Below are 144179 nucleotides of genomic sequence, written 5' to 3'. Positions count from 1 at the left end.
GAGCATGTTTCATAAGATGTCTTATCCTATTTTATTTTGCTCCATCCTGCATGTGCACCCAACAGAAACGCTGGTACGTCACGTCAGGTTTCTAAAAATAGATATCCACTTCAAATGACATTAGGTCTTTTGTTATAGAAAATTAAAAACATTAACCTCTTTGCATTCGGATGTACAAAACTTCAAAAGAAGAAGTATTCTAGTTTTTTATTTCTTAGAATTTTTAGGAAGAAAATCTGAACTTTTTCAACCCACTATTAATTTTCACTAGGAAAATGAAGCTTGGAAATCACAGAGAAAAGAGCAGCAGGTAGGTTTCCAGGCAGGCTAATGTAATGAATAATGGTTCCATATTCACAGATAGTATTTACTCTTTGGCTCATTGCCATATGGAGGTGAACAGGAATCTCCTGTGGTGTCTGACACTCACATCTACAGCTCTCCCTCCTGGTCGCTGACTGAAGAAAACTTTCAGGATATGAGTATCCTGGAAGTACCATCATATGGTACCATGTGAATTGTATGGTCACAAATTCCTTCCACTGTACTTACTATGCTCCCTGTATGATGCAATGACCTTCCTTGTGTGATTCTGTATATTTATGTGCCTCCAGTGTGTTTTCTGCATTACCTCACAAATTGAAAATGCTGCCTTTAAATAAGGGCTACATGAAGGAAGTTTCTTGGGTAACAGACATCTGGATGCAGTTTTTCTCCTCAACCCTTGGATAAAAAGATACGATAGGCAAAGAATTAATAAATTCAGTTGAGAATTAAGTATACATGGACTGCACTCCTCATTTTCCCAGCTGAAATAAATAAATTAATAAACAAACAAATAAATAAATTGCACACGGATACTGAATAAGTTTTATTTCAAGACAATTAACTATAATGCAATGACAAATTTACAACATGCCTCTTGATCCAAAGTCTTGAGGTAGCATATAAGAATCTGTCATGAGTCTTCAAGAAGAAACGGTCAGTACCCAGGAAGAAATAGGAATAAATCAACTGAAATTTGAACATATATATAATTTATCCTGTGCATACCTAAATACCCTTTTACAGAAAATTTTGCATTAGCAAATTCCTTCAAGAACTTTTTCTCAGTTCTGTTGTGTTGGAGTTTGTTTTCTCTGCTTTTTTCTTAGAACGTGAACACCTGCTCTGTGCTGCACCTTTTGCTGAATGGAGGGAAATGATCCCTTGCTCTGCATATGAATTTACCACTGCAAAAGACAAGATGGAAAATGTAGAAACACTTTCCCACAGCATGCTGAAGGTTATTTCTAACCCTAAAGAGCATTGTAATATGTCCCGACATAACTTAACTAGCTGTTATGTCCCTTGGTTACTCTGTTGCACGGCAACCTGATTCTCTGAAAAATTAAACTTCTGGGTTTCTTTCTGTAATATACAACCTCTTTTCACCAGATTTTTATTCTGTGGTGCAACTTGAAGGTAGCAGACTTGGCTCTGTATGTTTTGTACTCATCTTCCTTAAATAATATACATGTATATTTTTATTTATATAAACCATTGATTCTGTAACCTTCTAAAAATGCTTTTCCTTTACCACTACAAGTTTTGGAACTAGGTTTTAAGTGCTATTACACTGTGGGCCTTGAGTAGAATCAACTTTTCTGACGACTAGGTGGTACTGAAAGAAATCTCGCAAATATTAATTCCATCTTAACAACTGAAGTGTTTAAGAATTTCCTTATCTCTCAAATAAATAGAGATCACTCACCATTTTCATGCTTTGAAAATTTCATCTTTTCTGGTGCTGTGATAGATAGCCACTGTGCATTTTAATTTGAGTTTCAACAACATTACTTTCTCAGTTTTCACTGTTCAATTTTTCAGTATATCATAGCAGTTTTGTCATCCATGTCGTCTCTGAGGCAACCCCAGGTATTCAAACAATGCTTTATACTATTTTTTCATTGCTTTACTATAGATAGTTAAATGTAACCTTCTTTTTGGTAAACTCAGCCTTCCATATAGTATTACAATGTTTATTCCTGACATCTTTTGTCCCCTGCAGCAACTCTTTCATTCAGCACTGAGCTGACTTAAATTTGGGTGTAGGAGCAGGGGAAGGAGAAATCTTTGTGAAGATAACTTTAAATAGCAAGGTTCTTCCTGTATAATCACCTCTTTCTTTCTGAGCTTGGAGTTGAGCTGCTGCTTGCTATTATTATTATCATTGAGCTAATAACCTGGGCAGCAAAATAAATTCTCTCTCTCAAAAAGCTTGCAAATCATAATGATCTAGATGGCTTTCCTACAGACTGCCTGTGCAGTTCATTAAAAACATTACGGTAGTAACTAATTCACTGTACACTCCTGTGTTTCAAACACGACTAATGCACCCAGAATTTTATTGTTCCTGATGATGTCTCTTTCATTTTTCATCTCTTCCACATTATGTTTTTTATTGTGGCAGTGGCATTGTAATGGTTTTCATGTTGTTATAAAGACATTCAGAGGTGCTTACAGTGACAGGAGTTATTTTCTTCAACAGGAATATCAGCAACATATGGTAAGGTTTTGTTATCCTGGGGGTATGATTTCCCAATTCTTTACTCCCCTTTGTTTGGTCTTTTCCTTCATTGTGCTCTCTTGGAGAACACTTGAAGATGTTGCTTGAGTCTAACCATATAGAATCCTTTTAAATTTCACTTTAACATAAAAAATAGCTTGACAGTACTCCTCATCTCAATGGCTTCTTTCCTTTTCACCAGTGTCAGTCAGGATGAATTTTGTTTTAACCTGCCTCACCACAGGTGTAAACTGGCTTCAAACCCAGTGTACAAAGTCCCTGCACTATGTTTCAGCAGGTCTTTCTTCTCCTTTCCTTTTTTGGGATCCCCTTTTATTCCTTAAACACATTGGAGTTTTGTCTTTGTTACCATGTTCAATGGCCCATCTATGTTCAAAACCATCTCAGAATAGCTATTGAGTAATAACTGTTTTCTACAAGATTTTCACTAGGGTCTTTCCACTCTTATTTCTGTTTTCCTGCATCTAAAGCACTGATAGAAAGATATAGAAGCTAAAAACATCCTACTTGTCCAATGACTACTCCACCCCTTAACTAGAAATTAAATCCCTCCATAGAGGGAAGAATATAGGCAACTGTGGAAACTATGGAGGATTGTCTTAAATTGATAATGATAATGAGTTACGTAGGAGTCCAGACTTCATACTGAACAGCAGAAACACATTCTTTTTCTGCTTTTGCAACCTCTACTCTGAATATGTGTACACTGGGAAACCTTCAGTAGAGTGATCAGAGCAAACTGTTAAAGCTTGAATGGCCACAGTTGTTTTTCAATGCGAAGAGAAGGAGTCCTACTCATTCCTCCTGCACAAGTATTTGTGCAGCCAGGCAGTGAAGTCCTTCGTGGAACTAGGTGACAGGAAGAAATAAGTAAAATTGTTATTTTTGATATGCACAAGTTCCTTATTTAGTTCCTTACAATTACTCAGACAACTGTGCTGGACAAGGGAGTGGGTGCCAGTCGTGGGTAACTGCGAGTGGAACTGATTCTTCTGACAGAAGGACTGGCTTACATCAGCTTAAAGTATTAACTGAACAGCAACTGAAGTGAATGAACTGATTCAGCACTTTTTGGAAGAGTCTTCAGCTGAGTTATAGATAAGTATTTGATAAAAAATAATTGTGTGAATTGAGCAGGAATACTGAAGAAATAATTGTAAAATGAGTTGATAAAGCACATATTCCTTACGCAAACAGTTCTTGAGTCAGGGCTGAAGAGATTTCCTGTTAAAGGCTTAGTGATGTTTAATAAATGTTGTTCAAATGAGTTGTTGCAGCTTTTGAGAATAGATTGTCTGAATTTCCACTGAAAGATTTCTGCTATTTATGGAAGAAGTTTGAAATTTATTTATTGTCAATATATCCTCTCCTGTTGCCTTGTTTCTAATAATGTATTGCCAGATACATTCAATGTTTTACCACTCCAATGAAATATTGTATTTCCCAGCACTTATTCTCTTAATCACTTATTCACTTATCTCAAAAATATTTGGAATCAAATAATGGCATTAGAATCAACCAGGCTTTTGTGCAGAACATTGTCCACTGACTATGAAAACTTAAAAGCCAGTCCTCTTTCCTTCATTATTTTGAGTTCAGTTGTTTAACCTTTTCTCTAGTGCTCTTACATGTTTCTTCTCTATTCTTCTTTTAACCAGACAAACCACAGCCAAGAAAAGGATGGGCCTTCATACTTTTGCCTGAATGACTCCACCAATAAATGCCAAATAAGAATGCATAGAGAGTTTGTAAGAAAAAGGAAGAAAAAATTGTCTTTCATTAGCTGCAGGGTCACAACAAATATCCAAAGATTTAACTGTATTTGTACATGAGTCAAAGTCAGCTTAGCTCCTCTTAACTGTATTAAGTCTGTAAGATTCATAAGAATAAACAGTAGAGGACCTGGTTACATGGACAAGCTCAAAGCTCGTTTTACTACTAGAAGAGGCTATCCAATTAGAAATTTATTCTAGTTTTACTTAAGTTCTTTGACTGCTTACGTTTAGTTGATTCTTCCATCTGTTCCTGACCTTTTCAGCTTGGAGGTGTGTCTTAGTGAATGTAGCAAGTTGCATACATTTTCTAAGATGCCATTTTCTATAATTGATTGATGATTAATTGCTCAACACACATGTAAGATTCCAAACTGCCTCCCAGTGATCAGAAAAATTGCAGTTTTAAGAACTGTAAACAAGTCCTTGTAATAGTCTATTCATATCTCCATCATTAACAGCTATTTCAGAATAGCAACTTTCAGGGTAAATAATGACTTTAGCAAGGGATGCAAACAGCTCCAATGCAGAGATTTCAATAAGTATTAAAATTCATATTTTTAAAAGTTGGTACATTTAAAGCTAATACAACATCTATAATCATATACTTGTGATATGACATCATTTGCAGATTCTGTCTGTATGGTTCACTAACTTAACCTCAGCAAGCACAAGTATTTCCATGGCCTTATACCATTCTTGTGGGTTTTTTTGTACCCATACATTACTGTAAAATTTCTAATAATTTTTCCCATATCCTAACTTGATCGTTTGGGTTTTTTTTTAATTCTCATTTGTAATTTTTCTATTAATATATGAACAACTTCTTTCAAGCAACATTGTTAGGCCGTTCGTTAGCTCTACACTCATCAGTGCTGGAGTTCAATTTTCAGGCCAAATTTACAAGAATAATCCTTACTTGTGCAGCTTCAGGCTTGCATTGGATCTGTTCTGGGAATCCCCTGCCAATGATCTCATATGTGATTATGTCTCTTCTTTGGGATATTGAAAGATGTTCAGCACAGCTACAGAAAAAAGACGGTTTAGATTTCACTCTAAAGTTCAACCCTTCATGTACAAACATTCACTGATTACCATACATCATGTAAGCAAAACTTAGCCAAATTAATGTAGACTGGGATATTTAGGACCAGACATTTAAATAGTAAATGCCTACATTTTGCAGTGTTTCTTGTTGCATAATAAACAGAAAAGTAAGTGGAATACAATGTAGAGAAAGACATTAACTTGAATGGGAATCTGCTTCCAAGAAATTTTATGAGAAAAGTGACCTCTCTCAGACACTGGATTATGCTAAATCATGGACAGACCTATTGAACTAAATAGATACTAGGCTGTTTATTCATTCTTGCAATCTTTTATTTTTAAACCATGAATTGCACAGGATCATCAGAAAGAAAAAAAACCCAAAACAAAGCCTGGCTCAAAGCCAGGTTGGAGAATGATAAGGAAAGAAGAAAGAGAGATCATAAACTAAGGGTAAATTTCTTCCAAATGAGGTTGTACACCTGTAGGTATAACTGCACATTCAACTTGAATCCTTATCATATGTGTTTTGAACTCAGTTCTTACTGCAAAACAATTTTCTTTTTTTCTTGCATACTGCATACCAACATGATACACAGCTTTTATTAGGGAACTCTTGGAACAATTTAACTGCTTGTTCTGAGTAACAGTTTTAATTGTTTTCAAATATTATACTTGGGTTTTTATTCAACTTCTCAGTTATGTTTTGTGGACATGGAGGAATGGAACAACTCCATAAATACTAAACACATTTTTTTCACCACAGCTCTACTTGAGCCCTAATTTATTATTATGAAACTCCCACATTAGGAACTGCACAAAAAAAAAATGTTTTGTAGGAAGATAACAAACCCCTTTTTCTTCTATTGCTTTATTGGTCCCATATATTTAAAGTATCATAATTGATCCATGTGAAGTGAGGTTTCTTTATCATTACTAAAACATCTTTCTTTTATCACAGGAAAGGCAGGCACAGCCTTCTGCAGTTATAACAAGAAGGGGCCCTTCAAGATGAGACATGGCTTTGGGTCTTTTTTTCAGACAGAAGCAGAACTTGGGCTGGAGTAGGGGATTGGCAGTGCCATCATACCTGCTGTCCCTCACCACTCCCTGATGGGTCTCACCATCCACCTGCAGATTTCTGCAAACCCTTCTTCAAACTATGCAAACCCTTCTTCAGCCTCTTGCGATTTGACATGACAGGTATCTGGAGAAAGAAAAAAGCTTCCTGGGAGTCAAGTGCCTTCTGAAGGAGCATCCTCTCTTTGGCAGTGGTTTTACACACAGCAACTTCAGCTGAGACAGTACTGTTCCATCACCAGGACGTCATGCTGATCCATGAATAAGTTAGTCTCCTCCTGAGTTTCTTCAGATGTGCTGACTTACTGGGCCTGTGATTCAAAAGAAAACAAGGACAAAATACACCTGCTGACGCCTTAGATGGCAAGGAGAGTCACACATTACAAACTCATATTCCAGCATAAACAAAGAGAGTCTTTAGGTCAACTGCTCTGTCCTGGATTATAAAACTGGTGTATGGGACAAACAACCACATGCCTACTGTCTTGAATTTTTCCCAGCCTATCTCACTCAGTCTTTCAACATTGGGAAATGCAACCCTCCCCTAGGACACAATAGTGGAGGAGTAAAGTGCTGTGTTTGAGTCACATGACCTGACATGTGCCTGTACTTTCTGATGACAGGAGACAGGATTGTTTCCATCCTGTAACCACAGCTATCTCTTCATTGTGTTGCCTCCTCTGTTTCTGAGGATGATTAAGGGTTATTTCTTGGCAAGGCTGAAGGTACCTCTGGGGTTGAGTGGGACTGGACAGAAGAGGAGCTGTCTGTAGATGTATTGTCCCATTATAGTATGTGACCTGGAACACTGTAGGGAAAGAAAAAGACTGCAATCTTCTCAGCTAAATCCACTGTCAGTCCTGGTAATCACCTTGAGGTAAACATCTTCTCTCTTGCAAAGGCATCACATGATGAACGACTGGAAACCAGAACTAATTATCCGTTCTTTTGTGTTTCTTTGTACAGGGCATGCTGAGCATTACAACTCTGCCACTTGACTATGTAGTTTTATTTTGTGAAGTTCTGTCTCTGGGTGTTTTTGTGGCTTTTTCTTTGAGTTTGTTGCAGTGCAGGGGGCACTCTGCATGCACTTCAGCTCACCAGAACGATAGCTCTCCAGAATTTGTAATGCTAGGGTGGAAGATGACTGGATAGTGAGTTATAAGTAATTCTCCACGTTACTTGCTCTATCTGAATGCTTCATCTAAGGTTTCACAACCAGTTTGCCTGCAGGAGGAGATTCTCCATGCTGAGGAGAGGCTCGAAGAAGAACAGCAGAATATTCAGCAGCATGCTCAGCAACTGCTTTCTATTATGCAAGGGTTTAAAGGAATGTGAACAGTCTGCCGAAATCCTCCTCATGTGACCAAGATCACAGCAACAACCTGGAGCCAAATGAACAACCATGCTCTTATGTGCTAGTACAAAGACCCAGCTAGAAAAACATGGTGGAAGTCTAGTTGCAAATATGATGAATAGGATTTTAATCTCAGCAGGTTGCTCGGATGGCTGCTTTTCCACTACAGAACAATATTTTAATTAAATTTCCACATCACATATTTAGCACATTTTTCCTTTTCACTCAATAGTTTTTGTCAGATCCTTGAAAATTCATCTCTTTGCCCTCTGTGAGCTTTAAAAAGAAGAATGGAAAAAAATGCTTATCTGCCGTGTGAAATCTGTGACTGTTGGTTTTCACTTGTATGTTAGTTCTTTGATTTTGTGTTGCAGGGTTCGGATAGGAATGGGTCTCATATACAACAAAACAGGTGGGTACTTAAGCTGAATCATTATAAGAATAAAAATCATAGCAATTACCTGCAATGCAGAGATTTTGGAAAGGCTAAGGAAGTAATTATAGCATCATATAGAAGGGTCCAGATATAAATTATGTTGCAATATTTTGGTAACAGGTGAATAATTTCTGTTTCTTTTGTGGAGAAGAAGTGGTATCCTGTTTCAGGGCTTCTTCATTTTCCACATTCAAATTGATATGGACAGGCATTTCAGTCATCTCTTTCTCTGCATTAAGCTATGTCTCCCTTTTGAATGTAAAAATGTTGCCTTATACCATCAGGTGTCAAGCCAACTCACTACTGTTTTAAATCTGGTCTTGAAAATAAATGGAGTGTGGTGTACCCTATTAATTAAAAATTTATTTTAGTGGACAATTTCAAATGTTTGTAAAGGGGAAGTTACTTATTATGTGTTTGTTATCTGTCAACAGGGGGAAGTGCTGTTTATGAATTAAACATTTTGATTGTTCTTTAAAGTTTTTAATATGTGTATTTTATGCTAGTATTTTTTTGCACACTAATAACATAGTATAATATATTATATTATATTATATTATATTATATTATATTATATTATATTATATTATATTATATATTATTATATTATATAATAATATATAATAATATATAATATAATAATATATAATATAATAATATAATATTTTTATACTTAACCATGGTAGACCTGAAAAAAATAGAACAAAAAATCTTCTGTGTTGGGCATAGTAGAGATTTAAACTACATCTAATAGTCTGTGGATCACAAGGACTTAATGGGTCTATACCTGTTCGCCCTCTTCTATGAAGTGCATAATTGCAACATAACAGCTCGCCTTTGAGAATTAAAAGCTTATTTCTGATACCCCCACCATCTGGTCAGTAAAAATAATGAGCAAAAATGGTAAACAGTATTCTTAAATAAGACAGATGAAGTGCTTACAAATTGTTAAAGTAAAAAGCACCATTTTCAAGGAAAATGTTCACAAAGTTCTTTACACTTTGCAGTTTGTTGCAACCAAAACGACATTTTTCTCTAAGCCAGGGGAAAACTCCATTTCACTTTGTTGCAGAAAGGAGTTCCTGAACTTTTTAGATGATCAGTGTAAATACAGGATAGCAAGGAGTTTCCTGGGCAATGATAGAACAAGTGAAGCAGGAACAGGAAGATCAAATCTCCAAAAGTGTCTTTTGCTGCTGGCTGGTTGCCTTTGGAATTCAGATTTTATCTGTCCTCAGACTGTGCTGTGTTCAACAAGGCAGAAACAAAACACAAAAGAGGAGAAGACTACAGTTCAAATAAATCAAATAATAGATATTTAAATTGCGATTTTAAATGTTATCTTGCTGCAGGAAAAGCAAATTATTTAGTTCCTTTTACGAAAAGGGTTATAGCTTACTCTGAGATAGCAAAACAAGTTCAAGTGTCTTGTCCAGCAACTGATCACAAAACAGTAAAATATAATCCTAATGGGACAGTAACTAACCAGCTATTTAAAGAACTGCTTACCATTTTAAATAAATTGCTCTGTAGAAACTGTATAAGCGGTGAGATAAGACTGTAGAAAACCTTATTACAGGGTTGTTTGTTTCCAACAAACATGGATTTTTAATAAAATATTGCTCTTTATGTCCATAAAAGTATATTCATTTTTGGACTGAGCAGGCCAGAAGGCTGCCCTCCCAAGTATGAGTCAGACCACAACCATTTCAAAAGTTATCATAGGTTCAAAGAGGAAGTTTCAGATGACTGCAATTTTCAGACACGTGTTTATGCTACAAATAAAGGTAATTTTAAAGTTGAACTGCCCTTTGTAAGGTGATGTGTTTTTAATTATTATTATTGTTTCTTTGGATAAAGTATAATGGTAGATGAAAACTGGAGGTTAGCTGATGTGTAGGGTTCCTCTTAAATCTGGCCTGGTGACCACTAAGTCTTGCTTCAGGTCTGTACAGTCACATTCATCATTTCTTCTTCCTTGTTTTGTGGGTTTGGTCAGCCTGATGATTCAGAAATTAACAAACACATGCCTGTGCTTCACCTCCTTTCTCACTGTTTTTTGTAAGCTTTCTGCTTCCAGGGCAGCCATACAAGAGGATTTTAAGCATCTGATCATGGCTATGAAAAAGTGGGGTTTTATATCAGAAAAAATAACTAGGAATGGTGTGAGCGGGTGAGGTTTGGTATTTTGAATCTTGTAGCTAAGGGTGTTCTCAGTAGCATGTGAATTAGCAGTATGTCTCAATAGCAGGGCCTAGCCTCAAGTAACTACAATAAGGCAGGTACAGCAGCATCCTTTCACTATAACTGTGTGTCGCAATAGCTACTTTCACAGCAGTGCAAGCCTTTAAAAATCAGCTTGCAGCTACAAACTATTTTCTTCTCAGCAAATGAGTGCATTCATAGATAGGCTAATTCTGTCTTCTACAGAAAACTTGTATTTCTAATATGCCCAACCTGCACTTTGCTTGGCTTCTTATCATGCAAGTGCTGTGGTTCCACTGGTGTGAGTGAGAATGACAGAATAAGGCTATGTGAGACAATGTGATAGGCTGACCTTGACTGCCAGCCTCCCACCCGACTCTCTCCCACTCCCCCTACTCAATAGGAGAGATGAACAAAATACCAAGAAAAAGACCATGGGTTGACATAAGGACAGGGAGATCAGTCACCAATTACCAGCATGGCCAAAACTGAATCAGCTTGCAGAAAATTAACTGAATGTATTGCAAATTAAGAGCAGGGTAACAAGAAATAAAAACAAGACTACAACCACCTTTCCCCCACCTTCCTCTTCTTTGGGGGCTCATCTCCATTCCTTCATTCCTGGCTCCTCTACTCCTACACATGCACGCACACACACACACACACACACACACACAAAAGCCATGCAGAGAATAACAGGGGCTGTGGTCTGCTTGTTATGATTTGTCTCTGCCACTTCTTTCTCACCATGCTCTTTTCTTGCTACAAGAAGAGGTTTCTTCCAAGGAGTACAGTCCTTCACAGACTTCCCCAAGGTGGGTCAAAGACTGGTGAAAGTCTAGTGGTATTCCATACAATAAAACATCATCTCCAGTGTATGGGGTGTGTTGGCTAGAGGTGCTGATTGCTTCTGGGGGACAGTCTGGGCATAATTAGATTTTATTTTGTTTCAATTCTTAAACCATTTTTATCTGAACTAATGATTCTCCCCTCCATGCCACAGAGAGTGGTGTAGGGGAGGGGGAAGCAAGCAAGCACCTGCATAAGCTGCCAGCAAGGCCAAACCATGACAGGTGCTCCGAAGGTCTGCAGCATGAATATCTGCTCCAGCATGCTCCTCAGTAAGCTGCAGGGGAAACCTGCACCACCACAGTCCTATGCTTTAGGTATCAGCAGAGCCTCACGTTTTTTACAATCTACTCTCTCTGAGCTGCTGTATGCCATTTCTAACTCTATAACTAACTATAAACTCTGTAATAAGCATGACATCACAGAGGTGCCAACCACCAGTGTTGCTGATTGTCTCAGCTTTGGGCAGCTGTGGATCTCTTTTGGAGCCAGCTGGTGTTTTCTCTGTCCAACACCTGGGCAGGTGCTGCTCTTTTCTCACAAAGACCACTCCTTAAGTCTCCCTGCTCCCAGCACCTTGCCACGAAAACCCAGTACAGATCAACTCTTCTGGCTTCAGCCACTGAACAATCAGGTGCCACCAAAGTTACTCCAGGAAAGTTCTTGAAAACTATCAGAATAGCTAATAGCTAATAGCTTTACTAAACTTTTAAATTTTTACAGGAGAGTGAACCTTGTTTTTCACAATGTAAACAGCAAACCCAAGCAGTACAATACAGGATAGTGTTTCTACCTACACTGCCTTCTCCAGCAACTCTTTTTCAATTCCTTTTATTTTAAAATATGATTTGTATTCACTTGGGCTCCCACTATGCATGTTTATTTTAACAGCACCTTGATTACTGTCTGTGATTATCAAGACATTTAAACCCAAAGTATTTTACTGAAAGTAGTTTCACACCATCTATCAGTTATGTGATATTCCTTCAGACTTCAGATTTCCTTTAAATTTCCTTTATACTATTAGAATCTATAGGAAACCAACTAACTTCAGAGTTTCCATCATTAGAATTGACCTGACTTTCAAACATGAAAGTCTGTCTTATTTGTTTATCTATTTATTTGCATAATCAGCATCTTGTCTTGAAACTCAAAGCTCTTGGCAACTGCTTTGTTCTACATTGCATAGTAGGCAGAGCATGTAATTTTGTACATCTGTTTATCAACTGCATGTGATATGTGGCCTTCTGCATTTTTTACTGAGACCAAAGACTCTCTCCTACTAAAGCATTAAGCATTATCACAGAATCACAAAACACACTGAGTTGGAAGTGACACACAAGGATCATCAAGTCCAGCTCCTTGCCCTGCACAGGACAACCCCAAGAGTCACACTGTCACCAAAACAGCGAGAAAAAGAAAAACTCTCCAAAATCTTTTCAGTGTTAGAGAATTCAGGCATTACTTTATTCTGGCCAAGATGTTATTCTGGCCAAGATATGCCAGAGAAATTATTTCATCCACATATGCCCAGGTTGTGCAGAAAAATAATTGCATCACACAGGCTTCTTTAACCTGATTTTTCACATATTTATACAGACAAAACCCTAAGAAATTCTTATTCATTGTTCCAAATTACACAATTCTTAGTATTTGATCTCCTACTAGTTATTGATCCATTTGCTTCCATGCTAATTTGGTCCTCATTCTTTGGTTCTCTTATCAGTCTTTTCCCAGACCAGGTGACCGCTCTGGGGGTAATGTTCCCTGATGTTCCTTTATGTCCTGAGTATCTTCTGGCTACTCCAGGTCTGTTGATTTTAAACTCCTCAGACCTCACCCTGGCTCAGTGAACAGAGTCTTTTGAAGAGAAACTTCAATGCCTCTCCTCCCGGGCAAAGGTGAACAAACCCCTGACTAAAGTTACATAAAAAATTTTAAAAGAAACACCATTTCCAACAACACCATGTGTCCGACAGCCCACTTCTCAAACTTTGTCAGGCTGGTGCTGTGACCACTTCCCCGTGGAGGCCACTATGGTTGACATCTAATGTCATAAACTGCAAGATAGGCAAATCCATAATACACCAGGTGAACAAATGGCTGACAGGACAGATTCACAGAGTACATGGGGTTACACCAGGCTGGTGCTCAGTCACCAGTGGGATTTTACAAAGCTCAGTATTGGGGTCAGTGTTTTCCAGTGTTTTTAGAAGTAATTTAGATGCAGAAGTGATATAAAATTTCGACCAACAAACTGAATTTTATTTTTATATCTTTTATTTTAAACAAAGCAAGCAAGCAGCGCTGTGTGGCCAGGGAGTCACGGCTCCACTAACGGCACACACCACTTACAAGTTTGGTAAAGTATATATACTGGTTTTTAAGCCTACAAAGCATTTTCCAGTGTGCTTGTGTTATCAGCAAATATCATTAAGCTGGGAATCAGCAATTTCATAATCTTTCCAGGTTGTCATTGGTTTCCTGTCCGTCTTGTGGCCGTCTGGAGGGAGGCCTTTCACCGGTGTCTGCTACATAATTTTAATCTGGTACAAGTGCATCAAGCTTTTTATTATACATGAGCATTTAGCCGCTTTGTTGCAATATCCCTTTGCTTTACCACAACTTCCTCTATTTTATTCTAAGCATCAATCATCTTGCTACCTCATCTCTTTACTATACTTCTTCTATTTTCTTGTTTGATGCTTTATTTGGCTATTCAGTCAGAAAATTTCAAAATTGTTCTTTGTAGTTATCCCAGGGAACGTGTCCACTTTCGACACAGCGGATACAAGCATTTGCTGATTCCATTGCAAATTAACAAGAATCACAAAAACATTTTTCATAGAAGGCAAATGTCATATGCAACTTTGACAGTGACACTAAAATAGGAAGAGCCATGGACTCCCTCCAGGGCAGAGAGGCTGTACAGAGAGATCTGGAGAGCTGGGCAATCACCAACCATTTGAAATTGAACAGGAGCTAGTGCCAGATTCCTCCCCTGGGGCAAGGTAATCCTGTTTATACATATAAATTATGGGATGGGACCTTGGAGGGCAGCCCTGCAGAAAGAGATGGGGGTGGGGGGAGTTGGGCTGATGGCAAATTGAATCTGAGTCAGCAGTGCCCTGGCAGCCAGGAGGGCCAGTGTCTCCTGGGGTACATCAGGCACAGCATCACCAGCGGGCAAGGGAGGGGATTGTCCCACTCTGCTTTGCACTGGAGCAGCCTCACTGCACATGCTGGGGGCTGGTTTGGTTGCCACAACACAAGAAGGACATTAAGCTATTCAGGAGTGCAGAGGAGAGTTACCAAGGTGGTGGGAGGTCTCAAAGGCAAGATTTACAAGGAGCAGCTGAGGTTACTTGGTTTAATTAGCCTGGAGAACAGAAGACAGGGGTGATGCCATCACTGTCTACAGCTTCCTTGAGGTGGGCAATGCAGGAGATGTGCTGATCTCCCCTCTCTGGTGAGCAGCAGTAGAACACAAGGAAATGGAACAAGGATGCATATATGTTCTAGTGTCAGGTAGTCCTGCAGGGAGCAGGGAGTTGGATTTAATGAGCTTTATGGGTCCATTCTATTGAGATTCTCTACGATTCTAGGGTTCTGTAAGTACTCACCGGTTGTTCAAATTTAAACCCTGGAAGACTAACACTTCTTTCTAAACTCAGTGTCAGTTTTGAAAAACAGGATGTGCCTCGACTCTTACTAATTTAAGCCCCTTTAAATTTGGTGTCATGTATATATGACTGTTGTGATCAGTACTGTTTCAGAAAATACACCAGTCTGATAAATCACACTGCCACAATTAAACTTTTTTTTTCCCTATGTTTCTACCCACACACCAAGAGCTTCTTGTAAAAAGTCTGAGAAAGCTGCTCCAGGTGGTAACAGCCACAAAAAAAATGCAAGTGACAAATCTTTTGAACTGAGAGGTGAGAGTAGCATTAATTTTATCAAGTAATCTCCTGTTTCTCAGCCAAAGATCCATTGTTTCTCAAAGAAAAACTCCAGTGCTAAGAAACAAGTTTGAACACGAATAATTATAATTTCACAATGTTCAAATACTATGCATCAACCCATTTCTCTTGTCAATTTTGTCCCCACATCAAGTCTGAAGGTTACAGCAAGAGCTGGTTGATTCCTTTTTTTCAAAAGAATATTTCTCAAATAAATGGGGGTTTTTAATCTGAATGTTTTTTTTTGATAGGAAAAAAAAAGAGATCACCTGAGGTGATTTTTTTATGATTATCTATGGAAATTACACTTATTAATTACTCTGTATGCTTTTTTACAAGACCACCTGTCTATCCTGTTATCCCAAACAAATTTTGGACCTGCTGGCTTATTCAAATTAAATTACTATTTAAAATCTAAAAACTAATTTTCTAAAAATTTTGTGAAAGCAATGATTGGAAACAGCAGAAGCAGCAGAAAAAGTTCATTAGTAGTCCAGATAAGACTACCATGATAAAGAAAAAGAATCTTAATGACCCAGCTTTCCTTCTGTTATGACAATGAGAGAAACTTGAGTCAGAGCTCCTGATTAGCTGCAGTTGCAAACACATCCATTCATCAGACGCAATTCTTCTAAGCTGTAAAAAAAAAGTGTTGCTTTTTTGTGTTTTGTAGTTTGTTCTGTGGGTTTTTAAAAATTTATTTTAAACTGATTTTCATTTTTGGCAGAGAAAAAGGTTAAACCTTTCCCTTTTTTAAAAAAGTAGAGAAAAAAATGTTGAAGCATAGGATGTAAAAGACTATGGGGTTTGTTTCCATTTTTTTTTAAATAAGTATTTTTGAAGTAGATAGGTTTTTTTTGCTACTTTCAGAACTGTACTTGGAAATCTTATTTCTGTATTTCTTGTAAATACAGAGACATATAATGAGCTTATGATTCTGCCAGTTAACAAGAGGCCTTAACACAGTCAACATAAAGACTAATTTAGTTCTCACAGGATTAATTAAGCTGATTTGAAGGAGCAGAAAATTTTGTTTTGTTTAACTTAGATTGCTACAATGATGCTAATAATTTAAATGGGGATTCTTCTCACTATTCAATTAGTTTATTTTCTCATGAAAAGAAAAAAAAATACAGAAGATGGAAAAATGAATTTCAGAACTACAGCATCTTTGCCAAATAATGAAGAATTTGTATTATGAATATATATAAATTCAGTACAGTGAAGTACTACCAGTTATGTGTCATTAAGTTATTGCAGTAATTTTGTTTCTGTCAAATCACTCCATTCCTCCTGGTTCGGCAGCCTACTGATTTACTCAGTTTTGTTTGCATGGGCCAAACATTTTGCTTAAAATAGAAGCACAAAGAGAAAACAAAAAATGGAGAACAAAACCAAAGCAAAGTACAGCATGGAAGAGGGAGAGACAGAACAAAGGTTTCTAGAGGTGAGACCACAAGTCTCACATTTGGATGAAGTGCCTGTTCCCTAGAAGGAAGCTATCACTTTGGCTGTTAAGTCAGCCAAATAAACTCCACCAATCTTTTGTCCCTAACATTTATATAATCCTTCAATATACACCTTTGGCTACAAACATTGCTTGAAACATCAACACTTTTGATAACTTGAAAACTTCCAAAATGGTGACAATCTCACAAAGCCCAATTCTAGGAAGCTATTTGTAGGAGATTATTTACTGTTAGAGTAATCCTTCTGCCTGTGTCTTGACAAATAGGCTCAAGTGATGATCCTCCAAGCCATGCCACTGCTCCTCCCTGTGCCACTGTTCTTTGCTAAATGCTGCTCCTTACCTTAACCTGCCTTTTGTACTCTGGTGGTCAGACTGCTGTGGACTGCTTAGACCCACAAACCACTCACACAGAATATCAAGATGTGGGGAAAAAAAGAAAAAAAAAAGGAAAAAAAAAGAAATAAATAAAAAAAAGAAATAAAAAGAAATAAAAGGGGTGTGGTAAGGGGAAATTTCTAGGGATATTGCAAGTTGATTTATTACTTTTTAAATTTGATCAGAAAGATTGCAAAGCAAAAATATCCTACAGATAATATCTACACTTGCATTTTTGCATTTGTGTAAAGTTATTGCTTAAGTTGAAAATACAAGAGGTTTCAAACAAAGTCTCCCATCCAAAAAAACCCAAATCTGTTTCAGAGCTAGAACTGTGTAGACAGCAAGTTTCATTGGTCAGTGGTCACAGAATCAGATGAAACACAACCTTGAGGAAAAAAATCTTACAGAGTGATCCAATCAGCCAGTAAGTTTAATAAGCTTTAAAAGAACAACCTCCTTATGGCATTTAATTTCTCATATTCAGGGAAAGATATTTTATTCAGCATTTTCAAATAAATAATTTTGTACCAAAGTTACATTACTGTGTCTTCAGTCTCTGACATAATTTTCCCCAAAACTTGTGAAGACTTGAATATCTGACCAGCTACTTCAGTCAAAATGGATCATGGAGTGGTTAGGATTACTGTACATTTCCAGTTTCTGAGCAAGAACCATTTTCTTCTTTTTCTATTTACACTGACATGCTTTGAAATGAATCACATTCCATGTGCTGTCTCTCAAAACTTCAAGGTAAATGTTTACTCATCCTAAACATTTAGGCATGTGTCAATTTCCAAATTCTGCACCTAGGAACTGAAATATATTTAGAGAAACTTTTGATAAAGATAGTTACTGTAGGTTTGCCCTTACTTTACAGTCCCTGACAGATGACAATAATAGGATTGATAAATCTCCCATTGGCTATGATGGTACAGGACTTGGTACTAGCTGAAAATGTTAGACTGGTTTAATTTTGTGAATATAAGTGTGCAATTTTGTCATGTGTAATTTTGAAATTCTCTTTAATCCTTGAACTGTAGGACAAACTACTATAATATTCATATATTACTTATGTATCAGTAGTTGTCAGCTGTATTTAGCTCTTTTTACTTCTGTTCACACTGATCCTTACAGGCATATTTCATCCATGAATTAGAAGATAAAGAGAAGGAATGTATGTGCCTTTGCACGGGAGATACACTGCTGTCACTTTTCAGGTAACAGTCATGATCTCCCTTTGTTTCACAAATGGAAAAGCAGGAGACCTTTCCCTGGACTGGAGTGTGACTAATCAGGAAAGAATTCTCAGGAATTAAGTGGGATTATGTTGGCCTGTCATCTCTCCCCAACCCCCAGCAGAAAATCATGAAACAAAACATCCTCTCCAGAAGTCTTTAACTTTCCTTTTCTCATATTAAAATAAAAATCCTCCATATCCTACTTGATCACTCTTTCTCAAGAGATGTTGTCAGTTTGGGACAGGGAGTTAATACAAAGTGGAGCTATGTTGTTTGAAAACCCCACACTGTTATTTTTGGGTTCATGGTAGTAAGTTCACTGGAATCTTGTTTCCATCAAAAGCCCAGTTTCCTAGAATATGATTAAAACTTTCTGTTTAGAGCCAAAATTTCTGTATTTCCTCTAATTTAAATGCATTTGTTCTGAAAGCATTTCCAAACTAGAGTGGCCACTGTCTTGTCCATGAAAACCTCTTCCTTGGGTCACAGTGACAGAAAGCCATCTCAGCTGTGGTCAACATGCAAGGCTCAGTATGGCCCATGAATCAACCAACCTCAAAACAAACCAAACAAACAAAGAAACACTGGGGGGTACAGGAATGATGCAGTGTCTTTGGAATCTCAGCTTCCCTGGTGGTCTCCACTTGGTTTACAGTTCTCTTTCTGAGGCTCACCAATGTGTGCCAAAGAGGCAGAGTGCACACAGACAGGATTCAGCTCCTTGATTTACATATTTTTAGCAAACATTTTTCTGCACACTTCTCTGTGGCTGTATTTTCTTTCCTGGCTTTTTTGGGGGGAGCTTTTTTTTTTTTGGTTTTGTTTGTTTGTTTTTGTTTTGCTTTTGCTTTTGCTTATGTTTTTATGTACCAAAGAGCAACAGTACACTCATTTAAAAGATCAGAATTAATTAATCAGCACTTAGGCTGACTCACGGAATAAAGCAAGCCACAGGCTTCACATAGTGAGTCTTGCATCTAATCTTGAAATGAGCTATTATTTCTTCACATTATTATATGTGCTGTCTCATATTTGTTCCAATGTTTAATTATGTCTGGTTACAGTGGCTCCTGCATGAACTTTCCTGTACCATCTGACAGCCACTGTATCTCATTACACCTTCATCTCCAGGACAAAAGAGGCACAGCTGTAGGTGTGAGAGTCAGTAGCATCCCTATGAATTCACACTCTTCCTCCTCTCAGAGGACTGCGGCATTCCTGCAAAGGCATTTGTTGCTGAATGTTTCTTCCATGCTGTTGCAAAAGTGATGCTCTGATTCCTTGTATTTGCATTACTCATTTCGAAGAGTCATTAAATTTGCACACTGAAGACATGTAGGAAGTGGAGAAATAACTGTTGTGTGGAAGTAACTTTGCCTCTGTCAAATGAGTGCACTTTTCCATTAGATATGCTCCTCAAGTCTGTTGGGTGCCTGTTGCCATTATATCCACTTGTAGCTTTACCTTTAAGATTGCAGTTTTTCCTACTGTTGATGTAATGAGACGCAGCCTTTACTGCTTCTATATGGAAAGAGGCTCTTTCACAGAGGTGTGTTGATGACTAACACTACATGCTTGCTTTTCCTTGCAGTATTCTCCTCTAAATGTTTCTGTACTCAGCAACTCAGAGCAGCAAGTTACTAGAACAACTTTGCCTGTGCCTCTCAGTTCTTTTCTGCTTTTTCTCCAGCACCCAATTTCAGTATATGAGCTTTATCAATGTGAGATATATATCACAGCATATTCAGGAAGGAGCATGAGTCAGAGCAGGGGACTGTTCAGTTTGCTGGGTGTCTCACCAGTAATCTATGTTTGACTTGTAAGTAAAATGCAATCATTATTGTAAACCTTTGGAAAGCCTGGTTCAGTGATGGGAAGTATGTCTGTGGCATGATCTTGGAAAGAAAAGAGTGGAAATCATACTTAAATTGGTAGAATACTAAGCTGCCATCCATTACTAATCCAGCATCTGAAATGATTGCTAGGTCCAAACAAAGGCAAGGTGTGATATGAGAATGCTGTCTAACTCTGCCAAGGGGAAAGCACACTCTATTAGGCTCATGAGTTTCTAACAAGGAGGAAGCAATTAAGTCACTTGCAACAACACATTCTCATTCTAGTGTTTTTACTTGGAGACCTGTGTCACCATCGTACTGCTCAGGAAGCTGGCCAAACGAGCTGGCACCTCTCTTTCCTCTTTTACAGGCCTCTCATGCGGATACCATGGTTCCCATCTCTTTAGTGGGACAAGGCAGTGGATGGGGTGTCCTTCTCTTTCTAACACTTCCTAGCTCATTAGGAACTTTTGGGATTGAAGTTGTTCTAGGAAGCTAAATTATTTTCTTTCTCTTTGCCAAAGATGAAACAACATTTCTTAAGGACCACTGAATCATCATGAATACAAATAAATCACTCTTTCTTTGAAGTCTTTATGTTGAGGGATAACGGCGTACTGTCAAAACAATAGCAGATTTAAAAAATAAACTCTTGGAGAAGGAACAGTGTAGCTAGGAAGAGTATCTGTGTGTTCTGCTCATGCTATAATCAGCCTGCAGCTTGTAAACTAGTAGCCATTTGTGAATCATGTATAGGAACTAAGGCACTCTATTCACATTGGAAAAATGTCTTAAAATGAGCAGATGATTTAAATAAATAATTTTCCAGGGCTTGATAGAAGCATACTCAAGCAAAAATATAGACCCACTTAGACAAAAATTAGACTATGATATTCTATTCACATATACACAGGCATTCTTTACCAACTGCATTCTCGAATACAAAGGGTGATTATCAGAATTCCTGCTACATTTCCTTTCAATATTAATCGTTGTTCAATCTCCAGACTCCCATATCACACTTGAAAAAAACTGCTCCCACAGAAAGTCATCAACCCAAGTTTGGGTTTAGGTTTATTTTATACCAAAATACAGGTATAAAATAGGATAAAATAGACATCTTCATTAAACTTTTTAAATTATGTTGATAAATAATGATAGTGTCACTATATGTTAAATCCACAGCCATGTGAATTTACATATGAGCTGAATATGTATATGAGTTTTCTTTCCCTTCTTTCTTTGTATTTAATCTTATTTTCCTTTCTCTTCTATCATAGAATGCCAGTGAAATTTTCAACTTATTAAAATTTTTTGGCAAAATTCCCAAGTCTGACATGAAGCCAGGATTTTACTCAGTAAATCTGGTTGACTAAATTCTTCATTTTAATAGTATTACACTGTATCTTTTTTTTCTGTCTTGTTTTCATGTTATAGACTTTTGTGGAAGATTGTATTTGAATTAGCTAGCATGCAGCTGTGAGTACCTGCTTATAGAAAAGAAATCTGAATATTATTTTGCCAGGTTTAAAATAGAAGACATGAGCTGCAGTTGTCCTTTGTGCTCCTCTGATTGATATTTAAAAGCATCTGAAACCTCTTTTGATTTCTCATAACAATGTGAAATGTGTGTCTATTATTTTCAGCTTATTTCATGCAAAATATCCTCAGCAACTTCCACCTAAATCCTGTGCCTTACTTTATTTTATAAGGATGCTTCTTCTTGTTAGGTCTTTTCAATTTCTCCACAATCCCTAGACATGCTTTGATCTCTCTGGAGTTAGAGACAAGGTACACTCAAACTCTTCTCGCATAAAAGAATGGGAAAGGCTGTAACTAAAGAGCAGTCATCACAAAAGCATTGATAGAGTTATTCTGCTCAACAGCACGTATATACCACATAAGAGGCAGAACAGTAGTAGGATCTGTGAAACAAATACGGATATTTTAAGGTTCTAAACATTCTGAAAAGGATAAGATGTAATTGGATCAAAGAGAAGGTATCAGCATATACATATGTGAATCTGCGTCTCCTCATGTCTCTGTGGATTTCCAGATTTAATGACTATACGCTAAGAATAGCATTTGAATGCAGGACTGATAGTTTGATCCTTTGCTGTATTTTCACAACAAATCTGGTTTCAAGTGGTAAATGTTGCTTCTCTTCCAATTTATATCTGAAGTTGTATATTGGGGTTCCTTTCTTCTCTTTTCTGGTGTTAGTGTGAAAACAAGGATTTCATTTCTATACTAGGCCCTCCTTTTTTTTTAAACAGCTACCTGTCTTTCTAGCATAGGTATATATACAGATATATAGTAGATATTTATATTAAAATACATAAATATATAAATATAAAATATATAAATATATTTATATATAAATATATATAAATATTTTTTCCTGGCATTCAGGACCACTATTATATCCGTTCCTAATAAGGACAGTTATTTCAGTTATGTAAAATAAAACTTGCTGGAAAAGCTTCACCATGAAGTTTCATCAATACTTTTGCTGTCAAGCATAATACCTGTAGATATTTTTAAGTGAATCATGATGAATGCAGTCATAGAATTAGACGAACAGAATCCACCTTGAAAATTTCAGTGACAGGGAAGCTCACAAAAGTTCTCTTCAGTGACTAACAGTGGAAATCTGCTTGAGAACCACCTGAAGTAGAGACCAGCCTGATCTCCCTGGAGCTACCATTTACTACTTAATTCATGCCATTTCAGAACAGTCTAAAATACACTGCAGCAACACTTTCTTGGCAGTTTAAATCACTTGCATCACTTTTCTGTTGTGTTACATTAAATTTTTTTTCTATTTTTCCAAACACTTTTCACTGAACTGTAGAGAATTTGTCTGGGAAAAACCATTAGGCTGTACTTAGCTTGTTCTTGGCAGGCACATTTTTCTTTTGCAACCTTCTCCAGTGTTTATGTGATTCCCCCACCTTCTTAATCAAGTTATTTCTGTGCTCACCTACATCCAAGTTTTTAATACTCCCTGAATAATCCTCATCTGCTACAATCTAAATAATTTACATCTTGATTTCTCACTTGTTTCTTCCACAGTGGCACTTGGCCATTTTGGCCCTGTGTGAGAGCATTCAAGAAGGAATTTGCATTCGTATATCTACTTAAGCATTAAGACACAAGTGTGTCCATCACCCTATGCTGCACTTAGCTATACTTGTAAGTTTTTGCTAGATTTTGTACCTGGTTTCTCAAGTAGTGGAAATGGAATAAAGCAAAACTTTGCTTACAACATGTTAGACTCTGACAAGAAAAGCAGAAGGTGGCACAAACAGTGTGCAATATGAATAGATGAATTTTGCAAGTTAATCTTCAGATGTAGGTACCAATTTTCATGGAAAGGTGAATACATTAATAATAATCAAGGAGAGGAAATCTGCCATAACAATGGAGGAAAAAAAATTACAAGTTTTAGCCTTGACTAAGAGAATATTATATTCACAGGATCAGTTAGGATTTCATGGACATCCTGTTCTCTGACACTAGAAATTACATAATTTATAATTTTTTCTGTGAGTCCTTTTAATAAATTCAAATTTTATTTTGTTATAAATGAATGCTCTGGATTAATAATTAAAGAAATTTATTAAGTGATCAAAGTATAAATTTGGGAAAAAAACCCAACCCCCCCCCAAAAAAAAACCAAAAACAAAAAACAAAAACAAACCCCCAAAACAAATACAAAAACACAAAAACACCCGCAAGCTATTCAACTCTAAGCCAGGCGATCAGTGTCGGGGAGACTTAGGACTTGGCCTCTATCACACCAAAGTCCCCGGAGGTTCTAAGGGGTCCATTCTTAAACAGTCTCTCGGGCTTTGGAAGGAGGTCTTCTTTAGCATATTATCGAGTTTTCCCAGAACTGCCAGGTGAAAATTTCCAGGATAAGCTTCTGATGATGCCCATCAGAATGCCTCCTGCTGGGGTCTTGTCCGACCAGAGAAATCCCCTGGAATATACATCTCCGTGGGGGGCGGGGGGGAGCAACAGTGTCTTCCTGGTGTTTTGAATTTCTATCACTTGGCTTGCTTGTTGCCCGACACTATTTTTAGTAGACAAAATGCTGTGGGTTTTAATTTCATTTAGCACTAATTATTTTATAACATATATTACATATTACAATTGCAAAGTTAATTTCTCAATACTGATACCTAAGTAACTTGCTGACATAAACATATCCTATGCAGAATAAAATCACATGGCAAGTAGCCTTATTGTTTGAGAAGAACTGTCCCTTCAGCTGGAAAAGTCTCAGCTGGTAAAGTTGAGACTTCTATGTTGTCTATACTTCTGAATGTAACTTATTAGATAAAGCTGGGCTTTTCATCTTACTTTCGATGTCACACATTTCTCAATAACCCCAAAAGATGTCAAACTTTGCACATCTGTAAACAGTATTTATGCACTATTCAAAACACATAATTTCTCAAATACACTACACAAAATTATATACACTGAATGAAAATACGTATTTCAAATCAAACTTGGTCTAAGTAAACACTTAAAATATAGGACAGAAGAGAAAGGAAGAGTATAAATGTACAATGTCTGGCTGAGACAGAGCTGTTTTTCTCAGAATAGCCCTTATAGTGCTAAGCTTTGCATTTGTGGTTAGAAGACTATTGAAAACACACCAGAGTGTTTGGTCTACTGTTGAGCAGTGCTTGAACAGCATCAAGGTCATCTCTCCAACAGCCTTCAACTACTACCAAAGGAGAGTAGGCTGCAGCTGGGCAAGAATTTCAAGGGACAACAGTATCCAACTGATGGAAGAAATATCCTGAATGGTGTGGAACTCTACTCAGCAATAAAACTGTGGAAAAGGAGAAGCAGGAGGTGTTATGGTGCTGGCTTTCAAAGCTACCCTACAGCTGAGGCCTAACTTCCAAGGCAATGGACAGACGTCTGCCTGACAACGGGAAGTAGTGAATAATTCCTCTTTTTTGCTTTGTTTCCATGTGCAACTTTTCTGGTTAAATGGCCTTTATCTCAGACAATGAACTTTTCATCTTATTTCCTCCTGCTGTCTTGTTGAGGAAGAGCAGCAGAGAGGGCCTCTGGCAGTCATACAAGACAAACTACAATGTATTCCCACTTGATCCCATTTATCCTTTTTCTGCAGTACTTGGAAAAGATATTGTATTTGTAATTCTTAATACTAATGTTGCACAGAAAAAAATGTACCATGCTGAATACAGCACAGTGTCATTGGGATAAAGGAGTAAGAGATTTGATACTTTGCTTATAACATCACCTGAACTGGTATTTATTTTCTGGGTCATTAAAGTAATTACACGCTAGAAGCAGTCCTGACAGGTTTCAATGTAGGATGGTGGTAATTCAATATAATTAAATTTATTTGCAAGTTTTTGAATCATTCACTTTTAGCACTAGTAAATTTGAAAGAAGTATAAACATGAGTCTTGCAGTAAATGAAAATCCTACTATTTTGATAGATTTCTGGTGTGGTTATAAAATCTATTCCTAGGTGTGCTAAATAGTCAGAGTTATACAATGTTGCTTTAAGACAGGCGAAGAATTGATGAGGCTGGCTGAGGAAAACATGAGCTGGGCCATTTGCTTATCTTGGATCTGGCTCAAGCAAGGCTTAAAAACAGAATCCCGTCTGGAGTGGAGACTCCCACCCCATGTTGTTGCAGGGAGGCGTACAAAAAATAGGGCACTGCTGTACCATCCAATTGCCATACTCTTCACCAGGAAAAAAAAGCCCCGGTTCATTATGAAGATAAGGATGAGCACAAAGACCCTCTAAAGAAGGTCAGGCAGCCTTTTCTGCAATCTCAGTATGTGAAGGACGCCGAAGTGTTTATTCTACCTCTTTTGTCAACTATAAATCCTGAGGAAAAGTAACTGAGACTCTCATTAAGCCCCATTAACAGATTAATTTAGGCTTCCTTTGGGATGCAAATTAAGAACATGTGTTGTGCAACGCATGTGTGACCAAAACCATCAAACCCCACCCCAAAACGTGATTGTTCCATTCCCCTGGACACGGGCCAAAATTTATAATATAGAGGTGGGCTTCAAGGCAAAAAAGGCTGGACTGGGAAAAACACATGTGGAGGGGGAAAAAACCTCTGGAGGACGAAAACATCGCTGGAGAGGAAAAATATCTCTATCTGCTTGGGACTGTCTGATAGACAAGGTCTCTTCTCTTTCTCCTCTCCTGAAGAAATGGCTTTAGGTGAGGTTTATACCTCCAACTGCATTGCAGCACACCTGAGAATATTAATTTTCATATATATATATATGTGTGTGTGTGTGTGTGAAAAACGCCAATCACTTGTTTTAAAATTTTAAAAGTTTGATAATAATTAAATAGTTATAAAAATAGTAATAAAAATTCAATAATGATTTGGACAATCATAGGACAATAAAGGACAATAAAAAGCAAAGAATTAGGACGTCAGGATGCTCTTGGGCACTAAGCCACAAAAGCATACCTTGCTAACAAAGGATTAACCCTTAAAAGCAATAGCCTGTTGCATATTCATGTATCTCATACATGATTCAAAAATTCTTTTCAAACAAAGGATTTCTTCTGCTTAGTTTCAACTCCCCCCCTCATCTTGTAAATCAATCGTGTTGGTCCCTCGAAGTCTGAGTCTTCCTGATAAGGAGGCAATAATTCTCTTGGGCTCTTAGTGTCTTGTTGCTGTTATGTTTATGCGAAGAATCTCTTGGTTATCTTAGCCAGTCCTTGAGTTAGTTACAAAAAGTATCTTACATCACATAGTTTCTATTTTAATATTATGCTATGGCCTAAAAACTGTATTTACCACACTACTTAAAAGAGATTAATACAACGTAACTTTCCAACATAACACATATAGTATTCATTTTAATATTTGTGAAAAGCCAATCATATAATATACATCTATAACATATATAAGTATATATATATATACCACTATTAGAATATCTCTTACAAAACTTTCTGATGTGACACGTTACCACTCTGTATTTTTAGTGCATTTATCACTGGCAATCCTGAACATGCTCCTCTGTTGCTTCAAAAAACCTCATTATTGTGAGTCTGGATTGTGAACATTGCTTTTTGAGTGCAGCCTGACCTATAGTGCTGGACTGGTGAACTGCACCTATGCTTCAAATTCTTCTTTTGAAATTGACAGGACTTACAGTGCTAAATTGCTTATAATCATGCCACATCCTGGTCCTCTGATCTCTGAAGGCCACCTGGAACTTAAGGAGTCTCATTTTCTGCTGAATTCCCATACTCTTTTTGTGAGACCAGGTAATTTGGCATGTAGGGTCTTAACTTACCATTTTTGAAATATGCGAATGTTGACCTAAATATAATTACAAAATTGAAATAGTATTTAGATTAGATTAGACCATGCTGGATTGATGTGCTAGCTAAGTTAAATACTGAAGTAAATAAATATTTTAAAATTGCATATTTTTCCTCTATATTATGTTTTTCCAAGTTCAACAGTTGAAAACATCAAAATCAAGTATTTTTGTATTCAGAAATATGTAATTCCTTAGAATCTTCTCTGAAGCAACTATATTTTAGATATACTTTTTGATCTTATTATGTATGACATTGAAAACCACTAGTGACTTCCACAGTAAGGCTGTCCATTATTTCCAAAATAGATGTAATTGCACCTAAGTGGAGATGACTATGCCTTGAAGCAAATATTTGCATATTGTGCAAATCAGTCTTCACAATTAGGCTAAATGTTTAAGAGCTAATTAAAAATTCTTTACAGATAAACAAGGCTAATCCAATCCAAGAAAAACATGTCTCATTTTTCACCATCTTGGTTCACCTCTTAGGCTTCTTATCCTGAGTGCGATCATAATTAGATCAAGTTATTTACATGTTTTTTTGCAGTACTATATGCTGTTACAAATATTTGCTCTGGGATAGAAGTATTTTTTCCTTCCTTTAAATTCAGCATACTGTAATAAAAGACACATTGGTAACTGCAATATTGACTGAAAATATTTTTTTTCCTTCTCCTCTTCATGCAGTTTTGTAGTTAAATGAACCAGATACACAGCTGCTGTCAGAAGGAGAGTCTAACCATTTATTTTTCTTCTTATCTCCTCCCCACCCTTCCCAGTATGATGATCCAAATAAAAAACTTTGTATTTTGTACAGATATGTTTTCAGTGAAAATGCAGCTCCTACTCACCACACAACTTCACTGTCACTAGATCCAACACAGGCTAATAAGGAGGAGTGCACATCAAAAGGGTGAAAAAAAGCAGGACCAGTTGGCAACAGCAGTACTTCAGCTTAATTTGAACCAGTCCTGAAGCATCTTCTGAGAATGAAAGATGTGAATAGGATGTTTCCCTCTCATTATTTTCTTTCAAGTTCGGATTAAGTTTTGACTGCCTAGCAAAGTGACAGTCTGTAGACTTCTCAGATTTATTGAATTTACCAATAGTCTGTGGACATTCTGAGTGTAGAAGTTGTGCAATTTCACTGGTCATAAACTTTTGTTGTTGCGCAAGCACTTTTCAGGCCTTTAGGCCCTTCCTGAGAAAATGGAGTATGAGTTGAATCCAAACACCTCTCCAGCCCTTCTCAATGTAGATTTTACTGAATAATTTACTGAAACTGTAACGGCCCTTTATCATGTTATCATCAAGCAACTGCTGAATACAAAAATGAAATCAAGTAGCAGTATTGAGACCTTGTTTTTCAGATAAACTAAACTTCTCAGACCTCTCCATATTATCGATAGGCTATTCCTTACTTGAGTCTTGATGATTAATTCAAGCAATTAACTCTCCATAATTCAGTAATAGTGGAGGACTCTACAATTACCTGTTGCTGCCTGGTTGCAGCCACAGTACGGAGGTCTCCCGGCTAGCGCGCTCCCTATGGCCAGAGGGTGCAACAGGAACGGCTGCCCCCAGAACTCTTCCGAGACCTCCCGGGTGGCAGCGCTCACAGGGAGTTGCTGCTCCTGTGGCTGGCTGTGGCGTGGGTAGCACAGCTCCGAAGCAGAAACGCAGGGCTGAGGTGAAGAAACAGGAAGGGGCCACTTTTATGAGTTCCAAGGTACTTTATTCCCCAGGAGGGTTCAGGGACAAGTAAGGCGTAGGAATGAGCGGGGCATCACATTTTAAAGAGGGGACAAGGGGTGGAAACAACTCACATCCAATGGGGAGACATTAGGGGAGGAGAACACAACTGTAATCCAATAAAGGCAGCACAGGGGAGGGAGCAGGCTTAGCAGTCCAATGGGAAACTGTGCAAGGGGTAACAGACAGGGAACTTCGCAGAACAAACAGGGTGTGTCCAACTTGACAGGCAGGGGTAGGGGGCAGTGAACTGGGGATTGACATGGACATCTAAGAAGACAAGGGAGGTACAAAGGAGGGACTGGGGAGACTGACATAGGGACTGACAGGTGCTTGGCGGGAAAAGGTTGAGGTAAACCACTTAGGGCTAAACCATTAGAGCAACAGAACAGGGTACATGGAATAAACCATTATAAACTCATTAACAGAAAACAATTGTAAAACAACAAACCACCTCAATTACCTCTACAGTTATTTTATTTTAAAATAAAGGCACAAAAATTAACTGTGAACTTACACAATTCTTTCTCATTAACACAATTACAAGAGTTCTCTATTCTAGGGGTAAGAAGATTACTTTCCTGCAACATATGAATTTGTTGGCCACATTACTCAGCTTGTAGATCGAAAATTATAAATTATTAAAAGACGCATTGATATAAAATTTACATTAGTTTCAAAAGGGTGTAGAGGTTTAGTATGTCAGCCACGGAAATAGTACATCTTCTTACTGCTGAGGTGAAAATCCAATACACCTGGCCAGACACTTCTGCATCAATTTGAGCTGGGAAACAATGAGATGATAAGGATGTGTTTGTGGTGAGTACTCTTACACAAGACAAATAATGATGCTGTCTCCTGCCAGTGCTACTTTTAAAAAAAATTTTGCAAGATGAAGCTTTGATCTGCTGCTAATGGAAGGGATTTGATACTGCTGTTAACTCATAAAGTATCCTCTTTACTACATAGTATAGATTACAAACAATATGTAAATGAAGGTAGGTTTAGGAGACAGACATGTCTCCAAAAAATTTTGATTTTAAAGCTGTTACAAAAGATATGATCTCTCATCTATAATTTAGAATCATAGAATCATTTAGATGGGAAAACATCTTTAAGATCATTGAGTTCAACCATCAGTGTGACACTAACAAGTCCACTACAAAAGCACATCCTTAACCACCACATCTACATGTCTTTTAAATACCTCCAGAGAGGGTGACTCAACCATTTTCCTGGGCAGCTGTAGCAGTGCTTGATAGCTCTTTCAATGAAGAATTTTTTCCTAATATCCAATCTAAATATCCCCTGGCACAACTCGAGGCCATTTCCTCCTATTTTGTTAGTACTTATGTGACAGAAGAGACCAATGCCCATTTAGTTACAACCTCCTTTCAGAGAGCAGAAAGATCACCCTTGAGTCTCCTTTCCTGCAGCGTAAACACCCCCAGCTCCCTCAGCTGCCCTCTGAGGACCTGTGCTCAAGACCCTTCACCAGGTCCATTGCCCTTCTCTGAACACGCTTCAGCACCTCAGTGTTTTTCCTGGATTGAGGGGCCCAAAACTGAACACAAGATTCAAGGTGTGGCCTCACCAGTGCCAAGATCAGGGGGACAATCTCTGCCCTGGTCCCGCTGGCCACAGGCCAGGATGCCATTGGCCTTGTTTGCCACCTGGGCACAGCTGGCTCATGTTCAGCCACTGTCGACCAGCAGCCCCAGGTCCTTTTCCACTGAGCTGCTTTCCAGCCACTCTGATCCAGCCAGTAGCACTGCCTGGGACTGTTCTGAACCAAAGGCAGAACCCATCACTTCACTTTATTGAACCTCTCCTGCTACAATTGTAACTTCTAGAATGCATAAATTATCTACTAAGTCACCTGTGCATATTACACAGGTATTAGTATATTAGTTATGTACATGTAAATTACATAGCTATGATACAAATATTATATACTAATAAATATATCAGTTCACACTAGATAATATATCTATTTCCAATGTGCTGAGAAGTTCAGCATAGCTTTATATTATATAGCCATAGTTTGTCTTTTCTAGGCTAACTGGAAGTAAGAGGACCAGAAGACATTGGGACAGTATCTGAGAAATAAGCTGAAGTTTTCTGAAAGGAGTCAGAAGATAGCTTAAAAGTAAAAAAGAAAAAAAAAGTTTGCCTCACACAGATTATTAATTCGCTGTTAATAATGTCCACATACCTATTAAAGGTTAGGTACTTGTATGTAAATAATATGCAGATAAAAGTTATTGGGAGATGTTTCTTTATCACTAAACTCTGTTCTTCAGAGGTATTCATCTGCAAGTGGCCCAAGTTTTCTCTAGAATTTATTTTTGCAATTTAAGTATACCCAGTGAAATTACCTCCCCAATAGGCTCACTCACTGTCATAGAATCATAGAATAATTCAGACTGGAAGAGATTCCAAGGTAAATTCTCATCCTTAACAGTACCATTTTCAGTATTGAATTTACATATTTATTTCACATTGTACACAGTAAGAGACTGTCTATTGCTGTTATATGTGACTTTCATATGTTTTCATGGCTGTTAATGAATCTTTATTTACCTACTGTTCCTCAAAAGTCCCAGAAAAAAAATGTTTCTGGTAAAATCTTGTTTATGTAGAGTAGCTTTTTTAAACTGACATAGATCTCATCATATGTACAAGAATAAGTAAGAAGTTGCTAAACTTTATTTTAAGTTAGTTAAAGATATTATAAAGAAACATGAATTTTAAATTTTATTTCTGATGCACAAACATATGATACTCATCATGTGACTCTAACTGGGAAATCAACAATCAACATATTTCATAGAATCTCACAATTAGATTAATGGCAATGAACCCATCTTTGATCATCAGATAATATGAATTTGAATTGGATAGAGACAAGATTTTTGGTTTTTTTTTACCTGAAATCACTTTAAGAATTATTTAAACCAGTCCATTTTCCACACTTTCTTAAAACAAACCTTGAATTAATATTTGCCAAATAACTTGAGCTTCTTACACTATGGACAAATCCACTTACTGTAAGTCACAATGCATGTCCTTTTTATTTTCCTAAGAGAAAAGCTAGTAAAAGCAGGAAAAGAAAACAACACATAAATAAACAAAGCTACACCACCACCCTCCCACCACCAACCTATAAGTTGATTATAAGTTTAATCAAAAATTATAATTAAAAATTTTGATTATAAATTTAATGAAAAATTACGTTCTCTAGAGAGTGCATCCATTCACAAATCATCTGACCTACTTGGTTAAAAAAGAGTCAAAGGAAAATTATTTTTGCCTCAGATTTTCAAAATGGGCTGCTTCAGCACTATAGAAGTACCTTAAAATTTTTAAACTTTTCTATATTGATGGCAACAGGTACATAACAAAAGTCTGAAATTATTCAGGCCTGCATGAGAATTGACTTCGAGCATTTACTTAAACCTGTTTATCACAGGATTATGATTCTTTTGAAGTCAAGGATTTGAGGAAAATATAATTCCTTATATTCTGTAAGTGTTAATAACAGGTTCTGGATGAAATTCACAAATAATTACAAACTCTAATTTAGACATTGTGTCTTCAATAAGCTTGTGCAGGAACTTCAAATTATATGCTACTAGTAACAAAATAATTACTTAACGTATGCAAATTAACTGCATTAGCACTGTACCTTTAAAATGTCTAATTAACTGCATTACTTCTTCTTTTCCTCTGCATCTCATGTTCCTTGATCAGATGTAATGAACCCAAGCCCTGGGTTTCATGCAGCTCAGAGCAGAAGGATGAAACTCGTTCCCACATGTATAATTAAAGAGTTGGTACAGAAGGAAAGACATCTTTTCTCTTCACCTAATGTGGTTGCCTATAGTTTAATGCCTCCTCCTGCTTGCTCTGAGAGTCTGCTGTTGTGAACACTTTCCTAGAAAGATACAGAAGAAAGGAACAGCTGTCTACAAAGCAAAAGTTACATTTTATTTGAATTTATGGGAGACTCCAGTTTAATGATCTGAAATATTTCTGAACAATATTTGTTTTCCTGTACTGTTTTGAGTTTATTAGGAAATTGTAGGGTGACACTTCCCTGATATTCTTGTTTATAGAAAAATAATGTTTTTGCGTCAATCATTTATATGAGCAGTTTTCAGAAGCTGTTTAAGAAAACTCAGAATTGCCTCCACAGAGAAGGATGCTCAGCCCTGGAGCAGAATGGAGACATTAAATAACTAGAATTTTCTTAACATGATCATGGACAAATTCTTAACATGTTCATAGAGAAAATTACATGGAAGGGGATCTCTGAAATACTCAAAGCAGAGTTAACTTCAGACTTAGACAGAGCTGCTCAGGGACTTGTCAAGTTTTGAAAATCTCTGAAGATGGAAATTCCAGTTTCTGGGTAGCTCATTCTGATCCTTTACCAGAAACAAGCTGTTGTTTATAATGAATTAGAATTTTCACTGCTCTAATTTATGACTGCTGTCTCTTGTCCTTTCACTGTGTACCTCTAAGAAGTGTTTGGTGATTAAAACTACAACACATCCAGTCGCCTTGAAGAAACTGCTTACAAGCACAAGTTTAGATACCACATAATTAAAGCAAAGCACATACCTATGGCAAAAAAAGACTCCACTTGTGAAGGAAAACAACAGGTTCCCAGTAAATCATGTTGAATTTACCTCACCCACCAAAAGTGACTCTTCAATATTTAATTGTTCTTCCATTTTTCAATTTCCATTATGAACAACCAAAGCAAATTTTCAAGAAGGTGGTTACACTGCAGTAGGTATACTCTAGCATAAATAATCTGACAACTCATCACAGGCCTTATCTAAGTAAATAGGTATCCTGGAAATAGATAATGAGATCTGTCTCTGGTAAGATGAGGGGCTTTAACCTCAACATCCCTTTTGTGGTCATTCAACACCTCCATTTTACACAACACCACTGTTGGTTAGACAAGTTTAATTAATTATTATGCTAGAACATGCATTTGTGTTTCAACTACACTTTCACTGCAATTCAGATTTAATGGAGGAGCCTTAAGGGAGCTGTGTTTCAGTCAAGTGAACTAAGAGACATAAGAGGCCTCAGTTTATTTATTCACAGTTCAATTTCTTCTTATATTCTTTCCTTTTTCAACATTCCCATTCCTACATAAATCTCTATATTTGAAATAATATTGCAACCTTTGCTGCAAACTCAAGATGAGACCTCATAAGAAGAAAAGGTTTATTTATTTTAAAGTAAAATCAGTTTCACCCACACTGTCATATTTGTGCACTCACAAGCGCACTCAGTAAGTGTGTTTCCACGAGCTGTGTCATCTGTCAAGCATCAGGTGCCACTTAGCACGCTACAAGGTGTCTTTACAGGATTCAGATGATGATGCAAAGGGAAAGGTACATAGACTATCAAGCCTCCTTTCCCACAAAAGCCACTATATTGCTCATGATCTGTCTATCCACTGGTTCCAGATGTGTTTAGCTTCTGTGTGTATACTTCTAAATTTCTATTTTGCCAGTTACTCTTTAAGTTCTTGTTAGTAAATGCAAGGGGAACAGAAAATTTCTATTCTTTGTATTGTCTGTGTTGTCTGTCAGTGAACATGAAGACAGAGGTAGCAATTGCTTCAGCCCCACTACTGACACATGTACCTGCAATCTAAATCCCCAGCTGGCATGCCCACCTCCCAGATAGGATGGATGTTGATGCTGCTATTGGACAATCCATGTTACTTGTTTTCTCTGATTCATAAGTTGTCTACACAAGTAACAAAGATTTATTTTCTCCCTAAGTGAACAAAAAGGGTATCTTTGGATTCTCTGGAACCAGAGATAAACAAACTTCAAGGATCACCTTCCTCAATCCTGCTACAGTACATAAAAATCATGTCTTAAACCCCAAGATATTCTAATACTATTCTGTTGCAAAGATTGATGATTTCTGCAAGCAGTTAAGACATCATTGAATTATAAGCTTTTTTTGGGAGTTAACTCTGAACATCTCCTAATGGCAGGAGCTTATAAATTACTTTTCTTTCTTAATGAAAGCAAATCCACTCCAGATCAAAACCAGGAAAACTTTACCTCAGTATTTTTTTAACAATTTTCTTTCTGCAGTATTTTTGCTGGTAAGCTGGCTAGCTTATTTCAGATCCATTTGATTCATTAACAGCTCAAGCCAGAACAGTTTGAAGCAACTTTCTTATATTTTTCAATATTGATTTAATTTCCATGGCATTTGATTGCATGATTTCATATTGTATATTTTTTATCACTGTGAATGAGAGCTAAAGCAGAACTTAAAAAAAAAAAAAAAAGAAAAAAAGAGATGAAAATCTAACTCTGGTTAGACAGGAATATGTTGTTTTCCACAATGAAATATTTGAATGGCAATCCTTTCTGTTTGTTTAAAACATGACAGATTGCTTTGTAACCATCTGTATTATAGATTCTGCAGGGTGTAGAAAATAGTAGAAGAATAAACTAACCAACTCTGATATCAAGAGATATGTTCCCAGATCACAAATTCATATGCTGGATCTGAAACAACACAGTGAAATCTTGTCAATCTTTGTTCAGCATTTTGCAAAAACACATATTCATGGAAGGCTGCAAGAAAATCCATTTTAGAGAGATCTACTCACCTGTGAGATGTTCACGTGAATTTCAATTTCTAATGTATATAGTACCTGGAAATATTCAAGATGTTTAATAGGCACAGGTAAGCCACAGGAAAAAAAGATGGAAAAAACTGTTCTGCAATTATAATCATCAGTAAATACTATCATTGGAGATTTTGGTGATCATTAACTATCTGCTTTCTGGAATTAACCAAGATGTCAAGTTTTGAATAGTCTCCTTTCGAGTTAAGAGGGAAGGAAAATATTTAAAATGAAGGTGCTGAGAATCTCTGTAAGTTAATGAGCTCCCTTAAATCTTCACAAGATTTACAAAGTGGTCTTTATTCTCCATATTAACTGTGTGCTAGAAATACATGTAGTCTGACTGCTACTCATTGACTCCAGAAAATGGAAGAGTGCTCAGGCTGACTATTCCCATAATATTACTAAATATAAACAGATTGGAAACAATTATTTTTAGATGTAGACTACAGAATTTCACAAGAAGCACAGGGAAGCCTTAAGAATCTTTATCTAGGCAATTGCACCCACAAGAATGTTCATTCGCAGTACCACTAACAGGTGCTTATATACAAATTTCTTTTACTGCATCTACCAACGCAAGAGGAAGTTGTGGGAAAAATCAAACCAGATTAAGATCTTTTGAGCAATCAAACAAAAATTGCACATATCATGTTAAGAACATTTACGCTAAATTTATCTGAATTGTACACATCAACATAAAAAACTAGAGAAAAAACAATGCTCTGCACCAAGAGTCTAGCAAACAATAGCAAGTGATAGAGGAAAGTAAGTGCTAGTAGGGAGTATTTGAAGTGAAATTTTAGATTACATATATAGAGAGAGACATATTAGGAACCATTTCTTCACTAAAAGGGTTGTCAGGCTCTGGAACAGGCTGCCCAGGGAAATGGTAGAGTCACAATCACTAGATGTTTTTAGAAGACATGTAGGTGTGACACAGAGACATAGTTAATGGTGGACTTGGCTGTGCTAGGCTAGTGGATAGACTTGATTTTAAAGGTCTTTTCCAACCAAAATAATTCTGACACTATGCCAAAAATCCCAATATTTTTACTAAATTCAGTTAGGAACTTTTAGTTCCCTTGTATAAATGTTTGCTCCCAAGTGTGGTTTGGAAGGCATTTTTTTTTAATCTCCCCAGAAGAAAAATATTAAGGCACAAATGACAGTTATTTTGTGAAAATACTACTACTACAAAATGTATGTTTCCATCATTTATCAACTGGTTCAATACTGAAAAGCAGTGTTTGTTCAGTGCAACAGCACATTGTTTCCATGAAGACACATGATGGATGCAATGGAGTGGATCACATTTTGCTAAATAGATATATAGAATTATTATATTTTGACATTTCTGTGCTGGGAGGTGCCTATTGAAATAGCTGTGAAGCTCTGCGGGTATGCCTTCTATCCATTGTTCTGGTGGGTTTGGTTTCATTTGCTGTATGGTCTCAAGGAAGCTTGACCCCAATGAATCTCAAAAGGCTGTGGGGAAATGGAGTTCCTGCTTTAAATATATTTTATGAATTCTTATAGAATTTTGAAAACAGACTCGTATAAAATACCTGTATGAGTATTATCACTTCATATTGTACTAATTCTTCATAGGTTTTTCTTAATTTTTTCTTGCCATGCTGAGCCTCGCAAACTACTTTTTTCCTGTGTTACTCTTACTTTGTTAATTTCTTTTCAGGTTCTGTTGCAAGTGCAGCTGAGTATAAAGTAATTGAGGCTTTTATGCAATGTTATAAGTAAAAATGATCAAGCCGAATTTAATAATTAATAAATTAGATTTTTTTTTTTTTTTCGCGACTGAGATTCGGTCTAAGATAGCCACAATCAAAAGGTCAGTGCCAAGCCTGGAGATCGGCGCTGGGTGAGACACTGGTCCAACCTCTACAGCATAGGGTCTCCTATGTTCACCCCGACTGTTCTGTCCAAGCAGTTCTTATACTGTCTATTCTGCCTAAGGCAGGGTTGCTTCTCTTCTTTTCAACAGTTCACATATTCACGTAGTTTCTTTTCGAGGTGAACAAAACGCATCCGGGAAGCGATGTATGCCGATCATGGAGTTACTTGAACTCGGCATTGAGATGTGTCTTCCTGATGGCTCTGGCTGTCTCAATCTGAGATTTTTATCGAGCATTCACCATCTAGGTGTTCCTCGGATCACCCTGGAGAAGCACCCATCTCCGAGTCAGAAGCACCCATCTCCCTGTGAGCCACGTTTATTCGCTTGCAAATTAGGTCCTTTTCTCCCTGCTGCCAGCTGCGGATTCGAAATACTGTGAAGCAACCTTCCCTTCCCCGGGGTGACTGCTTAAGAGAACTTACAGGAATATTTCTAATATAACATATTTCATGCGTTTATTTCTCATATGCACGAGTTATTCAAAATACACATAACATGCAAGCATCTGTTTTAGATGGTTGCAGGTTTTATGAAGGTGGATGTGTTATGTCTGAGTGTAAGCGCACCTAGCAATCCACAGATTGCTATTTCTTTTCATGTCCATCATCCTATTCAAAGCTTACTGGATAAGTATCACTATAAAAACAGACTAATTTGCATCCCTAGACCATCATAGCTGAGACCACTAAAATCTGCATCCAACCAAGTTTTGTACAGACTCCATCTTCAGTGTCAATACAGAACAGAGTAAACCCTACTTTCCTTTTTATACAACCCATGCATAAGAATTAGCAAACACATCTGAACTGGAAGTGACATGGCTGTAATTAAAGAAAAAAAATAAAGTAATGAAGATAGTACACATAAAAAGTGAATGAACAAATGAAAATAATACATTAAAAGTACAAGTTACATAAATACTATGAAAAATTGAAACAGAATGCAACTGGAAAATACTTTTTAAGTCCTAATTAGTCCAACACTGCTGGGAAGAAAATCACAGAAGATTATCTACATCAGATTTTCTATATTACATAGAAATACATTTGCCTTTTTCAAAAATGTAACAGTATTTCATAATTTTTCTTCTCCTTTCAGTACTAAATCTTTGAAAGACCAGTCTCCCTATATTCCTTGAAAGTTATTAATATGTTGAGGTGACATGCCTTTTTTCCAAGATTTGTCACAGTAGTTTTCTTTCTTTTTCTTCCTGCTGTGTACTTTTTTAATATTATTGTTTGGTTGTCCTGGAAAGCTTTCAAGAACATTGCACAAAGACCACATGTATCTCAAGTGCTTGTGTACCTCCTTTAACATAAAAATTATCAGAATGGAAATGATTGTCATATATTTGCAAAATTAGTTGTTCATCAAACTTCTCATGTTTCAAAGCTCATATAATGGAAATCATGAAGAAAAAGTGTATTTTGGAGTAAGTATCTTCTGTCACAGAGATTAATTTCTCCTACCTATATGGAAATTAGAGGAAAAAATGCTATACTTTGTCCTGCAAAAGGCTGACAACTACTTATTTTGGATATATATGTGTGAAAGTGAGGAGGGAAGATACAAGAGTGGGAGAAGGGTTTAAATTTCTGCAATAGTAGTATGATCCATTTGGCATTCTCTCTTGCTGAGACCAAAGTAAGTCTGTGAAGCAGGGTGTCATCTTATGTGACAGAAATATTTATGTTTTAAAAGAATGTCGGCTTAATAACTGTGATTCTTCTTTCCAAGCACATTTATTAGACTCTTTCCCCTTCAATAGTTTATCATTCCTTGACACTTAGTGATAGATCATTCACTTATAAAAGGGATGTAACTACACCAGTAAAAATGAAGGCGTTTGTTAATACTAAGAAAAATGTAATCATTAATTGAGACTGAGCTATAAGAAAAAGAAATAATTTAGCTACAAAAGCTTCCCTACCAAACCTCTAAAATTTCAGTTAGTTTTTGGATTTTGCTTCAAACTGAAGTTCTAATTTAGTTTATTTTGAACATTTATAATTTTTTTAACTTTTTATATATTTCAATTCTAAGCAGATTCATTGTAAGCCAGTCCTAGAAATTAAACACATTGCTCAGAAGTCACTCTCTCTGTTAGCACATCATAGACATCTCTGATAGATCCTGAGCCTCAGTTCTGTAGTAGTTGGAGAATCTCTTTAGGCTGAGCTTTATTCACCGTGTTCTGATGCACACATAGATTAATTTTTAAAAAGATAAGTTTTAATATAAATCACCAATATTTGAACGTTATTGTTGTTTTACTTAATTTGTTAGAAGACAGGTACTTGGTTCCTATAGACGTGATAATACACAAATGTTGCAACTATGTCATTCAGTAAACACACTGGGAGGCCTCTGTTTCCTTTAATTTTAAATAACTTCTGTATCAGCTTTATAACAACTAGCTTGGAACAGACAAATTTACCAGAGAGTCAATTAAAGCTACCCTTTAATATAGCAATTAAGTCCCCTTAGTCCCTTAAAGAAAATTAAAACAACAGGCTGACTGATCCAAGTATTTAAGGATGTGGATTGTAAAACAGGCTCAGAGGCAAAATGGCATTTCCCCTTCAAATTCACAATAAGCACCTTAGATTCCAAAAGTATTGATTCTACAATCAAGTCAATGATCAATTTGTTTCTTCAAGACTTAAGGCTGATCCTTCCTAGGCTAGGAGGATGTTGGAAAAGAAAATGTTTCTGGAACTGGAGGAAACCTGGTTCCTACCCAGACCATCCCAACAGAATTCAAAGCTTGTGAGAGATTTCAGCCATTCTGTTCCCAGACAAACTAGGCAGCATTTAGAGTATTAAAAATTCTAATAAGCTTCTGCACAACATTTTGTAAAAACCCAGGATACTAATAACTGGACTAAGCTGCTTTTTGAGTTCTCAATGTGATGGTGTCAAATTGAACTCTTCAAGTACCTCTTAAGGTACTCCTAAGGAAGCCAGATGAAGAGTGTTTTATGGGTCTTCAGGAATTAAAGTTTCTTTGGTTTATGTTGTAACAAAAAAAGTCACATTATGTCATGTTATACTTGCCATACTCCAGTGGAAGACTTTCTAGCTGAATGGAACCAAAAAGTTAGGAGCAGGAACAACAGTTCACCAAGGCCATCAGGACTGCGCAAAGAACTTGCAACCTATGCTTTTTTTAGCAGGGATTTTTGATATGTTCCCCCACCCTCTTTTTTGTTTCCCTGCTTCACAGATGACAAGAAGGAAACAATTTTAAAGGAATACTTCTGAAGGAACTACTCCTCCTATAGTTGAAGAAATAGTGCTGAGAGTCTTCCATAAGGAAGACTATTTAGTACAAAATATAGTATCTGGGATTGCTTTTGTCAGCATCTGAGGGCCTGTATTGGTCACACTTTGCCTAGCCTAATTAGTTGTCAGGTAGCTGCACAAACTTGGGCTTCTCTGTACAGACATGACCTCCAACATTTCCTCAGAAAACTTGAATGGACACGAGAGCTCCAAGCTTGTGCCAAGGAATCCATAGATTCACAGGCTGGCTGAAGCAGAAGGTCAGATCCAAAGCTGCAAGGGTTACATAGTTCAATTTGCCCTGTCCTGCCTACCTTCAGGCAGGAGCTTTTAGCAAGTCAGAAGGAAGAACAAATGGCCTTGATGGGCAGTCAGTTTCAAGAGCTTCTCAATCAAGCGATCTCCTATGCCTCAGGGATCATCACACCTCAGATCTTGAAGCAAGAAATGGGTTGATAGCACTGAGGATCCTTTTCTATGAGGGTTTTCCACGGTAATGGCTCTCACATTGTTCCCAAGAGAAGAAAACAACTATAACCCTGACACAGCTCAGAATTAATAGTAGTTACAGTTTTCCTTTTAAATTGCTCCTCCCCACTCCAACAGCATAACAAAACTACATTCTCAGCAGTGTGTGCAGGACTGAATTCAGTTCTTGCTCCTGGGACTTTGTTGATTTCATATGTGGTCTGATGACTTCAGGGAAAAGACCCCATTGGACTCAAACACTATTTCATTCAAAAAGCAGCTTAAATCCCATTTATGTTCTGTGGTCCATAAACCGAGGAACAAGCCCTGTGGTACAATGTGAAGGCTTCTGGGTGGGCATGGTAACTAGAGTTATTGGCAATCCACATTTTGGTCTGGCTGCCTCGCTACAGAAACCTGTGAACTGATGAAGTGTAGGAAGTCCGAAATTGGTTCTTATACATTGTGGTCTGAATGGAAGCTTCAGACCAAGTTTAAAAGAGAGACCTTCCTATTGTGACAGAGGGTTCAGAAAAGACCCCCTAACTTTCTGAACTCCTTCTCAGAGAGAAGTCTAGGTGCGACTGGAACCAATCCTAGTCACAGACTTAATCAATGATTATGTCTAAAGGACTGAATACCTTTATATGACTTTGTCCTGCAAGATAGAGGATGGCAAACCAAATACATCTATATGAAGAAAGTAAATCAGTTATTTTAATTGATGATAGTGATTAGACTAAAAGACTTCAGTCAGAACTGTAACTACTAGCAGAGTGCGCTATTTGTTAAATAAATAATTTTGAAGCTAGCTTAATAATTATTAAATGAGACTGATGCTACTTATCCAAACCAATGACCATGGACAAAGTAACCCTGAGGGGCATTAGCACTCAAGGGAGGAATCTCCACATGCACTCCTAGAAGGAATGTGTTGCAAGTCCCTCCTGGCAGAAGAGGGACTGGACTTTCATAGTATAAAGTCATTGACCATAAAATACACGTTTCTAGGCCAGCTATGTCAGCTCAGCAGCCTTTAGCTCAGCATCTTTAAATCTATTACAGTATAATCACTTGCTGGTTTCTTTATCAGGATCTTTGTCTGAGCCTCCTCAGTAATGCCAGTCGCTGTCAGAACACTGTCTTTCACATTCTCAGAATGTTTACTTCAGGCTGGCTTCAGTGTTCTTCAAAACCAAAAGCAGCATGAACCCCTTCTCTATCACTGATAACTTTTACAAATAGAGTAAGGTTTGAGCTGTTTACCCCCACTTAGGCAGAGCATCTTGCTACAGTCAATGACAGCTCAAAAGAACAAATACATCCGAGTACCATTAAATCCTTTCAGAAAAATAGCACCACAGCCACTACTGAGAAGCTGTTACTATCCTTCTTTTTATTAACTAGCCAGGATATTAACTAGCTGTTAATATTGTTCCATGATGAAGTACATCCCACACCATATATTCAGATCTAGCTATTCTCTCTGTCTCAACAGTCATGCATGATTTGATGGGTGGACTGTTCAGCAGATGAGGAACTGGTGGGATGCTTGCATCCACAGAATAGTGTTCAGCAGCTCAGTGTCCAGATGGAGGTTGGTGACAAGTGGTGTCCCTCAAGGATCTGTAGGTGGAGAAGTACTGTTTAATGTCTTCATCAATGTCACAGACAGTGAGATCAAGTGCACCCTCAGCGTATCTGCAGACAACACCAAGGTGAGTGGTGCAACTGACACAACTAAGGGATAAGATACCATCCTTAAGGACATGGACAAGCTCAACAAGTGGGCTCATGTGAATATGAGGTTTAACAAGACCAAGTTCCAGGTGCTGCACCTCAATCAGGGCAACCTGCAGTATCAATCTAGGTTGGGGGATGAACAGATGGAGAGCAGCCCTGGGGAGGACTTGGGGGTGAGAGGCTGGACATGACCCAGCCATGGGCACTCCCAGCCCCGAAAGCCAAACGTGTCCTGGGCTGCATCCAAAGCAGCGTGGGCAGCAGGGGAGGGAGGGGATTCTGCCCCTCTGCTCTGCTCTGGTGAGAGCCCACCTGGAACCCTGCATCCAGCTCTGGAGTCCCAGCACAGGAAGGACATGGACCTGTGGGACTGACTCCAGAGGAGGGATACCGATATGATCAAAGGGATGAAACATCTCTGCTATGAAGGAAGGCTGAAAGATTTAGGGTGGTTCACCCTGAGGAAGAGAAGGCACTAGGGAGGCCCTACAGGGGCCTTTCAGTACTTAAGCAAAGGTTGTAAGAAAGACAGGGACAGATATTTTAGCAGTAGCTGTAACAGCTGAACAAGAGGCAATGATTTTATACTAAGTGAGTGGGGATTTAGAGATGGTAGGAAGCAATTTTTTACAATGAGAGTGGTGAAACACTGGCACAGGTTGCCCAGAGAGGTGATAGATCCCTAATTACTGAAAACACTCAGGGTCAGACTGGAGGGGGCTTTGAGCAACCTGAGTTAAAAAAATCTCTAGTTGAAGATGTCCCTGCTCATTGAAGGGGCATTAGACTACATGACTTTTGAAGGTCCCTTCCTAGCCCCATGATTCTATGACTCTAAGTCTATTTTAATTTCAGGAAAATTTAACCAATGATTGCTTATCTCAATGATATGCAAAGCTGGTTATGGATTTTACAATCCTACTCGGATGGTACAACATTATTAACTTGTACCCTCATCTTTACCCATCTTTGTCCCCTACTTCATTGTTTCTCACTCTCTTTCTCAGAAATTTATTCCTTTAAATTGCAAATGAATAATCCCTCCAAATCTCAGGACTCTTTTATCATAGGAATTACTGGGGACACAGTTCCTTTGATGAAATTAAAAGATGTGAAAACAACAAAGGAGAAACTAAAAATATGATTCTTCTCCCGTTCTGCCAATAAGAATTTTAAGCAAAGTTATGTATGTCTGTACCTTCACATACCCGTATTTTATTTTCTGTCACAAGCACAGAATTCATGAATGATGTGATCTGTAAGCGTGACTTAGGAACTTGGATACTACCCTGTGCATTTGCTACTGTTGAACTAAGAAATCCCAAATGTCCATTCTTTAACCAAATCTTCCCTTTCCCAAACGGACCTAATTTCTTGCCAAGCCTTGCTTCAGAAAAAGGTACCAGTATGATTTGTTATGGCAGATCAGCTATCCACCTGCTTTCATTATTAGACAAATTTGTCAGAGGGTAACAATCTTACTGATGTCAGCATTTTGCTGTCAGCATGACAGTATGAATGGATCTTAGAGGTCCGTGCTTTAATGATTTACCAAAGTGACGGACTAGGATTTGATGACACTATCGTATTTTCATCAATACATTTCCAGACGATTTTACTATTTTCCCCCTCTAATTAATGCCTTAGACAGTTTCATCTGAAAATTTTTGGTATGGCTCACCAAATTTCTTGTGCTCCACTCCATCTAGATCATGCATGCTTCATGAATTAGAAAATAATCCCCACTAAGATCAAGAAACGTACTACTTTTCTGCTAGATGTCCTGGCATCTAATGCTAAGTTAAGACTGAATGAAAAGATGACACCTGTGGTCTGTCAGTTGCTGAACAGCTCTTGATTATTTGCAGGTTTTCCATTACTGCTCTGTCAAGTACTGTCTCTCAGCCTGCCAGGGGCATGCAGGACAGCCCTTCAAGAGGGGGTAAGAATTTGTAATTACTGTTTGTTCAGCACGGATTTTTGAAGGCTTCCCTACCTTTTTTCATGCCATTATTGCATAGATCAAGATGTTTTCAGGGAAACCTTTAGGTTTTGAAGGAACTACACCTTCTTTCTCCAGCAATGTTGCCTCTCTGGAAATGAGAAGACAATTTCATACAAAATGCAGTTGTTCACTTGTATTATTTACAAATATTTTCCCTGCTCAGGTGAAGTGCTAGCCTGCCTTCTGGCAGTGGCACTACAATCTTGACCTTCTTCAACACCAAACCTGACAGAATTCAAGAAGCGTTTGGACAATGCTCTTAGGCGCATTGTGCGACTCCTGGGGATGTCCCGTGCAGGGCTGAGAGTTGGACTCCACGATCCTTGTGGGCCCCTCCCAGCACAGGACATTCAGAGATGGCTCGGTGATCCTCCGTGCACACAGAGGGCTCGAGGGTGACCTGGGGCACGTCCGGGACCCGCCGTGCGCCGCCGCGGCCCCGCAGGCCGCGCTCTCGCCCACAGCGGGGCGGGCGGGGCTGCCCCGCGCCGGCCGCAGTCGGGGCGGCGCAGTGCGCCTGCGCGGCGGCGGCGGGGGGGGCAGCGCGGGGGAGGAGGGCGGGCCCCGGCCCTGTGTTTTGAACGGCGCGATGCAGGCGGCTCACTATTTGGCAGGAAGGTGAGGAGGCCTCTATCCTGGTGGCGGAGCTCGCGTAGGGAGAGGGGGATCCAAATGTGGCAGAGGCGAGTTGGAGGCAGCGGCGGCGGAGGGGGACAAGCGAGACGAGGGGAGCGGCCGTGCCCGCCGCCGCCGCTGCTGCCGCCGCCGCAGAGAAGCTGAGGGCCCGGCTGGGAGGGGCTGAGCGGCAGCCCTGGCATCCCCGGGCGCCCGCCCCGCCGGCAGGTGAGCGACCGGGGCGAGGGAGGGGACGGGGGTAGCGCAGCCCGTCGCGCCGCCCTTGGCCTGGCCCGGCCCAGTACCGGGCAGAGCCGGAGGGAGTCGCTGTGGGGGGACCGGCGCTCCCAGGCCGGCCGCGCCTCGCCTCCCTCGGGCCTCTCACATCGTGGATCCCCCGCCCTCCCCGCCCGGAAGCCGCGGGCGGCATCGGGGCCACGGAGGCTCCGGTCTGGAGGTGTCGTCTCTGTTCTCCCTTTCCCCGCAAGCTCCCTGGCTGCTTGGCAACCCCCCCGCCCTTCCGGGCTCCGGGGCTCTGCCGCCCTCCCCCGGCACGGCCCCGCGCCGCACCCACCCGTAGGGGAGCGGTGCCCTCCCCCTTTCCCCGCTGCGGAGCTATTGTGTGCGGGCTGGGGCCCGCCGAGGGGCTGCTGGCGGATAAGCCTTTCCCGGGGGAGGTGGAGGCGGGAAAGCGGGACGAGGGGGGCGTGAGGGCGGTGGGGGAGTCGGGGCCGCGGGAGACAGCGCCGGCGCGGTGTGTGCGCGCCCCGCTCACTCTGCGCTGCTGCGATCCTTTGTCTGCTGTGCTGCTTTCCCCTCCTCCCTCGCTCCTTTCCTCCCTCCTCCCTTCCCTCTCCCTCCCTGCCTTCCCCTCTCTCTCCCAGGCTCCAAGCGCTGCTGCAGCTGCAGGTTTGTAAATACTGGACCAACACACACACACCCACACACACACACAACATGGCTGACGCTCGCCCTGCTCCTCCACCAGGGTCTCCGCCTTCTCCCTCAGTCTCCGCTGCTTAGCCGCTCCTCCGTGTAGGCTTTTGTTTCTTCCCCCCTCCCCCTTCATCGCCCATCCAAAAAAAAAGAAAAAAAAAAAAAAAGGGAGAGGAAAAACAATTCACCCTCCTTATTTGCGAGCATGGCGGGATTTCAAGGGTAAGGATCCTCGCTTTGGACGCTTTCTCCTTTCGTTTTGCTGTTTACAACAAAATGAAACCTAAAATCAGAGGTGATTTGGGAACCTGGCGAGGCCTGGGGCGAGGGAGGAAGGGAGGGAAGGAGGGGGGAACTGGGTGAGCTCCGTTGAGAGAGGCTTGATTGGAATGTGCGTATCTTTTTGTGGTGTTGGGTGGGGGGTGGCTGATGCACCAAAGTGCTGGCAGATATGAGAATACTGTGTTACACTTGGCAAAATGAACTAGGGCCTTTTATTTCGTTTCAGGACAATTCGGTATAAGCGGTCAACTCTGGACAATCACATTAAAAAGATCTGAACTAGTTATGTCAGAATAGGCATTGTGTAGATAAAACCCGTAAAATAGGCGTTTTGGCTTTTTTGCCTTTCCTGTATCTCCTTGTTAAACAGCTTGCAAAACATGGAATACAAAACCGGAATTTACACTTATCAGGTCTTCGTCTTGCTAGCTTTCTGTCACAAATTAATTTGCCCTTGTGATGACAGTAGTACAAACTGAAGCATTTTCTTTTTCCTGAAAGGAGTGCTTTCAGATTTTTTTGGTTTTGTTTTTTTCTTTTCTTTTTTTTTTTTGTTTTTGTGGGGTTTTTTTTTTTGTTATTGCTTGTTTGGTTTTTTTGTAAAAAAAGGCATGGTAACGTGCAGTTAAGTGGGCTCCCAAATGAAAACAAGACAGCATGCTTTTGACCTCTTTACTAGTGCAAGGCAAATGCTTAGTTCACTACCCTCCGCCTCAGTTATTCAGAGCACCCCCTTCTGGCTTTGATAAATATGGCTTATTTTTTTGCTGCTTGTGACGTAAAACCAAAACACTTGAAGGTAGTTCGAGCATATCTAAAGTGATCTGCCATGAAATGGTTTTATTTCTAGCTTGTGCATTCAGGATGAATGATGAAGGTGTGAAGACATAATGCTTTATATTTGCTTTCTAGACATGTTACTGTAATTCCAAGTGTTTAATTTTTCAAGGATCATACTTAAAAGATACGGTTTTTACTTATGCACATGGATAGCCATAGCTTCTGAGCATTGCTCTTAAGTAGCAAATGTCCTAGGTATGTCGTCTTTTGTCTGCTTTGCTTTAGAAGCTTCTAGTGGAGAAGCATAGGAATGGCACAATCTTGCAGCTTTTACTGCGATAGAAATATGCGAATTAAATACTGTGTATATTAAATACTGTATATGAATGCTTCTGATGCTTTTTCCATCCCCATTAATAAGCACTGATTAACAAACATTGATTATGGAGAAAATAATATATAGAAAGAGTTTACAACAGCATAAAACTTAAAAGAAGTCATCCAAATTACAGTATCATTTTGGAATGTGTATCTACGTCATGGCTTCTGGGGCAACTGTTTTAATTCTAGATGGAAAAGAGCAAAAGTCTATAGCCTGGTACATCAGTTAGTTCCTGCAACAGGCAACCATCTTTTTTCTTTTTCTTTTTTTTTTCTTTTTTTTCATTTTTCAGTCTGAAGACAATATTGCCTAAACTAGAATAGTTTACCAGTTGTAGTTAATTTGTCATTTATTGTGGTAACTACTGCATTTTGAAATTATGCTTACCTTGCATAATGCATTTCACATTTCAAAATGTGAAATGCAGTGAAGTAGGCAGCTCCTCCCTCAGAATAGGCCTTCAGATACTTAAGCCAATCCTTGGGCTGAAGAGCAAAATAGAATTAAAAATAAGCCATCCACAACACAGTTTATCTGTTACATTGCAGTTTTGTTGCTAGAGCAAGATTTTATTCTGTAAAATTTATCTCTGTTTCATCATCTTTGTGAAGTTTCTTGTCTGTAGCATCTTTACTTCACCTTGCATTGTATTCTTTTTTTGTGACACTCAGAAGGTTTTTCTTTCTGTCTTGGTTGTGTTGATTTAGTTAAAAATCAGTATTGTGGCCCTTGAAATCCCAAAAGGAGCAGATGTAGTTGAAGAACTTACCCATCTCTGCATCTTCACTTAGAGAAAATCCTCCAGTGTTTCTGCCATTGTGAATTATGCTAGGCTGTATTCCACTGAATTAAAAACCTGAAGACTAGTAAAACCTTCTTTTCAAAAACTGTTTGGCAAATGAGACTGAGGAAGACTGCAATAAATGCAGTCTCAGTGATCAGCTTGCTGGAAGAAGTTTGAAATTAACATTTTTTTTGAAGTAGGCATGCATTTCAGTAGATCTTTAATCAAGTAAATCATGTCTTGCTGTAGTTCTAAATATTTATGAAATTACTGAAAAACATACAGTCCTAAAGGTAGTAAAAATTTAGTACATTCTTATTCAGTACTTCGGATTTTCTCAGTCCGAGTATTCTTTCATCCTCTTCTTACCCAGTATCTTTTCTTGCTATCTGTTGCCAGATTGCACTTTTTGACGTGTTCAGATCTGTAAACCAATAGCTGATGCAAGAGCTGTGTGTTAATGTAATGCTTAATGTTTGACAAATGAAATATTTTTAGAAGGGTTCTATTTACTGAAGCAAAACACCATTTTTAACCTCTTTTTTTCCCCTTTCTGAAGAATGAAGCCTTTTGCTGCAAACTTCTCATCATTCCATTTTGTTTTTCTTGTTTCCTTTCTTCTTTTTTTGGCCTGGTACTCGAAAGATCAAACTTTGATTTCTTGATGGTGTGGCATGGTAATATTTTTTCATAGGTGACTAAAACCAATTCAACAAACTGGTTTAGAAAACTGTCTTCAAAAGCTGTTCATTGAAGCTGAACAAAAAGAGAATGCTCTTAGAGAAAGTTGTTTCCTGTTGTGTGGTTAGATACCTTGTTTCTCATGACAGGTGTGAAAGAATTCTTTGGTTTGTTGTTTTTCTTGTGTTCCTTCTCTTACTGTCTTCAGAGGTTAGTGATTTTATGATGATCTTTCTTGACGCTGGTTCTCATTACGAGTATCTCCTGTACATCAAGATGTATCCCACTTGCTGTCCAGATGCTATCTACAAGTGCACCTGCCTTAAAAGAATGGGGAATCTGACTTTCCTTTATGAACGCATAGACTTGCTTCCATCTGATGTGAATATATATTGAGATCTTTAAAACAGTGCAGTTAATTGGTTTATATTTAGCTATGAGCAGTTGATTCTAGAGACAAAAGGGCCTTGTCAGTGATCCATTTCAAACAATGGTGAAATAATTTAATTTGAACTAACTTCTTTCACCATCTGGTGGCTGAAGTTAACTTTCTGTTATGTAGTAAAATGTGAATTTGCTAAAGACATACAGAATTCAGGAGGTGAATGGATTTGGCTTTCAGTTTGTGGAGGATGGTTCCACAAATCCAGGTTATATCTTTACATTTTTTTTTTCTGTAATGTATGTTGTAAAACTGCTGTAAAGCTATGTTAAATGAGGCCTTGAATGACTGACTTGAAAACTTAACTATTGTAATGGTTCCACAAAATGAAATGTATAGAAACAGTAATGTTTACCTGTGATGTCTACTAGCTGTAACTGTTACCTAATCATATTTTAATTTTTGCAGTTATTGCACCTTAGTTGAGATGTTCTTGAAATATTTTGATGAATTTATACTCTTTTGATAAGACTTAAAAATGTCTAAAACTTGATTAGCTCTTTGATTGGGTTAGGTTTGGGGTTTTTTTGGTTGGTTGGTGGTTTTTTGGTGTGACTTTTAATGTTATTGTGGAATATTCCAATACAGTATTCAAGTTCTGCACCTACAAATACTGGTGAGAGTAGGTGCTTATTTCAAAAGCAGTTCTGTGGATTTCAGTGATTTAGTAAATACTTGACTTTCACAGAAGGGGTGCTGAACTTAAGACCATCTGTTCCATATGGTATTTTGAACAAAATGGAGCTGTATCAATTAGTTACTACTTTGTAATATAGTAAGCTGTTCTAGCTGGTCTGTGCCATCCTGCTAAGGTCTGTAAAGTGTCACCAACACAGGCTTAAAAAAAAAACAAAAACAAAAACATGAATAACAACAGAACAAGCAAAACCCAACTGTCCAACTTCTTTTCCCATTAATATCTTTTAATCCAATTTGAATGTAGAGGGAACTTTGCTAGATTATGATTTCTTACCCTAGATGGATAAGGACAGAAAGAGTTATTAGATGTCAGACTTTTGGTCTATTTGATTTATTAAAATTAAGTAATTATGTGCTTCAGAATAGTTTCAGTTTTTCCTGACTTAGTGTTTATGTTTCCTGTAATGGAAGTTGTTGCTAGTTATGTGGGACCTAGGCAGCTCAAGTCCAGTATGTTATCTTGTGATTTAATTGAAATTTTTGAATAGGGAAATTTTCACCCTTCTAGATTTAATGTTTCGTGAACTGAGTAGGTAGCACAACAAAAACCATGTTCTAGATTAATTCTCCAGTGAAAATTCTGTAAAGTTTTGTTGATAAACTTTCCTATATACCATACTTTTCTGTATATAGTGTTTGCTGAAGTCTAGAGCTGTGCTTCAGGTTCTTTTAGTAAGCAAAGGTTAGGTACCTGCCATGGACTAAGAAGTATTATGTGTGCTGCATATCTGTAATTTATTTCTGGTTTTAATTGTGCACTTGAAAGTGTCTGCAGATTAGACTGTCTTTCTTCAGTTTTATAGGAGTGATAAAAATTAGTGAAAATAATGCTTCAAATATGGAGTTTGTGTAACTCATAAAATTATACTTGGAAAAGAGTTGAGTGATTCTGGACAATTGCTTGCCTATCATGTTTAATAGCCATGTATGTTCTAGACAATGAGCTGAACATCACAGTGAAGCTAGAATGGGGGCAAACAAGTTAGAGATCAATTTACTCTTTCTTTCTCAAAGTATTCCAGTTGCAAAGAGCTTTGTTGAATGGATGTAATTACATTTTTCTTTAGAAATCCCCTTCAGAGGTTCTCGTGTTGGTAAAAGATGGCCTACAAACCCATTAATTGGTTGTTTAGGTGTCAGTGGAGCTACGAATGAGATACTGTGGTGCCGAGATTTTGGGAGACATGATAGGCCAAAATCTGTACTCTGACAAGTATGCCTTCAAAAGCAGCTTAACAGTAGATTCTGACTTTCATGTGGCTTCACAGAAATGTCTTATTGAGTGCTTTTAGGGTTAAGGGATGTGCAGGTTAAGGGATGTGTTGGAAACCACACACTGTTGCATATTCTTAGGTTCTTTGTTGATGGGCAGAGCAGCTAGCCTCTGGGTCATCTGTCCCTACTACTGAAGGGAGGAGTGAATAAGCACAGAAATCTTCATTTCCTAGACTACAGAAATACGTTTCAGGTGAATTACATCTCTGTCTTCTGCACTTCCATTTTATCAGTAAAGCATACGTATTGTTAGGTGCCAGACAGAAGACAAGAGGGCAAGCAGACTTTCCTATCTGTTCGAGTCAGGGGGAGTTTCGCTCCTGCCTTCAGTTATACCTATGTGTCTTGGTGTCTGCTGAGGAAGGCAGGAGTGTCCCTTGGAGTGCAAAATATGATGCCTTTCCTTCTGAATTATTTTAATTTTGAAATTAAGGGACTTTCAGGCAAAGATATGAGAAATGGAATAGCAGTTCTTTACTAGTGTGTATAGCAAGGCAAACAACAACAGTGGCAGTGACAGCAAGCACGAGTAGAAATCCCATGGATTTCTGGATTTCTGCTTCCCGCTCTTTGAGCACTTTCCCCATTGTTGCAGTTCTGGGCACAGCCGGCAGGGGCGCTGCTGGCTCCCGGTGGGCAGGGCAGGTGCAGTGGTTCCTCCGTGCCTGCAGGGGGCGCTGTGGCGCGGGTCCGGCTATCTCTATCCACGCAGGCAATGGCGGACGCAGCCGGCAAGAAGGGATGGAGAATGAGTTTGCTATAGGAACCTCCAGGGGCAGCCATTCCTGTGCCCCCTCTGGATAGCGAAAGGAGCTGTTGAATGGACATTGGAGCAGTTAGCTGGTAAGGCAGGGATGAGCTAAGTCTGGGAGTGGTGGATGAGATGTATCAGAAAATTTGTAGCTGCAGCTGGAACCACGGGGAGTTTGGGCTGTGGAGGGGGTGCAGAGCTACAATGTAGCAAAAACTCAGAGCAGTGGCGGAAAAAAAACTAAAATGGCAGCGGTGGGGAAGTGGCAGCCCGGCTCTGAGCAGGGCAGGGAAAAGGCTCCCTAGGAGGGGAAAGCGCTTGGGATCCCGGGGTTTTCTCCCGAGGCACCCCAGCAGATGGTGAAAAGTCCCTTTTTTAGTGAGGTTGGCTGTTAATAAGGTCCCAGTTCAGTGACTGCTCTCACGAGCAGAGGCTGACCCCACCACAGAAGAAGCAGGACCCGGCTGGGCTCCAGCAGCCGCAGTGAATTCCCTCCCCCAAGCAGCAGTCTCGACCATCCTCCTCCAAAGCCAAGTGCAAGAGAGCTAGGAGCTACCCCAGCCCCTTCTTTTTGCGGCACAAGTCTCGTGGCATCTCTGCCCTTCCCAGAGAAACCCAGAGAGAGTAGCCAGCTGGACCCCTCCTCTGAGCTGTGGCCACTTCTCTTGTCTCTCATAAGTACCCAGTCGTTACTGTCTCCTAGCAACACATATGGGAGAAAATTCCCTGAGAGAAAGAAACAAAAGGAAGAATCTTAAACCCCAGCACTGTGTTTAAGTGTTTATACCTGTGGCTTGTATGGAAAGAGATCAGACAGGGATATGTGGCTGTATTAATAGTGGATGAAAGTACATTTTCAAATGCTGTAACCTTGGTGGCTAACCAGAAGTGAAATAGATTTTGCATTAGAGATAGTTTTAGGCTAGAGGCTTGAAGAACTGAATTTGCATGGATTTGTTTGAGGCAGGCTTTTTCTTTTGATCTTAGGTATAATTTAATTGAAGAAGGAAGAGTGATGGTGTGAATAGGCATCCCAGGTTTTGGTTGTACTTAAGCCTCTAATGACATTTCTAGGAGAGTTTGTGTTTGGGTGAGGGTGGCGCAATATGGCATGGCATGAACAAAAAGAGCAGAGGTGTGGTTGTTGTAGTGTGTGCTTTGATTATCTTCAGGACAGACTCCTAGAAGGCCTCACCTGATTTTATGGGGAAGGATATCCTGCTTCCTAGATCCTGTTTGCTGGAAGATACCTCACTTTTTCTCTTCTTCAGTTTCTGTATTTCCCATTCTCTGCTGCCCAGCTGAGTAGACTCAACTTTGTTTCAAGGACCACAGGACAATTTAGTCCTCCGTTCAAATAAGCGTGTGCATTTGCAAAAGGGAAGAGGGATGTATGTTTTTTGGGAGGATTGTTGTTATTACCAATGCCTAGGTTGATGCAGAATCTCAGGAAATACATTTAACTGTTTATCAGTGAATCTAGTTCAGATCAGATATAAAACTTTACAAAGAGAAAATGAGATTATAAAGCAAAAAAAGTTGCTTCATTTATCTGTTGCTAGAATTCTACCTCCAAGTTCTATCATAATTAATTTACTTTCTCATTTAATTTCTATTTGTGCTGCATGCACAGTGGAGTAGTTTCAGAGCAGCAGTTGTTTTGAATACAACTTACCACTGAAGTTGAAGAAAATAAAGCAAGTTTACTGTGGGTCAGACGCAGTACAGTAAAGAACAAGTAATTCCAAGGTGACTGTCATTCTGGAAGCCTTGACTCCCTTCTTGGCATCATTTTGTTACCTTTCTACAACTAGAAAATGAGGACAGCATAGCGTTTTAAGTCAGCTATACTCAAATGCATGCAGATGTTGTCTTAAAGTTAATTTTTTCACAGTCCAGTAGATAACTTCCCAGAGTAGCTTGAAATAGTTTGTCATCTGCTTAAATACTCCACATCTACTAATTAGTTTCATGAATATGTAGATACCATCATCAGAAGTAATATTTTGTGCCTTTTTCTTCTGTGCTTTTTAAGAAATACTAGCGATATGAGGATTGGTATGTTCCGATGTCTCTGCAGCTTTTGGGGAGAATCACTGGTTTCACAGTTGAATTTATCTCTCTGTTGTCTTGCTCCTTAGTAACATTCACACTCATACACACACACACATCCACACATATGCACGGTGTGTTGTGTTTTTTCACCAAAAATGTGAAACAGTACTCAAGCAAAGAAGATTCCATGGTACATCACAATGCTAATGGTTCTCCTCTTAGAGAGGAATGTATGATTGGTGGTTTAATAAGGTAACATTGTTTTTGATGATGAATCCAGTTCTGACTGAAGTATTTAAATTAATATTGCAAATATTTGATATAAATTTTCTACAGCTAATTTATCTTCTTTTAAAGTAAATTTTTTGTTCTTTCACTGACCCTCCAGACTTACAGAAACCAGTGTAGTTAGCTGCAATTGGAGCTCATATAATAGAATGCTGAATTCTGTTTTCAGTGACTTGCTGTTATGCAGATTGCAACTTTGACATCTATGGCAGCTATTCACCATTTAATTGTGATAATCTCTTTAGGCCAAGATTTTTAGACGGTGAGTGAATATTCTGCAGTTGATCTGGAAAAACTAACATCTCATTTTTCATTAGTAGCCATAGCAAGAGACTGCCATGCTTAACAACAAGTGTTTTCACTTAAGTGGTTTATGATTCCACTGTAGACTTACATGGATGCACTTGAGAACTGATTTGGCTAAAATGGCTGAATGTGAAGAAAATAGGTAAGACAAATTCAGTTTAAGACTGACTGCTCAGTTTTTTCAAACTGTAGATTAAAGCCAAAAGATCATTTTCTCTGAATCTTTTTTTCAGTTTTGAGATTTTTTGGTTTTTTTTTTTTTCCTGGTCATTGCAAAGATAGGATGAAAAATTCTATTGATTTGAATTGTCTAACTATGTAAGTTTTTAAAAAAAACAGGTGTGTAATGAGAAATTTTCCTATGCTTGGAATATGCATTTAGTACCTATCAGTGTGATCATGCTTCAGTTTGCAAAAATGGTATTGTTTGCTCCTTCATTTCAGTAATTAGTAAAAAAAGTATCCATTGTTTTCTGACTAGAAGAGGCCAAAGTTTATTGATACTTTCACTCTTACTCCTCGTCCTGCTGTCAGCTGATTTAAGAAGCAGAGCAACATTTTTATTAGAATAGGGGCAATCAGTGTTTGTGTCCAGTGGAAATCCAAGTTAATATCTGATTTATTAAAAACTGTCACTTAATGGTTTTAGCTGCTGTGATGTTGGTTATGGGAGAAGTTTGGATACATGTGTCTCAAATCTTTGAATAAATGATCTTGTGGCAAATCTTGTCATAGTTTTGGGTGTACAGAAAGCTAATGTAGGTATATATTTTCTAATCTTATCCCTTTTCTCTTTTCAATAATTTGTGGTCCTGCTTTTTTTTTTCTTTTTAAGTGCTGAATTACCACTTACATGTCAATATCCTCACTGGTTACTTAGGTTGGAGTTCATAACAATTAAATTTTGACATTCTGTGCAATACTGTGAATAATAGCTTGTCCTTATAAGAATGTTTATGCGCTTTGTTTGCATTAAAAGTTCGTAGGTGGTTCTTGTGTTGCACAGGTATTTTTTTCTTACAAGTATTTGTGTCACAAATTCTTATCTTTCGTTTAGGATTTTTCTTTTACTATGCCTAGGTTTAATTTAGTTCTGCAGGGGCATCTTGAGGATACTCAAACACATCAAAGAATAATTTGGTACTTATGAGGCTTAGACTAAAGAGCTTGCAAGTGGTCCATCTAATGGACATCATCCCCCTGCCCCTAAAAACTATATGCTGCTTGTATTCCCCCCATGTTTGAAGGTGTGTGTATCATCACTGGGTTGTGAAGAAGTGGTTGTGATGTACTTAAAATGACACTCAGAAAGATCAGCCAGCCTTCTCAAGAGCTGTAAATGCAGGAGTTTGATTTGCCATGATTACTCAACCTAACAGACTTGTAAGGGCAGTAACTTACCACTCTATTATTTCTAACAGAAGGGTAGGTATGTTTGCCCTAGGCTTGCTCTTCCAGAATGTTGGAGTGATCCTTTTGACTTTGGAGCAATCCTTCTCTGACTAGTGCAATAGAAATTAAACCTAGTCTTCTGACAAAAGCTGACTTGAGGAGACACGAGCAGAGAGCAGTTAAGTGCCTTACTTTTTTAGATAGACATTTTCCTCCATGGTTTCCAGAGACCTGTTGTAAATGTTTCCAAAACAAATTGAGTAAACTTGCTTAGAGTTGTAAAAAATCGTTTGGGTCACTTCTGTCTGTAAGAGCGTGACTAAGAACAAAACAATTGCATTGTAAAACTTAGAGTTCACTTGCATTCACCATGGAGTGAGAGCAAGCACAGTGATGGTGCAGTGCTGCTGTCATATCCTGGGCAGCTGTTATTTTTGTGCATGGGTTTTTGGTTTTTTTAATTCGAGGGAGGGGAGGATAGTTACCTACAAGGAAAGAAAGTTCTAGAACTACAGAGTGGTTTGGTTTGGAATGGATCTTAAAGATCATCTAGTTCTGACTCCTCTGCCCTGGACAGATACACCTTCCACTAGACAGGGATGCTCAAGGGCTTATTCAGGCAGACTTTATGCTTCCAGAGAGGAGGCATGCATAGCTTCTCTGAGCAGCCTGCTCCAGTGCCTCACCATCTGCACAGTAAAGAATTTCTTCCTGATACCTAATTTAAACCTATTCACTCTTACTTTGAAGCCACTCCCTCCTGTCCTGTTACTACTAGCCCTGATAAAAAGTCTTTCTCCAGCCTTCTTGTAGGTCCTCTTCAGGTACTGAAAGGCTGCTGTAAAAGTTACTCCAAAGCCTTCTCTTTCCAGGCGGGGCAACCCCAGCTCTCAACCTGATGTTGTAGATATGTGCTCCAGCCCTGTGATCATCAACTGAGAAGCTAGCCCAGTTCGTATTTGCCATGATGCAAAAGTGTGCTGCTTTGGATGGTTACACAAGCCTCTGACAGCTTCTTGTTGTGCCGTTGGTGCAGGTTCTTGCCCTGTGGTTAAATGCAAAGTTATTTGTAGTAGACTGAACAATTAGGAGTGGGTTAAAATTTACCTTTGGATAAAGTGATGTAAGGGAAGTTATCATGACTTTGAATAAGTACTAGATAGATCTCTTCTTTATATTTTTTTTAAAAAGCCTTATCTTGTAAGACTTCTTTAAGCATGGAGGACCATGTAAGTATCAAATGATCAGGCTGTAGGTTAGGATATACACAAGGTTAAAGCAGCAAGTATTTTTGCACTGCCTGTAAGAGGATGCTTTAAAAAGAAATCATTGTACTTCAGAGTCTTGGTATATTGTGCACAGTCATAGGGAAGAATTGTAGCAATATAGTGAAAATAAATAATACTTTTGTGTTACTAAGTATACTGTAAACATTGTCACTGTTTTTAAAGCTGTTCGGCTAAACTTTGATAGTTGATGATAATTCATTCCATAGTAGGACAGAATAGTACTGAAATTGAACCCTGTGTTCTGTTTAGCATAGGCAAATAATTCAGTAATAAAAGAGGTTGTGCTTGTCCATGCTGCCTGAAAGAAGAGTAGACAAGAACTATAAGAAAAGTCTTTTAAAATGCGCTCTGTGTGTCTTTATTGTTCTTGTACTAAAGTGTGCATAATGTTGCAGTAGTGGGAATTTTTTTTTCAAAATTAGTTTTGCACTGCCATCTGTATGTATAGGAAAACAGATATATTTGTTCTTAGAAAGAACATTAGAAAGAAAATAGACTAGAAACTTCTTTATTTAAAAACCACTGCATGATTTAGTGTGGAATTTGAAAGTTTGTGTTGACAAGCATATTTCATTTGTTGGGTTTTTTGTTTGTACTTTTAAGGAAACTCTTGTAAGCTCATTTGGCATGAGTCAGTTCTCTTATCCCTGCAATAGCTTCATTCCTAGTCAGTAGAACAGCCAAAATGTGTGTGTTTTAATACCAGATTTATGAATTTGGTTTTTTTTGCATTTTTGTGTTCAATTTTTGGAATTTATTTTTTGAACCAAGAGAGAAGCAAGGAATTCTTCAAAGGGCAAACATGTCAAGATGTCAGTGAGTCCTTACCCAAATATTTAATCTAGTTGTAATATTGCCTATGTGGGAAGCAGATCAAATAAGAAACTATTACATTTTAATCAGTTTAATGTTAGTAAAATGCTCTACTTACACGCAGCTTCACTGTTGATACCTTGTAAAAAGCCAGACTAAGCCTATGAGGTTTTCTGAAATTAATTTCTGCAGAACTTCCTTTGTTTTCTGGGTTATTTATTTATGAATGCTTAAAGTGGCAGTTCTGCAGTTTTCCTTTACCCTGTGTCCTGATTTGGGAGAAAACCTCCAGAAGGGGCCCCTCCAGAAAGCCAACCCACACAGCTCCTCCCCTCAACCTGTTTGGGAAAAATTTCCTCAGAGAGAAGTGGGAAAAACCTGTTTATTTAACATGCAAAGCACTCCCCAGCACACAAAATGAACAATACCAGGTGACAAAACTCATTTGTCACTCTGAAGAGATGACAGATTCAGAAAATCTCTCCGGTGGGTGGTTGCTCTGTTATCAGTCCCTCTGGCGCTGGGAAAGGCTGCTGCTGCCCACAGTAGGCCCTGGTGGGCCACAAAGTGCAAGCTCTCGGTGTTTCCCCGGGCCCCAGTCTGGAACAGGTTTGAATGGATCCAAGAAAAGGGAAAGAAAACCAGTCCAGGGAAACTTGGACTTCCTCAGCTAGCTAAATGAACTAAAAAGCAACGGAGTGCGGTGTTCTGCCCCGTCCGTGCCCAGACAACACAGTGGAGAAGTGAGTGCAGGCTGATTACAAAACTCCATGCTTCTTCTCCCCACCTTTGCTCTCAGAGCCCGTCTTAAAGGCACAGAATAGAATATCCAGCATAAACAGAACACACGACTGGGATATGAGCATCATAACATCACCCTAGGACATTCCACCCCTTATCCCCATATCATCAACTTACTGTCAAATATAATGTATTTTATTCATGTAAAAACTTCCATCTGTTTCCCCCAAAAATTACAAGCAATACCCATCATGCCCCCGTCACATCCTCACACCAAACCACTGAATCCAGGCCCCCAGCTGTAGAGCTGCAGGATTCCCCACTTTCATTTTACTCACTCAAAACTCCGTCTTTCACTTGCTCAGACATTCAGCACTTAGACATTTCCTCATATTTCATGTCTGTGTGGTTTAATGTACAGACAACGTCAGGAACACCCAGCAAACAGTGATATTTGTATATGAGTCTCACCCCACAGTCAGATCTCCCTGAGGTACACATTGTGCTGTTCCGTCTCTCTGCATTATCCACTATGTGCACCCTGGTCCCTGAGCAAAGACAGCCCCACAAATGGGTTTGTCTGTACTCGAGGCAGAATTGATCCACACTGTCTTCCCTGACAAACCTCTGACATGTACCACGGGGACTTTATCTCTGTCTGCTGTATTCAGGGACTCAGACTGGGCAAGACCTGCTCAGGTGGTGAAACCTCAGGTGTTAACTAACCAGGTGGCCTTTGCTAAATGCTGCTCCCAATTTTTGCACAGTCCTTCACCCAATGGTTTCAAGGTGGTTTTTAACAGTCCATTGTACCTCTCCAACTTGCCTGCAGCTGGTGCATGGTAGGGGATATGGTACACTCACTCAATGCCATGTTCCCTAGCCCAGGTGTTGATAAGGCTGTTCTTAAAATGAGTCCCATTGTCTGACTCAGTCCTCTCAGGGGTACCGTGCCTCCAAAGGACCTGCTTTTCAATGCCCAGGATGGTGTTACAGGCTCTAGCATGAGACACAAGGTAGGTTTCCAACCATCCCGTGGTGGCTTCCACCATTGTGAGCATGTAGCACTTGCCTTGGTGTGCCCGGGGCAGTGTGATGTAGTCAATCTGCCAGGCCTCCCCATACCTGTACTTGGATCCCCGCCCACCATAGCACAGGGGCTTCACTCGCTTGGCCTGTTTGATGGCAGCACATGTCTCACAGTCATGGATAACCTGAGAAATACTGTCCAGGGTTAAATCCACCCCTCGGTCTCGTGCCCGCTTATAGGTGGTATCTCTACCCTGATGGTCTGAGACATCATGGACCCAATAACTCTAGAGGTAGAGCTTTGGCCAGTTCTCTGCGATGTCCAGGGCCAGTTGAACAGCTTTGAGTTTCACAAGTTGGCTTGACCCACCTTCTCCTTCAGTGGTCTCTGCGACCTGTCATGTGGGGCTCCATATGGCTGCTTTCCACTTCCAATTCATCCCTATGGTGCTATAGGAACCATCAGTGAAAAAAATGTAGCACGTTTCCTCTGCTTGCAGTTGGTTGTATGCTGGAGCTTCTTCAGCCCACGTCATTGGTTCTTGTTCTTCATCTGTGAGACCCAAAATTTTCACCTTCAGGCCAATTTGTAATTACTTCCTAAATCCCAGGGCGATTCAGTTTACCAGTACAGGTGTGCTGTGTAATAAGAGCTGAGATGCTCCATGAGCATCTGTAACTGAAGACAAAACTCTTAATGTCTTAGAAGTTTCTTTCTTAAATACAGTAAAGTACTGTAAGAGTGCTGTGTCAGAAAAGATACTGTTTTCATCAGTCAGCTAAACTTCTTCAGATGAAAACATGTCTGGGGAGCCTGTTCCACTGCCCAGTCACCTTCTGAGTGAAAAACCTTTTCCTGATCCCCGTCCATCCTAAGCCTCCCCTGACTGAGCTTCATGCCATTTGCTCAAGGTCTGTCACTGGACATGAGAGTGAAGAGGTTGGTACCTTCCCCTCCACTTCACCTCATGCTGAAGTTGTAGACCACAGTGAAATCTCCTCCAGGCTGAACAGTCGAAGTGACATCAGCCACTCGTCATAAGGCTTCCCCTTCAGACCCTTCACCATCCTTGAGGCTCTCTTCTGGATGCTCTCTAATAGCTTAATGTCTTTTTCTAATATTGTGGCACCCAAAACTACACACAGCACTCAAGGTGAGGCTGACACAGTGCAGTGCAGAGCGGAGTGGGGCAATCCTCTTCCTCTGTTGGCAATGTTGGGCCTGATGCACCCCAGGTTGGCCCTCCTGGCTGCTAGGGCACTGCTGACTTATATTCAACTTCTTTTGACCAGTGCCCCCGGGTCCCTTTCCACAGTGCTGCTCTCCAAACTCTTGTTCCTCAGTCTGTAGTCATGTCCACAGTTGTCCCAGGTGCAGAAGTCAGCACTTGCCCTTGTTAAACTTAATGGGATTGGTGAACACCTACCTCTCTAATTGTCAAGATATCTCTCAGTCCTTGAGGGAATCAACATCCCCTAATTTAGTGTCCTTGTCAAACTTCTTTAGTATCCATTTGAGTCATGCATTCAAGTTTTTAATGAAGATATTGAAGAGAACTGAGCTGAGAATTGAGTTTAGTTAGTTTAGAGGGGTTTGATTAGGGGTTTTTGGCATAGCAGGTTTTTTATGGTATAAGGCTGTATGGACCTTAAAAATCGCAGGATTTGAAGAGATTCTAAAGATCATCTTGTTCCAACCCCCCTGCCTTGGGAAGATATACCTTCCACTAGACCAGGATGCTCAAAGCATCATACAGCCTGGCCTTGAACACTTTCAAAAATAAGAGCCTCCACAACTTTTCTGAGCAGCTTGTTCCAGTGCCTCATCACCTGCGCAGTAAAGAATTTCTTCCTGATACCTAATCTAAAACTTTTCTCTCTTACTTTGAAGCCACTCCCTCATGTCCTGTTGCTACTTGCCTTGATAAAAAGTCTTTCTACGGGCTACTTGTTGGTCCTCTTCAGGTACTGAAAGGCTGCTGTAAAGTTACTCCAAAGCCTTCTCTTTCCAGGCGGGACAGCCCCAACTCTCTCAGCCTTATCTTGCAGCTTAGTAGCCCTCCTTGGGACTTTTTCCAATAGGTTCATGTCTGTCTTTTTGTCTCTGCTGGGAGGCAGAGATCTGATGTAGTATTCCAGGTGTGGTCTTTTGAGAGTGGGCTAAAGAGGTAATACCACCTTCCCAGACTTGCTGGTCATGCTACTTTTGATACAGCCCAGGATGTGATTGGTTTTCTTGACTGCAGACACACATTACCGAGGCATGTTTATCTGACCAACACCCCCAACACGCCCCCAGCAAGTCTTTCTCTCTGTGGCTCATCCCAAATCTTTCTCTCTGTGTCTGCTCTTCAACGGATTGTCTGCCCAATGTCTATATTCATGCTTGGGATTGCCTCAATCCAAGTACAGCACCTTGCACTTGGCCCTCTTGAGCTTCATAAGTTTCCCACGGACCCAGCTCTTATGCCTGTCCAGGTCCCTCTGGATGGCAGCACTTCCCTCCAGCATGTGGTCTGCCACACACAGCTTGGTGTCTTCAGAAAATTTGATCAGGGTGCATTTGATCCCACTGCCTGTGTTGATGACAAAGATGACAAACAATTCAGATCCCAGTACTGACCCCTGAGGACACCACTCGTCGCTGCTCTCCTCTTGGATATTGAGCTGTTTGCCACAACATTTTTGAGTGCAGCCTTCCAGCCAATTTCTTACTCATTAAGCTGTCTAATCTGTCAAATCATGTCTCTTGAGTTTAGAGACAAGAATGTTGTGCAGGACAGTATCTAATACTTTGCAGAAGTCCAGGTAGATGATGTTAGTCACTCTTTCTTCATGCACCACTATAGAAGGCCATGATTTGTCAGTCGTGATTTTGCCCTTGGTTATTGTCCACTGTTGAACTGAAGATGTTCCTCTACTATTACTCAGAAAAGCCAGTATAATATTTTTCTTCAGCCATCAATAAAAATGTTGAAGAGAATTGGACATTATGAAGTGATAAACTCATTATGGTGTGATAAATTCATCTTGCTTTGAGGGCCAGGATTATTTTCCTGTGTTGGGTCACTGGACTATCTTGCACTTCAGTAGAACTAAGTGTTAAGGCTTGTGTTATGGTTAAATCTAGCTGGCAACCAAACCCCATGCAACCACTTGCTCACTCCCACACCAGCAGGGTCAGGGAGAGAACTGGAAGGGTAAAAGCTAGAAAACTCATGGGTTGAGAGAAAAGTAGTTTTATAGGGAAAGCAAAAGCCATGCAAACAAGCACAAGGAATTACTGTTTCCGATGGGGAGGTTGGTGTTCAGCCTTCCCCAGGAGAGTAGGGTCACATGACACATAATGGTTACTTGGGAAGAGAAATTACATGGCTCCAGTATCCCCCAACCCTTCCTTCTTCCCCCCACCTTTACATCCTGAGCATGATGTCACAGGGTACGGAACATCCTTTCGGTCAGTTGGGGTCACCTCTCCTGGCTGTGTCCCATCCCAACCTCCCATGCACCCCCAATTTCCTCAGCAACATGGCAGTACAGAAAGCATAAAAGGTGCTGGCCCTATGTAAGTCTGCTCAATAATAACAAAACCATAGCTGTGTTATCAACCTTGTGTTCAGCAGAAATCCAAAATACAGCCCCATACCAGCCAGAAAATTAACTCTACCCCAGTCAAACCTAGCACAGAATGTAATAGAGGAAATAAAATTCACCAGCTTGTCAGGGAAGCTGTAATTTAATAGCCAGTGTCCTGGGAAATTAGAGGAAGAGAATTCAGGTTTCTTTTCAACCTCGTCTTTCTCTTAGAGCAGAGACATCTGCTAAATCTTCAGCTCTTAAGAATACAGAAAAATAGCAGGAAGATGCTGAAGTTGCTGGAAAACTGGGCTAAATGTGCAGTGCATTATTCAGAGCTGGAATATTTGCCTCTCAAATGATACTGAAAATGCCTGAAGCATTTCTAATATCAGTAGATTTTATTGTCACAGATCACATGCTCTACAGAGTAGAAAAGTCTTGGTTTAACTGTGATAAAATATGCTCTTTCTGCTCTGAAAACTTTACCTGCAAAAAAGCAGCAAAGAAACTCCTGTGTAGTTAGTAGTTGTATAGATATGTGACTATATTTCAGTAAAGCAATGAGTAGTAAGCTGTCTCCTTTTGTCCCCACCCGGCGCTGGCCAGCGGTTCGCCGTGGGGGGGGCGGGCGTTGCTAGGCAACACACGCCGCTGCTCCCGGGTCTACGCCGGGATTCCCGGGTAGCTGCTGGGTCGCTGCCATACGGGCTGCACTGTTCTGAGAGCGCTACTAGGACCGAGGTAAAGAGACCCAGAGAGGACGCCTGTGTGCAGTTCGAAGAAAGTTGTATTGCTCGAATGCCACAGGGACAGGTGACGCTGGGCAGGGGTTTGGTTACAGCTTTTATAGGGGAACATAGGTGATAAGGTAAAACCAATAGAGACAGTGTCCAGTCTAAATACATCACAACTCAAATCCAATGGGAATAGCTTCAGGGGGAGGGATGAATATACAGAAAAATACAGAAACAAAACTCTAACTTCAGATTCACAAAGCTTTTTGCCCTTTGCGTAGCTACGCACCACCACAGTAAGCAAGTCAGAAAGAAGAATTTTACATGATTGCTTCCTGTAAAAGGGAAACTGTTCTCTGTTTACATAGGAAAGAAATGGATCTCCTGTATATCTAAAGCTCATAATCCTCTTTAATTATTCTGCTGGCAAAATAACTTCATGCTCTTTATCTAGAAATATTTGTTATCTTACTAATTCTGTGTACCTTCAGACTGTCTTTTGCTTAATGTATGCAAAGTGTATAATTTCTGACATGTGATAATTGCATGTTGGGGTATGCTATAGTAGACAAGTTTCTCTGAGCTTAGAGTTGTTCTGCCTTTGAAAGCCATCAAATGAAGAGATCACTTGAATTAATCAGTGTGCATTTCTTTTTCTTGCATGGATGCATGTGCGTACATTACATTCTGACCAGTATTAGTTTTAATTAGCTGTATTCCTGATGGATGATGACTGCAAGGAAATTTAAAAAAGGCTTCTAAGTCCTCTACTGCCTCTTTTGTTCTAAAAGTTGTGCATAGTAATATAAGAGCAAGTGTGTAATCAGTTGAGTTTAATGTACAGTAGTGGAAAATACTGTTTTCATATAAAGTACAAAAGCAATAAAACAGCTTAAGTAATACTTACTTCAAATAATATCTAAAAAACATTTTCTCTTTTAGATTTCAAGAAATTGCAGTGTGCAGGCTTATGTGTGCCCTGCATGTTGCTGTTGACTGGCTAAAACTTCTGAATACATAAGTGAAAATGATGTATGACATGACCTGTCAGACACCAATTTTCTGACAAACACGTTTGATTCAGTACTTCACTATGATGTGTGTTTGTGAACTAAGCTACAAATATTTTTGGAAGTATAGTTGCAGGTTGCCCAGGGAATTATGAAGGAAATGACCGTAGCACTTAGTGCTGCGGTCTTGTTGACAAACAAGATAGTGTTCTGTCAAAGGACAGTTAATTTTGGAGATCTTTTCTGACCTTAATGATTCTGTGGTTTTTTTTCATTATTAGCTGATGAAGTGAATATTTGCTATAGCCCTTTTATTAATTTGGATGGCCTAATTAATTATAAATCTAACATCCTTGGGTGAAAGGCAGAAAGGGTTCATTGGTTCTAAGACTGCATAGTGAAACATCACTCTACTAACAAAATGGTGAAAAGAGCAGTGTGTAGCTGCTCAGAACATGGTGTAAATTGAGGGATTAAAATGGCTTCCTTTTATTGCATTTTGAACTAGTAAGATGAGTGTATCTGGGGAGTGCTTGTAAGCAGACATTTAAGAATTTTGTAGTACTGCTTATTTGAAGTTTCTCTTGACTGCTTGTGGTTGTCATTAGTACTTCTTAGTCTTGATGTATGCTTCAAAATCTTTAAAGAAAATTTATAATGAAACTTCAGTCAAAATTTCTTAAGTTTCTTCGTGATGATATAGTTAGGAAAAACTTTTTTTTTCTTCAGAAATAAACTGTTGTCCTTGATTAAGTATGTCAAACTTTGTATCAAAGATGTGAAATTGATGAGTATAAATAATATATCTTTAAGGGCATGGGTTTTTATAAGTGGAAAAAAATCAGTGAACTGCTAATGGATCACTTCAGCTCAAAGAAATGAGCATTGAACAATTCTTGTTTATGTGTACTTAACCAAAGACCCTCTGCAACAGAACTTGGTAAATCCATGTTTTCTATGCAGCATTGTGTGGGCTGGATAGGATTGCATCTGTAATTTGTACTATTACTTCTTGCACTGTTGAAGACAACCACTGAGACTGTTTTGGTTGTGTTCTGTGATCTGCTTATGCTTTTTTAATGGTTTTGATGTTGACTGAAATACAGTTTTTCAGAGGTGATGGCTATGAGTTTTATTTGTGACAAGTAGCCCTCAGTGAGAAACCAGAAGCCACAGAGAAGTGTGTATTGTGTTAGCCTAGGATAGAAAAAAATACTGCAGGAATCCCAAGATTATTGGTATGAGGAACTATGTAAAAAAAGTTGAGCGACTGATTAAATTGGTCATGGTCAAATGACCATGCTTTTTCTATGAAGCAATGGTAGAATGACTTAAATGCAAGAATGACCAAAGGCTGAAGTCAGGGAGAGGGATAAAGAAAGAGTGTTAGGCAGTGGTTGAGGAGTAAGGTGTTTTAAAAGAAGTGAGAGAATTTGTGGCTTATTTTAGTTCAATATTTCATAGTGGCAGATAGCTTTAGAAACTGTAGAGTGACAAGTGATTTTGAGAGGTAAAGAGACCCTGCCAGTCTGGAAGGGTAACCAATGTATAATGTGGGCAGCCAGGCAAGCCTAAGTGCTGCTAGTACCACAGACTTGTTAACTTGATACACTCAGTAGAAGCATTTGAATGCGCATATCTGGTATCACTAGCAACTGCTGTTGTGTGCTTATTAAGGCTACCTCATCTCTTAAATGGTCATTATGTGTGTACTTAAAATGTTGTGAATGTGAGAGGAGCAGAGCTGAAATGAACATGGAAATAATGAACTGTGCTTTTATAAAAAAAGCTATGCAATTAGAATGAAGCAAGTGTAAGAGTTGCTCAACTTTGCCTTTAATAGTTGTTGAACTCTTATTAAATGGCAATGCATCACAGCAAGTTTAAAAGATCCTTCTAGGAAAGTGCTGATGCTGACTTACATGTTTTGGAGAAGCAGAAAGATTTCCTTGAGTTCTATCGAAAAGGTCTTTTAAAATGTAAAAGTAACTTAGAAGCCTTCTTTAACTTATCAAGCAGGGGTCAGTAGGCAAAAGCTTGAGTTTTACTGTTTATAGGGATTTCATCTTGGAATTGTATTTTTCTCAAATGTAATCTTTAGATCAGGTTCAGGTATTTCAGATTGTTTTTAGGATATGCCGTATTGTACACTGCTGCTTTTTGTGTTTAGTTTTTGTATTCTTTGAGCAATTTTATTTATTGCTCTGAAATAGGAAATCTAAAATCAAAACATTGCTGTCTTGGAGTTTCAACAGCTTGAGCAGCAGCAGTTCCTGTTTCAGATCTGATGTTTGATTGTGGGCTGTGTTTTATTTACGCTGTTCTTAGCACAGAGTGAGCTGAAATAAGATCAGGGAAAACTGTCTCATAGTTTTAACATACATGTCATGAAATGAGATTCTTTATGTGTTACTTGATGAAAAACATACTATTGGGTTTCTACTTCCATTTAACAGCCCTTACTTTCTTAAGAGACTCCAAAGTCACAACTTTAGGTAATTTTTAATGTAAAAAATGATTCTGATATAACCCAGAGGTAAGGACTCAAAGAGCACAGTTGCCTGTCCAGGCCTCAGAAAGAACTTGCCATAAGATAAGCTTGCACAGCAGCTACTTTAGATAGCAGGAAACAGAGGAAGTTGGAAGAGGAAGATGCTAATTCTAGACCTGGAGGAGGCAAAACCTTGTTAGTACATCCTGGTTAATGCATCCAAAGATTCCTACTGTAGCAAAGTGTATGAAAGGAGGCAACTGCTCATACAGTTATCATTGGTGAAACACAGATCTCAAGTTAAGGGGGTATGCTGCCATGCATACATGCAACTTTTACACTGGACTTCAGAGGAGGGCAGACTTTGGCCTATTTAGGAGACTTACTCAGAGAGCTCCTTGGGAAGGAGCCCTTAAAAACAAAGGAGTCCAGGAAAGGTGGGAGTGCTTCAAACAGAGATCTTGAGGGCACAGGAACAGACTGTCCCTGTGTGCCAAAAGGTGAGTTGATGAGGCAGATGTCCAGCCTGCATGGGCAATGACGTTTTGAAGGAACTCTGGAATAAATAGAGGATGTATCATCTTTGGAAGGAGGGTCAGGTTTCTCAGGAGGTATATAAGGGGCTTGCTAGTGCATGTAGGAAGAAAATTAGGGAGGCCAAAGCTCAGTGTGAACTTAATTTGGCAATTTTTGTAAAAGATAATAAAAAATGTTTTTACAAATATATTAATGATAAAAGGGAAGGGTAAGACCAACCTTTGTTCTCTATTGGATGCAGGAGGGAGCTTAATAACTTGAGATGAGGAGAAGGCAGAGGTACTTAACGCCTTCTTTGCCTCTTTTCTTTAGTGGGAAGACAGCTTGCCCTCAGGACAACTGTCCTCCTGGGTTGGGAGATGGTGTCAGGAAGAAGAATGGTCCCCCTGTTATCCAAGAGGAGGCAGTCAGAGAGCTGCTGAGCTGCTTGGATGTTCATAAATCCATGGGACCAGATAGGATCAATCCCAGGGTGAAGAGGGAGCTGGCAGACGAGCTTGCAAAGCCTCTCTCCATAATTTACCAACTGCCCTGGCTCACTGGGGAGGTTCCAGATGGCTGGAACCTGACCAATGTGACACCCATTCACAAAAAAGGTGGTGCGGCTTTGCGTTGTTTTCCCCGGTCCCGGGCAGCTCTGGAGAGCCCAGCTAGGCCGCTGCTTCTCGGCGGGACCAGGGCTGCTGCATGGCCCGGGCGCTCTGGCGTTCAGCGCACCGGCGTGGGGCTGGCCGCGCTCTGTGGCCGGCGCTGGGGCGAGACAAAGAGGCGAAGGAATGTCCAATCTGTCCGTGCGGTCGGCTGGAGAGCTTTTATTGTCGCGTGGAGCTGAGATGGAGAACCGCGGCTCGCTCCCAGCACCGCGTGGACAAAATGGCGCTGGGACCGAGGGCGCGTGGGATTTTATAGTGGGCGGGCAGACGAGGGCGGAAGCCCTCCCACCCAATGGGGACAGGCAACACGGCGGTGACGTGGACCACGACGACCAATGGGAACGTGATGGGGGCAGATCCAGGGCTCTGGGACAAACGGGGACATGGGGATGGGGTAACTGACACGGAAGTTTCAGGAATGAACAGGGCGTGGTTACTGGAGTGACGTGGGGAAGCTCCAATGGCAGAAACACGGGGGTACACAGAACCGGCTAACTAACATTATAAAACTCTAATCTGAATGTAACCCGGGATGCAACAGGGTGGGAAGGAGGATCCTGGTAATTTTAAGCCAGTTAGCCTGACCTCAGTGGTAAGGTAATGGAGCAGTTTATATTGGGTGTCATCACGCAGCCCTTACAGGATGGCCAGGGTATCAGACCCAACCAGCATGGGTTTAGGAGGGGCAGGTCCTGCCTGACCAACCTGGTCTCCTTTTATGACCAGGTGACCTCCCTGGTGGATGCAGGAAGGGCTGTGGATGTTGTGTACCTGGACTTCAGCAAGGCCTTTGACACTGTCTCCCACAGCACACTGCTGGAGAAGCTGGCAGCCCACGGCTTGGACAGGAGCACTCTTTGCTGGGTTAGGAACTGGCTGGATGGCTGGGCCCAGAGAGTGGTGGTGAGTGGTGCTGCATCCAGCTGGTGGCCAGTCACCAGTGGTGTCCCTCAGGGGTCTGTGCCAGTTCTGTTCAATAATTTTATTGACAACATGGATGAGGGTGTTGAGTCTTTCATAGCAAATACGCAAACACTAAGCTGGGAGCATGTGTTGATCTGTTGGAAGGTAGGAGGGCTCTGCAGAGAGACCTGGAACAGTTGGATGGGTGGGCAGAGTCGACATTTAGGAAGTCCAAGTGCCGAGTCCTGCATTTTGGCCACAATCACCCCTGCTGTGCTATAGGCTGGGGAGGTGTGGCTGGACAGTGCCCAGGCAGAAAGGAACCTGGGGGTAGTGGCTGACAGCCGGCTGAACGTGAGCCAGCAGTGTGCCCTGGTGGCCAAGAAGGCCAAGGGCATCCTGGCCTGTATCAGGAATGGTGTGGCCAGCAGGCCCAGGGAGGTCATTCTCCCCCTGTACTCGGCACTGGTGAGGCCACACCTTGAGTGCTGTGTCCAGTTCTGGACCCCTCAGTTTGGGAAGGATGTTGAGATGCTTGAGCATGTCCAGAGGAGAGCTACAAGGTTGGTGAGGGGCTTGGAACATGAGCACTATGAGGAATGACTGAGGGAGCTGGGGGTGTTTAGCCTGGAGAAAAGGAGACCCAGAGGTGACCTTATCACTCTCTACAACTTCCTTGAAAGGTGGTTGTAGTCAGGTGGGGTTGGCCTCTTTCTTCAGACAGCAACTGACAGAACCAGAGGACACAGTCTCAAGCTAGGCCAAGGGAAATATAGGTTAGGAATTAGGAAAAAGTTTACAGAAAGTCTGATAAAGTACTGGAATCATCTGGCTGGGGAGATGATGGAGTCACCATCCCTGGATGTGTTTTAAAAAAGACTGGATGTGGCACTCAGTGCCCTGGTCTAGTTGAGGTGTTAGGGCATGGGTTGGACCCTGTGATCTTAAAGGTCTTTTTCAACCTAGTGATTCTGTCTGATTCTGTGTGTGAATTTGGACTGTATAGCTAGTAGCTGTGGAAGAATGACTTGGGGATGCCCACCATCAAGAAGCCCAGAGTGAGGAAGGACCCAGGGGACACCAGTGAATCCTTTTCCCTGTCTTCCTCCCACCCTCTCCAGAGCTGTACTCTGTCCCTGGAGAAATAGAATATGGGCCCAATGGACTGATGTGTTTGCATGAGAACCTTTTGTATGATAGCTGGTTTCTATTTTGCATGAGAACTTTTTATGTTCAAGATACATACTCTCAGTGACTGGATCAGGTATGAGTTCAGAGACCTTACCTTGCAAGTCCAAAAAAAAGCATCAAAAAGTGCTGTAGATATGTTATTATTAAGGGAGCAAGGGGTATGTGGAATGTTAAATCATAATAAAACTGAATAAAACTGTATCACTGTTCACAATGTTGTGGCATTGATGGAAGAAGCCCAAGGCAGAATTGAAGAAATTGCTAACAATCACTCCAAGCCCAAGACAGTTTTCTAGGACTTAGCCCCAATTCCTGGATTATGTCAGTACTTTGATCCTTGGGACTCAGAGGGTAGGGGAAATGGTTAATGAGACTTGGGTTGATGACTGCCATTGGATTTGCATTTTTAAGGATTCGGTTAGCTATTTTATATTGTACAATTGCTCATGTTATTGCTTCTGTCTTTTCTCCTTCTATTGCTTCATATACATCACCCTTGTGGCCAACCCATGAGCTGAAGAACAAAGTCCCTGGAGGGCAGTATTTGAGTGGTGTAAGGACTTAAAGAGCAGAGTTTCCTGTCTCAGACTGTCAAGGCCACACAGAATGCACTTGCCTGTAAGATAAGGCATCACAATGGAAACCTGAGGTCAGTGACAGAAGGGAAGAATTTGCAACAGGAAAGTGCTAATTCTACGCCCGTCAGAGGCAAAATGTGGTTAGCACATCCTGGTTAATACATCAGTATGAAAATTCCTACTGTAGTAAAGTGTATGGGAAGCAACTGCTCATATACATATCATCAGTAAAAGAAAGAGCATGCTGAAGAGGGTCCCACGGAGAGCCAGCTGGAGTAATGACACTCAAACCAATATGGCTAGATGTCATCCTTTTTTATTGTCTAATTTTTTCATGTTTTATAACTTTATCACCTTACATAACATTCATTTGGTTAACGTAATATAATTACACATAGAAGTCAGTTATTGGCTGTTATACTATAAGCGTTTGATCAGGTTATAGTACGTGACAGGTTTCATATACTACTCAGCGTCCAGCATTGACTATTGTGTTTGTACAAAGCTTATTTGTGGTGAGCGCTGGTCCAGGACAGTCAGGACAGATGGAAATGAGAGATCTCTAGAGCCCGGTCTTAGGATATACGGTTTATTGTGGGGGCCCTGCTTGGAGCTGCCAGGTGAAGCTCAAAGCAGGCCCCAAGGAGTGGAGGCAGGGCAAGATAGCGAGAGGGTCCAAGAGGGAGGCAAAAGAGCAAGAAGAAAAAGAAATAGAAGAGAAGAAGAAGAAAAAGAAGATGGCCCCAGCTTCTCGGCTACACCTTATCAAGGGGGCTTGAAGGTGGGTGCGGAAAAGGACTTTGGACCAATGGGATTACAGATACATCATACTTCAGGGGAGGGTTATAATGCAAGATACTCTACATTTTTGAGGAATGAGACAGAACACTTTATCTGACCCTTTGCTTTGTCTGTGGGTCAAAAAAGGGAGTTATCTTCCACCGGCTACACCACTGCCCACTAGCTACTTAGCAACCAAGGTCTGTCATCTCAAAGGTCGTTTTCATCTCAATCTGGCTCGCATTCTCTGCACTTTCCCAATCCCCCACTCGGCAATCGTACCTATAAGGCTTTCTTGTTTCATCTTCCCCAACACTTATTGTCTTTTCAAGGATGTCCTAAATACTGTAAAGTAACTAAAGTAACTCTATAATCTGCAGGCCAGGGTTGTCCAGTTCCTGCAAAGGAATAGCATCAAGGATAGCATGTCCTTGTTCCACGAGAAATTTCTCTACAGCATGCCAATACAGAATTATCTGTATTCTCCCTCACTTCCCTCCCTTGTTAACAGTTAAACTTCTGATCTGTAATTCTTCATCCTTATTCTATGATCTTAATTTCACACTTGTCCTAATTTTGGCTAGGACAGTTAATTTCATCACAGTTGCCAGGAGGGAGATGGAGCCTGTAGCTGTGTGGGCAGGGCCAGGTTATTTTATAGCTCCATCATTATTAGAGGGCATGGCTTTAAATTGGAGAAAAAGGGAATGATGCAGAACAGCCATTATTTTGTTCTGTTTTTCCAGGAGAGCAAAGCAGCCAATAGAGTAGTGTGTGCGCAGTCCAGCTGGAGAATTTGTACATGTGGTTTTTGTCTCAGGCCTGGGGAAGGAGCATAGATGGAGACAGAATCACAGAATGAACTAGGCTAGAAAAGACCTTTTGAAATCATCAAGTCCAACCTATGACCTAACACCTCCTCATCAACTAAACTATGGCACAGAGTGCCACATCAGCCTTTTTTAAAATATGTCCACGGATGGTGACTCCACCACTTCTCTGGGCAGATGATTCCAGTGCCCAATCACTCTTTCAGGGAATAATTTTTTTCTAATGTCTAACCTGAACTTCCCCTCGTGCAGCTTAAGACTGTGTCTTCATGTTCTTGTGGGAGAAGAGACCGACCCCCCATCTAGCTCCAACCACCTTTTAGGAAGTTGTAGGGAGTGATAAGGTCACCACTGAGCCTCCTTTTCTCCAGGCGAAATACCCACAGCTCCCTCAGCTGTTTTTCATAGGGCTTGTGTTCCAAGCTCTTCACCAGCCTTGTTGCTCTCCTCTGGTGCATTCAAGTTTCTCAGTGTCCTTCCTAAACTTCCCAAGACAATTTGTCTGCCATTATTTTTCATTGTCTCGGGCTCAGGGAAGAAGATGGTGGCTGTTGTAATGGTCTGCAATATTCTCCTTTGTCTCAGGAATCTGTGTATCACTGGACACAAGTAAGTCTGGGTCAGTTGGACTTCTATAAGCATTTTTTGCATGTGATCACCCTCTTCTATTCGGTGTTGTTATTAGTATTGTTGCTACTACTGTTTGTGCTCCTTAGGTCATTGCTGTTTTTCTAGTGAATTGTTGTCTCAATCCATAATCTCTGCCTTTTTGTCCCTTTCTCAGTGGAGCAGTTGGAAGAAAGGAAGTGGCAGTTTGGAGCTTAATTTCCATCTGGGTTTGAGTTACAAGAGCCCTTAAAAAGGAATCTTTTTATGAGAAGAATTTCTGTGCATGGAGCTCACAGTTCTGTGAACCTCCAGAGTAGAGTTTCCTTACAATAACTGCATATTAAAGTTTCCTACGTAGTGATTTCTTCAAGTACATGGACAGATAGTGGCAAGTTAATAATAGAGTTTTTCACAGGTTATGTTGAGATTCTTACCCATGTGCAAGGAACTGATAATTCCAGATCTCTAATGGATCAGGCTTCAACCTCTGGTTTTGTTTGCTGATATTCTTTAGGCAATTTCTAGTAAGGGTTTTCTTTCCTTCCCCATTATAAAAGAACAAAAAACAAACAAAAGGAAAGAACCCCAAAACCCTAGGTGGTACAGCCTGGGCCTTTGTAACCCTGAAGCTGAAAAGTAGTTCTTTCGTGGTCATACATACTTACTATTTTGGTTTGTGTTCAAGTATGTTGAAAATGTTACCTTCCACACAGGAGGACCCACAAAGGAAGCAAGCCCTATGATCTTTTTAAGGAGTACCCAAATGGCAAGTGAAAATGGTAGCCAGAGGCCAGAATTCCACACTCAAGTTCTACTATATCCTGAGGGGTGGCATAAAATATCAAGCCAGTCAGAGGAGAATCAAGATGACGTAATCTTGATTTGTAGTTGCCCAGAAAGTCTGAAATAATTCTTTGTATGCAGCAGGATTTATACACTCTTTAGAAAGTGACCCCTTGGTATATTTCAGAAGAGTAGGCATTGGATTCTAGATACCTAAACTTTCAGGAAAGTACTTCTTGCTGTCTGGAAGACCTTGACTCGTAAAGTTGAACTTCAATAATCAATGTCAGTGATGTGGCACTAGTTAGGTCTGTTGACTCTTAGCTTGGGCTGGAAAACATTTGGGAAATTTCACATTTCACAGATACTTTTTCACCTATGGATTTTACACATTTTAAACTACAAAACATATTTATATGTGAATATTTTAAGACAAACACCATATCCTTCTTTACATAGTGCTTAGAATTCTGAAATTGATTTTTCTCCCAAGAATCCAGGAATTTTTAAGGAACACCCACTCCTGCCATCAAATGTGACACAATGTGTTCTTCCTGTAATTTTCAGCAGTTCTCCTGCATGGTAGAAGCTAACATGATTGCTCTCTGTTTTGAATGTTTGTTTGGTGTATCTCAGTAAACAGTGAAAGGTCCTATTTCCTTGGGTTTTTTTGGTTTTTGATGCTATTGATGGATGGGTGCTCTAATGCAGATAAGAAGGCTCTTTATTTTTAGTGTCTTGAATCTCCGACAATGATAAAGGATATTACAAATACATGTGCATACAAATATATGTAAACATAAGGGTATGCTAAAATACATGTAGATGTAGCCACTAAAAATTACTTATAAGCTTGGAGAAAACAATACCTTTTTATCATTCAGCCAATAACACTTTTTTCTTAAATCAGAACTAGCTGCATTCTAACGTGTGGACTGCGAATCCTGTGCCCTCCTGACCTCTTCACTGGTGCTTTTATTGCAATTTAGAAGTGTAGTGAGGGAGTGCTGAAAATTAGTCCTGCAAGGTAATACTCTGATCCTGTAAAGATGTTATTAAGTCTCTGAATTTAAGTAAGATAAGTAAGTTTGTGTAAAGTATTGTTTTATAGTAACAGCTCTAGTGAAGTTTTTACTGCTGCCCTTACAAATTAACCCAAATATACACTGTCAGAGTTCATTTCATCTGTTGTAATGCTGAATTGGATTAAGTGAGATAGGCTGATTTAATGATATGTAACATGAAGGAAATGAAATGGAAGTAAAGCACAAATTATACTGGGTTCTCTAATAGCTACATTTTGCTAATTCAGAAAATAAAAAACAAGCCTGGATAGATAACAATGGAAATTGCAATTTTAGGATTTCTCTCTGGCTGTTCTTTCCATTCATCTTTATTTTTCATGTGTGTAAGAACTTTTGAATGCAGTATTCACTGGTTCCTATCTACATGGGATCTTGTAAGACTATACTAATGTTTCAAGTTAACAAACTAAAACAAAATAAATCCACCTTTCACCTTGATCACTGTTCCTAACTTTAAGAGAGCGATGGTAAGGACATGTGTTAGAAGATTATAGGTTTAATGAAACTTGTTCAAACCGTTGCCTGAGATAGCAACCTTCTGAAAGAATAGTATCCTTTTTAAAGCTACCCATCTAATTCTAAACCTTTGGGATAATTCTTCAGCATAATTATCACTGATAGTTATTGTTCTACTATAGTTTTACCAAATGTTGTTAGGATTCCTAAGTTATGTCCACGTCCCTGGTTTCACTCTTGTCTTCTTAAATGTGGTGGTTTAACACCAGCTGGAAATGATATTCCAAATAAGCCACATCTCTTCTCCCTGCCCTTCTAGTAAGAGATGAGGGAAAGGCAGACACTATGGGTTGACATAACAATTACTGAAAGCAAACAGGAGTGGAATAAGAAACACACAGTAATAGTAGCAATGCTCATAACAAAACTATAGAAAATGAGAAGGCTTTACACACAAAAACAGGTATTCACCACCATGACTTAGCTTTGCCTGGTGACCAAGGTAAAGACAAGATGGTGGCTGTTCCTGCACTCAGTACCATGTGGTTTCCCCAGACAAAGACAAGATGGCAGGTACTCTTCACAACCAGCTCTCCCTGTCCCCAAGCCCAAGACAACAGAAAACAGTAACAGACAAACCCCCAAAATCAAGACCATCCATCACACTGCACCACTGTATCATTCCTGGTGGCTTCTTGAACCAGTGACACTACTTTTGACATCTCCATTCAACTCCTCTGGACTCTGCTGTGCTTGGCACCCAGACACACAGTTTCCTGAGGGAATGTTCTTGTCATTCGTTTCCAGTCATGCTTACTTCAGCTTTCAGTAGAGTCAGCTGTTGGGATCCCCCTGTCGGCCCAGAAATATAGATGGATTCTATCCCTACATACCTTGATGGCAGGGGACATGGTGTGTTGGTGCCAACTAAAGCCTCCTTACAGGTCTAATGTGCCAGGGTATCAGATCCACATTCCAGTAGACCTGATTATTCCTTTCCCCCTTCTGTTTTAGAGGCAGGGCATCTCTTGGTCTGGTCATAGTACTTGTTACTTCTTGTAAATATGACCTTCAGGGCGATCAGAAATAACATCAGCCTTTTTAATCTCTCTAAGGTCTTGCCCAAGGAAAACAGGAGCTGCATTTATTATCAAAGAGTTTAATGTGGTATATTTATCCTTCGTCTCAACAGAGGTGCTGCTAGAGCAGAGGTGGGTTTTCTGTCCCACTTCCTCAGGTATTCTCGGTGGCCATGTAGGTAGAACCACAGATTACCTTGTGGTGTGTACCCTCTATCTATAGCTGCAGAGCACCTGCTGCCTAATAGCAGGAACTCTGATCTGTACTGGCAGGGCATGGGACATTTCCTCCCTAAATTTTTGGTAGTCTTTTTAAAATTGTTGTCGGTCCTCTTTAATTTCCCCATTGAATTGTTGTAAGTCCTTGGTCAGTCATTTCACAGATGAGATGCAGTCCTGTATTGGGATGGAGATAGTTTCTTTATATAGCTGGACTTTGGTAGCCAAATTGTTCACTTTTCTTTCTCCTTCCCTCTATGACTTTTCTGCCAGTGAGTTGGCACGTGACACTGGCAGACTCTGTAGGAGCTTCACCACATGTTTTGTATATGTACATTGGATGCCATCTGTATTTATAGGGGACTGCTTGTTATTTGAATTGAATCTTTATAGATTACCTCCATTACAACTAATTCTCTCAGGTACTGGATTCGTTACCTCCATCATATTTCCACTTGTATTGGTGCACTAAAAGGTCATCTGTGCATCTCTGCATTAGACTTGACAGGAGGTACTTCCAGAGACTGAGAGTTTCTGATCTTTTCAAAATCCCCTGGTCAATGCCTGCATTCCAGGACAGGGATCCTAATTGCTTGCCTTCATTGCCGTCTAGTGTTGCACCATTTGCCACGATATCCCAGCATCAAGCAGCCAGGTCAGTAGGGCTCACCAGGCTGGTGGCTGTTATCTTTTTGTGTATGTCAGAGCTCACCCATGGATAGGGATCACGTGTTCAGCCCTGTCTCTCCCTCTGGTTTTGAGGGTCCTCATCCCTCACAATGCGAATTGATTTGTTCTTGAATTTTTTCTTCTGAACAGGGTCAGCTGCAGCTGACATGGGTTGTTCCTCTGGTTCAGCTGCAGTTTGAGTCACCTTGCTGCCTGTTGCTCTGCTTTCCTTTCCTTCCCCTGAGAGTGCTGTCAGACACACAAGCAGTGTCTGACAAGTGTCAGCAAGTTGCATAACTTTGCGCCTCTCTGGAGTTGTCACAGCATTTTTCTTTCAAATATTTTGCCACTTTTTATCACGGTCCTATATTTTTCAGGGGTGAACTTCAAAACAACTGGAGCAGCATACTCGTTTAAAAGCTAGCTTATTTTCTCTGCCATTCCATGCTACTCATGACTGTTCAGCTCCAGGGTAGTTAACTGAACAACTTCCCTAGATGTGTCTATGCTTACTCAAAACATTGTGTAGACTTAACTTATTCTAAATTTCACTTATTCTAGACTGCACTGAAGAAACTTGGCAGACATTGCAATTAGAATATGCTTTCTTTAGCATCCAAATGGAATTTAAGATTCTCAAAAACTGTTGTAGCAGGTCCAAAGGAGGAAAAAGAGGTGAAAGGTTGAGAAAAATCATTGTCCTCTGACCCCTCTACAGGCTGGGTCCTATTATTAATGAATCCTCAGAGGTAGAAGCCAAGGCCAGGACAGGTGAACAGCACTGAACACATATCCCAGATGACCTTTATTGCCATTGATGTTATCCCGTCATAAACTGATACCACACAGTACAGCAACAAAGCAATCCTGATCCTTCTCCCTACTCTGAAAAAATAGCATCATGGGGAGCATGTATAGGAATACATGCAGGGTAAAATATCACACCTCCATGAACAAATAGAGCAGCTGTAACTAGGGAGTTCTGTACCTAATACACAGATTCTTAGATCAAAGTTATCCCTACCCTTTTGTGGCTCACAGTGGACACCAATGAATGTAGTGATTTGACCCCATCCACAAATTAAACTCCAAATAAGCCTCTCTCCTTCTTCCGACAAAGGCAGAGACTATGGGTTGAGATCACAATTTAGTGAAAGCGAGTAGCAGTGGAATAAGAAATGCACAGTAATAGCAGCAGTATTAATAACAAAAGTATACAAGAAGAGAAGGTGCATTGTAGACAAAAACGGGTGTTCACCACCTCCATGTAGTTCTCTGTGGCAGCTGGGACAAAGACAAGATGGCAGACACTCCCTGTCCTGCAGGCCTGAAACAATGGAAAAAACAATGACAGACCCCTGAAAGCAAGATCACTCATATTGTGCTGTGCCACTGCTTTGTTCCCCATGGCTGATTCCCACCCCAGCGTCTCTACTTTTGCCCTTTTCACTCTGCTAGGGCTTAGTTCCCAGCATCACCAGGGCTTTTAACTGTTCTGCTGGGCTCAGCTTTGTTCGCCACCTAGAGCTGCACTCTCCTGAGGGACAGGAATGGATGAGGAGTGGCGAGAGAGGTCATGGTCCACTCAGCTGATTCCAGCAACCTCTCAGAGGAAGAGGTAAACAAAGTTGCATCATTTCTGCAGAGTACTCCCTTTTTCTTTCCCCAGCAGCTGTGCCCTGTAGTGCTCGTGTAGATGGTAGAGAATAGCAATATAAGCCACGCCCATGCAGTTCTGAGCTCCACCCCCTCCCTACAACTGCAAGAACTTATTAGCTAGCCTTTTTATATTGTTTTTCATTATGGTAAATAACTTTCCCGTTTGTTTATGCTAAATTTTTTAGTAAATAATTAGAAATTGCAGTGTGCTCTCGAATTTTTAAGACACCTTGTTAACAAAAGACAGTGTGCATGAATTTCAGATTCTTCTAGTCTTCTGCTGAGTAATCTGCAGTTTCATCACTATGGCATTGCAATGTGGAGTTAACTTTGAATTTTGTGTCATGAGAGTAGTTTGTGCTGGAAGGGGCATTTAAAGAACATCTAGTCTAATTGCCCTGCCATTGGCAGGAACTTCTTCCCTAGACCAGGTCAAAGCCCCATACAGCCAGTCCCAGTGCAGTGGTATGGGTGTGTTTGTGTATATGCACACACAGTTCCACACCAGTGCTGCTTTTTTCTTGTACAATTGTGGACAGCACCTCTCTGGGTAGAGGTGCAGAGGCCATGATAGTGGAGAGGCAGTCATACTTGATTTGACTTGATTTTTCTTTCAGTTCATAAACATGTTTCTGAAAAGTATTATTTCCATAGTTGTCAGCTGCAAATCAGTTTTATCTTCAGACTTCATGTACTGTAACAGTACTTTCTTCTCAGACATCAGATCTTACTACCTACACAAATTCCTAGTACAGAATAAAAGAAGTTCCTAATAACTAATATACTGATTCAGCTGGTAGAATATTTCAAAAATTTGTCATTTGAGTTGCTGAATTCTTGTACCACAGGAAAGTGTTTGGGATTTTTTTATTAGGTAACGAAGAAAGAAACCCAACAGTAACAAACTAAAACCAGCATATTTTTATTGCAACCATTATTTAGGAGATATCTTAACAGTAAGATTGCCTTTTGGAAGGCAGGTGCAGAAGCCTTGCATAGAATGATCCTTTCTGCTCATATAATAATGATTAGGGAGTTTGAATAACATACTTCATCCAACTTGTTATTGCTGGAATAAACTATACTACTTCTTCATCTGAAACATGTAGCAGTATCTCTGAGCTAATTTATGGAAGTCACAATTGCTTACCAAGAAATGTAGTTGATGCATTTCAGTTTAGAATGACTCCTTCCCCAGAACATTTTTGTGAAGTGCTGGTCCTCTCCTGAGCAGCTAGCAGTGGAAGTTCCTGGCGAGTTGTATACAGAAGTCTTTTAGATAGCGAAGTAAAAATATTGAAGCCCACCAGGTGGTGCCAGAAGGCCTGATCAGTGGTGGCTCTGACAGCTGGAACAGACCTGAGAAGGTGCAAGCCTGCCACTTTTGGCTGAAATTGTATCATCTAAATGCAAGCAACGCATGCTATTACCCTTCCTCACCTTTCAAACTTCTCTACCCCTAAAGCAAATACTTCAGCAAATACTTCCTTATGTGTTCATGATGGTAAAATTTAACTATGCTGGTTAGGAGTGAGGCACTTAAAATTGTGAGCTTGGTTTCAGCATTAATTATCACTGGTTTTGTCTGCTAACATCTCTCTTCACTGGATAGCAAAGCCATGAAGCTTTCACAAAAATGCTGTAAACAACATTGTGCCATGTGTTGCAGTGAAATGTATGCAATTTTATGGAAATACAGACATGAATGTTAAGTAAAATTTAAGCTAGAGAATTATTTTAGGTGGTTACACTTATTTTCATGGAGTTAAATGCTCATATAAACATTTTAATGTTTGTAAACAATTAAGTTTATAGAAAAGGGATGAGATATTTCACAGTAAGAACTGAAGTCTGTGCATGTTGTTTTTTCCACAATTTCCCTTTATACTGCAAAAAAAATTTTTCATTAGTTTTATTTTTTCTGTCTTTATGTTATGTCTTTCTGCCTATTTTGATAGTATGATTCCACTATTCTCAAATAGAATTGGTATGATTGACAATCTGTAATGCTAGTGTTTTTAATCTAACACTTAATAGCCTCTGAAACACTGTGCAGTAATTAGACTACTATCAGATTAAATAGTCATCCAATTTCCACACTTTTTTCTAAAGTATGCTTTTGTGTAGAAAGGCTTGTAAAAACAGATGAACAACACACCTAGGCTGGTGAGAAGCAGCTCACAAGTCAAAACAATGTCTGTCTTTTAAGTGAAACCTGCAGCTACACTGATCATGACCTGTGCTGTTGGATGTTGGGGAAATGGGTGTCTGACAAGTAGGCAGTGGCACTTCTCTTCCAAAAGTTACTGGCAGTCTGTAAAGTCGCTTTGGGTATGTCACTTTGTATCCAAAAAATCCCTACTTATGTTGGATTTGCTTTAGTGTATCTCCCACTATCAACAGAATGACTTTAAAAAGTTGGTTGTTTCATGGGTCATACACATTGCCAAACAAGGAATATCTGCTCTTTCTACACAGAACAGATTATTGTGACTGAGTGCATCAGAAGTGTGTTTTGGTTTTGTGTTTCCCACCTTTATGTGAAGCAGGACATTTCTTGAGACTTGCAGTAAAATATTTTTCATTTTGTGAGTTAACAATCTTCTCTTCTTGATTTTCCATATTAGGAGATCAAGATATTTGCATGTTGGCATTAAGTCTGATATTTTGTTATTTATCACTTTTAAGAACCTTAAGTTGTACAGGGTTTTGTGTATTTGTAATCAAATAAGTAAGACTTAACTTATATATTCATAAAATTCAAGGTGTTCTTAAAGTGCACCAGTTTGTTTTCAGAAAATGAGGTTTTATGCCTCCTTGTTAGTAACTTCAGAACTGTCATTATGCAACTAAAATGTAAATTGAATTCAGAATATTAGTGTTAGTGTCATCTTCAGTAAGGCTTTGAACTGGTAACAATTACTGGCTTAGTTTCTAGAAAATCAGTTTAAACAGCTGGATCTGGTTTTAGCTTAACCTTGTGTCCATACATTGGTTCAGAGAGCATAGTGAAGCACTTTATTAAGTGCTAGCAAATGAATTGTGACTTTAAAAGGATTAGGAATAAATTTGCTGTCTCTAAAGCATGATTTCAAATTTGGGGCATAGTAATGATTGGGGATACTCTATTAAAAAAAATACTTAACTAGTAGAAAACCATATCTTTCATGGTGGTTTAGTTATTTTTCTATACATAACTGCATAAGCAGTGCAATCAAAATATCTAGTACTTTATATTTTTACTATGAATTGGAAATATTGTGAGGGAAAAGTGTATATTACAGGTGTTACAAAATACCTCCCTAGGACAACAGTTCAACAGCTTACTGTAAAAGGGTGTATTATTTTCTAAATCCGAAGAACTTTCACATTTTGTGGTTTTGTGGAGGTGGTGATGGTGATTTGGTTTATGTTTTGGAGGGATTGTTCTTCTAGTTTTGTGGGGATTCGTAGATCAGAAGATATAATACAAGATTACAGTTACTTCTCAACTAATAATAATATTCTCTGGAGGAGAACAGTCTTTATTTTTATGTCATACCTATGAGACTGAGTATGGCAGTATATCACAGCAGTGCTACAAACTTAGAGTTGGTTTTTCACAATCTGTGATGCTTCTATGTTAATGTGTTTTGATCCATAGGAGAATAAAACTGAGTTCCGTAAAAAAATATAATCCTTATGCTGTATTTCTAGTAAAATAGTTAAGCAAACTACTTACTTCCTATTGGAATATTGTTGAATATTGTTGCCATGATATCATTTAGCATTGTTGGGTATACACTGGTAGATTTCAGGATGAGATGACATATGGGAAACTAATAAGTTTCTGTAAATATTTTTTAATTTCGCAAATTCTTATGAATTCCTGACTGTAAATTGCTTTAGTTCTTTCTAAAAAGAAAGATTACTGCAGATTACTCCCTACCGATTTTTCCTAGGTGTATTGCTCTTTGTTGCTGTATTGTTCCAAGAAGTTAATGGGTAAAATTCATGAAAGAATTGTCAAGTGTTAGATGTAAAGGCATTTTTCTGTGTTACAGTTTTACCATACCTCAAGGTATATCACCTTTATGTTCCCTTATTCAGTAAGGCACTAGCTTAAGCTATGTTTTTTCCCTTGTCTGGATCACTAGTTAGGGGCATCCTGTATGAAAATTGACAACAGTTTCCAAAACCGAAGTAAAAGAGGGAAGACAGTGCTGACTCACAGATTAGCCAGGCCCTGTCTCTCACAGATTAACAGTGACATTTCTTAAGGAAGTGATCTGATTTCACTTGCCTCTTTTGTGAGCAACACTGAAGTAGTGAATTATTATACGTAAATGTTTCTAGCCCAGAAATGTTACTCTGAAATAAATTAACCTGTAATGCTTTGATTTTTTTTCACATGGTCAAAATTTTCTGTTATTAAATCCTGAAAAGGATATCAAAAAGTTGTCCTCAGTTACCTCCCTTATCTAGAGGAATGTGATGACTAAATGCTTTAGGAATTCAATGATCTTAGGTAGAAAGAATTGCCAGAAACTTAAAGAGATCTATGAATCATCAGATCTATGAACTGCTGACCTACTCCACAAATTGCTGGTATGAGCAGTTGTTGCAGTGAAATCAATGTTTTTAAATGCTTTTGTGTTGCATTTTTTTCAACAGTCTTATTTTAACTTCTGTGAAGCAAAGTTATTCTGCTATGTGAGAGCATGATATTTCTAACCAAATAGATTTATTAGATTGTTTGATTGGTGCTTTAACCCAGTAAAGGTAGTACAGTTTCTCTAAGTTAGTAGTCATACTTCCCTGTGTTAAGCTCAATGGTTTTTAAGAAGCTTTCCTTTTTCTTTGTAACTGACATAGTGACCTGGAAATTTACTGTGATGAGGAGATAAAAGTAGCAGCCCTTGTATTTTTTTGGCCATATGTGTCCTGTGTTGCTGAATGTTTTCAGGATAACAGAAGGTGAAGGAATATCCTATTGCATATGAAAACAAGCATTAAAGTGAAGCATTGGTTAGGATAGAATATTTTTGTTTCAAAATCAAGCCACTTACAAACTTCACCTGTTTTGTTTTTCAGAGTACTGTAATTGAAAGAGCATCTTCTACATTTGAAGAAGGACAAGTTGTTGATTGAATGGTGGATTAATAAGTGGTTGTCTCATCCTAAGACTAAAAAGAAAATATCCTGGAAGTTGGAAAGAACTGGATTTTCACCCTAGTCAAGCAGCTTTGCTGCTCACTTAAACACAGATGAATGAAGACCCCATTTGGAAAATCACCAGGTCAGCGGTCCAGAGCTGATGCAGGTGAGGTGTTCTTTTTGGATGGTTTTCTTGGCTTTTAATGGATGAAAAGCATTCTTACTTTACTGACTTTTTAAATATATGAATGATTTTCTGCAGAGGTTAATAATTACAGATGTCATAATTCCTGTTTTAAAAGAAATTTTGCTTTTATTCTAGAAGATCATGGCTTGAAAAGACAAGCTAAAAAATTATGTAGTAAATTTAAATGTAAATTTAGCAGTATAGATCTGACCTTTCTATTTTGTGTTGTGTCAAAAGTTATTAATCAGTGACCTGTGTGGGGAAAGCAACATATTTTTTATTACCAAACTTTGTGAATTGTAGCTTTTATGAAACTCTCAAGAACCAACTGGCAAGTGTAATTGGGAAAACTCAGTTAACTTTTAAAATTCGTAAGCAACAGACCATTTGGGTGCTTCCAAATACACGTTTGATTCATTGAATACTGGAACTGGTACTGGAGGATTTCCCAGTAACCCTTTGGAGACTTTCAAACTTGTATTTTACCTGAGACTGTGTTAAAATTTGCTGTCACTTATTTGAAACATGTACTGATTCCAAAAGTAATACAATTACCTTTCAAGTGAGAGCTAGAAGTTTCAAAGGAGAGATCCAGTGCACAGTCTTAAATGCTTGGTTCAGTGACCAAATGGAGACAGTGATGAGTGGAGCTTCTCAGGTGTCAGTATTGTGAGCAGCATTGTTTAACATCTTACTCAGTGGTAGGGATGGTGGGATTGGATGCAGTCTCAGGAGGTTTGCTGATGACTCCAAGCTGTGTGTTACAGTCAGCATGCTGGAGGGAAGGAATGCTATCTGGAAGAACCTGGACAGGATTGAGAAGTGGGCCCTCTATGCTTTGTGACATTCAACAAAGCCAAGTGCCAGGTGCTGCATCTGTGTTGGGGCAATTCCAAGCACAAATAGATCCTGGACAGAGAATGGACTGAGGGCAGCCTTGACAAGAAGGACTTGGGGGTGTTGGCAAATATGAAGCTCAACATGACCCGTCAGGGTATACTCACAGCCCCAGTGGCCTCTCACATCCTGGGCTGCATCAAAAGCAGCATGACCAGCAGGTTGAGGGAGGTGTTATTGCCTTTCTAGTCCACTCCAATGAGACACCACCTGGAGTACTGCATCCAGCTCCGGGGCCCCTAAAGTAAGAATGATGTGGATCAGTTGGAGTGAGTACAGAGGAGAGCCATGAAGATAATCTGAGGCCTGGAGCACCTCTCCCACAAGGACAGATTTCAGGAGCTGTAGTTGTTCAGCCTGGGGAGAGAAGGCTCCAAGGTGAACTAATTATGGTCCACCGGTATCTGAAGGGGACTTAAAAGAAAGCTGAAGAGAAGCTATTTAGAAGCTCTTGTAATGACAGGAAAAGAGGAAATGGCTTCAAACTGAAAGAGAGTAGATCCAAAGGATGGCCATGAGTGACTAAAAGGCTGGAGCTCCTCTCATGAGAAAAGGCTGAGAGTTGCATTTGTTCAGCCAGGAAAAGAGGAGGCTCCAGGGAGTGCAGCCTTTTCATTTTTAAGTGAGACTTACGAGGAAGACAGAGAAAAGCTATTTGCCAAAGCCTTCAGTGACAGTGCATGGGGTAATTGTTTTAAACAGAGAGTACAGTTAGGTTTGAGTATACAGAAGAATTTTTTTACTATGAGTATGTATGGTGAAATACAGGAACAGGTTACCCAAATGTGAGTGACTCCTCATTGAAAATGTTTACGGTTATATTCAAAGGGATATTAAGCAACTTGATCTAGTGAAAAGTGCCTTCCCCCATCATAGGGCTAAACGAGGTAACCTTAAGAGAATCTGTGAGATTACCTAGAACAGATGTAAAAAAAGAAAAAAGTTGTACTTAAAGAAGTAACTTTTAAATCAGATCTGTTGAGCTTTACAGCATTATGGATACAAATATCTTATTTACTGCCTTCCATTTTTAATGGTAGTTGCCACTTGCCAAGAAAGTTTACAAACAGCACATAGGGTTACAGAATAGCTATATTTTAAGTAGAAATTAGGATTTTAAGTCTTGCCTATAAAATTGCTGTCATCTGGGATTGAATAATAAAGCAGTAATATGATCTTTATCAGGAGGAAAAATTAATAAAAGAAAAAGATACAGTGAAAGAGTGGAAATAGCCTATGTATTTTATATTTGATATGTTAATAATATAAAATAACAAAATTGTTCGATTCTAGGAGACTTCTGGATCATGTATGGGTAGCAAAAAAGCCATCTGGAGGTCCAGTGGTAGTGTCAGGTATTCATATAGGGCAAAATTTGATGCATTAACAAAACATTTTTCCACTGACTTTAATTTCATCCTGTTGTAGAGACTTATCGATCTGGCACTACAGGTTGGTAGTATCTTTGACAAAGCCAGTTTTCAGCTGTCCTGTCTGTCTGCTTAGGAAGGAAATGCTTTTTTATGTTGTAAAGTAGGTGCTTAGGAAGGAAATGCTCTTATATATGTTGTAAAGTAGGTGTAAAGGAAGAGGTGTATGTGATTTATAATATCTAGACTTTTAAAATCTCTCTGGGAAGCATACTTTGTACATAGTTCCTTTTTGAGAAGCAAAGGGTAGGATTGAAGGTGGAGAAAAGAAGGCAAGGTCGACATTTAATTTTTTAACAACAGTAGAGTATGGCTACAGACTATGAGTTTGTCAAAGTATAGAGTTGCTTTCCATTATATAGTTTCCATGAATCAGACAGGTGCTCTTGGCAGTGTGCCTGCCTGTCTCTCTAATTAGTGCAATGCTGTCCCAAATATAGGAGAAATACAGCCGTTTAAAAATTTAATATGCAGTATATTTGATGGTAAAGTAAGATGTGATTACCTTGCATTAACACAATTGATCCTTCTAAATCTAATGATCACTTGTATAATGCTGTATAATTGAAAGGCATGGTCCTTTGGAGTCTTTCTTAACAGAGTTCTCCTAGAGATACAGAATCCTACTGAACTGCATGATGGTCAGGAACAGTTGTAAAGACTTTACTGGATGGTTTGAAAACATAAAAGTACTCTCTTAGTAAAGAAAACTTTTAACACATTTATGAGCATATAATGATTGACTCATATATGAGAATTTGTAGTTTTTTCACTCATAAAAGCAAGTTTTAGTTGTTAAATTGTTTTAGTATTGTCTTTATTAACTAAGAAAAGAGATCATGGATGTGAATTGCTTAGAATTGTAGTGAAATCTTTTGTGTAGAGTTAGAATTTGGTTTGTGTCTGTACTTCTGACCTACTTCAGTTAAAAGACCTCCTTTCTTCAAACTCTTTTAAGTTGAGGTTGAGCAATACTAGGTGTGAATCAGCACACTGAAGTGTTTCTTAGGTCCCTGAAAGTAATTCTGAAATAGTCTCCAGATACAGAGTGGAATTACTGCTGTTCACACAGATGATTCTGGAATACAATTTAAAACATCTAGATTTTGCTGCCTGTTGTAAATATAGGAGATACTTAGATAAATAAAATATGGTTGCTGTTTTCTGAAGAGCCTGTCTGATTTTCATGGATTGCATGGAGATTACCAGCTCATGTCACAATAGCAGAAAATTGCCAGTAGCTTTGTCCCATCCTTCTTCCTATTCTCTTATAGCCCCAGCTGAAATAACATGTATATTTCCCTTGAAGCCAGCATCCTGAACAGTTATGTTTTTTAGTCTTGTCATACCCTGTTTCTTTATCTTTGTCTGGAGTAAAGTTCAGAAACATGATTTCTAGTTTTGCTGTTGAATTTTAAGAGTTTAATGTAAGGGGTAGAATTAATGAGCCTCAGCAAACATAAGTATGACAAAACACCATATGGCAGTTGAATTCTTAAATCTGTTGCTCTTGTCTGGAAGCTGGAGGTTGTGGTCACTTTCTATTACAAAAAATGTTTCTGTGCCTTTAGTCATAAAAAAATGAAATAGTTTGATATGAAAGGGACCTTTTAAAGGTCGTCTTGTCCAACTCCTGCAATTAGCAGGGACATCTTCAACTAGATCAGATTTTTTTAAAATAGAATATCCCCAATCATTACTATGCCCCAAATTTGAAATCATGCTTCGGAGACAGAAAATTTATTCATAATCCTTTTAAAGTCACAATTCATTTGCTAGCACGTAATAAAGTGATTCACTATGCTCTCTGAACCAATGGGTAGCAAAAAACAGTCTGGAGGTCCAGACACAAGGATACTGAAGTTGTACTGAAGACTTGGATACTTTCAGGGATGGGGCAACCACCAACCTGTGCTAGTATTTCACCACACTCAATGTAAAAAGACTTCTTATATCTAATCTTCCCCATTTTAAAATTATTACCCTGTGTCCTGTCGCAACAGGTCCTACTAAAAAGTCTGTCTCCATATTTCTTACAGGCCCCCTTCACATACTGGAAGGTTCAATAAGGTCTCTTCAGAGCCTTCTCTTTTCCAGGCCAGACAATTCCAGCTCTCACCTTTCTTCATACAGGAGGTGCTCCAGCCCTCCAGTCATCTGCGTGGCCTTCCTATGACCTGATTCCAGCAGGTTTCTTCATTGCTAGGAGCCCTGGATGCAGGGTTCCAGGTGGGCTCTCACCAGAGCAGAGCAGAGAGGCAGAATCCCCTCCCTCCCCTGCTGTCCACACTGCTTTGGATGCAGCCCAGCACACATTTGGCTTTCTGGGCTGGGAGCGCCCATGGCTGGGTCATTTTGTCCAGCTGCTCTGTTCTTCTTGTTATAAGTAAAAATTAATTGAGCCAAATTTAATATTTAATAAAAATAGATTTTTATTACGTGACTGAAATTCGGTCTGAGATAGCCACAATCCAATCAAAAATGGTCAGTGCCAAGCCCGGGTATCAGTGCTGGGTGAGACACAGGTCTGACCGCTACCACAGAGGGTCCCCTATGTTTCATACCAGCTGTGCTGTCCAAGTGATTTTTATTCAGTCTATTCTGCCCGAGGTAGAGTGCCTTTTCTTCCTTTCAGGACTGCACATATTCATGTGGAGTTCTTTCTCTGTGACAAACTGAACAAACTGAACAGGAGTGATGTACATCCATGATTGTGTTCCTGGAATCCGGTATTGAGATGTATCTCTCTAATGGCTCCAGCTATCTCAATCTTAGATATTTATCATGTATCATCATCCAGACGTTCCTTGGATCACCTTGAGGAACGATCCATCTCTAGGCTGGCTACTTTCATTCGATTGCAAATGAGGTTCTCCTTCCTCCTGTCCAGGTGGTTTGGACACTGTGATGCAATCCCCAACACTGACTTGTGCACTAAAAATATTTTATAAGAATGTTTCTCACCAGTATATATATATATACAAGATATATATAACATTTTTATATGCATGAATTATCCCATATATACATAACATTGTGGACCAAGACAAATTCAGGAGGCAGATAGTTCTGATTTTGACCTTCTTACTAGAATATGTTTAACATAAGGACTCTGTGCTGTTCTCTCCCCATGTCCAAAGCTGCTATTGAGGACAGAGAAACTCTTGTTGCAGTTTCTACAATTGTGTAGCTGTCATGGTTTAACATAGTTTAATTTTTAGTTAAGAAAAAAATCCATGAGCTATGGAAGTGATTCCATGTAAGGACCCTGGCAGCTTCCTTTGGACCTGACAAAACCAATCAGTTGGCTAGTTACAATTTTGACAACCTATTAAACCACTTAAAAGAGCTAAAGATGCCTCTGTGGAAAACACATTTAAAAATGAACAAATCCTGGGTAAAGCTTTCTTGCTTCTAGCCTTTCAACAGGTAACTAGACGCTGGCCAGGCGAGGCCCCACTTCACTGTGCAGCCCGTGTGGCCTGGTGGCGCCAGGCCAGGCCCTGTTCTACTGCAGCACTGGCCTGGCCAGCCCAGCCCACAGTGCGGCTTGGCTGAGATTCTGCCACCACCGAGTTCCAAACATGGCTGGTGGGCCAGGCCGGCTCCGTTCAGCTTTGGGTGGAGCTGACCCAGGCTCCATTCCGGCCATGAGCCACCAAGCCATTCTTGTGGTGCCGCAGAAAAATCATGTGGCTAAGGACATAGATGGCTCTGCAGCCTCATGCAGAAAGCAGCCCCTGTGACTGGAATTAAATGCAGCAGGGGCCAGAAAACAGCCATGCAGCCAGAGTGGCCACAGCCTGGGCAAATATTAACATTTTTAGTGTACAGATGAAACTTGCAGACATCAATACTCTCTCGAATGAGAGAAAAGAGTGAAGACACGTAGAGAAAACAACATAAAGACACCAAGATCAGTAAAGGAGTCATCCCAGATGGGAGGAGAATGAGGAGATGCCCTAGTATTGGGCTGAAATATTCTTGTAAGGCTATGGTGAAGATATAATTGATACATCAGACTTTTATTTTTCCCTGTAACTCATGGAATGCACTTGGGGGATGTAGCGTTCTAGCCACAGTGAGCAGAGGCACCAGTGTTGAAGCAAGCAGATGCTGAAGTAGTTTGAGCAGAGAGAAATGAGAAACATTGCCCTAGAGGTGGAAGAAGAAAACCTGTTTCCAGAGATAAAAGAAGAGAACTTTTGTTTCTATACTAGAACAACTCATCCTTAAAACTGTACCCCAATAAGCTGAAATGACTCACCCATGGTGATAGTTACGGAAAAAACTACCAAAACGTGGAGGGACTTCATGATTGCAGATTTCCAGGCAGCTGCTATTTGTGAAAATTAAAGCCATGAGGGAGCTGCTTCTTATGAAGAAGTCTCCATGGCATGGCAAGAGAGGCTCCTCTCCCTAAGAGAACTGAAGAAAGACTATTTTAGAGGTGATAAACTGACTGAAAGTCCCAGGCTTTGTCTCTTTATGTTGTTAGTGGAAAAGAAAATAGGGTGTGGTGGGAGGAGAAGTGTTCTGAAGGCTTTTTCTGATTTCTTCTTACTTTTCTTTTAATTCTGTTAATAAAGTTTTCTTTATACCCTTTAAAAGTTTGAGCCTGCTTTGCTCTCCTCCTAATCCTTATCTCACAGCAGAAAATGAGTAAATAATTCTAGTGGGTGCACTAGTGTTTGGCCAGCATTAGGCCCACTACAGTAGGCAAGCAGTTCAATAGTGTAACCTGATATATCCTTAAAACGAGTTTACATCTCTATGAGACCTGTCTGAATTCAGACTGTGCAAATTAGGAGGGCAAATTGTGGCAAATCAGCATCTGGTTAGTACAAGAGCATGTGTAACTGAGGATCTTCAAATACTTGCTATTGATATATTTATTAAACATCCAAATGCCATTACTTCATGTATTAAACTGGGAGTTCTCTTAAGAGACTGACATAAGATGATGAGTAGTACTTAGTTCTCTGTGTTGTCTTTGGTACAGAGCTCATTACATCAGTGAACAAGTTGTATCTTATGAAAAATTTGAAGATCCCAAAGTGAGAACTTAGCAAACAGCAAAATCCCATTCCCAGAGGTCGGCATAACTTCTCTTCTGTACTTATTGCAAGTGTTGTAGTAAATCTTCCTTCTCTGTCAATCTAGTGTTTCTGTTCTTGACTTTGAAAGATAAATCCTTTATACCTCCCTTCTTACAGGTTACAGAGTCCTTGAGAGGTGGACAGAAAGCAAATTTTTGTGCTGCACTATTCTGTTGTTTGCTGTGTTTTTACTTGAGGTACTTTAGCCAAAATCTTACTTTTCTCTGATTAGCTGATTTTTTTTTTTAATAAAGCATCATCATATTTTTAATATAATGTGTTTTATTATATTATATATTAGTAGAACACAGCCTTATATACAGAGAGGTAACTGAAATTATGCTTAGAAAGTTTTTTTTTTTACAGGTTGTAATAAAGTCCTAAAGTCTTGTGGGTTTCTAATCAAACTTTTTGTGATGTGGTTTTTGTTTTTTCAGCTAAGTTCTTACAAATACTCAATGTAATTATTTGGGTTTGTAACAGTCAAAAATTGCAAGTAGGATCTTTACTGCAGTAATTGACAGACAAGGCCTAATTTTTAAAAATTAGGAACATTTCAGATATCATTACTGTTGGAAATGCAGATTCCTGAAGATCTGATGCAAGTTTGAATATACTAAACATAAGATAATTTTAATTACTAATTAATTATATTAATTTTGCCATTTCTGTAACTTTGTGTATGCCCTCCTAAATTTTGCATACAAAAATTAAGATACTTATGAAGACTTTGAAGATTACTGGTACTGTCAATGTTTAACTCCTGTGTGATTCTCTTCAATATGTATATAATTCTAGATATGCTTGGAACATGCACATAGTGTAAATTTAAAAGAATTGGTTTGTTTAGGCCTATAGAGAAATTAAAGCACTTTTCTGCAAGTGTTAATTCAAGCATTCCTAGTTATAATTGTAGGCATGTTTATACATAAACATGAGGCGTTAGAGTTATACATGGTTCAGTCCGTCACTGTGACCAAGTTGTTTTAGATATGGCAACCAAGAAGCAAAAAATCCAAAGCAGTCCAAAACAAGCTACTGTGAAGAAATTTTAACTCCATACTATTAAAAAGCAGTATAGTGAGGAAGACAAGGAGAATCAGGATGAAGCCAGATATCTTCTGGCCATGTAGTCACCATCAGCCATCACTTTACCAGGGGCTATTTCAGTCAACTCCAGTAAATGATCCATATGCAGGTGGCCTTTGACTGTGATCTGAGGCTGCAGTTTTCATTCTGATAATTAATCTTGATTTTTCTACCTGTGCACATTACCTTTTATGTACAGCATTCTTCTGAAAGTGTTTTTCTGTCATTTTGTTCTTGCATATTTTCACTGTTGTTGTTGATTGACCATTGCAACTACTGTCTCTGTTGTGTTTAGTTCAGCTTCACATTTTAATAGTTGCTGTCACTCGTTATATTCATCACTGAGTTTCTGTGTTGGGTTTGCATGGCAAGATACCAGGAGGGTGCAAGGGTGACTTCTTTGAGAACAGCTAGAAGCTTCTCTTGTGTCCAAGAGAGCCAATGCCAGCTGGCTCCAAGATGGACCTGCCACTGGCCAAAGCTGAGCCTGTCAGTGATGGTGGTAGTGCCACTGGGATATTGTATTTAAGAACAGGGGAAAGATCCTGCCCTACGGCAATTGCAGGAGAGGAGTGAAACTATGTGCAAGGTCACTGCAGAAGGAGAGGGAGGAGGTGCTTCAGGCACTGGAGCAGAGGGTCCAGTGCAGACTCTGGTGAAGATTATGGTGAAGCAGCTGTGCCCCTGCAGTGCATAGAGGACCCTACACTGGGGCAGGTGGATGTGATTGAAGGAGTCTATGAGCCTGCAGGAAGTCTGCACTGGAGCAAGTTTCCTGGCAGGAATGTGTGGCCCCATGAGAGGAGAGAGGAGCAGGTCTGTTGGCAGGACATGTGACCCCATGTGGGGCTCACTGCAGAGCAGCCTGTAGCTCCTGTGAGAGGGTCCCCACACTGCAGTGGGGAAAAAGTAAGATGAGTCCTTCCCCTGACGAGGGAGAACTAACCCTAACCCTGAGGAGAAAGAAAGAAGCAGCAGAGACAAAAAGTGATTCACTGAGTGCACCTTCATTCCCTGTCCACTTGTGCTACCTGGAAGACAGGAGGTAGAAAAAAACTGGGAGTGAAGTTAGGCCCAGGAAGAAGGGAGAGCTGTGAGGAAGGTATTTTTAAGATTTGGCTTTATTTCTCATTATCTTACTCTGACTTACTTGGTAATAAATGAATATTCCCTGAGTAAAGCCTGGTTTGCCTGTGATGCTAATTGGTGAATGATGGCTCTCTGTCCCTCTCTTGACCAAGGAATGTTTGGTTGTATTTTCTCTCTCTTGTCCACCTGAGAGAAGAGGTAGAGCAGCTTTGGTGTTTACCAGGCATCTAGCCAAGGTCAGCATACCACAGCTTCATGTATAGATAGCCAACGTCTACCTCTCTAGAGCCTTTTCCCATTTTAGCAGGTCACTGATCAGTCATAACATGAAGTGTTTGGATTTGACATTTAATATGATGGCTTTTATGTAAGTTTTAAACTTAGTTCTCAGTAATTCCAACATCTTTTATATTGTAGGTCATGCAGGAGTGTCTGCCAGCATGATGAAGAAAAGAACATCCCACAAGTAAGTTGTTAATATATTTACTAAAGAATAGCTCTCAGTAACTGGAAGTACTGTTCAAGAAATATATCTGTATTGTTCCACTCTGTTCTTGAAAATTGTGGAATAATATTCAGTCTGTATATGTGTGTAGAGTCAGACTTTTAGTCCTTTCAGGAGAGTAGTAGGAAAGAAAGCCCCACAGATGAAGTTTTAAACATTGTTTTGACTGTTAACATTATATTTTTTTTAATATAATTTTGAAATTCTTTCTGGAATCTGTAGAGAAGGATTTTCAAGCCTAAGCTTAGCCACATCTACTGTAGGACGTCTGTTGTCTGGCACAGAGTTTGTGCAGTCACCAGGTCAAAAAAAAACTGCAAATCATGCTTACAAAGAACCCAGTTGGGAAGGAATCTCAGATATATCTAATCATGTATGCACTATAACTGTAGTGTTGGAAAATATTTTTCATTTTTTAAAAATAAAGAACGTACTGAAATACTTTTGTAAGGAAGCTGCTATTAGTATGTGAAGGAAGGATACCTGCTTTTGCTACACTTTCATGGCATGTATTTTTCCATCTTCAACATTTTAAATAGTGGCAGCTGAACACTGGTGAGTAGCTGTGTGAAAGTAGAGTTAACCTTCTGGATATAATTGGTCTTAGTGTCATGCAGCAAGATACCATATCTGGCTGTATCTGGTGAGAGAAATCTAAGCTGGGTAAGTGGGAAACTTAAAATGTTACTAGCTGTTTGTAAGTGTAAAGTCATATAGTGTGTATCAATCATAAGCAATTTGTTTGGCAGGTGTATTTTCCACAATTAATCTAGTTAATCACTATTAACAGTGTTAACTATTTCCCAGAGACAACACCTTGTGTTAAACTATTCTGATGCCTTCCACCAGCTCATCATTATCCATTCTTGTCTATCTTCATAGAAGGCAAAGAGAAACATTTTTTTTGTCTAGGGGCAGGTAGAGTTGGTTAAACTTTAATTTCTCTTGTTCTCTTTCAACCGCTCAGAGAAAGGAGTGTATGATGGGAAGACTATCAGAGGTGGGTTGCCTTTTGTACTTGAGGGTGGCTAGATTTGTCTTTATTGCTGTGTTAATATACACTTATTTAAATAACTAAATAGGCTGTAAATTTGTTAGCATCAAAGCTTTTGTGGGATATAAGAAGTTTTGATCCTAAGTGACATAATTTTGAGATATTTAACTTAAGCATCCAGCTTAGTTTTATGCTCATTTAGCCTAGTGCAATTTTTTATTATTTAGTTTAGGTTTTTTTGTACCAAGCCAAGGTGACTTCTTGTTTGCTGCTTACTGACTTGTCTGAGAATGAGGTAGAGTAGTAGAACATTGTTTATAGTTTACCATAAATTAGTAGGATATGAATATGATGTAATATTATATGCTGATACTACTCTGAGCCAACATGATAGACTGTGAGCTAGTAATGTATACTTTGTCACTGATTTAGCTATTTATTTAGTTATGTCCTCATTTAAGGAAAAAGAAAAAGAAGCCTACTGGTACTCAAAGGCCATTGAGATTTTAAAGGTTTGTTTCAGAAGGTTTGTGGCAGAGGAAGGAGCAAAGCATGACTCAGTAAGTGAGGTTGTGATAGAATGAGCAGTGTGGATGAGCCTTCTGAGCTCTTTAAATGGTAATTAACTGTTGAGCCTTTTGGAGATGGTTACAGTGGTTATAAGACAGTTCTTCCAAGTGCTCTGTCAGTGTGTAGTGGTGATCTCTGCCAATATGAATCTGACCTCACTGGCATCAGATCAATCAATAAAGTCACAGATGTCATTCTTTCCACCCTTAGTGTATAAGGATAGTGCAAGATCTAGCACAGATATGAAACAATCGTTTCTTCATAGGCTCTCCAGATTTCTTGTAGTCAGCAATTCAGAGACTTGGAGGTGTAGCTTATAATTTCAATTTAACTACAAATTAAACATTTTGAAACTTTGATACGACTTTAAGGTACATGCTCTTGGCTTCTGCAGCATCTAGAGCTGAAATTCACAACTGAACGACTTTTTTTTACATTTGAGGGAGTATAGAATGTACTTTAAAACTTCTGTCTTAATGTGCCTCATAACCTGAATATTGTGAAAAGTAGTTAATAACAATTCTCATAATTCCATTATGTTATTAGTTGTAGACGTTAATAAGATCAGTTGTATGAAGTTTTGTATCCTATTTTCAAAAACTTTTCTGTTTTGTACCATGAGAGATTTGAAAGCATACTGACTACTGCTACTGTACTGCTTCTATAATGTTTTATAATTTTCATTCCAGTTTTACACAGCTTTCCATGTTTTGCATATCTGAGAGATGTGGTTTTCTTTCATCCTTCTGGGGTTTTTTTTCTCCTTGTGGTGTTTTTCTGAGATGACATGATCAGGGTAAAAAACAATCAACAAGCGAACCTAAATGGGTAACTTTATAGGTTACTGGGCATTGCCATTCCTGTTTTTATAAATGCTAGATTGTGTTTTAAGCACAACCCTCTGGTAATGGCTGATTTTTCTGCTACCAGTCCTCTGCAGTTCTGAAATATGTTGGTTTCCCAGGTAGCAGTAGCCAAATTAAAGTTTGCGTAAGGACCATATGAACACAGCTTTAACATCGGGCAGATTTCCTTCTGGCTGTGTAGTCTTTAGAATGTTTCCATAGTATCTGGTTCTGATAATGAAACTTTTTCGCATTAGGTTTTACTTAACAGCTTACAGCCTGCAAGATAAAGAAGAGGATCAGAAACTTTTGGGAATCGAAGGGCCATTTACAATGAGGATGTGTCTGATGTGTCAAGAACTACTTCCAGGACTTGCTATTTTCTGTTTATCCTGACTTCATTTCTTACATGTCTTAATTGTTTTCAAATATTGAAGAGCAAATGTCTGTGGAAAATTTTAAAGACAAAGAAAAAATTTTTGGACCTTCTGGATAGAACATCATAGAAGGTTATCTGTGGAACTTGATTTCTTACAAAAATGTTGAGGAAAGGAGAGTTTGGTTACTTGGTTGTCTTACATGGAAATACATTCATAACTTACTTATTAATAGTTAGAAACTTGCTTGCTTTCTTACCATGTTCAGATGCAAGAAGTAGGTTTTCCTTGGTAATATACTAGTTTGAATATCTAATTTCTTATAGTATAAACAACTTCAAATGAGAAGTGAGCAGCTGTTCAGTAATGCAACCTTCAAACAAAAATTTGAACTGCAAGTACACCTAGCGGGTACTTGATTTGTAATTAAATTCCTAATGCTCTTTGCTCTTTAAACCTGTTTGTACTCAATTATGTTGTCTTCTTCCATCTTTTTTAGAATGAGTGTAAAGCTTTTTACTTTATTGTTCCAAATTAAATATTAAAGTGGATTATGCTTTGTAAAGTTGTAAAGTAAATTTGACTTTAAAGTTGAGGTTGAATATCCAATAGCATTATAATATTTTTCAAAGATGAAGTCATGAGCTACCTAAACTGCTTAAACTAGACAAAGCAATGTCAGTTTAAACTTCTTTTATTTCTAGTAGTTTTTATTCCCTTCAGAATGAAGCAGTGTTCCATTAGCACTAATTAAATGAATTGTATACAAAACAAACTCAATTTTGTGCTGAGAACTAGATCTCTGAACTTATTTTGTAATAGTAAGCTATTACTGACACTTACTACAGTTAGAAACACATATATATACTTGAGCAGAGATAGAATTTAAAAATACATTCTAGTTTTTGCATAAAAATTAGAACCAGCTTTGTGGGAGAGTTTCTCTTTACAGGAACTCCAACCTGTTCCAGTTATCTGTGCTGTCAAGGTTAGGAATGCAAAACTGCAATCTCATCTTTGAAAACCTCAAATGATAACAAAAGTGAAATTTGAAAACACCCATGCTAAGATCTTCATGGTGAAATAAAATCTGGAGGTGGGACAAGTACTGAAGTTAATTGTGTATCTTGTTTTTAATAGTTATGATTGCAGTTATGGTACAGCGTTAAACATTCCAATATCATATTGTGAGTGTATTATTCGGAAATCCTGCTTTGAGGATTTCAGTGGTATGATTGTTATCTTTATTTTTTTGATCATATAGGGACTTCTATGAGAGCATTAATCATATCTGGAGACCTTTTTCTTTGATCACTGTCTCTACTCTAAGGAAAAATATTGCCTTCTGCAACTGATTGTCTTTTAGATGTTACTTCTAAGCTAGTTGTGTGCATATATTACTGCCATTGAAATGATGTGTGCTACAAGTAGTAGCCCAAAAATTTTTTTTTTTTACAACTAGTTGATATCCAGGACAATTTTGTATATTGTCATAATGCCCCTTAGTTTCTTCCATTTGTGTTCAAAACTGTGTTTTTAATACCTGGATAAAACAAAACTTGTGTGACACTTTTCAGTGATTTGGAACTGTCAAATAGCTTACATTACAGTTCATCAGAATAGTAACTGATAGTAACAGAGGGAATTTTCATGCCAATTCCATGAAAATACCAGAAGGACAAAAAAGTTACTTGCTCTGTTTTCCACATAAAGGAGTGTCCCATCTGTGGCCATTTACATTACATGCAGTTCTTCATTTTCCATACTAAATACGGAAGTGTTGTTGCTGTCATGTGTCTTTGAAGCTACTTGGAGTCAAAATTACTTGTAAATGAAAGAGCCAAATTTTTCTTTAGGTGAAAACAGATCTGTTTTAGGGAAAACAAACATTTTGAAAGAATTTCAGTCAGCCACATAATGCTTGCACTGACTTCTTCCTTCTGGGAAGGAGTTGTTTACTGTTCTGCAGAGGGTAATAAGGTAGTAAAGTTGTAATACTGCCATCTAACCTTGTGCTTCGAGATTTGTTGAGGTGAGTTTCACTTTTGACAATCAGTGTAGCAAGGGATAGAATAGTTATTTTGGCTTGAGCAAACTACATTTATAATTTATTGCTAGGAAACTGACCTTATACAGCATGTCAAAAATGTGTCACTACTTCTAAGTATGTTTTTCTTTTTTCCAATAAAGTGTGATAAGCTTTATGACCTAATTTGAATAAGGTGTGCTAAGCTATAAAATATATTTTATATTTTATATTTATATTTTCATGTAAAAACATACAGCTATTTTCTGAAGTAGAATATGTATGTACTTGTTTAATATTAATGTTTGTATCTGTGTACAGAAAACATAGAAACAATGTGGGACCAAGCAAACCTATTTCTCAGCCACGAAGAAATATTGTAGGCTGCAGGATACAGCACGGATGGAAAGAAGGAAGTGGACCTGTAACACAATGGAAGGGCACAGTTCTTGATCAAGTTCCTGTAAATCCCTCGCTCTATCTCATAAAGTATGATGGATTTGATTGTGTGTACGGACTAGAACTTCACAAAGATGAAAGAGTTTCAGCACTTGAAGTTCTTCCAGACAGAGTTGGTAAGTGTTTGGGGTTTTTCTCCTAAATAAATATACATATTGGCCGACATTTATCACTAAATGTTTTCCACTAATCCCTCCAGACTTCCCCCAGAATAATCCATGACCACTTAAATGTTACTGGTCAATTTAATTTTTGTCTCATGGCAGGTAATTTAAATGCTTTGAGCTTTTTTGTATTCCACAAAATTTTGATGATGCTAATGAGTGCAGTTGCTGTCTTCTGTCTTTAAGTAGTATATAGTACATTCTGTAGTTTCAGATTAATATGTAGTTTCTGTACATTTCTGTAGTATCAGATTAACACTGATATTTCTGTTAAAATTTCAACTCTTAAGCCATCTAGACTATATTGTCTGTTTTGTGTGTCTAACAGTAATAAGGTTGCATTTTTTCTTGTACTACCACTGTGTACTTATAATAATGGCTGGAAGACATTTTCTAAATGAATTAACCTGATTAGTAATAATGCTTTTTGTTCTTCAGAATTATAATGCATTTGAATTGTTAAACTGTAGGTTTTTCAATTCACCAAGTTTGATATCTACTCAAGTAAACACTAGTTTGTAAATCAAAAAAGCTTCTTTTAATTGCAAAGGAATTGGTTACAGTCTGTAGGGTTGGATTATGAGGAACCAAACCCCAAAGTTGAATTAATAACATCGTAGAACTGCTGTGAGATAGGCCTTTTGTTTCTACCTCTCCCTGTCCAGTGTCTAAAGTTCAGAGTCTTTGTTGCTCGATTGATCTCTTACTAGCTTGCATTGTGATTGTTTAATCACAGGGAGTACAAGAATTTATTGTTATTTTAACAACATTCTGAAGTTCTTCGTTCTGCAGCACTAAACTCTCTGGAATGGACACTATTTGTTTTGTGTATGAATTTACTGGCAATCAGATTTGTGCATTAATCAGCATAAAGATTATTTTTACAAAGATACATATCTGTGATGTTGAATGAATTTCTGAAATACTGTCTCATTTCAGCTTCGTCTCGAATTAGTGATGCCCACCTGGCAGACACAATGATTGGTAAAGCTGTGGAACATATGTTTGAGACAGAGGATGGCTCAAAAGATGAATGGAGGGGGATGGTTTTGGCTCGAGCTCCTATTATGAACACGTGGTTTTATATTACGTATGAGAAAGATCCCGTCTTGTACATGTACCAGCTCTTAGATGATTATAAAGAAGGTGACCTTCGCATTATGCCAGATTCAAGTAAGTAGGCCAGTTACTGATTTCTTTTGGCAGCTTTTTGTATTAAACATTTAGCTATGATTTATTTATGGTCAAGAGAACTGACAAACAAGCATCATATTTGATATTCCATTTAATTTTTTTTAAAGTATCACAGCTAACAAATGTGGTAATACAACAAAGAACGTCTGTGTTAACTGCTGAAATATTAAACTTTTCTTAGCAGTGACATATAAGGGTAATACTTTTCATAATTAATCTTAATTCTGCTGAAAATATGGGTGTACTACCATGAAAGATTTTACGGTTTGGTTTTTTAGTGGAAATTGACAAGCCGAAAGTCTTCCACTGCTGTTTTCTTACAGAAGTATCATGTTGTGTGCAGTTGGCTCTTGATTTGTATCTTTGAAGCAGTTCTTGTGGGAATGAATATTTTGGGTCAAACTGATATAGTAAGAACAGTTTCACTGAGCTATGTGTCTTCAGTGTTGAAAACTTCTTGAGTAGTTGCATGTGGGAAAGTACTTGTTTTTTGAAAATTAATTTTTCTCTCACATTTTCTAACACCAGTAAGAAAAATATTTCCTCTTAGTATTTTTCCTCTCATTTTGGATGAAGTAATCTTCTTCAGGACTTCTATTAGTTTAGGAGGATTTTCACAGAATCAGTATTATTCTAGAAATTCAGATAGTCAGTTCAAAGAAAGAGATTATAAAGAATACTTTGGGTTTACTTCTCCTGTGTAACAAAACCCTTTCTGATAGAAGCCATCTGGGATTTAAAGAAAATTAATTGTAACTAATACATATGCAAAGAGCTATGTAGTCAACCACTACAGTTACCTAATTAGTAATTTGTTGAGTTTGAGATCATCTTGTTTCAGATGCACCACTGGTAATGATCTACTGGCAGAATAAAAAAGGGGCACTTATTTGCATAATCTCTGTGCTAACAGTCTGTGTTCACATTACCCTCTCCTCTGGCCGTAGCAAAAAGCAACATCTCTGATGCTTTTAAAGAAAGAACCACAGATGTTAATGGAAAAAAGTGACCTTCCTCTTCTTAAAGAAATAAAGCAAGCTCTTTCAGACTTAAATGTTAAAATAACTTATATGTATTAACCATCAAAATGGACTAGGAATGTATTTTAAGTCTACTTGGCTTTCTTCCACCTTGAGAGTCGGGAAAGTTTATATGCTTTCTTTCCATTTAAATCTTGATTGCTTTTAGTGCACTTTACACTCTGTGCTTGCCAAAAGATTATTGCTTACTGATTTTCTAAACACTTCTAAGTATTTGTTTCTTTTCCTGAATGTGAATGTTTTCCAGATATTTTGAATCATGTCCTTGAGTCAACAATTGGATGTTAGTATTTTGGAATAGTATTATTCAAAATCAGATTTTAGAATATCTGCAAATAGTTCTGTAAATGCGGTGGAACTTGCCATAATATTATAAACAAAATTTCTAGGGTACTGTCCCTTATTGGTTCTGCACATAGGAGGAGACCAAATAATAGATAATTTGTTTTAACCTTTTTTCTTTTTGTAAAGGGAAAATATATTGCTGGATCTGATACTAAAACTTGGCCTACACTTCTAAGTGAAAATGTAGGAGTTGAACTTGCATCTTTGCCAAGAAAGACTCTTCCTATAAAATTCATACTAAGAGGATAATAACTATGTGTGACAATGCATTTATAGAGGAACTGAAACACAAAAAAGAAACTTCTGTTTGCAAGAATTTCTAAGTGCAAATGCAAGCCAGTCTATTCATTCCCTGTTGTTTTCTTTTCCTCCTTTGAGAGTTCTTTCACAGCTCTCAAAACTCAAAATAAAAGGGGTAGAATCTTTTTTAGAATTAAAGGATTCTTAATACAAACCTGTAACTAAGTTATTAATTTAAAAGCTTATGATTTCCAGAATAAAAGCCACATCAGATAATACAATTGCTTTAGAAAGTTTTCCAGTGGAATACAAACTACAAGTGTATCTGAACTAGGAATCAAAGAGGAGCTGAGAAGGAAGATGTGGTTAGCTTCCAATTCTCCATACAGTACTTCTTACCCTTTATCATGTTCTGTGGTTGGCTTGTAGCCAATCACTTGGCATGTTACAAATCACACCTTTCATAATCCAGATTTAGCATAGGGATTGTCTGGTTAGGTTTTGCCAGAGAGGAAAATAATGCAGTCAAACTTAACCAAAATTACTCAAATATGGAGTCAAAAGTCCCTTTTAATAAGGAGTTGACACCTACTACCATTTCAGAAGAGATGCTTCTTTTGTAGTCAAATGCACGCATTGAACCTTTGAATAATGTATGTGGGAAGAGGGAAGTTTGGGTACGTTTCTGGTAACTAGGACCAATGCCTTTTTCTGCTCATGGCTTAAATTCAGCTGTCTACAACCATTTGCTGCAACTTGTGTATACACCTTCCTGTCAAAGTTTTACTTCTCTTACCAAAGTGCTATTCTTGTCTTAATAAAACTGAAGACAGTATTGCTTAAAATTTTTTTCTGCAACTACTTTCTACAAGCATGGCAATTGTTAGGTTGTCTAAATGAAATTAATTAATCTGCTTACAACTTTTAATTGTTTCGTATGAGTTTTAAAGACAACTGTGCAGTTGTCTTCCATAGTGCAAAATTTTATTAATATCTACTAAAGCATACTGGGTTTATGTTACAGATGATTCGCCTCCTGCAGAACGGGAACCAGGTGAAGTTGTGGACAGCCTGGTAGGCAAACAAGTGGAATATGCCAAAGAAGATGGCTCGAAAAGGACTGGCATGGTCATTCATCAAGTTGAAGCCAAACCATCTGTCTATTTCATCAAGTTTGATGATGATTTCCATATTTATGTCTACGATTTGGTGAAGACATCCTAGACGTCGTCATGAACTTTTGCCAAATTTGTGGAACTATTAAATGTAAAATTTGTAGACACAAAGACTTGACTGCTTTCCAGTTTAATGAAAGCTTAAATGTCCCTGCGAACCCACAATCTCTGCCAGCAAAACTGTTTTGTTCTGAGTAATACAAACATGACACATTTTGTGTAAGAGAACTCCTTTTCTTGAAGGAAGTCAGTATGTTTGGGCAGGAGGGAGTTAAAAGCAAAGAACAGCTGCAAATTCAAGCTGTGTAAAGTTGATCTAGTATTGTAATCATTAATCTAAATTTTTTCATAGATTTTGACTATTTCTTCAATCTTGCACTCACTTGTTCAACTGCCACATGCAAGTGTAGTTTGATATTTTGATATGCCTTCTTTTGTAACATTAAATTTAATTTCTTGGATACTGGCAGTCCTTGTTTTCAGGGTTGGGACAGAGGTGACTTTTCTGAAAGGTTTAAACAGTTTGTGCAGTATCAAGGAGTGCCTAACCCAAGTAACATCAATCTGCTGTGTTTCTACACTTTATTTCAAATTTAGCTTTTTAAGAACTTGCAGTGCTTGGAAATGCTTGTGCATTTTTTACTAGTCACAGGGCAGTAAGATATCAAGTGTTTGGATTACTCACCTATCAGTGAAAAGGCTTTACACTATAAAATTACATTTAATCTGTATAACCACTTAATTAGAATATGCAGGTTAATGGCCCATATTTACAAGTTGTAGGAACCAGTAAAATACATGCAACAAGGCTGCCTTCAATCCTAAATGTTGTACTTCTTTCTTTGTTTGTTATACACACTTCTTAGCAAAACCCAAGTGCTTGGTGCCACAACTCTTTAACAGTATATATGCTACTTCAGAAGACTTTAGACTACGCATTGGCATCAGTAGTCTCTCATTTAAAATCAAAACCTAGCAACCTGAATGTTTGTGTGTGGACTTAGAAGCCTAACAGTAGTTAATATTTTACATGGTAAATACAGTCTCACACCAGGGGAGTGGGAGGGGGTGTCCTTTTACAGTGAAGATATAACTTTAGAGAAGGAGAAGCATTTGTTGCCTTCTGCTCAGTCTGTTGCATTCCTTTGTTTTGGTTTGCTTTTAATAATTTTGGTTCAAGAAGGCATCTTCCCAGTTTATTCTTTTTCTGACTTTTCCACTTAAGGAGTGTCTGGACAAATCTACAGTTTAAACCTGTTGTTGCCTTTTGTGGTGTACATTGTACTTGCTTTGAGGTATGCTGTTAACATGAATTTCATTCTATGAACACTAGAGTTCTGCATGCCAGTGGTGTACTATCTAATGGAAGCTATAAGGCAGTCTCAGTGGTTCAGTCATCTGCATTAGATTGTGGATGTAAATAGCAGCCCACAACTGCAAAATCTTTTCATGGTTATAATCTTGCAAGATAGTTGTAAATGAAAATTAGGGTTTCCTTAAGTGTGGCAGCTTTTAAAATATGGAATTGGAACAACAATGCAGCACAGCAACAAGGTTGTCATGTTACAATAAGGCAGAGCTCTGCAAGTTTCAAAGAACTGCTTCACAGAAGTACAGAATGTGAAGACAGTTAACACTGTTGATGGAAGGAACAAATACCCTGATATCCAACTGTGTGCCATTTGTTGAAGAATGCAGGAGCTGTTAATCAGAGGACAGAGGTGCAGATGACCTCTGTTGTGGGTATTCTTGATATTGAAGACTCAGTGGTTTAAGCCCCTTTCTGTCCATTTTTTTGCCTGATTTCATATTTTAGCCTTAAGGCTTGTGCCTCATTATTATGCTGTTGAATGGTAATAAATACTCTCCGTATAAATATGATACCTTAATTCTTTGTCCATTGCTACTATATTGCATTATGTCCAGTATTTCATCATGGGCAACCAAAGGCAGGCTATTGTCTTTCAGTGAATAGCTTCTCCATGCAGTCCTTATGCAGTAAGTACCTGAGTCGTAAATGTTTCTTGTGTTTGAACAAAGTGAGCAGATTTGCAACACAGTGTTTTCATCCTGCAGATCTGTTGTGTTTTCTATTGACTCTTAAGAGTCCTGCATGTAAATCTCAAAGCTGAGCCTGGCTCCATGAGCCCAAGTCAATATTTGTGGCACAGGAATGAGTGAGTGTATTAATTACACATAAGATACATGGATTACCTAGTACACTGAGCTTGGGGCTATATATCTGAGGAATAAGAGGTTTGTTTTGAAACATCTGAGGTTTAGGTCTACTGGAACACTTTTAGCATTAGGCTTGCATTTGTGGGTTTTCTGCAAGCCTATTGAATACAATACACTATGTATTCTGACAATTAGAGTATCATCTACAAACTGTAAATTTCACTCTTGTTTTTGGATGTCCCCGTTTGTGTATTGCGTGGATATTTTCACTTGGGGGTTTTTTGGGGATTTTTGTTTTGTTTTTTGTTTTGTTTTGTTTTGGTTTTTTGGGTTTGGTTTTTTTGATAGCTTAAACCACAGTTTTGAGGCTTGAGACTAATTCCACTCCCTGCCCATCTGCTTTGGGCTTTGTTTTAGGCTCATGTTTCAGATCTGCATGCAGTGCTTGCGTTACCCTGGTAACTAAATGTTGGTTCCTTGTTATAGGGGTTCAACATTACTTTCCAAAATCACATAGGGCTTGTGATGGCACAAGCCATGGATCTTTGTATAAAAGTTATTCACCTTTCACATTTACCTGCTGTAGTATTGTTGTATATTGTGTGTGTGCGTGTGTGTGATGTCAGGCTGCCATGTAAAACTTAAAAGGGAAAAAAAAAAACAAACTTAAATGCAGACCATCCTTTTTTGCATGCTTAGAGGGTTAGAACATTCAGTGTAACAAATTAAAGTTGCATGTTAAAATGTTTAGGTTTTTGTTTTGTTCTGTTTTTATTTTGTGTTCAGTTTTTTGTGAATTTGCTTATTGTGCTGTTTTAATGGTTGTTAGTAGGATAAAATGCACCGGTGAGACGAGCATAGTGCCAACGGAAGGTAATTTTCCAGTTGTATGTGTCATACAGCATTTGAAGGGACCATGTATTCTGTTGAAGAAAAAAATAAAATTTCAGTTGAATAGCAGAACACTACATTCTTCTTCTTTCTTTTGAGTGCCAAACCCTAAACTATGTTGGAGTAGAGATGGGGAAAACCCTTTTTGTTGGAATAGGTAGAAGCATTCTTTAAATGGATTGTTTAAACATAGGGGCTTTGTCTTCAGAGAGAATTGTCTAGTTGCATCAGGAAAAAGAATTATGGTAAAAACAGTTTCTGGTTCCTTGAAAATGCTGTGCTTTTTGTATTTTACATCATTAGTGCAATTTGGATGGTTCTTGGTATGTGTATAGTTCAGAGGTCTTCGTGTTCACATTTTTAAATTAGATATTGAATTCATCTTTAGAGCTTGGTTTCTTTATTTTTATTTTATTTTGAACAATGTAGACAGTTCCCTGTTCTCTGCATTTAGAAGTATAAACACTTTAAATTGTTACTTAATTCTGTAAGTAATTTTTATAATTATGATGTAACTCTATCCTTAAAACATTTAAAATAAACCCTTTATGTGCAACTTATGCCTGTAAACTTTGTTCTCATGAGCAAAACACAGAGATGTGATTTCAGATTATGAAGAAGCAGTTTCTTCATTTTTCTGATTGAAAGGATTTATTACTTTAATATTGACCCATGTACGCTGGTATAATACTTGCTCTATGAAATATGTTTGCTTGCAGAGCCAAATCTTTATTCTTTTTTCCAAGTAAGTGTGTTAGTAAGATGGAACTTGCCTAAAGAAAAGCATACTGTTAAATTGTATTTAACTAAACACAGAAAACTTCCCTCCCCCCAGGGGCTGTGCAGGTCTGTGAAGCAGTCTCTATTTCCAGAGCATACAAAATATCTTGGCAGTGGGGAACTGCAGAAACATTTGACAGTGTTTTGGCGATACATTAATTTGTTTTGAATTAAAACAATTTAAAATTTAATGAAGTGTGTTTTACTGGTGATAAGAAACAAAGTTGATGCAAATTGGAGGTGATGAGGAAAGAAGATAACATCACCATGTTGTGGATTTTCTAAAGTCTTCTAAGTTGTTTTGAAGATTTTATGTGGTTAAATTACTAAGGCAGGCTTTCCATGTTGAACAGATTTTTTTTATTACTACCTCTTTTCTGATAATAAAGAGTGCATGGCACTTAAAGGATGTGGTATAGTGGTGGACTTTCTAGTGTTAGGTTAACAGTTGGACTCAATAGTCTGAAGGATCTCTTCCAACCTAAATGATTCTGTGATTCTAAAACATGTTTTTGGCACCAAGCTTATTTTGTCATATACTGAAGAATATGGAGTCTGCCAGCATGCGTACTCAAGCCTTTTCCCTTAGTTCATCATGCAGTTTGTTGTATCCTGTTGCCCCTGACACTGCTCCCAGTGAAGATTTATATTGTATACGTCTGTGATTAAGGAAAATCTAAGCCTTTGCTGTAGCAGGAGTGCCACCTGCAAAAAGTAGGTGTTTATCTCTGTGACCAGTCTGTTAAATTGTAGTTAAAAATAGAGAGACTAACACGTTGTGACTAATGCCTGAACCTGTTCTGTATTACCACTAAAAAACCACCCTCAGTTTGGTGACATCTTCCCCTGTATAGAGAAAAAGAGAATGCTTATAAAAGCAAAGATATTTTTGTTGTCTATTACTGCAGTAGTGAACTCGCTGCTGAGAGTTGGTTACTTACAAGTATCTTAAATGTCAGTGCTGTGTAGATAGTAATGTCCCTCAGATTTAAGAGGGTCAAAGGGGTCCTACTCAGAGCTATTGTTTTAATGCTACTGTTCTGTATTTTCACATCTGTCAGGTTCCTCCTTGTCAATATGAACAGGTTATATTTTCAGGGAAAGAAAACAAAGCTGCTCTTTGCTCAGTGAGTTACTTATTTTGACAATTTTTTTTATATTCATGCTGTAAGCAGTGGAGCCATTGATGACTTCAGTGGCCTCTACTGCTTTTTGGAAAGGATAAAGTTCAGTAAGGATATTTTGGAGGAGGTTGGGCTGCTGCAATTTAAGATCATTAGGGTACAAAAGGAGAAGTAAAAATAGGTCAAGGAAATTATAGTTATGTTCTTTCATCCTCAAGCACTATGTAATAAAAGATTTTTACTGTTTTACAAACTTTAAAGCATTATTTTCAATCTGACTCGTTTTTCTTTCAGTAAGTTCCTGCCATACCATGTTACATTACTTAACCTCTTTACCAGTATCAGTATCTTATCAGTTTAATTCATTTCAGGGTTTACAGCCTGGGGAAGTTATCAAGCTACTTAGCATTTTTCTTAAGCTCTGTTCTTCCCACTGCCTTGTGAGTTTCTTGATTTCCAAACAGGGTGCAGAGCTGCATATGCACAATGTCCACCTGTGTATATATAACAGGAAGCAGCTAAGATCTCAGCAGTGTAAGTGAGGTGGTGTCAACACTTCCCTGTTCTACATAGATGTTCATTACAGATCTCTGCACATTTTTCTTCTGAAATCAGTTATGATTTGCTTAACTTCATTTGTATGCAACTTGTGTGAATGGTTTTGCAACCTCACAGTTTAAATACCTCTGTGTTTTGACACTGGTTCCACCCCCCTCCATGCAGTTAATTCTTAAATTTGTTTATATTCAATGGATATTGAATATAAACAGGCCCATTTTAGTATTTTTACAGGTTCTTTTTTTAGTATTTTGATGCCATTGTTTCTCAGGTCTATGGACTGATCTGTTCAAAGCTGACTTTAGTAATGAACATGGACATCTTCACATTTACTTTGATTTGCATAATCTTGTTACTTCCTAAGGATGTTCCACACAGATCCAACAGATGAGAGGCAATTTTTTTTATTAAAAAAAAAACCCCAACTTTATACTACTTTAAACACACATTCTTGTTGATCAAAGTGAATCCTTGTAAACAGCCACTGAGGAGAGATTGGTCTTATTTTTCCCTTTTAGGGAAGATTGCTCAGTGTCAAGGCAGCACTCATCTGAGTTTTGGGCTGATTAATTTTAGTCCTGTGGCACTAATTAGCTACACATGATATATTCAGCTTTGAAATGGACTGGGGAATGACTGATTAAATTATCTTCATAAAGACCTTTACCACGGGATAAAAGCAGTCACTAATTTATTTGATTTTACAACAGTGTTCACTATCTCCTCGATATTTTTAGCTTACAGAGGCAGATGTCTAACTTAGATGTCCATTGACATATTTAAAATATAATCAAATTATGCAGGTAAATGGCCCAAAGTAACACTATATGTTCTCCAAATTCTGAATTTTTTGTTCAACAAATACCACTCTAGCAGATAACAAAACTACAGCTACCTAAAATTACTACTAATTTATACTCTCTAATTGTACTCCTCCAGATAATACAAAAACATGAAATAGAGATCTGAATTGCTTCAAATTTTCCACTTGTGTGTAGAAGGAAGAAAATATCTGAAGAGTGCTAAAATCCTTACTGCAAAAAGCCTGTGATGCATTTCATGCTTTGTTTTGAGATGCTCTTCTGTGGAGTATAAACATTTTTTTACACTCAATATAGGTTCAGGATTGCAAAGATAAGAGTTGCTGATAACTGTATCCTTTTGAGTCAATTAATAAAAAAATGAAGTATACACTGTGCTGCCAGAGGCAGAAATTTGAGTTCTTCAGACATCTGCTTTTGTGTAAACTACCTGATTATATCACTAAAAACATTTTGGAAATAATGAATGCAGTTTCAATGTTTGTTTTTGTTTTTTTACTGGGATTAGTCAATACTCTTGAGCGGCAGAGTAAAGGTGCAGAGTAAGCACCAGAGAAAATCGTGCTATGGAGTGAAAAATGGCCTGTCCAACTGACAGAAATCCTGAACTGCCTTTGGGATGGCACTGGAGTAGGAGGCTCCTGCAAGGTACGGCAGCAAATTAACCTGCTTTTTACTGACCTTTGGACTAGAGCTGTAAGGGTCTAAATACTTAGTTCTGAAGCAATAATCCTTTCTTGACTGGACCAGCTTAAGGTTGGTCCTGACCCATGCTCTAGTGCTCTCTTTGCAATGGGATTAACAACATAAGGAAGGCTCTGTCTTGATGATCTGGTACTGGGGAAGTCCTATCTGACTCTAAGTCTGTTACTTCTATTCAAGATCCAGAGCCATCTCACAGGAAGAATTTCTGTCAGAACCACTTGGAGGTGCAGGATTAAATGTGGTTTTATTAAATGTGGTTTTACTGTGAACATGGAAGATATCTGCTTTGAAGCTTTAATACTTTCTGTTTATTTAGACAACAAATCTAGCCTTCTAGTGGCAGATGACATAAACAGCATTGAGGTCCTTGCATCCTGGACCCAACTTTCTGCATCTTCACCATGTCCTGTTTGCCGTGATCTGTTCCTGTGATCCCCAGAATTTTTCAGAGTTATCAGCCTTAACAATTTCTTGAATATGAAGATGATTGTGTTCAATCTTCTGAATTGTTTCAACTATAGAAGTTTTGGGTTGAATTTACTGGGATGCAAGAGTGTAATATAGGAGTATTGGGTGTACATATCAAGTGTGGGCAGTAGAGAACTTGTAGGGGTGGCCTTTGTGAGAAAACAGCTGGTGCTGCCCTTGTGTAGAACACAGCCAGCCTGAACAGTCCCACTGCAGGACACTGCGAATCGCATTAACCAAGCTATTAGTGCTGCCTCTGGAAAGCATATTAGAGAAATGGTACAAAATGCTGCAAGACAGCTGTGAGAGAAAAGTGAGATTATGTGAGAGCAACAGCCCTGCTGACACCAAGGTCAGGGCAAAAGAAGGGGAAGAAGGTGCTCCAGTCATTGGAGCAGAAGTTCTCCTGGAGCCCTGTTGCAATCGGTTTAAATCCAGAAGAGCAAAGAAAATTAAGTCTCTGTGTATAAAGTGGAAAGAACTTTGAAAATTGGAAATACACCCAAAAATGTGATTAAAACCAAATGAGGTTAGATGTTGGTGTAAAAAAAATTATTTAATAGTAAAGGGGAGGGGAGGGGAGCATATGTGGGGCGACAGGGAGAGAGTGACAGGGGTTAGGTGGATGCATATCACCCTACTAGAAAAGAGACATCTTGTTGCTCCCCTCCATCTGGACTTCTTGGTGGTGAGGGTCTCCTGTGGCTTCTGTGCCATTGTATGTTGGGTTGGTTCAGTTAGGATTTTATTAATGATAATTAGGTTGGTTCTCTGTACCCCCATTTTCCCCTCACAATGGTTTGCTCCAAGTTGTTTACCACAGGAGCTCTTACACGTTAATCTTGTAGCCACTCCCTAATTTTTCTTGAAAGTTCTGTATCAATCACCCCACCTTTGCAATCCCATTTGTCCCAGAACACTGCACCCACCCCTGTTATGTTCCCATAGGTTGCCGTGATCCGCGTCACTCCCCTGTTGTCTGTCCCCATTGGGCGAGGGGGGCTTCTGCCCCTGTCTGCCCGCCCCCCATTTAACCCGATGCTTCCTTTGTTCAATCGCCATTTTGTCCTTGCGCGCGCCTGGGAACAGCCGCTCCAGCCACTGCAGCAGCCACACAGGAAATAAACATTCTCAGCCATGCAGGCAAGGTGTGCCTTCTCTCGTCCCTTTGCTTCCTCTCAGCGTACGGCTATGAAAGCTGCATTACCCATGCCGGAACGCTCAGCCCTAGAGCGCCCGGGCACACGGCAGCTCCAGTCTCACAAAAGGCAGTGCCTAGCCAGGCGCCCCAGCTGCCCGAGACTGGGACAAGAAGAACAAGAGCCGCAATTGGCACCCGCCATGGGGTGACCAGCAGTATATCCGACACAGGTGAAGTTCACCGCTGGGCACTCCGGAGCCACGCGGGAGCTGCACTGCCACTGAGCCCTGAGCCGAGTGCCATCTCTGTGCGGGAGAGCACCTAACGCCAGACTGAAAACTGAAGCATGGCTCCACGAATTAAGTCAGTGAAAACTCCATCACCCTCGAAGGAGAGCACGCAGAATTCTGTCCTGCTGTCCCTGCGAGGGAGGGAAGTGTAACTTCCCACAGTCAAGAGCAACGAAGGGGAGCTGCTTCTGAGAGCGAGGACCTCGGCTGCAGTTTTTGCTTCTGAAGACGCCGGTTTGGTGAGTATTCAGTGGCAGGAACGGACCCGGCTGAAAACCACCTTCACTGGGGTGGGTTAGCCACAATCCCAAGGGTAGGGATACGTGATGCATGGCACAAGGGGCAGCTGCTGGCAGACTTTGCCTTTCTTTCTTTTTTTTCCACTTTTCCTGCAGCTGAGGGTGGGATCACGTGGGCAGGAAGCATTGGGGCTGTGCTAACCTCCCACCAGAGGGAATTTTATATCCAAGTTAAGCAACTTCTAAAAGTGAAGGGTGGTGGTTTTCCCAAAAGTTCTGTTAAAAATTTTGTTCAGTGGTTGTCCCATGCTTTCCCCAGTGTCTCTGTGGAAGATGTTAGAAAAAAGGAATTTTGGGAACGTGTGGGCACAAAATTAGTGGAGAGAATCGAACACAGGGATTCCTCCATCAAAGATAGCTTTACTAAGATGCATTTGCTAATTTGGGAAGTTGTAAGAATGGAAAAGGCGCGAGATGTGAACTGGAGAGGGGGGAAAAGCCGCCGAACAAAACCCCAGTTAGCCCTGAACCCCTTCTCCTACCCTCCTTTCCTTCCCTTTCTTCCCCTAAACCGGGTGGGCAGCGGGGACTACTCCGCCAGTCAGAGGTGCAGGACAGCTCCCAAAACGTGGACCATGTTCCTGGCTTCCCCAAGCCCTCCCAGCATCCCCGTCTTAGCGGCATTGGCCATGCCACTGAGGACCTGACCCCAAACCCTCATTCTAATCCCTTTTTCCCAGTTGAAAATCCCAGTTTTAGTGCGACCCCGCGCAGTTCTGTCTCCCTAAACCCTTTTCTTTGTTCCCCTGAGGAAGTCCCGCCGACCACATGGCGGGAAACTGCAGCGCCTTTGTCTTCACAAAATGGATGGCGGGTGCTTGCAGGTGCTTCTTCTTCCCACAATCCCTTTGTCCCCATTGTTCCCTTTGTTCCCGCCATTGACCCAAACCCCTCCTGCTTCCCTGTGGGCGTGGGTGCCACCCCCTAGAGAGATTGGGTTGCTCCCCCTCCCCCTGTTCCTCCTTGTTCCTCCCTTTGCATGTTCTCCCTCCAGGGAGAGCTCTGTTGTCTCCGCCCCGCTGTCTCAGGAATAGCCCCCGTCCGGTTCCCTGCACCCCGCCTCTGCGTTCTCCCAGTCCCTGGGGATCCAGGGGCGGGGGGAGGGGGGGCAGGAACAGGGCTGCGAAATCAGGCAGCCGTTTTTATCTGTTACTGAGCCTTTCTCAGATTTTGCGGATCAGGTCCAAGGGGCAGTTGAGAGGCATGTAGAGGGATCAGAACTCCAGGACAAGTTTGTCCTAGAAGTAGTACCCATGAACGCCAAAACACAGCTCGAGATAGAAGAGATCCCGAAAAAGCCTCAAGAGAAAGTGGTCGCCTCAGCTGCTATGCCTCCAAAAGACTCTGCTCCAAAGCAGTTTCCATCCAAGCGCCAGTGCTTCCACTGCCATCGGAAGGGACATTTTCTTGCTCAATGTCCATTTTTAGGGAGTGCACCACCAGGGGCAGCAGGAGTGGGGTGGGGGTGTTGCATCCCGGAGTTTGGGTTTAGATTAGGGTTTTTAATTTATGTTAAAATAAGTCAAGTTCTGTAATCCCGCGTTTCCCCCGTGTTGTTTCCCCCCTGCGGTTCCTGGCCCCATGCTGCCTGCTGCCGGACCTTACCCCTGTGCCGCTCCTGTAACCACCCTGCCGTCTGGCCCCGGGAAACCCCGTGCTGGCCACCCCGAGCCACACGATCCCGCTCAGCCCGCGGCTCGGTGCCCGCCCCTGCGGGGTTCTCTGGTTGGTTGCTGTTGCTGGCGTCACCACCACGGCAGCCGCCCCTATTGCCCGGCAGGCCGTGGATCCTCTCGCCCTGCCCCTCCATAAAATCCTATCCTGCTGGCAGCCAGGCGCCATTTTCTCCCATGCGAGTGCCGGGAGCGGTCACGTCTTTCCATCGAACCGCGCCATGTGTGACCAATAAACCGTTCCTGCCAAGCACGGAGTAAATGGACAAATTCCTTACCTCTTTGCCGGGTCCCTAGCGCACGGTAACAGCGGTTGGCCAGCCCACGCGCCCGAGACACGGAGCCGTGTCCGGGAACCCGCGGCAGCAAACCCCGGCAGCACGTGGAAGCTACGCCACAGCCGGGCTCCCAAGAGCCGCGTGCAGCCAGGGAGAGCGAAAACCCACGCCGCAGGGGGGAGGGGAACCCCACCTTTCCAAAAAACTAAAGGGGGAGCACGGACTTGCCTCGCATGCAGACAGAAATGAGGCAAGTCGCAGTGCCACAAGAGGAGCCGTGATTCACCATATAGTTCCATCTGTGAGCGGCTGCCTCTCGATGACAGACAAAAGGGAACCTTATCGGCTCTGACTCACTAACCCTGTCCATTTCTGTTCTCAGTACTGGCAGTTCTTCATAGCAGATGCAGAGCTTCTGTTGCACATCTGCCGCTGTGAAACCAGATGGAGAGAAGACCTCTTGAACTGCAGGTACCTCGTTGTTGGGGACACAAAACACAAACACACACCACTGGAGATAGAGGTTCCTCCGGTCATTTCCACCCTTAACCCTTAAGAGGCTCTTCTATTTCACGGCACACTGTGTCCACCCCCGCCTCTTCCTACCGAAGGGCCAGGTTATTGCACAGGCAATTCCTATTCCTCATGCTCTGTAATGACCTGGAACTCTCAGTCTTTTATGCTGGGAAGCTGGGAGAGGAAAAACCCCTCGTATGGTACGAACTTAAGTGCAAGGGGCATTCAATACATCTTCAGGGGATGATGGATACAGGAACAGACGTGATGGTCATCCCACCATACAAGTGGCCGTCACAATGGGGGTTGCAAAGCGTGGCAATGCCAGTCTTAGGACTAGGTGGGCCTCAGGCTGCAAGACAATCCAAAAACTTTATCCAAATTAAAGGTCTGAATGGGCTGATAGCCTCAGTACGTCCGTTCGTGATCGACAGCAAAATTACCTTGTGGGGGAGAGACGCCATGTCCCAGTGGGAAGCCAAATTGGAATTTCCGGCCCCCTGGAATTTTTAGGTGCGGCCACTGAGGAGCACCCCACACAGAAACTGACATGGCTTACAGATAGGCCAATCTGGGTGGAGCAGTGGCCACTGAGTAAGCAGAAACTGCAGGCGCTCACAAAGCTTGTAGAGGAGGAATTGGCAAAAGGCCACATTGTAGAGACAAATAGCCCCTGGAACTCTCCGGTGTTTGTAATTAAAAAACTGGGAAAGAACAGGTGGTGACTTCTCCACGACTTGAGAAAAATCAATGATGTTATTGAGGACATAGGCTCCCTCCAACCGGGTATGCCATCTCCATCTATGCTACCCCAAAATTACAGTCTATCTGTGACTGATATCAAGGACTGTTTTTTCCAAATTCCTCTCCATCCGGACAACGCTCCTCACTTTGACTTCTTTGTGCCCTTCATCAACAGAGAAGCCCCAGTGAAACACTACCACTGGACGGTATTACCACAGGGTCTCAAATGTTCCCCCACTATATGCCAGTGATATGTCGCCAGGGTTCTGTCCCCGATGCGTGCCAAGTGGGCATCCTGTATTTTCTATCACTACATGGACGATGTGTTGATCTGTGCCCCTGACAGCGAAGTCCTACAAGAAGCACTAGAGGACACTATTAAAGCTTTGTTGGTGGCAGGATTTAAGTTGCAAAAGGAAAAGGTACAGTTGCTGCCACCCTGGAAGTATCTGGGCCTTGAAATCAACAACAGGACAATTAGGCCTCAACAGATTCAAATAGATAACAACCCAAAGACACTAAATGACCTCCAGCGCCTGTGTGGATCCTTAAATTGGATCAGGCCTTGGCTGGGGCTCACCATGAGGGATCTATCCCCCCTTTTTGACTTGTTATCCCCCCTTCTGCTTCATTGTTCTAGGTGAGTTACCCCATCTATACGGAATGATATTCCAATGGGACAAGGGTCAATGGGATCCTCTCTTAATAACAGAGTGGGTGTTCCTTGGCCACAGACAGTCCAAAAGTATCACCAGGCCACAGGAGCTGATGGCGCAGCTCATCATGCGGGCCAGGGCTTGTCTGCAAGTGTTAGCAGGCTGTGATTTCACATGTATCCACCTTCCCATCAAAACATCTACAAGGAAGATGACCAAAGAGACCTTTGAGCACCTTTTAAGACAAAATGAAAATTTGCAGTTCGCTCTAGATAGCTACTCAGGCCAAATTCAGATTGGACATCCTGGTCATCATTTGTTCAACACCGAGTTCAAATTGTTGCCAAAAGAAGTACAAACTAAAAGACCACTCAGAGCCCTGACAGTGTTTACCGACACAGGGAAGTCCCATACTTCCTGTGTGACTTGGAAGGACCCAGAGACTCAGCTGTGGGAAACAGATGTTAAATAGTGGAAGGTTCCTCACAAGTGGCTGAGTCAGATGCCATGGTGAGGGCTTTTGAGAGATTTAGCCAACCTTTTAATCTGGTAACAGACTCAGCGTATGTCGCAGGAGCAGTGTCAAGAGCTGAACATGCAGTCTTAAAGGAGGTCTCAAACCAGGTCATCTTTGGCTTGCTCGCAAAGCTAATACACCTAATTTCCCACTGCGAGCTTCCCTTTTACGTGATGCACATGAGATCACACACCAATCTCCCAGGCTTTATTGCTGAGGGGAACCGCAGAGCAGACACCTTGGCAGCTCCAGTACAGCTGGGAGGCCAGCCGAACACAGTCGAGCAGGCCAAGCTCAGCCATCAGCAGTTCCATCAAAATGCCCCAGGTCTGGTACACCAGTTCAATCTGCAGCGTGACCAAGCCAGGGAAATTGTGGCCTCATGCCCCAGCTGTCAGGAGACGCCTTTATCAACACTGGGAGCAGGTGTGAATCCCAGAGGCCTCCACAGTTGTGAGGTATGGCAAATGGATGTCACAAAGGTCCCTGAATTTGGGAAACTCAGAAATCTCCATGTATCCATGGACACCTTCTCGGGGGCAGTTTTTGCCTCAGCCCACATAGGTGAGAGGGCTGCAGACGTGAGAAAACACCTCATACACGCGTTTGCAACCTTGGGGGTCCCAGCCACAATTAAAACTGACAGTGGTCCAGCCTATACTTCCAGAGTGTTTGGTAACTTCCTGCAGGAATGGGGGGTCCAACATAAGACCAGGATTCCTCACTCCCCCACCAGCCAGGCCATAATAGAAAGAACACACCAGACGCTGAAGCAGGTCCTCCAGAAGCAGCGGGGAGATATGCGAGTGCTGTCACCACACGAGAGGCTCTGCAAGGCATTGTTTACCATCCATTTCCTAAACTGTTCTTTTGACAGGCCAGAACTGCCAGCCCTGAGGCATTTCAAGCAGAATCAAGAGCTTCGGCCAGAAGGGTGGCCACCAGTGCTAGTGAGGGATCCGGATTCCAAAGAAATCCAGGGTCCATTCCCAATTTTGACTTGGGGACAGGGATATGCCTGCGTATCCACGCCTTCAGGAGTCAAGTGGATCCCCAGGAGACATGCTAAACCATACACCCCAGGACACCTAGTGAGTCGGGATGATAAGGTGCCTGTGGGTGCAACAAATGATCCCACTAACCAGGGAGTTGCATCCAACCGCAGGCGCCGCAAGGAAGAGGGGGAGTCTACATCTCTTTAAAAAATTTTCCCAAAGCCAAAGAAAAAATCCTCTCAGCTACCTCAGTCCGTTTGTGTTCCCAATCCATTTGTTTGCAAAAAAGTTGTTTTCCTAGTTTCCTTATCCCCAAACACTCAGAGAAGAAGCAATTTCAGCACCATCTTCAAGCCCTCTCCATCTGCAAAGGCAGTCATTGCAGTCACAGCAGAAGAAGACTGAGTGAGGAGGTGACTGCACAAGCAACACAAAGTTTAAACAGCTGTCTTTTTTATATAATAAAAAACAGGGAGATGTTGCATGCGGGGTTGGTTCAGTTAGGGGTTTTAATAAATGTCAGTTAGTCGGTTCTCTGTACCCCCATTTTTCCCTCACAATGGTCTGCTCCAAGTCACTTACCATAGGAGCTTTTACATGTCCATCTTATAGCCACCCCCTGTTTATTCCTGAAAGTTCTGTGTCAGTCACCCCAACCTTGTATTCCTATTTGTCCTGGAACCCTGTACCCACCTCTGTTATGTTCCCGTAGGTTGCCGTGATCCGCGTCACTCCCCGGTTGTCTCTCCCCGTTAGGCGAGGGGGATTTCCACCCACTATTTAACCTGATGCCTTCATTGTTCAATCACCATTTTGTCCTTGTGCGCTACCTGGGAACAGCCGCTCCAGCCACCGCAGCGGCCACACAGGAAATAAACATTCTCAGCCATGCAGGCAAGGTGTGCCTTCTCTCGTCCCTTTGCTTCCTCTCAGTGTATGGCTATGAAAGCTGCATTACCCACGCCGGAACGCTCAGCCCTAGAGCACCTGGGCATGCAGCAGCCATGGTCTCACAAAGGGCAGCGCTAGCTGGGCGTCCCAGCTGCCCGAGACCGGAGAGAAGAACAAAAGCTGCAGTGTGCCTCTTTCATCCCTTTGCCTTCTCTCAGCTTGAAGGTACCAAAGCTGCATACCCATGCCAGAGCGCTCAGCACTAACAGGGAGGCAAACACCACAGCCCTGGAGCGCCCGTTCACGCGGCAGCTGTGGTCTCACAAAAGGCAGCGCTAGCCGGGCTTCCCAGCTGCCTGAGGTCATAGCAGATAAATGCCACACTGTGCCACCACACCACACGGAAATGTATCGCATCCCGTGGATGAAGATACCTTCGGGCAGGTGGGAACGCCCAGGTGCCTCCCTTGCAGGGACCCGGTTTGACGCTGTCCCTCGCAGCACTGCGGGTCTGTTGCACTGTGCCGCCGTGCCCTGCTGCGGGCTCGGGGCCCCTTGGGGGATCCTGTGGCAGGCCATGGCCCCCCTGTGTCTCCGTGTGGCTGCAGCTCCTCCGGGCCAAGGGCCCGCTCAGCTGAGCCCTGTGCACAGCGCAGGATGGGCGGTCACTGCCTCTCACCAGAGGCCTTTTCCCCACACCCCAGAGCCGCTGCCCCCACCTGTGTGTGAGGCCTGTGCGGCCCCGGCGGCTGGAAGCCCTGGGGCTGCGGCCTCGCTCCCAAGGTGTTGAGCTTGTGCTCTGTGAATTTATTCTTCTCCCCCAGCCCTGAGTTGTTATTTTACTTGTCTTCATCAGTGAGTGGTGTAGGGCCTCAGTCAGGGCCCCACTCAGGGTGTGGTGGTGTTCTCTGCAACTTTTGTAATACAGTCATGCTGTTGCTGTTGAGCAGGATGGGAACAGAATGACTCCAAGTTAGAAGGCAAAGAGAATGAACTCTGATTTATTTCAAATGCACCGCTCTATATATAGAGAACATCGTGCAGACTAATTTCATTGGTCTTAAAGTAAAAACATTTCACACCATTGGTGCACAGTGAATGACGCACGGTGGCAGAACATATCTATAAACAATGTGAACAACAAGAGAGATTAGAGAATTATTTACATTCTTTCCCAACTGTTTCCCAGGCTCTCACCTGGTTAGAAAAACCTCTCTCTTTCTCTCTGACTGAACTGAGAATATCCATATTATGCTATAACAGGCAAAAGTCCTTCATGAAGATGTTTAAGTCATAAACTATAGTATTTCAGTTTCTGACAAGCCTGTGGTCCAGTCCATGGTGAGGCAGCTGTGCCCCCACAGCCCATGGAGTACCACTGAAGAACAGATATCCACACTGTAGTCACTGGAGACCTGGTGCCGCAGCAGATGGGAATGCCCTGAAGGAAGCTGTGGTCTGTGGAAAATCCATCCTGAAGCTGACTCCAGGCAGTACACATGGCACTGTGGAAAGGAGCCCAGACTGGGGCAGTTTTTCTGGCAGTAACTGCAGCCCAATAAGGACTCAATACTGGTGCAATCTGTTCCTGAAGGACTGCAGCCCATGGAATGGACCTACACTGGAGAGGGAGGGAAAAGTGAAAAAGTGTGAGGAGGAATGAGGAGCAATGGCCATCAACTAAAACGCAAGAAGCTCCACTTCAACAAGAGGACTAACTTTATGTTGAGGATGGCAGAGCATTGGCACAGGCTGCCTAGGAACATCATGGAGTCTCCCTCTCTGGAGACATTCTGAACCCACATGGATGCATTCCTGCCTCACCTGCTCTAGCTGACTGGCCTTGGCAGGGGCTTTGGACTGGATGATCTCCAGAGGTCTCTTCCAACTCTAACAGTTTTGTGATTACATGAAGGAGCAGCAGAGACAGAGTATTATGAACAGATCACAACCCCTATTTTCCAGTTCCTTGCACCAGCTGAGCAGGAGGAGGAGGTAGAAAATTCAGGAGTGAAGTTGAGCTTGGGAAAAAGAGGAAGGAGGAAGATATTTTTGGTTTGGCCTTTCTTTGTTACCATCCTACTCCTATTTTTAATTAGCAAAAAAAAATATTTTCCCTTGGTTAAGTCTGTCCTACCTTCAATGGCACTTAGTAAACAATGTTTGTGTTTTCATCTTGACTGATGAACTTTTTCAACATTTTTCTCACACAGCTCTGTTGAGGAGGGGGACTGAGAGAGCAACTGGGTGGGCTTCTGACAGTCATGCAAGGTTAACTCACCACAATAGTATAAGGATTTATTTTACTCAAAACATTATATATGATTTCTCTTTTCCTTGCCCAAGATGATTTTCTATGTAACTGAAAATGATAGAATCATAAAATGTCTTGGACTGGAAGAGCCTGTAAGTTCACCTAGTTCCAGATCCCCACCTTGGGCAGGGATGCCCATGAAAATTATATGAAAGTCAATGTTCATGAGGCACAGAAGCTAGCATATGAAACCTGAGTCTTTGACATCTGTCATTCTTTGAAGTTGTCATTTCAGAGCTCTAAAGTACTATCACTGTTTTTTTTAACTTGTGGTCAACAAAAGAAATAGGTCTTACCTTCTTAGGCTACTTTTTGGGGGATTTTGTAGTGGAGTCTTCAGCCTATTTAGTGACATTGCTTTCTCAATTTTTTCTGTGTTTCTAATGATTTTAAAATCAGAGCACATGATACTACAGGCTACAGAATGTTATATACTCTAAGTATGTCTGTGCAAGGGGAAGGTCTTTGGGATTTTATAGTGGCTAGATAAAACATGTACAATATGAATGGCAGTGAATCCCAGCCTTAAAAGAATATTCCCTTAATACAAACAGCAAAACCAGAGATTTCTTATGAAAAGAACCATGCTTTTCAGCATTTCTGATGAAAAGGAGACAGAAAACTCTTAAGAAGCTATCTGCAAACCTGTGAGACAGGTGACTGCAGTGAGGTCTGTGAAAAATGCATATTTTATGATTGGCTTTTTGCAATAGTTACAATGAGTATTATATGTGTAATGTTGGAAAGTTATGCTGTATTAATTCTCTCAAGTAGTGTGTTGAATGTATTTTTAGGTTATAACACAATGTTAAAATAGAAACTATACTATGTAAGATACTTTTTAACTAGCTCAAGAAAGAGATGAAATAATCAAGCAATTCTTCACACAAAGATAACAATTACAGAAATCCCTAAATTTTCCAAAGGAGAGGAATTTATGGCTTTCCTTATCAACAGAAATGAACTTCTTCAAGCCTTAGACTCGAAGGCTCCTGGGAATTAACAGAAACTTTTTGACAAGTACCAGACGAATTTCTTGTTTTAAATAAAATATATGCATAATCATGAAGTGTTTTGTATATGCAACAGGCTATTGCTTTTAAGGTTATTCCTTTGTTCACAAGACATGCTTGTCGCGGCTTAAGTGCCAGAGAGCATCCAGATGTCCGTAATTCTTTGCTTTTTATTGTCTTGTAATTGTCCTAACTGTAAATTTTTATTACTCTAATTGTATTACTATTTTTATAACCATTTTATTATTATTAAACTTTAAAAATTTTAAAAACCAAGTGATTGGCGTTTTTCACAGGTCAGTGTGCTCTGCCAAAACTCTTATTAGCAGTTTTACTCCTGCTATCAGCTGCAGCATAGATGCATTGGCAGCTTCGTTATTGGCAGAAATATTCTAGCTTCAGCACTATAAAACTTACACTGGCTTCTCTAGGACCCGGTCCTTTTTTTTGCTAATAAATGATCACCTGAAATACATGGTTTAATGAAATCATTCAGTCAATCTAGCTAGAAGAGAGACTGCTAACAAGGTGGGCAGGAGTAGATGCAGGCTGTCCCTTTCACAACTGAAGACTATTCAAGTATTGTCAGAAGAGGTTGTGCAGATGCCAATTACTTTTGTATACAGCTATCAAATTACTCAAAGCAACTGAAACTCCTATTAAAATTCTGGAGTCCCTCCTTGTAGCAGAGTGCTTCTTGTTATGAACAAAAAATAAAATTTAAACCTTTGGGAAACGTAGTTAACCATGGTTAAATGTTGTTACAAAGTTAAATGTTGTTAATACAAGTTAAATGTTGTTAATACAAGTAACAAATTGTGATTAGTTATATTAAAACGCAGTACTGTTGTTCATGTATAAAGGGGGAGTGGAACCGGGGAGGAGATGGGGCGCCAATCTTTGTGGAGGGGCAGAGAAACTTCCAGGAGTATTGCATCATAGAACACAATCACAACTTAAATCAAGATTGGAAGAGACCAGCCAATGTGAGGTGAGAATTCCAAAATGATTGGCCAAGAACTGCACCAACTTATAAGGCAATCAGCAACGGAGAAATAGACGTGTCACAGCACAGATCCTGAGCGCCCCAGTCAAGAGACGAGAGAGAGACTTTAAAAGACCTGGGGTGTCTGACACCCGGGTCTTTCCTGGAGCCGGTTTCCCTGGAAACACCCCTAGGTTACAATTACTAAGTTGTTGAAACAGTCTCCGCACTAGCCGAGGCTTTTGCTTCCAGTTGTTTGTTTTGTAATAAACAGGCTTACTTGTTTAAATTAACTTCCTCCTTTTTGTTACTTTAAAGTTTCTTTCTAAGCCTGTTCGCAACACTTCTGACAATCTGACCTTTTCATCAAAAACTCTGACGAAAAAAGTAGAATTAGACCGTAGTTGCTAGCAGCTGTGGAGGACTGAGCTATATTCTGCAGAAAGACTCAAAAAGCAGCTCTATAATTCTCATAAGGCACATAAATGCAGGATCTAATGCTGAATGACTTTGACCCTGAAAGGAATGCATCTAGTCAGAAGTCTCTTCAGGCAAAAAAAAACCCAACCCAAAACCCTAAATGTCCGCTTTGCTACATTAAACTGCCGAAAGGCTAGAGTGAAGTGAAAAGTGTGTCTGAACTCGAACCAGAGCAGAATTTTACCACAGTATTTTTCCATTTCTGCAGGTGCAAATGTTGTTCTTTTTTGCCATGCAGCTGCTGCTATATTAGATGACACTGCATTGTTTCCTTGGCATACCTGTTTGGAGGTCAGAAAAGTTACAGCACTGATATTTAGGCTATCTAGCACTTGGTAATTTGAGATACACTACTCAGGATAAAGTTAGATGTACAGGATCATTGAATCAGACTTTTTGTAGTGCAAGGAGAAGTTCATACACCTTTGCTAAATTCAAAATCTGTAAAATGGAAAGAATGTACCCATAATTGCTGTACTTCCCATAACAGACTTTTTGCATAGTAGGAGTCTGTTAATAGGCTGCAGTATTTCCTGATTAAAAGAAAAAATATTCCTTGCAAACTCTCAAATCCAGCTAATTCTTAAATATTTGTAAGAGTGTTCTTTCACCCTTTCCATATGTGCTATTTATTTACACCAATAATGCTTATTAAACTGGGACCCTGATTTAATGTTGCAAATTTTTACTTAAAAAATAGTTATTGTAGAACCACAGAATATCCTAATTTGGAAGGGACCCACAAGGATAATTGAGTCTATCTCCTGGCTCTGCACAGGACACCCCGTCCTGTGCCTGAGAGCATTGTCCAAATGCTTCATGAACTCTGTAAGACTGGTGCTGTGACCACTTCCCTGTGGACCCTGTTCCAGTGCCCAGCAACCCCTGAGATAAGAACCTTTTCTTAATATCCAACCTAAATCTTCCCTGACACAATTTCAAGCCATTCCTGCAATGAGGTCTCCTCTCAGTCTCTTCCAGGCTGAACAGACCAAGTGATGTCAGCCACTCATCATACAGCTTCCCCTCAAGGCCCTTCACCATCCTTGTTACCCTCTTTTGGATGCTTTCTAATAGCTTAATGTCTTATTTATATTGTGGCACCCAAAACTGCACACAGAACCCAAAGTGAGGCCTCACCAGCACAGAGCTCTCTGATAATTATTGCCTCTTATTGCTAACAATCTGTTGCTCCAAAAAAGGAAAACAAAAGAAAAGGAGACTGCTGCTGCCGTGCCCACCTGAAGCCCCCTGGCTTCACCTGCCCAGCTGTGGCACAGACAGCTGCAGGGGACACTCCCCTGTATCTCCGGGAGAGTTGGGGAGTGGCTTGGACTGAGCGCTTCTCTGTCAGTCCAGTATGGAGGAGACACAGCATCCAAGGAGAGAAGAAAGGAGCCGACTCAAGGCTGGGGAAGCAAATTTGGTTAAATTCAGGCTCTGAGGAGCTCCAAACACCAGATGATCCAACAGCCAAGAGCACTCTCTGCACGCCGGCAACAGTTTAAATATGGGGGTGGTTACAGGGGGAGGGGAACGCCCACTAAACAATGGGGGGATTTGAGGGAGCGGAGGATAAGGGGATAGACGGGTACAAAACCAATGGGGGAAGCTTAAAGGAGGGGCTCCTGGCCCTCGTCCAATCATTCGAACCCAAGGTAGAAGACTCTGGAAGAGAGGGATGGGGAGCAGAGTGATGGACAAGGCACCAAGGGGGGAACAGGGGAATGACTAAGCAGTTTCAGGGAGATTGACATTGAGGGTAGAGGCGGGTTAATGTATTGGGTTGAGATCAAGAAATTTGCTATTCCTTTTTTTTTTACTGTATACACTGTGGTGAGTAACTTTGCCTGCTTTCTTACCAATAACTCAGATTATAACTCTCTCTTGCAAAGCACATTTTTATGTATTATGAAAATTAATAACCAGCTATTTTACAAAATTTTATCGATGGTTGCTACAAATTTAACTCTTCAATCCACTGATGTGTTTCCTTTATTCTGTGTGTTCTGATCTCCTTTAGGGTCTGATTTTCTGTCTGGCTAGTATTGACACATAATGGGATTCACCAAGGTCAGTTGCTAATATGACTTCTTCAGGGATTGTACTACATACAGTACTGCCAACCAGAGTTTATCTTCATTAGTTTTGTCACTTACATGTTTTCATCAGGGTATAATTAAGTAGATGGTGTGCTAATGATTACTTGAACACAGAGCCAACAAGCCCTCATGCAGGTCACACTCTCCTTTGAGTGAATTTAGTCAGCCTTTGCCTTACAGCTTCTCACTGGATGGATATACAGCCTGCCAACATCAACTGTGCCATGATGGTATGCATTTCCTACAGAATGCTTATAGGCAGATTGAAACTTGGTGTTCTATACATTTTCACTTAAAAATCCAGCATCATGCGTATAACACAAGTTTTGAGAGACTCTTTATTGCAAATGTTATTGGAACAAATTCTTTACTACTCAGACCCGTGCCAGCTATGAAGAAGGTACATGAAGGAGACAGCAATGGGTATGCTCCATGGAGACCTAGACAGGCTTTCAGAACCTTCTCACACTTTATCTCATGTATAGCTTATAGAGACATTAACTCTGCCACAATAGGTATGTAGAATTACTTCGCTTTCAGCACATATTGTATTTTCTTGTATTATTTAGGAGTCATCAAGTCTGAACATTTTTTACTTCCAGTTCATTTCTTCTACAGCTCTTTCTCAGCATGCTGCCCTAGATAATTAAAAGCAAGGAATTATGATTCAGGCTTTTCATGTTTTCTTTTTTAAATTCTCAATTGTGTGTCAAAATCTGGATATGTAATTAACTTCAGTGTTAATTGAAGCAAAATTCACAAGGAAAGTAGAATAATCTTTGCAATGCAAGCACAAATAAACAAAAAGTCTTGGACTTAGATTAAAGACAGGACTAAATACTGTTACCTTGAAATAGTAAAGTAATTTCAATAATAAAAAGCTCTTTTCTAGCAAAATCATAAATGCAATTTTTTGTGGTAGGGAGTTTTCATTTAATTTTATCCTGGAATTCTCCAGAGGCTTCCACTAGATGAGTATTGTGTGCAGATTTTCTGATAGTGTCACATCACAGCTAACACAGTACCTTGAGACAGGACCACAGGTTCTGTGTAAAGAAGCTCCATTATTTTCAGTCCAAGTGGAGATAGGGGATGGACTAAAACACCATAGTGTTAACACCTCTAACAAAACAATCCTAGAAGACATTTCTGACTGAAAGAGGTTTTATGTCTCTCTGGTATGAATCATAAAGTGAGGCATTTCTTATTGGTCCATGTTAGTGTCATAGAGAAATGTCTCTGCATTCAAAATCAAAGGCAGGTGCAAGACAAGATTTTCCGTGTTATGCAGCATTTTCAGTGAATCTTTGATATGTTTAGAGAGTTGACCACCTTAAGCTTCCTAAGGGAAAGTATCTGGTTCCTCTTGCCTAGCAGCTGCTCCTCAAAGAGCTTCAAGAAGTTTAATATCACGGCCATGTACGTCCAGCTCTTCTCTCCAAGGAGATGTATGTAGTTATCAACTTTTTTCTCCATGCCTAGAGGTCTCAAAGACAATCTCAGTATGTTCTTTTCTCATGGCACAGCCCTATTTCTGGCTAACCAGCTTCTAATCTGTACAGATGGAACAGCTGGTGTTTCCTTGGGTCATTGCTTCCACTCATAATACCTGAGAAAATACATACACTTTCGCCACCAATGGAAGGAGAAATTGGTAGGAATATCAAGAATGTACCCATGGTAGCCTGAACTTGTATGGAAACTTCTTTCCATTTTTTGGTGATTCTACAGGCTCCGTATGCTTTGACTCCATCCTGTTTCACAATGGTCTCACAAAGGGAGACAATATGGCAAATCAAAAACTCAAGTGAGCCTAATTTCTCACCTGTGCTATTTTAAGAACAGGTAACCTTCATAGCTTCTTTTGTCTTCTACTTTTGATATCTGCCTCCAGATTCTGAACTGGGGAACTGCATGAAACAGCACTCAAAAGTTGGAGAAAGGACTGATAGGAGATGTGACAGACGGGAAGACTACATTGTTTTAAATGGCACTTCTGTATTGGAAGCAGATGAGTATCTGGGTTTGAAAACAATGTAGTTTAACTCTCCATGAAAAATGGAGAAATACAGTATTTGAATAAAAGCTACTTTTTAAAAATCTAAGCAATTATTTTTGGTTTTCCAGTAGAATATCAGAATTGAAGTAACATATTAGTCCAGATATACTTGGAAATAAATAAAAAGGCCTGCTTTGTAAAGATTAATGCAAAAGAATCTCTTAGAAAAAGATGAAAGAACTAATTTTTTTTAAATGTGTGAATTTTTGCAAAAGAAACAGTCTTTTAATTAGCAGTATATCTTCATAATAAAAGGCAAATGGGGTAAGAGAAATGGCAGGAATGCAACTCCCAATTCAAACTGACCCTACAACCAGTTTTGATGAGCCTACTTAAAAAACCCCAAGGTTGCTGTGCTACTTCTGAGGTTCATCTTTGTGCTTTCTCTCACATGTTCAACTATTTTAAATTATACCATGTTCTTTTTCACTTGGGCCGGAACATAGACAAACAAAAATTTTTGGCAAGTCAGTAGAAGAAAAGCACATTTCAAAAAGACTTCAAAAGGAAATAAATGTGGGGGAGAATACTTGTGCTCAGTGTATTCCAATACAAATTTAAACTGGAATTCTGACTTGAAGTATTGCTGTTCTCAATGTTCATACTATATGGTCAGAAGATGATCAGATGTAGAAATTGGACTTTAATTTCACTATAAACTTGGTTGTGAGTTACCCAACCAAGCACTCGTCATAATTAACATTCATTCCATTCTAGTGTTCAGTATTTGAATCTTAATATATACTTGTTACAATTTTGTCTTTTCTGTAAGTAAAATGGACAGATTTTTGAGAGACTGCAGATTAAAATGAGGAAAACTGAAGAGTAAAATCCTAGAATGAACTTGTACACACACTTTTAATGTGAAATATTTTTAAGCTATCTTCATTAAATACTTGAAGTATCCACTATAAAGATTAGAGTTTATTTTGGGGAATACTGATTTTTTTTTTTTAAGATAAATTCTCTTTAATTGGGTTTTGCACAGTTAATGGAAAGGACAGAATGTACGAGATTTGATTATCACCCTATCATGATCCTTTAATTAAACAGTAATTTAATACCTCTACGACCAAATCATCTTTCATTTCCATTTTTGCAGGTTGCTTTAGGCAGAAAAAAAAATGCATATTTGTAATACAATTTTTATTAATTTCTAACTCAATGTCAGCTGGAGGAAAAAAACATAATTCAACCTGAACACATGATAAGTTTCAATGGAATAAAATGAGAATTCCTCTTATCTACCGGGACAGAGAATAAACAGCCCCTTTTACATCCAGAATTCAGATAATTCTCCATGCTGGGGAATAAAAAAAAAAGAAAAAAAAAGAAAAAAAAAAAAAGAAAAAAAAAAAAAAAGTGTTGGACGTCTGATAATAAAAAGGAAAGTTTTTTTTTATTGCCAAAACTGACTAAGCCTTGTGATGAGACCTCCAGGAGAGAGGCAGTGAGCTCCATGGCAAGCTGAAGGGGCCCGGCGCGCGCGATTATTGTTTAAATTTATTGCAAGTTCGGCATCTGCAGCAAGCCTTGAGCCGTACTTGGCTCCTCTGAAAGCCGCCTTGGCGCCCAGAGGAGCAGGGGGAAGGGGCCGCGTCTCCTTGGCTGCGCCGGGCGGTGGGCGGGCCCGGGCGGTGGCGGGCGCTATAAAGCAGCGGCGGCGGTGCCACGGGAGGGTGGCGGTGTCGCGGCGTGTCCCGGCGGTGTGGCGCTGGGGAAGGAGGGTGCGTCCCGCCGAGCGGCGCTGCCCGGGGAGCGCGCCCGGGCAGCGCTCGGGCTCGCGGCCGCCGCGGTGCCCGTCGCGGGTCCGGCGGTGCCAGCATGGTGGATGTGTTCAGCGGGCGGCTCCTGGTCAGCAAGGATGGCCGCAGCGTGGACCCCGAAGAGGCCCTGCAGAACAAAGTCGTGGGATTGTACTTCTCCGCCGGCTGGTGCTCGCCGTGCCGCGACTTCACCCCCGTCCTCTGTGACTTCTACACGGAGCTGCTGGAGGAGACCGAACCTCCCGCCCCCTTCGAGGTCGTCTTCATCTCCTCCGACCACAGCGCCGAGGAGATGGCGGGCTACATGCGCGCCATGCACGGAGACTGGCTGGCCCTGCCCTTCCATGACCCCTACAAGCAGTGAGTACCGGAGGCCACCCCCGCCCGCCGCCCAGGGCGGTCTGGCCCTGCCGGGAGCGCACGGCCAGCGCCCCTGACCGAGGGCTGGGAGGGGGCAGGCGGGAGGCACTTGAACAGCCGTAATACAGCAGCTCCCGGGAACCTCCACCTCTGCCCCGTCAGCCCGCGCCTGCATTCCCGCTGAAGTCCCTGGAGCCCAGGTTGCAGCGTCCTCCGGCCGTGCCCCCGCCCCGAGCCGCGGCTGCCGCTGGCTGTCACACTGCTTGCTCGCTTGGTTTTAGCCCGTTCCATACGTTAAGAACGCGGTTTTGTGCACCTCGTTTGGAAACTAAAAGATCTTTGAACAAGAGTTAGTAAAGACCGCATGTGTTAAAGAGATGAGTGAGGTAAAGACAAATTAATGGCAAGTGATCAATGGATCAAGTAACTGCTTTTCAGCACGGCGGTAATTGTTACTAAGGCTGGTCTGCATTGTCTATGTTAGTGCTCTGGGAAAAGGAAAATGAAGATGCAGCAAAACTTGTAACTGAACTACTTGAAGTAGAGCAAACTGTGAAGAGTTTCAGACAGATACAGTATCAGCTGGAGTTTAGCTGTGGCATACTGCACCTGGTAACTGGGGTGTAAATTTCCTGTGCTGTTCAGTTTCCAAAATGACGTCCCTGTAGGCAGCTTGCTCACGAAAACAGCAAAAGGAAAGGGCATGACTGTGTGTAAGTAACGGGGTGAAGGATGATACCAAGAAGTGTTTTGATGACCTAAGTCAAGGATGGAGACTCATTTGGATGACTTTCAGAAATCTGATTTAGCTCCTATAAGTATAGACTGGGATTATAGGAGAACAAATAAGATGTTCTGGGTTACTGAAATGGCTGTAACTGGAGACTTGAAATACATGTAATTATTGATAAAGGGATTTTTTCCCCACTCTTTAAATTAGTCGATTGTGGAATTTTTTTTTCCAGGTGGTACCAAAGTCAGGAAGTAATATGACTTTTAAATGTAGATTGGGTAATAAAACTTGCAGTTTTTTAATAAAAATTAATCTTCTAAGAAAGAACTCTTTTCTAGTGCTTCTACTAACTTCTATCTTTCCTTTTAATTCTTAGATCCATCCCAGTGTGCTACCTGGGTCATTTCTGGATGCCCACTGCCAATTTATGTTAGACCTTTTCCCCAATGGCTTAAATATTGTTTTCCATAGTTCTCTACAGTCTTTCCAGGCAGAAATTGTATTTGATATCTACTAATCATAATAGAACACAGGCAAATTTCCTGATGGAAACGTAGCACTTGAAGTCCCCGCACCCGGCAAGCTGTTCAGCATGGCCCATGGGAATGTGCTTACAGCTTCATCCTCTGTGGATTAGAGGTCTATTTCTGACTGCTCTTGTTCAAGTCATGCGGAGTGGAGGCAAAGAGATAGTTTAATTGGCTTTTCTGTGGCATCCTGTAATGTCCTTCACAGTTCTGTAGAGAAGCACGGCTTCTCCTGCCAGATGACTGTGAGATTGCAGTGGCTTACTGAGTGGAGAGGGATATGAACAAGTAATGGTTTTGAAGTTGTGTTTCTTGCGTGTAACAATAAAGGACTGTGTGGAGCTGTTCAGGGTGCTTGGGTTGGATTAATTGGTAGTTTGGTATCAGGGGTATTGGTGAATCATTGTAGACTTAGAGCAGATGTGTAGTTACTAATCCAAACTATAATTCTGGATAGATACTAGTTCTAATTAAAAATGTAATTTTTTATAAATGGGTAAGATAATTGTTTTATTAATATTTTAAAATTTATTAATATTTTAAAAGTTCCATAGCAATTAATTGAATTGGCTATTGTTTTTTGACTGTGTAAAGAAGGCATTCAGTGAGGTTAAAATATCCTAGTTGTTTGCTTCAGTGTTTAAGGTACATAATTGCAGCATAGACTGATGTCTCTTGTAGACACAACAATCCAAAATACTTTTCAACAGTAGAAGCATTGGTGGTGAATTTTGTCTTAAGAGATAGCCAGCATTCATACTTACAGTGTGTAGAGCCTAACACTGCAGTGGCAAGCCTACCTTCAGAGAAGCAAAATACTGAATTCAAAGCAGGATATCCAGACTCTTCCATGATGTCAGTCATGACTATTTTCCAGAGGTGTGACTGCACCTTTACTACTTCATGGTGTCTGTGGCATGACTAATAGGAAATACTGCTCCTGATCCTTTTACTGTCTGCAGGTTAATGTAATTTTTTTTTTGTTGCCTGAGGCACAGTATTTTGATTCTTGAAGCGGAGTGTGAAGACAGTCTGGTAGGACTTGGAAGAGAAAGAGGGCAGTAGAGAGGAAAAGCAGGTGTTGGACAGAACATGTCATCAACAAAGACTGTTAGAAAGGACTGATGTTTTGATAATGGCCCACAAAGACATACTGCTGTGTTTGTACTGAACCCTGTGGTGAAAGGCATCAGTTTTTGTGAGGGTGCCTGGTGTGTACAGTAGTTCTTGCAGGCTTCCAGGTAGGCAGGTATTTACTGAGTTGGCCTATACAGCTCAGTAAAAATTAGAATCATGGAAAATGCCCATAAAAGGAAAATAAAAGGTTGTATATACAGTTTATATTAGGAAGCTTTATGTATGAGGGTGGATTGGCACCTGCAGAAACACTGGGGAGGATGGGGTGTTAAAAAACAAAGGTAGAATAATGTTAAGTATCTGAGCAGTTAAGAGCGATTGCTTAGTTATTAGACTTTTTTAGACTGCTATTGCAAAATCTCAGCAGACACTTTAAAATTGAATCCCAAGCATATGACGTGCATGCTTATGACTAAGATTTAACAATGCAGGAATTTCACAGCTAAAAGAAAATACTTACAGCTGTGTATTGTAGGGCATACTGCTAGAAGCAGATAAGAAAGATGCCCATCATTTTACATAACAGGACTTGCAAGTGAAAGCTGTTATAATTATTATAAAGCTGTTATAATGAAGCTGTTATATAAATGTTGTCAGATATCACATTACACATGTGTATAAAATTTACCGTTTATTTTCCCAGGATTATATTATATCTGCCCCGTGTTGTCTTCATCTCAAGAATGCTCTTGCACACAGATGTTCAACCCTTATATAAAGATACTTGTGTTGTGTCTCAGCCTGGGTAGGCAGTCAGGCCCCAGACAGCTGCTGGGTCACTCCCTGCCCCCATGGAATAGGGGAGAGAATGTGGAGGGTGAAAATGAGAACACTTAGGGGTTGAAATCAAGACAGTTTAATAGATAAAGCAAAAGTCAAAATACACAAGGAAAGCAAGATATGAAATTCATTCACTAATTCCCATTCATTGACAGATTTTTAACAGTTTCCAGCACAGGGGAGCCTCATCCTGTAATGATTGCATGGGAAGATACATCTCCTGGCTCTGAATGTTGGTCCCTTCCCCCTTCTTTCTTCAGCTTTTACAGCTAATCATCGTGTTATGTGGTATGGAACATTCTTTGAGCATTTGAGATCAGCTGTCCCAGTGGTGCCTCCTCACAGATTATTGTGCACCACCAGCCTCCTCACTGGCATGGTAGCAGGAGAAACAGAAAAGTCCCTGATGCTGCATAAGCACTGTTCAGCAATAGCTAAAACACTGGTGTGGTATCAGTGCTGTTTTGGTATGTGAGCTGCTGTGAAGAAAATTAGATCCCAGCCAATGTCAGTATTATCTGAAATAATTTATCAGAAATAAAAAATCTGTGCTCTCAGAAACTTTCATCCAGCCTTCTCATAAGAATAAAAAGATCTGACTAATGGCTGTGACTTCCAGTTTGCCTCAGTCTTAATGTCACTGGTTTTTATTTCTATTTATGGTTTAATGATACCATGAGTTGCCATTGGAGTTAGTCCCATGGCACATATGTGATTTGTGCAGGTGAGTCATGGGATTTTAGGTCCTTGTTGGAGACAATGATCTTAATAAGTTTTAAGAAGCCATTTTTGTGAGCACATATACCTATGTACACAGTGATTAAGAAGAATTGTCTGCAGAACTCTTTCTGAGCCTTGTTCAGGTCCATCGATCTTGAAAGCTCCACACAAATGTAATCGAAATCTGTGCATGCTTCAGTCTGGTTTGATGCAAGCAACCTTCCACCCTAAGGCTGTGTGAACAGGGTGCCATGCTGGGCTGGATATATGCATTCCCCTAGGAAAGTAAAGTGTGAGATTCTAGTCTCCATACCAAATTACCTTCAGTCTCCTAGTGCTCTGTCTCTGATTACTACAGTCGTGTTTATCATTCACTGAACCAATAAAACACGTCTTCCACCACCTTGTTTGTCATTCAGGTGGTATGAGGTGGTAGTAGTTTTACATGGCTTCTATGCATACTTGCTTTGGAATGTGTTTTTTTTCTACTGTTTTAGCAGATTTTGGAAAGGTCTATGGGGATTGTTGGTTGATTGCTTGTATGTCACAATTCACTGAGAAAGCAAACCTGGTCCATACCCATTACTGCTGCTTCTGTAGTATTTCCTGCATTATTGCTCAGCCAACATAAGGGCAGAGCAGTGTCCTTCACCTGTTGATTTTCTTCTCTTAAGGAAAAATACAGAAGGGAAGGCACGTTTCAGGAATGCCTTATCTGGCTTAGTATTTCACTTAAGTCTTATATTTTAGGTTTTTTTTTTCATCCCAGGAAATCATTGAGAATGTCTATGTATTTGTGTCAAGCATTTTTTAACAATGTCTACATTTTTTTTCTATCAAATTTCTTTGGCTTTTGAACCTCATACAGCAAATGTTCTTGCTTGTGGTGATGGCGCTTGGGCAGCATACTTCAATTTAATATTTTAAGTATGTTTTGAGAGAGATGTTGTTAGTGTTTTGGAATTTGGCTATTCAGTTATTGCCTTGTTTGTGTTTGTCTCTGGTTCTTCTAAAGGTGCAGAGGAGGAGTTGAAATTTTTTTCTTTGACAACACAGATGGGTGACTCTTATTCCAAATATTTTGATTGCTCACTTTTCTGTATGTAGAAGGCTCGTTTCACTGAGGGAATTTAAAGAATATCTTCAGTCTCTTCCATTTACACAAAAAGATTATGCATCATGCTTTCTTTAATGGTGATTGCAGGAAGTAGCACTATGGGACACTCGAGTGTATTTGTAGGGGAATGAATATCAAATGCTAATCTAAGTGAGATCCTTCTTCTGTCCTGTAAAAAGGGCCCATCTGTTTTGGGCCAGTAAAAAAAAGGTGGAAGAGTATATCAAACTTTGCTTCTATGGACACCTTTTACACCTCCAAGAGCCTCTGCTCCTGTGGAAACTGCAGGCAGCAGTGATGAGCATTTACAGGAAGGATGCTGCAGCTCTCTGAACTCTCAGAGCTATATTTGACTGTGTAGGCTTCCAGCTATAGCCATGTTCATCTCCTTACAGTACCCAGTGCTCTGCCTCAAACTCTGAGGAAGCCCAGGCACTTATCACTTCTGCTCTTCCATGTGTCCTGGACAGAGTAGCATTTGTAAAGACACTAGGAGTTTTCTTAAAATGCTCCTAATGGTGTGTTTTATTTTTATTTTTTTCCCACAGGGATCTGAAGAAGAAATACAACATCACAGCAATTCCTAAACTGGTGATTGTGAAACAAACTGGAGAAGTCATTACTGACAAGGGGAGAAAACAGATCAGAGACAAAGGGCTATCCTGTTTCCGGAACTGGCTTGAGGCTGCAGATATCTTTCAGAATTTTTCTGGCTAAAATGTTGACAAATAAAAACAAGAAAAAGCATTGTGGAAAAGTTAGTAGAGCTCTGAAAAGACTCTTGCTTTGTTCAGAATGACAAGGGTAAGACTTATTTATTTATCTTTGCTTGTAAACAAATATTGGGTTTGACTTGAGGACCAGTTATTCCAGTATCAAAAAATGCAATTATTTTGTATTGTTAAATCTGTGGTATTTAATATGAACCAGAGTGTTCCAGATAATACTGAAGAATTTCAGAAGAATGGGCTGTTTGGACAGTAATAATAGAAACCTGTGAAATCTATGCAAGCACTTACTTTGCAAAGTCAGCACAGTAAAAATAAATGCAAAAAACCTATTTATTGATGAGCTTTTTTTTCAGGCAATTAGCACATTTTATTAAGAAAATGAAACTGTTTGCTTTAATAAATTATTGTTTATGAAATATGTCTCATGTATTTCCTTATCTATCTTAACAAGAATAATCAGAAAATGTCATGAATTTTAAATAGAACACATTTGTCAGTACTGAAGAAATATTCTTCTACTTTATTTTACTTTTATGGGATTTATTTATATTTATTATATTTATTTATATTTATTTATAATTCTGCTCAGTTTTCCTTACCCCTGGATTTTAAAATGTTGCCCTATAAGCTAAGTAAAGGATTCAAATTAGATGATCTTTGAGGTCCTTTCCAACATAAGCCTATGGTTATATGATGTTAGCTCCCAAGTTAACATCAGGTCAGGTTAAGAAGAAACCATTTTCCATCTTTTCTTTTGCAAAAATATGTAGAAGGAAACATCAAAAATTATGCCAGGTCTCTCTGATGCATGCTTTTGTTGTAACTAAAGCACAGCTTGATTTGCTGTCTCTTCATGGTTGAGGTCCCAACCCAGACATTCATGCAATTAATGAGCCAAAAAAACCCACTTCCCCATGCAAGCCAAGTGTTTGTTGATTAGAATTTAAAGACTTTAACACAGTTGTTATTGTTTCCATTACAAGCACTTCAGTTACTAAGCTTGAAGTCTGGTTGACTCAATTTGGAGCAAGAGAGCCTGTATCCATCAATTGTAGCCCTCCAGTTGTGTGTAGCGTCCCAGCAAATCTTTGTGACCCGAAGGGGGTCATAGTCCCCTAACTGCCCTGAGAATTCTGATTTCCTGTCCATCCCCTGGGCTATGTACATTAGTGTAGAGGCATTTCAGTGAGTCACCCGAGAGTGCTGATTCCTCAGAGTGTGGTTGTCCTGCAGACAGTTCTTTGCATGCCTGTGCTTGAAGGGTTGCCACTTCAGCCTTGTTTTGTTGATTGTGATGTCCCATCTGCAGTTATTGGCTTACTGACCCCACCCACGACTGTCTCTATTGTTTGCTGAGGTACATTTGCCTTACCATGAGAAAACTTAACAAAGAGGGTCTGAAATTTAATGTGTGTGAGTAGGTAAGAAGCAAGTACACCAGAGAAACTGATTTTTAAATGAAAAATAATAACTCTAGAAAGTGTTCAGCAGAGCTGTGAGTTCTGAGCACCTTTAAGCTGTTTTTAAAATTACATCTGGGTACACCACAGACAATTTCTAATTTTTGCCATCTCACCATATAAGTAGTATGTGTGGTCTTTCCTAATGAATGCTAAGCTCCTAATAAATTTTTTGGGCAAGTGAGATGTGAGTTCTGCCTGCTGATCTGAAACTACCTAATAGATATATTTTGAATATAAAATGAGAAAAAATTAATTGAAATTTTCCCAAAAGTTTTAAGATAGGTTACCTGAATGTGGAATAATTTATATAGCAAAGGTATCCACTGCACCCTATTATCAGGTGTCAGGCATGACTTCATCCAAGATATCTTGATTCATTGTTTGTCTATATGCACATATATTAAAGAACTCAGTATTTTATAACAGAGATGGACTATCATTGATGACTTTCTACACTCTATCTTTAGTTATGGTCACCTTGAATATTAGTGAATCTTCAGTGGAATGGGGAAAAAACCCTCATTTTTAAAATACAACAATAGACAGTAGCATAGTGATACTGGTTGATGCTGCACCTTTTTAAAGGAGCCAACTAAAAAAACCCATAAAGTTAAGAGGAGGATCATTCTTCCTAATTCCACTGGACAAGACATTGTCCATTATTAGTAAATCATTTATGGATCAATATATGCTAAGATTGCATAAGATCCAATGATGTTAAATTTGTTGTAGACTTTATGGACAATTACTTTACTATGAAAAATGGCAAGGATCGTAAGATGATACTTTGTGAATTTACAAATAGCCTGAATCTTGTAGAGCCTTGCCAAAGGTGAATGCTGCAGGCTGTCCTGTGACTCTTACTTTAGGAAAAGGCAAAGCAGACTGGTGGCAGATTCAGACATGAAATAAACATCAAAAAGGCAATTAACATCTCTCTCTTTGTTAATCTTTTATCCCTTTTATTCCTTAACTGTGGTCCTGAAAAAACGTTTATTTCTCCTCCTCCAGAGCTGCTGTTGTCAAACTTTAATAACATTATGATATGTTTAAATATATATATGTGCATAGAAAGGGGGTGGGGTGTTTAATCTCTGTTTATTCACCTAAACTCTTCAATTATGATGTTTTGGGCTGAAGGAAAAAACCTAAAGTAGATACTTGAAAATTCCTTGAAATGCTGTCATGATATCTTGATATGCATTTTTAATACCAGCTTAATCTTTCACTTTTCTTCTCAGCTGAGAGTACATAAAAAATATCAGTAGCTCTTCCTGCAATATGAGTTAAATCTAGACTGCAAACACATGTTCTGCGGAACACAAGTAGTAGTTGGTATATACATGGCAGGGTTTTTTTGCATTTCATTTCATTTCATTTCATTTCATTTCATTTCATTTCATTTCATTTCATTTCCACCCTGTGCACAGCCCGGTTTTGCCTTTTCTACAGCTGAGTTTTTTGTTAAAACCAGACACTGATAAAAAGTTTAACACTTATGTGTTCTCTCTGCAGGCAATATTTATAAAAGGGCAACCCTACATTTTTTTCTGTCAGTTTCTGTGGAGATGGACAGATAAATGACCAATACCGAATAGAAACACTTTTAAGCCTTCTACCGCCTCAATGTCATTTAAATTTCTCTAGTAGATGAGGCTTAATGATCAATCTCATGACTCTCCAATATTAATTAATGCTGTCAGTGTCAGGTGAAGAAGTTGCTATGGAAAGTGCTATCTCTAACAAAAAAAACCCCTGCATTTAAGCATAGTGGTACAGTCCCAAAGAAACACTTCAAAGAGAAGTTGAAGAAACTTGGCACAGGAGTGTGGTAAGTACATTTCTCTCTCTCTCAGGATTTTTTATTGAGGTACACAGAGAGAAATGAAAGAAGAAACAATTTCTATTTCTGTTCTATGTTTTTCTCTTGTGGAATGTGTTTAGAGAATTGTTTACCTGGAGTGAGCTCTTGGTTAGATCATGGTGGATTGTTTGGGCCTGAGAGCCAATCGGATCCAGATGTGTCTAGGCTCTGGAAAACAGGGTCACGAGTTGTGAGTTAGTTAGATATGATAGTTAGAGAAAGTAGCATGTAGTATTTAGTATCCTCTTTTATATAGCATATTAATATATTATAACATAATTATAATAAAGCAATCATTCAGCCTTCTGAAATGGAATTAGACATCATCATTCTTCTCATTGGGTTCACCGACATCTACAACACAGGAGTGTTCTTATGTAGATTTCTCTCTGGGCAGGAACTGAAATAGGAACCCTAACAAACATATCAAGCCCTTATCAAACAGATAAACAAAAGTTGTAAGCAGGTTGTAAATAGATACAAGCACTGTCCTGGAAGTGTTTGTACTGGCTGTTCCAGTAACTCTACCTACTTGGATTTATAGGACATTGACAAATCAATAGATTCTTAGAACAATAAACAACCATTTTGCACAGGCAGTAGCCAAACCTCCCCAGTCCTACTTGTACTAATAATCTTAAGTGCATGCATAGAACATCAAAGGACATATTTTTCAGAGGTTACTGTTTTCCCAAGTATAACATGAGGGCACATTTCCCATGCAAGCATAAAATTTACTAATACTGTTATGCTTGGATCAAAATTATTTTCAAAGGTAGCTTTTTGTAAATAAGTGGGGCTTTGTCCCAGAACAAGGCCATTTACTGAGATTCTCTTTGGCAGTAGCTTCAGTTTGGTTTTGAAAAACATTCAGGTTTCTAGCAGGACTGTCAAAATCTTAAGTTCTCTTCAACAGATAACTAGCCTGTTTAAGCATAGAAGAGGATGTTTTTAATATTTTTTCATTAATGTAGGCATCTACTGATTATGCTTATTTCTTACTTGGAAATTAATAGCAATATTGCTAGCCTCAAATGGTACATTGGGGTTTATAATATCTATTTCATTGTGCAAATGACTCTGCCTCTCTGCCCCTGGCTTCTCCCAGTATAATACATCTCTGAAGACTGAGATGTTTGAAGGGTGCTCTGAAGCTCCAGGTATGCTGATGCAATGCCAATGCATACACAGTTGTGACTCAGTACAGTCTACATAAATTAGAATGCAGCTGTATCTTTTTGGCATCACCAAAGCAAAATTCTATGATCTACATCTAGATACCTCCTCTCTACAACTTCACAAAGCTGCAATCACATATAGTCCTGTCTGGTGAAGAGAGCAGAGAATGAAGGGCAGGCAGGGGGGATGAGTTAAGATCTTGACTGAATCCTGGGGTCCCAGTCCTGGCTTTGCTTATCAACACTGAAGAGTACATACTCTGTTCCCTGAATCCACACTACATGCTGCAGCTAGTTGCGCTTATGAAGAGTGCTGCTTTTAGTGATACCTTAATTAACACCTATCATTAGAAGAGTATTCACATTAACATGTATCTCCATTTATATTTGAACTTGACACATTATCACCTCCTCCAAGAGAAATTAAAACAATTCCACATTTAAGGCCATGCAAGAATTTGAGTATGTGGAGGATTTTATTGTGTGTGTTGCAGAGGGAGAGATCAGCTGCAGAGACCAAGGCAGAAGTGTCCAAACATGTGAAAAGAAGAAAGACAGAACTAACTGCTTCAGACTGAAGTAGTTCTAACACCATGAAAGGAGTTTGCAGTTGGTGAAACTTGGCTGGAACAATTGTGGGGTTGTGATGGTAAAATTCTACTATATTTGTTTCAGTCATCCTGCATTCAAGATGGCATGATTTTCCTTAAAAATGAACAAGATTGACTAAAACAAGCCCCCTTTCAAACCCTACAATTAGATGGTAATAAATTTCAAAACTTCAAACCTTTGACTTCTTGCTCAAATGGAGAGACAAAGTGCCAGCTTTGCCTGAATCTTCTATCAATGTCCAAAACTAAACTACTTTTTGGCTGGTATGTGGAAACAGCCCTTGGTGTGGTCAAAATTGTATCAAGGACATAGCAGCAGCACAAGTGAGAGATGGAGAAGCTGGACAGAGGGCTGTGAGCTCACATGGATGCAGTTTCTGGGTTATCAGGAAGAAATGGGTACATCTGCTGAAACACCGTTCCCTTCTATACAGATGCTGTTGCTTTGATGTATCAATCCCCTTCACAGAGCGGTTTGTATCTGCTGTAAATGTATGTAAACTCTAGTAGAGTTGTGGTATGTCATGGTTTGTACTGATAGAAGACTGAGCCTTTCTCCTTTCTGTCCTATAGCTGTTGAAATAACCTCCTGCCTGACCAGAATCTGTAAAGTAGACTCTGTTTGAAGTATTTTGTGTAAGAATGCACAAAAGTGCAGTAGTCTCTTAGGCTCTAATAGGCCACCGCTTAGCGATTTATGTTCTGTTGCACTTTAAGCTTGGAAATTTCTGACCACATGAGTTCAACTCTGTGAGTCCATGCAGAGTGTTTCTTACTCACAAATTGAGCTGTGGTTTGTAATCTGCTTACCAGATGTGTTTTAAAAAGTCATGATGCGCTTGACCTTTGAAAGAAGAAAGACATTAGTTTGAGGTATTTATTTTCAGTCTCAACCTAGAGCATTCTTGTCTAGTGGTCAGATGCCAAAACACAATATGCAGTATAGGAGAGAGGGCTCTTGAAGCTATGTTAGAAAGTATTTGTTTCATCTGTAAGAGCTTAAAGAAGAGAACTTGATGGGACCTTCAGGTGCAGTCTGGTTATGCCA

General features: G+C 39.8%; 3 protein-coding genes and 1 long non-coding RNA gene across 18 annotated transcripts; 3 read left to right on the top strand and 1 right to left on the bottom strand.

Moving 5' to 3' along the window:
- Positions 1 to 45679: 45679 nt before the first annotated feature.
- LOC128821743 (collagen alpha-1(III) chain-like) lies at positions 45680 to 47104 on the bottom strand. Its single transcript, XM_054003002.1, has 2 exons — positions 46990 to 47104; positions 45680 to 46698 (listed from the first exon to the last, which is right to left on the bottom strand). The coding sequence occupies exons 1-2, from the start codon at positions 47102 to 47104 to the stop codon at positions 45680 to 45682; spliced, it is 1134 nt and encodes a 377-aa protein (XP_053858977.1).
- SPIN1 (spindlin 1) lies at positions 45973 to 109706 on the top strand. Of its 15 annotated transcripts, none has more exons than XM_054002758.1 (10): positions 64466 to 64525; positions 72573 to 72707; positions 76549 to 76665; positions 85879 to 86107; positions 93458 to 93550; positions 93672 to 93751; positions 96150 to 96198; positions 101371 to 101624; positions 102612 to 102845; positions 105516 to 109706. In XM_054002758.1, exons 7-10 carry the CDS (start codon positions 96173 to 96175, stop codon positions 105713 to 105715), a joined length of 714 nt encoding a protein of 237 aa, XP_053858733.1. In that variant the 5' UTR covers positions 64466 to 64525; positions 72573 to 72707; positions 76549 to 76665; positions 85879 to 86107; positions 93458 to 93550; positions 93672 to 93751; positions 96150 to 96172; the 3' UTR covers positions 105716 to 109706. The 15 variants fall into 15 exon arrangements, with proteins under 15 accessions (XP_053858727.1, XP_053858726.1, XP_053858723.1 ...); XM_054002759.1 differs by lacking the exon at positions 93458 to 93550 and adding an exon at positions 91070 to 91184; XM_054002757.1 differs by lacking the exon at positions 93458 to 93550.
- Positions 109707 to 121576: 11870 nt separating this feature from the next.
- Positions 121577 to 123371, top strand: LOC128822047 (uncharacterized). Its single transcript, XR_008441330.1, has 2 exons — positions 121577 to 121635; positions 122504 to 123371. It is a non-coding gene; the product is annotated as an uncharacterized LOC128822047 (long non-coding RNA).
- An 8590-nt stretch (positions 123372 to 131961) lies between these two features.
- NXNL2 (nucleoredoxin like 2) lies at positions 131962 to 138275 on the top strand. Its single transcript, XM_054003819.1, has 2 exons — positions 131962 to 132270; positions 137833 to 138275. The coding sequence occupies exons 1-2, from the start codon at positions 131969 to 131971 to the stop codon at positions 137999 to 138001; spliced, it is 471 nt and encodes a 156-aa protein (XP_053859794.1). The 5' UTR covers positions 131962 to 131968; the 3' UTR covers positions 138002 to 138275.
- The last annotated feature ends 5904 nt before the right edge of the window (positions 138276 to 144179 follow it).

The sequence above is a fragment of the Vidua macroura genome, chromosome Z (genome assembly GCF_024509145.1).
Source record: "Vidua macroura isolate BioBank_ID:100142 chromosome Z, ASM2450914v1, whole genome shotgun sequence".
Taxonomy (NCBI): Eukaryota; Metazoa; Chordata; class Aves; order Passeriformes; family Viduidae; genus Vidua; species Vidua macroura.
Note: the sequence above shows the minus strand (reverse complement) of the source record. Positions and strands in the feature narration are given on the sequence as shown.

Coding starts and splice junctions, on each gene's coding strand:
- LOC128821743 (XM_054003002.1), bottom strand. CDS start 47,104: ATGAAGGGGGAGGGGGGAAGAAACAAAAGCCTACACGGAGGAGCGGCT. Junction 46,699..46,989: donor GGGCGAGCGTCAGCCATGTT/GTGTGTGTGTGT, acceptor CCCCCGGGAAAG/GCTTATCCGCCAGCAGCCCC.
- SPIN1 (XM_054002752.1), top strand. CDS start 86,056: ATGAAGACCCCATTTGGAAAATCACCAGGTCAGCGGTCCAGAGCTGAT. Junction 101,625..102,611: donor AGTTCTTCCAGACAGAGTTG/GTAAGTGTTTGG, acceptor GTCTCATTTCAG/CTTCGTCTCGAATTAGTGAT. Junction 102,846..105,515: donor TCGCATTATGCCAGATTCAA/GTAAGTAGGCCA, acceptor TTTATGTTACAG/ATGATTCGCCTCCTGCAGAA.
- NXNL2 (XM_054003819.1), top strand. CDS start 131,969: ATGGTGGATGTGTTCAGCGGGCGGCTCCTGGTCAGCAAGGATGGCCGC. Junction 132,271..137,832: donor TTCCATGACCCCTACAAGCA/GTGAGTACCGGA, acceptor TTTTTCCCACAG/GGATCTGAAGAAGAAATACA.